Genomic DNA, 144,179 nt, shown 5'->3' on the forward strand with positions numbered 1-144,179 from the left:
CATAACAACTAAACCACAAACAACCATGACCAAAACATAAGCTCACGAATAGTACTCAATGAAAAAACGTGCAAAGGCAAATACGGGATCCACTGCCCGTCCCAAGCACCAACCAGGCCACAATCGATATGTCGATTGATAGGCAGAACGAGGTCCTAGGGCCCATGCGTTGGCAATGAGTTGAAGTAATGTCTGCGGAACGACTGGGCGCTTCCAAGGTCTTGGAAAAGAAGACACACCACCAGAGGCAGGATGTCTTGCTCTACCAAGCCAAGCACATTCCCATCCGGATCCAGAAGGATGGTCTGGGAATTCGGAATCAGGCATGGACAATCCATCAACACCTCCATCACTCGAGGGAACCACAGTTGTGACTACCATAGAGGGTGACCATCACCAGTGTATAGCCCTGCCTGAGCAACTTCAACAGTGTGCGAGAAATCATGTGAACAGAGAGAAGGCAAAGTGTTGTATGCCCGGCAGTGGCGTACACACAAACCATGGGGCCCTGGTGCGAAAATGATCCGTGGACCCCCTATTGCCCCCCCGACACACACACACAAACACAGACACATACATACAAACAGACAGGCACAAATATATACATACAGACAGACACACATACATACAAACGCACACACACACACACACACACAAAATGTTTAAGTCACCCTCCTGTTTCCTACCTAGGTGCAGGTGAGTGACTGGGGTCCAGTGGTGGCTCCCTCTGCTTCCTCCCGCACGGCTCTCAGTGTTAGCTGGGAGGAGTGACGTGCGGGCACTTCCTCCCAGCTTGTGATGTCATCACACCCGATGGACCCCTTGGACGGCGGCCCTGGTGGTTTGCCGCGGGGGCCAGGGCCAAAGAAGATGATGGCGGCGGATACCTGGTCACAGGGGTCCGCAGGGCGGCCGGGCCCCCTGGAGTGGCGGGCCCAGTCGCAGCTGCGACCCCTGCGACCGCGGTATGTACGCCGCTGATGCCTGGTCATACCTGAAGGAGGGTGTCTGTTACGAACGCCGCTGGGTCCAGCCCCCAACCATAGAATCTGATCGACTGGGCATGCAGTCTGGACCCAAACCGAGCCACATCCTGAACGGACCCAAAGATGGCTCCGCCGTACCATGTCACTACGTGAGCGAGTCACCAAACCAATTCATCCCTGGATTCCTCGTCCAACAGCAATCTTTCCATGCAAGAGTGCACGGACCAGAGCTAAGAGCCCTACAGATGTTTTAGGGCACGACAGTGTAGAGGTCCAGCCCAAATCGCTTAAAATGAAGTTACGAGTAGGCCGAAAACCCTCGCTAATTGTCCATTTGATAGCTCCAAAGCTCGGAGATTCCACTTGATCCCCTACGATATGGTCCTCATTTCAGATTCCGGGAGATACCGAAACTGATGGATGAAATCCCCTGAGAAGTCCAAAATTCCACGGACTGCGCAGAAGACATTATGGACTTCAATTAAATTGGTCGTCCATGTCAAGCATATGTGAAGTTGTGTCTGCGACTGGAACCTGAGCAGGATGTTGTCCAGATAATAATCATCCAAACACCCCTCGTGTGGAGGAACAACATCACCGGCTTCATGACCTTGGTGAAACACCAAAGAGCGGAAGAGAGACCGAACGTTAGACATGTTGACATCCATCGCCTTCCTCGCCAGGTAAAAACTGAGGTCACTGCACTCCATAGCGGTGGGAACCGTGACATACTCATCACGTAATCCGGCTTGACCAACCATTCTGAAGAATGGAGAAGGTCACCCAGACAATGAGTGTCCCACATTCGAAATGTCGATACTGCAGAAAAGGCATTGAGAGGGCAAAGATATACCACCGGACGGACCACTCCGCCCTTCTTCAGGACAAGAAAAGATTGCCCGTGAAACCCAGACGGGCGTACGACAGTTCTCAGATCGCTCCTATTGTGATCAGCTCTCAAGTCTCCGAGGAGATCAACATGTCCAGCTCCACCAACAGGCACAGTTCCCGTGGTAAAACCGAACCCACTAGCTATCCCACCTGTACCTGAGAATGAGGGCAAAAAATGGGTAGTCACCATAAGGGCATCCGCTCGACGTTGCACCTTGAGGGAAACGGGTGTTCCAGAGTCTACCTCTAAACGGGAAAAAAGACAGGCGCCCTGACATCACAGAATCCTCGGTGCGGGAAGAGCCCCTGAAGCCACGGCCAGGTGGACTGCTCTTGCTTCTCCCGGCCCTGACAAAAAAACCTTTGGGGAAACAAGAAAAACACCCGCTACATATTCGCCTGGGCCCTATCGATGACAGTGAATGTCCTGCCACAAATGCCCAGGTCCTTTAGAAACCTGTCCCCAAACAGCATGCTGTAAGCAGCAAAACCAGGGATCAGATATAGCTAAACTAGCTAATATAGGGTCTATTTCAAGCAATATCACCTTACGGCGTGCGGCAGACATGGTCAGAATTGCAGTGCTGAAAAGGCAAATAGCCCGTTGGACACACCCAATGGCCACATCAATCTCCAACTCAGACTCGCCCGCCTTAGCGGAATCTAGGACCTCATAACCTAGGAAAATGGGTCCAGCGTATTCCAGGTTTGCCCTGACAGTTCTTCAAGAGAAAATCTAGCCCCTTCTAGGGCTTCCAGCCTTATGATGAAATCGAGCTATGTGATGATCCACGTCAGGGATTAAACAGACAGACCCAGGGATCGAAGGTCTAGGGCACCCCGGGCGTAATACCGAGCCCCTCCTTTGAAAGGGGAGTGTGCATACGATGTGTCAACTACTGTGCAATATGCCCAGGTTTCTCCCATTCAGCCGACCAGGTTTGTGTAGAGCAACTGGATCAATCTACACTACCGACAGACGGCCGAGAGAAACCAACCTGGGGAGACTAGTCAGCCCCAGAAGGAGCCGACTTGGTGGAGACGTAAGAGGCAAAATCAAGGGTATCCGAATCACCCTCCACACTCCGGTCGGTATCCGACCTCTCCTCACGTGATCTAGCCCGTATCCCTAATCTGGCCGTTTTTGCCCGGCCTGGGGCTTTTTTGCGCGGTTGGAATGCTCCATCTTTGTCCGCCTTCAGCGTGTCCATCATGGCAGGCAGAACCTGCATCAAAGAATGGGAGGTGTGATGATTCGCCTTCACCGGAGCCTTATGGGCCGCAGGTGTGGCAGGGGTAGATGAAGGCCCAGCACCTAGGAGAGTGGAGGCAGCCACAGAGGGCAGCAAAAAGGGGGGGGAGAGGAAGGCCAGAGCAAGCGTCTGGGAGGGCGATGGCGACACCGCTCTCATGGCAGAAGCAAAGGCTTCTCGGACAGAGTGAGTCATGGTGGAACCCAGCATGGCCTGGAACCCTTCAGAGGCCAAAGCGCACTCATCAACATGGCCCTCAGACCCATCATCCTCAGTCTGCCTGCTACTAGGAATATAGGGATCAAAGGGGTCAGGTCTAAGGACCTTACAGTCCATAATGAATGCGGCAGCGAGGCTCATCTTCTGGTCCGCCCGCACCTCCCATGCCTCACCCTTCTGTCAGTCCCTACATTGGCTTCCTATAAAATATAGGGGTCAATTTAAAATTCTGGTTCTTGCTTTCAAATCGCTACATAATGCTGCTCCCACCTATCTATCCTCCCTTATACACAAGTATGTCCCGTCTACGCCCTTACGATCTGCTGAAGACTTACGTCTATCTTCTGTCTGTACTCCCACCTCTGATGCTCGCCTTCAAGATTTCTCAAGGGCTGCACCGTTCCTGTGGAACTCGCTTCCCTCCTCTGTTAGATGCTCACCCAGTCTCCACTCCTTCAAAAAATCGTTAAAAACCCACCTCTTCATAAAAGCGTATCAATTAAACTGTTAATAGCTCCTGACTGATTCTTCTTCTGCAACTGTCACTAGTCTAATACTATCCTTACCTATTGTATAATTTTACCCCACTCCCCCTAGCATGTAAGCTCATTAAGCAGGGCCCTCAACCCCTCTGTTCCTGTGTGTCCAACTTGTCTGGTTAAAACTACATGTCTGTTCGTCCACCCATTGTAAAGCGCTGCGGAATTTGATGGCGCTATATAAATAGCATAATAATAGTAATAATAATAAGGAGGACTAACACAAATCTGATTCCACCCGCCGGCTGAGGAGACCTAATGCGCATGCGCGGCAATGCATTAGAGCTCTCCATAGAAAAGCATTAAAAATGCTTTTAAATGCTTTCCTATGGGGAATTGAGCAAAGCTGGAGGTCCTCACACAGCGTGAGGACGTCCAGCGATGCTCTATCACGGAAAACCTGTGCTATGAAGCAGGAAGTGCCCTCTAGTGGCTGTCTAGTAGACATCCAATAGAGGAGGAGTTAACCCTGAAATGTAATTATTGCAGTTTATGAAAACTGCAATATTTACAGTTGCAGGGTTAAGGGTAGTGGGAGTTGGCACCCAGTCCACTCCAATGGGTAGAAGTGGTCTGGGTGCCTGGAGTGTCCCTTTAAAGGGAAAGTCTAGGGTACAGAAGGTATTTTTAATGCGTTTAAATGCTTTAAAACATCCTGAAATCCTAACTGTCTAAAGTGTTTTTTGTATTTTTCTAAAAACACCTTAGACACAATTGGGTAATCCTTCAATCCTGGACTGTTAGGGGGTACTTGAGGACTGGGTTGGGAACCACTGCATTAAAACATTAAAATAATCCTAACGGTCTAAAATCCCCATTTATCTTGGCTAATGATTTACTTTCGGTAACTAAGTTAATCTCCCCCCTGTCTCTGATTGATATCCACACGCGGTTTAAACAGTACCTTTTACAGTTGGGAATTTTTGGGAAATTTTACTGACAGTATTTGATGGATGTTTTCATTAATCAATATTTGCATTGGTTACTTTTAGTAACACTAAACAATTCATACATTTGTGATCACTCTGTTTGCGTTGTGATTGTGTTAGTTTGTGTTAATGCTACTTCACTTTCCACAAACTTCAATGAAGTCCATTCAGTTGGGTGATCTTATCGCTCAAAGTGTACAAGAACAAAGACGGGATATGGCCCTTGATTAATCTCTGAGCCTGATGTGTTCACACGTCAAATGCCCTTTGGCATCCCTTATTATTTGGGAAACCAATTTAGGACTGGCTGGGAAGCACCTTTAATGTGGTTTAGCTGGAAGTGTGTCTCTACACATGTCTTCTCACCCTGGGACAAGGTCGCATTGGTCCTTATCAAAGCTTGCCGTTTAAACAGCTGTTAGAATGCAGTATCTCAATCAGGGCTCAAAATTTCCACCTGCCAATTAGCAGTCGGAAAGTGAAAGTGAGTGTGTGTGTGTGTGTGATTGTGTGTGACTTGTATGTACCAAATCTGTAAACATAGTTTCTATATTTTTCTTCTTTTCACATGCAAGAAATATTTTACTTTTATCTTCTGATTAGTACATGTACTGGTAGTACTAGCTAGCAATGCAAGTATCATTTTATCAGATACACATTTAGGTGTAGGGGGCAGCAAAACATATAATGGAAGAGACACAGACAGGATAATCCTCGCGATTGGTATTGATTGTCAACTCATATATTGGTGGCCTACCTTTCCCAAAATGTTTAGCAAACAAAAAGGGCCGGCCTCACAATTTGTGGTCTCCAGGTCCCCTCATCACTTCTAGACACACAAACAGCAGCACATACGTAAAAAACACAAACATCTAATTAGAGACACAGTTACAGAATTATCTCATAACATATGCACACTACCGCACATACATAGACACACACTCGTACACATACATAGACACACACACATTGACACACACTAGTACATATACATAGACACACACTACCACACTCATAGACACACACCCTACCACACATACATAGCTCACATATGCACAGTAGCACACACATGGACACATACTTGTACACATACATAGACACACACTACTACACATACATAGCTCACATATGCACACTACCAAACATGAATAGACACATATTTGGGCACATAAACAGACATACACTAATACACACACATAGACACACACTAACGCACATATATAAACACACACTAGTACACATACATAGACACATGCTAGCACACATAGCTAGCTCATATACGCACACTACCACACATAGTTAGACGCACGCTAGCAGCACACATACATAAACACACACCGGTACACAGACACACACACATAGCTCACATATGCATACTATACACAAAAATAGACACACACTAGTACACATACATAGACACAAACTACCACATACACATAGACACACAGTACTACACATAAATAAACACACACTACCACACACATAGAGACTCACTACCGTACACACATAGACACTCACTACCACACACACTTAGACACACACTACTACACGTACAGATACACCAGCACTCTTAAAGAACCTCACTTGCAGACATCCATAGATACTTCCTAACACATATTCATAAACTCACACTCACACACTATACTAGAAACCAAAAACTAAACATACCTGGATACATTCAGACATATATAAACACACACTAAAACATGGGTAGTGTTTGCACTCAATTACTAGGTGGTGCCGGTATTTAGAGGTATTCCCCCTTCTCTAACCTCAAAAAATGTAAAATTCCCAAAAATAAAATTCAGCAATTCAGCTATCTGGTACTCTATCCCGCCGTCTGAGGTCTATTTCGCCCGACGAACACGTTCAGCTATCCGGAACTTTATCTAGCTGATTAACAAAGAAATTCCTACTTCCACAGAACTTACCGGGACAGCTAACAACTTGCAGCACATGATTGAAAATTTGAACTGCAACACTATAAGCGGTGAGATCCAACCATAGACACACTATACACGTATATAGTGACTTTGCTAAAGACTCTTTTTCATTATTTCTTCAAATTTTCATTGTTTTCATATTTTTACTTTTTTTTCTCATAATTTTTTCACATTTTTCCACGTATTTTTTTCTTTCTATTTTCTGCCCTTTTTTTTCAGTTTTTTGTATATACATTTATTCTTGCAAAGATTGGATCCATCAGGACTGTGCACAAATGAATTGCTATGCATAGCTTTAGATGTGGGGATAGGAGTGTCATATTTATGAATTTGATTAAGGACTAACCTTTATGCATTTTTCAGTATTATTACAGTGATCAGGGCCGGCGCTACCATTAAGGCGGACTAGGCAGCCGCCTAGGGCGCCCCTTGGGAAGGGGCGCCGCCAGGAGCGCCGGCCCCCCTAATGCTGCAGCCGCCCGAGCGCTCTGTAGAGAGCCTCAGGCGGCTGCAGCTTCGCCCGGGCTGGTGCGTCCATGAGGGCGCACCGCCCGGGGACAGCATGAGGAGAGGGGCTGACAGGAGGGAAGCGCTCAGCGCTCCCTCCTGTCACTCCCTCACTGTAGCGTGGCCGAGCGCTGTATGATCCGCCGGTACAGGGAGCATCTGTCTCCTGTACCCGGACGGACTAACAGGAAGTGAACACTGAGTGTTCACTTCCTTTTAGTCCGGCCGTGTACAGGAAACAAAAGCTCCCTGTACCCGCGGATCATACAGGGCTCGGCCACGCTACAACATAGGTAGGGGAGGGTGGGGGGAATAAAGGGAGGGGGGGGGAGAAATAAATGGAGAGGGAGGGGGGGGAGAAATAAATGGAGAGGGAGGGGGGAATAAGTGGAGAGGGGGGAGGGGGGGCAGGAGAAATAAATGGAGAGGGGGGGGATAAATGGAGAGGGGGGAGGAGAAATAAATGGAGAGAGAGGGGGGAGGAGAAATAAATGGAGAGGGAGGGGGGAGAAATAAATGGAGAGGGGGGGAGAAATAAATAGAGAGGGAGGGGGGGAATAAATGGAGAGGGGGAAGAAATAAATGGACATGGAGGGGGGGAGAAATAAATGGACAGGGAGGGGGGGAATAAATGGACAGGGAGAATAAATGGACGGGGGGAATAAATGGACAGGGAGGGGGGATAAATGGACAGGGAGGGGGGATAAGTGGACAGGGAGGGGGGGATAAATGGACAGGGAGGGTGGGGGAATAAATGGACAGGCAGGGTGGGGGGAATAAATTGAAAGGGGGGGAATAAATTGACATGATGGGGGGAAGTGGAATTGACGGGGTTAGGAGGGGAAATGAGAGTGGGGAGGGGAAAAGAGAGTGACAAGGGAGGGGGAGAAGAGAGTGACAAGGGAGGGGGGAGAAGAGAGGGACAAGGGGGGGAGAAGAGAGGGACAAGTGGGGAGAAGAGAGGGACAAGGGGGGAGAGAAGAGAGGGACAAGGGGGGAGAGAAGAGAGTGACGAGGGGGGGGGGAGAAGAGAGTGACGAGGGAGGGAGAGGGGGAGAAGAGAGTGACAAGGGAGGGGGGGAGAGATTGACATCCATCACACACACACAATGCACCCCTTGCACACAGAAAAACACACAATGCATTACACACACAGACACACACACACACAAGCAATTCAACCCTTACATACAATGCATCCCTTACACACACAGAAACACACAATGCATTCCTTACACACACTCAATGCACCCCTTACACACACTCAATGCACCCCTTACAGACGCACACACTGCATCCCGTACATACACAGAAACACACATTGCAGCCCTTACACATACAAACACAGATTCACACAATGCATTCCTTACACACATATCAGGACATCCCCTACTCCTGTGAACAAACTATTTGGTGGAACATGAAGGTGGACCCTGGGGCCCAGACCATGAGCTGTGTAAAGGGCCTTTAAAAAAATGGAGCTGCTTTCCGTTCTCCCAGAACACAAACAGCCTCCAGAGAGCCTGTTCTACACCAGACGAGTGGAGCCAGACTGCAGCTAGAGCCCATCACCATCCTCATCTGATTGTAAGTAGGCAATCTAGTATATTATTCGTGGCACTAATCTCTAATTTACCTCACATTAAAGGGACACTTTAGTCCCCAGAACCACTGCAGCTTCATGTAGTGGCTCTGGTGTCTATAGCCTGTCCCTGCAGGCCTTTTAATGTAAACACGGCGGCACTGCAGCACTTGCGTTAGTTAACATGGGGCATTGTGATGTCATATGGGGGGGGGGGGGCGGCAAACTTAACTTTTGCCTAGGGCGGCAAAAATCCTTGCACCGGCCCTGACAGTGATTTCACACTAATGAATTCCAGGAATTGATGTCTAGACAATATCTCTTAAATTAAGTGTTTGATTATTCAGTACAGTGGATGAATTTTCAAATAATGAATGAGATCATCAGAGCTTTTTTTGTGTGTACATATATGAATTTTGATTATAAGTATATATTCTATAAAATTATTTTTTGCATACTAAATCACACTTGATTTATCGATTTACTTTTGATACAACAATTTTGAGTGCGGTATTTTATTTATTTTTTATAAACACACACTAACAGATATCCATAGACACTTATGCATAAGTTATAATTTTATTCTCTTTCCTTACTTTACACAGAGAAGTACTGAGAGTGTCTGCGATTTCCCTGGTGTGTGTTTGGCCCCCTCTTGCAGACAGGCTGCTAGTGCTGGAATATGACCTATTGGCACCTGTTATTAACAGTAACTCCGCTGCCGCACACCCAACACTGCTTCCTCTGGCTGCATGGGAACCAGTGGCCAACAATCCACCCAGGTCCTAGAGATCTCATGGTGAGAGCTGTTTGATTGTGGCTCTCATACCTGCAGAGATCATATTACAAGGCCCAGGTGTGATACCTGCTCACCTCACCCAAAGGGTGGCCCTGACAGTAATCCACAGATGGCCTACACTAAATTGTAGACATGTTCTGCAAGAAGCCCTTCAGGAATGATATGTACATCCGAGCTGACTATGGAGTGAAGGCCAAGGCTCCATGGCACTTTCCTAATGAAGAGGTCCAATGCCCAGACAGTTGGTGGACTGGCATACATTATTATTACGTATAAATAGCCAACATATCCAGTATCTGTACAATAGGTGGAATGACAAACAAGTAGCTGCAACCAGACAAGTTGGACGTACAGGAACAGAAGCTGGTGAGGGCCCTGCTCTATCTATCTATCTATCTATCTATCCTATCTGCCCGCCTGTCTATTCTCAAAAGTCTTTCCTTCCTGGTGTGCAGGTAATTATTGAGGCTGAACTGGTAAATCCAATTCTCCACCCCATTGATTGCTCCTCTCATCCCTCTCACTAGGATTCCCCTAAACCCATTATCTTGATACCACAATGTCTGATTACCTCCTGCCTTCCTTGTGCTGCCTCATTGCAGGCCAGGCATTGTGTCCATATGTTCTCCTGCCAAGACCCCCACTCAGCAGCTTTAATTTGGGAACCTGGCCCGGGCTCTCTCTCAGTGAGGTGTGTCTAATCTCAAAGGGGGTGAAGTCACAATCTGTTTGAGGATTCCACACATTTGACATACATCACTGGATGCTTCATCATCATATGTATGGAAAGGCTGTATAAATAAATCGATTATAACCCATCTATTTAACTATCACTCTCTGTCTATCTATCGCCCGATTTAATAAGCTTCCTAAATCATTCAATACTGTTAGAAAACTTTCTAAATTATTTTATCTATAAAAATGCCATAGATTTGAATGGGGGAATTCTATGGATAAGATATTTGGAAAGATTTCTAACAGTATTGAATAATATGAAAAGCTTATTAAATCAAGATCTATCTATCTATCTATCTATCTATCTATCCATCTAATACAAGCATGTCAAACCCAAAGGCTAGCAAGGGCCAAATAAACAAGGTTTAAGTTTATGTGGGCCGCAAAAAAACTAAAATGTAAATTTTCAGTCCCCCCCTCGTCTACTAAATCCCTGTCCCCCGTCTACTAAACCCCTGCCCCCGTTCTCACTCACCCTCACTGAGACACACTCACTGACAGACATACACACACACTGAAATACACACAGAATCACTCCAACATACACATGCACTGACAGACACACACTAACTAACAAACAGGCTCCCTCACAGACACACACACTCACAGACACACACAATCACTCAGACACACAGGCTCCCTCACAGAAACTCACACTCACAAACACACACAATCACTCAGACACACAGGCTCCCTCACAGACACACACACTCACAGACACACACAATCACACAGACACACAGGCTCCCTCACAGACACACACACTCACAGACACACACAATCACTCAGACACACAGGCTCCCTCACAGACACACACAATCACTCAGACACACAGGCTTCCTCACAGACACACACACTCACAGACACACACAATCACTCAGACGCACAGGCTCCCTCACAGACACACACACTCACAGACACACACAATCACTCAGACACACAGGCTTCCTCACAGACACACACACTCACAGACACACACAATCAATCAGACACACAGGCTCCCTCACAGACACACACACTCACAGACACACACAATCACTCAGACACACAGGCTCCCTCACAGACACACACACATACAGACACACACAATCACTCAGACACACAGGCTCCCTCACAGACACACACACTCACAGACACACACAATCACTCAGACACACAGGCTCCCTCACAGACACACACACATACAGACACACACAATCACTCAGACACACAGGCTTCCTCACAGACACACACACTCACAGACACACACAATCACTCAGACGCACAGGCTCCCTCACAGACACACACACTCACAGACACACACAATCACTCAGACACACAGGCTTCCTCACAGACACACACACTCACAGACACACACAATCAATCAGACACACAGGCTCCCTCACAGACACACACACTCACAGACACACACAATCACTCAGACACACAGGCTCCCTCACAGACACACACACATACAGACACACACAATCACTCAGACACACAGGCTCCCTCACAGACACACACATTTCTACAATACATAAATATCAATAATTATGGTTTGAAGTTTACACAGACATATGATACGGAAAGTATGAACTTTTTGGACATAACATTTTTTGTAAACCAGGGTAAGATTCAATCAAAATGCTATTTCAAGGAAACGGAAGGAAATAGCTTTATACACAAAAAGAGCTGTCATCATGATAATTGGCTTAACTCAATACCAAAAAGCCAATTAACTCGAATCAGGAGAAATTGTGCGAAATATAGCTATTATTACGAACAAGCAGGTCATTTATCAAATAAACTGATTTCCAAGAAATATGATAAAATTATTGTAAAACAGGAGACATCTAGAATTGGAAAACTTAATAGAAAGGAATTCTTAAACCAAAAAAAGACGGACAAGTTACAAAAGGTAGTTTATAAATATTCATTTATTACCCAATTCAATGCACAACACCATGAGATCAAAATAATTTTATATAAGCATTGGGATATTCTGTTGAAAGATCCGATCTTGGGGAAGGTAGTCCCGAAAAGGGCACCAGTAATTTTCAGGAAGGCAAAAAATGTAAAAAATATATTGGCACCTAGTTATGCCTTAAAAAATGCACATAGAGATAATAAAATTGAAAACAAAAAAGTTTTTTTATTCATGCAATAAATGTAAAGCCTGTAGAACTCAGAGACTTTTAAATGTAAAAAAAAATGTAAAAGCACCATAACAGGGAAAGAGTTTAATATAAAGTCCAACATAAATTGTGAAACCAGAAATATAATTAATGTTCTACAATGCCCCTGCGGGAAACAGTATGTAGGGCGAACCTGCGGGAAACTAAAGGAACGTATTTTAGAACATCAGAATAATAGCCGAAAAAAATCCAATAAACATATAGTTCCAATTCATTGTAATGCTTGTAACAAATTTAATTGGCAAAACTTCTATTTTTTAGGGATAGAAAAAAATAGACAATTATTGGAGGGGTGGCAACCTCATTAAGAAATTAGCCCAACGGGAAACATACTGGATTAATACATTAAAAACCCTGCAACCAAGGGGACTTAATTTAGATATCGATTTATGGTGTTTTTTGGATTAGAATCAGCCCATTGTAGTCATACATCATTTGCATGTTTTATCTTATTTTATTTCATTTTTATCTTTTATGGTGTTGGGAATTCTCCAAATAGAATTTCTATTTTTTCCAATCCTTTTCTCTTATCTCTATAAAATGTAAAGAGTTTCTCCTTGCAATCATATATGTATATGGGGGGGGGTAAAGAAAAAGAAAAAGAAAGAAACATCAAATTAACACACAAAGGGAAGTTTTGTGAATTATAGTTAAAGGTAAAATAAGTTTAGCTTTATTGATAAAGATGAAAACAAAAAAAATATAATTGAAAAAATTTTTTTTTTGTCCATAGATGTTTAAAAATAAATCTTGACATTATATCAAATTATAATTGCATAATAACTACAATATAAAAAAAGTAATAATTACATATTTGAAATTTAATATATAGAATATACTCCTTTAAGTAATAAGGTAATTATCTCCCACAGTTCATGTGTGGTTGCTTGTAGAGACTCTATTTTTTGTATTTATAAAATTGTATAAATGTATAGAGATATATAACCAATAGAAAGGGAAAATGTGCTTAAATATATATTTTTAATATGTTCTTATTCCCCCCCCCCCCCCCCCCCCATGCTTAAACTATGCACAACATATCCATCTCAAATGGTTTCGTTATGATGGACCGAATGTGGAGTATAAGAAACATAGATTTATTGAAAGAAACCCTATGGAACTCAAGTGGAACGCACGTCGGACGTCCGTAATGGGACGTGATGATGTCACATACCCGGAACCAGGAAGTGATCGTAATTCAATCGGAAACAGCTGAATCTCATCGGAGGAACTCATGAATGGACGTTACCTATTGATTGTGGGGTATATTTAAGAGGGAGGGAGAGGGAATGTATTTTATGCATTTTTGTACCTGTCACACTGTTGCAAGGTCCCTGAGGAAGTCCCTGAAGTGGGAAGAAACGCGTTGGACACATTGTGGACAGTTTTAATTTTGATTTTATGCTGACTGATCCTTACCTATGTGTAAGTAATAAATGCTTTTTGTACTTTGCACAAATCTTTCTATTTTTTCATTCTGGGTGCATTTTGTCTTATTTTTCCATATAAATGAGATTGAAAGACCATATATTGGAATCAGAAAAACACCTGAGAACTACAAAGAATTTTGATACGCCCTGTTTTTACAGTGAAAGCGTGAGTGATCCATTTGGCACATATCACTATTACAAATATATCAAACGGAGTTGCACTATGTTATTTTTTATTTCTCTATAGTTGGATTGACCCAAATTTGTTTTCATGTGTATATGGACGATTTGAGGAGATCTTCGGGTTAAAATCCACAACTTAGAGGAAAGTCTTATATTTATTTTTATTTGCTGGAAACACTTGGTGTTATATGTTACACTGGTGAAATTATAAATCACAGAGTCATATAGTGAAAGAGATTGTATTTTGCTTTACACACACATACACACAGGCTCACTGATAGACACACACAGACAACCATACACACACACACAGACAGCCATGCACACACACAGAGAGCCATATACACACAGACAGCTATATATACACACAGCCATACACACACACAGCCATATAAACAGACAGTCATATACACACACACATACAGCCACACACACACAGACAGCCATACACACACACACACACACACAGACAGCCATACACACAAACACGCATTTCCCCCAACACTTTAAAAAAATATATTTTAATTTAAATCCAACTAGCCTCCCTAGCTTTGGGAGAGCTGAGTGGATTTCTTACCTGGGGTCCAGTGGGGCTACTGGGCAGATGTACATTCAGGCAGGCAGGGGGGGCGGACAGGTAGCGAGGGAGCGTTGATTTTGAGCTCTCCCTGCTCAGCTCTCTTGCGCACCGCAGAGTGATGCTGGGAGCCGGAGTGACGTCACATTCTGGCTCCCGGCATCACTGCGGGAAGCTGAGCCGGGAGAGCTTACACTCAGCGCTCCCTCGCCACGGGCCACAAACATATTAGTTGTGGGCCGCGAGTTTGACATCTATGATCTAATCTATCTAATCTATCTATTTACTCTATCTATCTATCACTATCTATCTATCACTATCTGTCTATCTATCTATCTTTCTCTCTCTATCTATCTAATCTAGCTATATCTATCTGTCTATAGCTATCTATCAATCTATCATCTAGCTATCTATTTATCGCTATCTATCTATCAATCACTGTCTATCTATCTATCTATCTATCTATAGACACTATCTGTCTATAGCCATCTATCTATCTATGTATTTATCTATCTCTCTATCTATCTCTCTTTCTATCTATCTATCTTAGGGTGCACACGTGTCCTGGATCGCCTGGGACAGTCCCGCATTTTGTAGGTCTGTCCCAGGTCCGGTGTGAAGAGGGGATCCGGGGCGTGCAAGATAGTGTCCCTGAATGGCATTTTTGAAATGTGGTCACCCTAATCTATCTATCTCTCTCTCTCTCTCTATCTCTCTCTATCTCTCTCTCTCTCTATCTCTCTCTATCTCTATCTATCTCTATCTATCTCTATCTATCTCTCTCTATCTCTATCTATCTCTCTCTCTCTCTCTCTCTCTCTCTCTCTCTCTCTGCACGTAAGTGAAAGAAACATTTATTGTTGTGTTTTGATCACGTATTGTTAGGGACTAAGTGGCTGAGCCCCTAAGGGGTTTTCCGTTACAAATACTTTGAGCTTTCTCTTATTTTTAAGTCGACAGAGTTAAGTATGTAAATGTACGTACTTACCATGTCAATTGTTCACATATCCATTTTCTCACCTTTTTATTCACTTATTGGGAGACACTTGTTGACATTTTAATTAGATTTGGGTTTGTATTGTAGAGTTTTACTTATACGCTAATGAAAGTTTATTATATTTGTTTTTTTGGGGGGCAGTTCCATTCTTTGTAAATAATTCATGGGACGAATTTAAAAGTGTGCTCAACTTGTTAAATAAAATGTTTGCTTATCATATATGCCCTTGTATGTTATATTATCAGTGATGTTAGATAGATGGACGGACAGTACACTTTTGTATGTTGAAAACATTTGATTAAACCGAACTATTTTTTTCTAAAAATGAAAGTTAGTTTGGAACCTCTGACACTTGTTTAGTTGATGATTTGGCTCATCACAGTACAACTTAAATCACTTATCACAGTTATTCCCTTTCATTTGTTTTGCAAAGCTACAAATGAACTTTAAGATCTGAGCTTGTATCACATTCTTTATATCGACTTTGATCACGTCTTGGGTAATACACAACACTGAACACCTGACAGGCCCACTTCTACCTTATTAATAGATTTAATTAGACTTATTTGCTCATTAGCATTGCTAACACAAGACCGGATGCATTCAAACGGAATTAGACCGGAGCATTTCCTCGCCCTGGATTTTTAAATGTAATCTGCAGTTTCTATGGAACTTTCAACCCACTTTATGGAGTTTGTTGTAAAGAAGTAAAATGGGTTGGAAGAAGGTTTATTGGGAATTAGGGTACTTTGAATATTTAAGCAGTTAGTGGACCAAGAAGAGACAAGATTTAATATATTTAAAGGACAAAGCAATGAGAAGAAAAGGCAGTATAAATAAACTGGATTAAGGGAATGAAGCCTGTCTAAATCCCTTTAAAGATGGCCCAGAGAAAAGAACAATAGATTTTAAAGTGGTCTTAAAACTCTTTTAATCCATTTCTTTACCTTTGAAATGTAAAAATGTTGCCTTGGGGGATCCCATCCCCAAATAAATAAATGAATGCATATATGCGATATCCTGTAAATAAAAAAATAAAAAAAGCTATAACACAAAACGTATGGCGTAATACATATTTAATAAAATCTACACGTATATCTGTCTAGCTACCTGCCCCATGTTTATTTATTTTTTAGTTTTTTTGTCAATCTTTCTTTATTCATAGTCAGTAGAAAAATATACAATACTTTGAGCATAGTATAGCAGGTGTACAACCAGCCACAATAACATAATATGGTATATTTAGTATGTATATGAGAATATACATTTAGTTTATTTTTACTGTCTGTCTATTCGTTCTTCGGTGAGTGCATCTAAAATTAGTAATTCGTTTATCAATTCTCCAATGCGGTTTGCAGGATAAACCTCTTTATAATTAAAAAAAAAAGTGTGGGACCCAACGTGATTAATAAAAACGGCACAATTAAAAATATATATTTCAGTTTTCTTGTTTTTTTTTGGGGGGGGGGGAGCATAGTTGCCTTACCCTTTAGCCTATTCATATGCCAGTTTAGAGGTTTTTCTTTTTTTTCCCTTATAAATACCAAATATGATGATTTTCAATTTATGTCTTTTATAAAGTAGTACAAGATTGCACCTATTAAATATACTTAATACATTTAAGTAAAATGTGTGCTAATTTTATACGTTAGACTAGAATTAGATTGTACTATTAAATGATTGTTTTTCTGCGTGTTGTGCTAGACATTCACGCTTTTTGTGCAAAGAAAAAATAGTTTATTAAAATATTTTCAATTCCATTTTTTATGATCCTAAGTTTAACGAATTGACCCCTAATGTACATAATTTGTTTCTACAAAGTCTATGTAAAAACAAAAGATTTATAAACCGTGTGGGGGTCCACTCATTAGATACCAAATCCAAATCAATAGAAAATTACATTCCAAGATTTGAGCTGTGACTATACACAGTTGGAGAATTACCCAAATCAGCTATTTTTGTCCCAAATTGAGCAATTTAGCTTTTAATTGAGTACATTTCAGTGCTTAGCAAACCAACCCTAATGTTTTTATCTGTTAAAATTAAATAAATAGGATAAAGACATTTACAGTTTCTAATCAAGAATTGAGTAAATCTAATGAGGATCAAAGATACATATTTAATGGATAAACTCACAGCCCAAATCAGGAACTCAGAAAAAACATTTCAAAAAATCTGGCAATTCTGGGAAGATTACATGAATGACTGAGACCCGCACAAGCACACAGGGATAGGGAGCGGAGAGCAGATAGAGACGGGGCCCGCAGCGCGCACCCCCCCCCCCCTTTTCCCCCCTCCCCTCTTAGCAGACCATTACTAATAAAACTTTTTTTCCCTCTCTCGTGCCTTTCCGCCTCCCCCTCACCTTGCCCCACTACCCCCGCCCTTACCCACACCAACACTAAAGTAAACAAGGCAACAGTGCCCACACGACCTACCGCGCAGAGTGCGACCTCCTCCCCGCCAAATGGGATAGAATACACTCCTTCACCACAAAGGAGGCATACACCAAGCCAACCAGCTACCGAAACCCAATACGGATGGGGTACTAAATAGCATAAATATCATACGCACTCCTATACGAACTCACCTGGTCGAGACAAGGTACAACCACATAGTTGCCCAACCCTCACGCACTAACAGAAATGTGATGTTATCTTAGGCATTAGGATCTATGTTAATCCTGTTAATGTTGATTTTATGATATAATAGAAAACTGACATTGTTCAGCCAGACAAATGTAAAAATGTAAACAACAATTCTGTTTACCTATGGAAATGTGCACAATATACCCACACTCCAACTTGACCAACGTACAAGCCACTGTAAACTGAAACGCTGTTACATATGTCAAAATGAAAATAAAGATATTTAAAAAAAAAAAGAATTGAGTAAATTTATTGATTTCATAAACACTGCAAATATTTTTTCCAGATAAGACAAAAATATTGATAGGCGCTGCTGAGATTCGAACTCAGGATCTCCTGTTTACTAGACAGGCGCTTTAACCAACTAAGCCACAGCACCAGATGTTTTATGAGTGTTCTAGGTTCAGGACATCAGAGACTTCTACAGTTCTAGAATCTTAGTAATTATAAAGCGCCAACCAATTCTTCAGCAATGTACACTGGGAGGACTAACAGAAAAACAGACAAGTTGGACACACAGGAACAGAGGGGTCAAAGGCTCTGCTCAATGAGCTTACATGCTAGGGAGTGGGGTATAGTGATCCAAAAGGTAAGGGTAGGGTAGAAAACTAGGTTGCTAGAAAAATATTCACTTAGTGGGTGTTTTTTTATTTTTAATGACAGTTGTAGGAGAGGAATCAGGGTGCAGGGAATAAAAGCTGTTAACAAGTTTAATTGATACGTTGTCCAGAAGAAGTGAGTTTTCAATGAATTTTTGAAGGAGTTGAGACTGGGTGAAAGTCTAATGGAGAAGGTAAGGAAACGGTGCAGCCCTACAGAAGTCTTGAAGGTGAGCATCAAAGGAGGTAGTACAAGTGAGTGTACATTGCTGAGTGTACATTGCTGAAGAATTTGTTGGTGCTTTATAATTACTAAAATTCCAGAACTGTAGAAGTCTCTGATGTCCTGAACGTAGAACACTCACAAAACATCTGGTGCTGTGGCTTAGTTGGTTAAAGCGCCTGTCTAGTAAACAGGAGATCCTGAGTTCGAATCTCAGCAGCGCCTATCTATATTTTCGTCTTATCTGGAAAATTGACGTAGGTCTTCGGTTGAGCATAGGGGCCTAGACAGGACATACTTGTGTATTAGGGAGGAAAGGTAGGTTGGAGCAGCATTATGAAAGATTTATAAGCAAGTACCAGAATTTTAAATTGAGCCCTGTATCTTACAGGAAGTCAATGTAGGGACTGACAGAGGATGGAGGCATGGGAAATGTGGGCAGACAGGAAGACAAATTTATTTTAGACTGTAATAGGGCAAGTTGGGAACATGTATGCAGGGCCGGTGCAAGGATTTCTGCCACCCTAGGCAAAGATCCATTTTGCCGACCCCTCATGTCACTCACTCACTGACAGACACACACTGACAGACAGACATACACTCACTGACAGACACACACACACACACTTACTGACAGACATACACTCACTCACTGACAGACACACAAACACTTACTGATAGACATACACTCACTCACTGACAGACACACAAACACACAGTCACTGACAGACATGCACTCACTCACTGACAGACACACACACACTTACTGACATACATACGCTCACTCATTGACAGACAGACACACACACACAGGCACTAACTGACATACATACACTCACTCACTGTTAGACACACACACACAGACACTCACTGACAGACATACACTCACTGACAGACACACACACACACAGACACTTACTGACAGACAAACACTCACTCACTGACAGACACACAAACACACATAGGCGTGCGCACGGGGTGTGCCGGGTGTGCCTGGGCACACCCTAATCAAGCCTCAAAATTGAGGCTCCATCACCTCCGTGCTGCACTGCCGTTTACGGTCTTTAACACAATTTTTCCCTCCCATCCGATCCTTCACTATGCGAGCGGTATCGCTGCATAGTGTAGGATCGATCTCCTCCTCCTCCTCCTCCAGACCTCCCCTATAGCTTACGTGGCGCGTTCCGTGACGTCACGCGGAGGCGGAGGCACATCAACGCTAGGGCGAGGTGAGGCCCGGCCAGATCACAGCACAGCGGTATCTTCTCCAAGAACGGCAGGTACAGATTATTTCCCCTCCCTTCCCGAATCCTGCAGCATGGCTTATTTTGGCATTTACAGAAATATTACTCACTCACTAATATTTACAAATTCAGCAGGCAAAGTATGAGCTACGAGGTTAGCTTGGTCCCTCCAGGACTTATCCATAGTAAGGGTAAGAAAGAAGCTCTTGAGAGATTTCTTGAAAATGAACTTTACTGTATATCATTGAGTCATGCTTATAAATCGTTCAGGAATGTTTTTTTATCTACTCTGAATGGGACAGAGATTAATTGACAGCAAATATGTGTCTCCCGTCTTTACCAGGTATGTTTATTTTGGGTATGTCCATACATCATTCATGTAGGTCTACAAGTTAGAAGATACTGGGCCCATTCCCCTTCTTAGTTTGCCTTCAACACATGCACTTTTACCTAGGTCTTTTAGTATCAATGAACATGCAATGACAGGGTTAGGTCTATATGAGGTCATTATGGTTTCCTTAGTGGAATTCATTAACACTGAACTCAAATCAAGTGCTATTTTGTATCTGAATTCCAAATTACTGATTCTCTGTACATGCTATATACATGTATTGGTGTTGCTGTGCATCATTCAATGGACACAATGGGCAAGAATTCCCTCTGAACAGACTGACTGCTCTCTGACATAAAAGAGGCTCAATTTAGGCTTTTTTCTAATCCCATAAATCCCTGTATACCAAGAGAAATATAGGTTTTCCCCAGCCACAGTTCCACTCATCACATAGGATAATTGGGACTTCTCAATCAACTAATACACTGGCTCAGACAGTTTGTATACAGCCTCACAGTAAGGTTCTATTATAGGCTATATTATTCTATAATAAATTATATTATCCTGCAGCATGGCTTATTATGGCATTTATAATAATAATAATATAATAATAATAATATAAGACTTTCATTTATTTCTCACTACAATAAACATTTGAAACTGTAAATGCCATAATAAGCCTATCATCCGGTCATTACATAGATATAATGTTAGAAATACACAGAAAGCTCAAAATCATTGTCAAAAAGTTGTTGTTTTTTTAAAAAAAAAGTGTAAATTAATAAAAATTCTAATAATGCCTTGGTACAAAATAGTAGCCTAATATATTTTATGAATGTATTTATTTGGGGGGAAGGGTCATAATTGTGAACTGGCAGCATCCAACATTAGATGAGGGGATTATTTGGGTGCCTACCCTGACTGAAAGAGACACTAAGCACCATAACCACTGTTGTGTGCTACAGTGGTTATGGTGCTATAAGTCCCTGGATGCAGTTTGCATGACATTGTCTTGAGATAAATAGGATGTTACTAAAAGTTATAATACATCGAAAATGTGCAGCAAAGACAAAAGAAAACTACAAAGATTTTGATTGCTGACTGAGATATTAAGGAAAGGATTTAATTCCACCTAAATATTGCAATGAATATATTATTAGCATATCTTTAAAGAAACACTATAGAGTCAGGAACACAAACAGGTATTCCTGACACTATGGGGTTAAACTAACTATTTAGGTTACCAGCCCTCTCTGACTGCACGTGTATGTGTGGATATATAATATACATATACACGCGGCGTGTGTGTTTGTGCTTTAGGGTGCACACCCTAATGCAATAGGCTTCGCACGCCTATGCAAACACACACACACTCACTGACACACACACACAGAAACTTACTGACATAGATAGATACACTCACTGACAGACACACTCACATACTGACAAACACACACACATGCAGACACTCACTGATAGACACACACACACACTGACAGTCAAATACTTACACACAGGCAGACACTAACTGACATACATAGACTCAATCACTGACAGACATTCACTGACAGACAGACAGACACACACACACACTCACTGACAGTCAAACATTCACCTCCCTGGGGTCCAGTGTAGGGCAGCTTCTCACTCCTCCCGCCCGCTGTTTAGAACGCTGGGTCCAGAATGACGTTATATTCCGGCTCCCGGCATCACAGACGGCGCGTGAGGTAGGATTGAGAGGCTGCCTCCCTCGTTGCCTGGCTACTCCGTTTCCCTCTCCTCAGGACAGGTCACTGGCATTTTTTGGCAGAGCAGGCACCTGCCATCAAGGCAAGCAGGTGCCTGCTCTGCCTTACCTAATACAGCTTCGGGGGTGCCCTGAGGTGGCCAGATGGCCACCTCTTGACCCCCTTTGACAGGGCTCCTCTCGGCGCCCTTACCTTTCAGCGCCTTGAGGATCGGCCCGGTGCAGGGGGCGGCACAAGAGCCGCTCCCCCAGCGCTGCGTCCCCAGACAGAGGGAGGCATCCCACCAGGAAACATACTGGTGGGCGCCCTCAGCAGGCCGGTGCTCTAGGCGAATGCCTAGTTCGCCTAATGGTGGCGCCAGCCCTGCATGTAAGACCACTGAGAAGTGGATTGCAGTAGTCAAGGTGAGAGAAGGCATTGGCATGGATCAGCACCATCTCTGAGGGATTCAAAAACATATTGTAACAGTCCCGAATTTGGCGGGACAGTCCTGATTTTCACGTCCTGTTCTGCCTTAGTTCCCTGGTGTCTCGTTTTTGAGGACACCAGGAAACCATCCCCAACAATCATAGTATGAGCACATGATTAGAGGAACTTGTGTTATATTTGGGGTGCACGATTAAACAATGTCAGAGAAGTCCAAACAGGGCCCATTCCAAATAACAGACCAAGAGGGACTCTGGCATTCAACTTACCAACAGGCCAAGTCTATATGTCATAATCCTCCACCCCCAAAAAAGGGCAGATAAAGTGACATTAATAAATGTATTAATTGTACACTGCAGGCACAAAAGACATCTAAAAGCATATATTTAATTTTAACAACTGCATAAGTATATATGCTCATATTTCTACTTGTAATGTATTGTGTTTGGATTTACACAGCTGCCTACATGCATTATACTCACAGGTTCATACAGTGTTAAAAATGTTAGAAGGGGGGGGGCGGAGCCTGACTGCTGAGTCGACTGGTCGCATGCTGTCCGAGCTCCAGGCCTGAGACCCTAACACTGATCTAAAAGCTGGCAATAGCAGTTGTGGCATTGCTTGCCTCTTTGTATTTTTTCATGCACGCAGAAAATAAAGAATTAAAAAAAAAAAAATGTTAGAGGTTGTTACGATAAATTGGGGGTTAAGGTTTTAGAGGGAATGAAATTGCTGCCTTTTCTCTTAAAAGCCTGCAGGAACAGGTGATAGACACCAAAACCACTACATTAAGCAGTAGTGGTTCTGGTGACTATAGCGTCTCTTTAAAGTTAGTATTGGACTACATGGTGTGCTTGATTTAAAAAAAAATTTTTTTATAGGAGTTAAAGCTAGGATAAAGGTGAAGGATTTTGTTTCAGGTTTAGGCTTGATTGCTTAATTATTGGACTAAGGAAAGAGTTTGTTTAGGTTTTGGGAGGGTTTTTGTTTAGGGTTACATGTGGAGTTTGAAGGATTATTCGCAGAGTATTCACCATCCTATGACTTCTTAGCCCAGTACGCCTCCTTTGATTGATATTGGAGCTGCAGGACCTGTGATACAGTGTGCATCACTCAGTGCTATCCCTGCTCCTACTGCGAGGCATTTCCTGTGTGAGAGGCTGTTAGTGGACAGATAGGAAGTGATCCCATCCACTTCCTGTCCAGCCTCACACTCAGACACTGGAGGAGCTGGGATAGCACTGAGTTTTACACTCTCTATAACAGTTCCTGCAGCTCTGCTATCAAACATAGGAGTCTGCGTGGACTACAGGAGACACTGACCAAGGCTCTTAGTGCTTTACTAGCCCACCTAAGCTCCATGAGGCACATTGTAAGAGCTGTGAATAGGCCCCTACTCACAACAGGTATCTGTACACAAGTGCTTACTCTGCATAATGGGAAATTCGGCCCTGCTTACTTACCAGGTTACCTGCTGATAGTAATGTTTTGTCAGCTGTTTGGACTCACTGAGATCATTAAATGTTGATACAGAATTGACAAGATTATTTAGGGACTCTATTCTATTAAAAAGGCATCCTCTATTCATAACTGAAATACCAATGGATTAAACTAATTAGTTTGTTAAATAAACGTGATTTGCAAACAAAGAACATTAAAAGAGTAATTACCATACGCCCAAAAATGTATATGCAGTAAAATTTAATGATGTCACTTATGAAAAAGATGTCATTGAAATTACCAGTGATAATCATTTCAAGGTGCTCCAACATTAAAATTCTATAGCATATTTAATAAATCCGCCCCTAGATTTATAGTAAAAAAATTGAGCAAACAATTTAGCTCTCAGATGTACCAGTAGATGAAACGGGCTCCACTAAGATACTTGCATCTCCTTGCATTACTCTAAATTCATCTTTGCTCAAGACTTCAAAGTTGAAATCTCGATATGACACAGGGTTTATTTCCCACCATTGCTTGCAAGTCTCTAACATCTTCTTCATTACAGGAGGCAATGGCTCAAAACCTGCTGTCTCTGCAAGCCAGTGTTTATACTCCCACAGGTCTGGACGATGGAGAAATTTGAGGGGCAATTGCAAACTCAGGTGGTTCTTTAATTCATCAAGGGATTCAGAAAGCATTTGCTCTGGAGAAGGTAGTAGGCATTTTCCTTCTAGCACTGCCAAGAATAGGAGAACCTGGTAGTGACACAGAGGAAATGGTAACACTATCTTGCATGCGCCTATGAAGCACATGGTGGGGTAGAGGGCATGGATAAGATGTTTATAGAGTGGAGGAAGGTGGCCTTGACCTTCATTTGGAACCACTAGTTCATCGTTCATCATGAACCAATTGGTATTTTTCTTACTTAACTCCAACCTATCTTTACATTTCATCAGTTCAATACTTTCCAGCTCTTCTTGAGTTGCCAAAAGCAATCCGGTTCTGTTCATTATGGAATCGAACTCAAAACACTCTTTAACTATACTCTCTCCATTTTCTTCTGTGTTCTTCAGCATTCTTGGCTCTTTCGTTTTCATCAGAAATGGATAATAATATTTATATCCAGTACAGAAAATCAGAGTATCAGCTTCCAGTTGAGATCCATCCTCACAGATTAGATTATGTGGAGTGGCACCGACCACTGTTGGTGCCAGAGTTACACCTGTAGGAGGAGTCCACTTTGGGGGTGGGCCACGATGGCATAGGGTGACTTGTTGTGCATAAGGAGCCAGCTCATGGGCAATATCCACTCCAGAAGGTCCACAACCTAAAAGGGCCACCGAACGAGAGGTGAACATTTCTGGATAGCGGTAAGAATGACTGTGCAGCAGTTTACCTGAAGAAGCAAAGGACAAAAATGATCTCCAGTCCTCTAGAATAGCTTTGCATTCACCTTCCACCAACAACCACCTTTCTCAGCAATTTACAACCCTTCATCTGATTTATTCCACAATTACAAGCCAAACTATAAACTTAATTTTACCACATGACAGGAGGCTTCATATTTGCATATCTTTCTTTACTGAAAACTCCAGCAGCATAGAAACAGTAACAACCAATCAGAGAAAAGATATGGTGCCCATAAAAGGCCCTGTCTATGACATCACTTCCTCTTTCTTTGCTGCTCCAGCCATCAACAGGTCAGAGTATTTTTTACCTGATGCTTCATATTGGTTATTCCTTGTTATTCTGTATTCTGTACCGTTTTATTTTGATCTAACATTCTTAATACCCTGTCTACCTGTACCCGTTTTTCCCCCTCTCTGTCTCTAACTGTCCCTGTATTTTGCCTTATATCTCTACCACACTTTCCAGGCGATCCGCGGGCGGCGCGGCTGCCCGTGCCTCGCTCGCCACGCGGACCTGCCTGCTATTATACAGGGGCTGGTGGGGACGGGTGGAGGGTAGCCGGGGTTATTGTTATTACTGTGTTTGCTTTGTGATTGCTGCGTTCTGCGTCTCGCTAGCGGCCGCGAGTGGGAACCCCTTCCCCACGCGGCCGGCGGCCATCTTGGATCTCGCGGTTATCGCGAGATCCGCGGCGACCGTCTCTCTCCCATCACGGCGACTCGGTATTCACCCGACCGCCGCCACGGTACCGGGGATTGCCCTCAGGGTGACTCCCCGCTCTCTCCCCTAGCCACTTTCGTTCTGGTGCAGGGGAGAGTTACATTTCTGCATCCTACCCCAAAGGGTGAAAAAGTTTTTCATTTTTTCATTTTTTACGTTTTCCTGTATATCTGCCTCAGTGAGGCAAGTGGAGTGCATGCATATAATATACATTTGTAGTTGAAGGCTTATTATTATACAAGCTATCAGTGTCCCTGCTGATATGATACAAGCAATTTCAAGTGACATATGCTTATATTCCCTCCCCTCAGGGGAATTTGGTGGTATCACTTTACCCATCCAGGGTATATTATATGGTTTCCCTATACAGGGTCATACCTCATTACTGCACCCAAGGGTGAAATTTATGTGGGTGTCCTCTGGGTATTTTTTCATGACCAACAAGGTCATTTTACTGGCAATAAAAGCAGGATATATATAAGGACCTTTTCTCACATATTTGTAAATAACATTCATTGTCTACGTTTAAATTTAACCTATTAGTTTAATAAGTGTCCTATTTTACCTATGTACCAGTTTCTAAGGTACACATTTAAGTTTGTGGTAGGCATTACTCTCCATCCTGCACAATTGAGTTTCTTTGGTATGGAGGCTGTACTATATATGATATACATACCTTAACTGCCATACTGCCTCGCTGGTCACTCAGTGGTTAAAGGCTTGCACTGGGAGTTTTCCTCCATGAGTTCAACTCCCCTGTGCAGCAAGAGTTCAGCAAGAGTTCAGTCTGCTGTGGAATTACACACTGGCTATAGCAATGGTAGTCAACCTTTTGAGGCAACGTTATTTCCCCTCAGGGGATCAAAGACTGCAATACCCTTCAATTGGAATATTATACTGATTACCCGGCACAGGGTTATATTACATTACTGTACCCAAGGGTGCAAAAAATTTATGTGGGTGTCCTCTGGGTATTTTTTCATGGCACACCACCTGGGGTGACCCCCCAGATATGCATGCAAGGGCGCTGACGGCCCATTTCAATTGATGTGGGTGTCCTCTGATTGCCACGGCACACCACCCGGGGTGAACCCCGATGATATGCACAAGGGCCTGTATTTTTCAAGAGATAAACACATACAGACCTGATTTCACTGACTACGTGCATATACAGCCCTCTCACTGCCTGTCAGTTTACTTTAAAGCAACAGTACCATGCAGGATACAGTTTGACGGCAGGACCACTAAGGAAACTGAGTGTACTGCGTAGTACCCTTCACAGGGCTACGTATATGTATATTTACGGTGCCTAGGGTACATATTGAACGTGGGTGTCCTCTGGGTTGTTTTTTACATGACACACCACCTGGGGTGACCCCCAGATATGCATGCAATACTTGCGAGGTGCCAATAATTATGATGTGGGTGTCCTCTGGGTACTTTTTCATGGCACGCCACCTGGGATGACCCCCCAGATATGCATGCAAGGTCACTGACAGACCATTACCTTTGATGTAAGTGTCCTCTGGGTTACCATGGCACACCACCTGGGATGAATCCACCCGAACAGATGTGGGTCCTGCGGTTACAGACCTTATGGAGACAGGCCCCACGCGCCTCTATAATCAGCCTGTATAATTTAATAACGTACATACAGCTCTGGCGTACATTTGTGGTGGACCCGGCTAACCTGACTTAACACCACTACCAGTCAGTCGCGCCTGCACCGCGGCTCTCAGTAGCCAGATTACACTAATAGAGGTGACCCCTCTACACTTGGCACAGGTATTCATACACTCAAACAAACTAAACAGGCAAGTCAAACCATTTTACCCGGGTGATCCCCAGTTCTAACAGGAGTCTAGCACCCCTACGTGCTGATCCTCAAACACTACTCCCACTGACTACCACTGTCTCCAAACAGGACGGGAATGAGTCATGGTGGACACTCTCAACCTTCCCAAGATTTCTAAGCAATGACAAACGCCGCTGTAGCGGCCTCAGTGGAGAAGGTTCTGTTATGGGCTCTGCCCCACATCGCTTGATGGACACTTCCTCGAAGTACGTTAGGGAAACCTGACTCTGTGACAGCGGCCGAGGCAGAGATAGCAATAGCGGCACTAAACCAGAGTGACCGAAGACGGACCGTTCCTGGAGGAACGCTATTGGCCGCGCAACCCTCTGGGGATGGAAGTATGCGCACGCCTCAGGGCCAAATACCCCAGACCACTGCTACCAGACAAGTGGTAGTTGCGCCCGAGCTCAATGGATGACGTACTATGCGTCGACAGACACAATTCTGTTCTGGTGCGCATCAACAACACATTATGGGACTTAGGAAAGACAATTCGGCCCAAAAGCACAAGGCCTACTATTTGAAGTAGTGTTCATGGCAGGACTCAAGGAGCACGTAAATCTATTCAAGTCTCCCCTACGGGGAAAGATGTTTTTGGGAGGACTGGTCGGTAGCGGAACCGAGCCGCCAGCCGCTTCTGGGCGACAGGTTCCAGATCGTATACACAGTCCTCGGATATTTTCTTACTCGCTTCTCTACTAGTGAGTCGACCTACATAGATGACTGTTTCCAATTCTCCAGACACTACAAGGCTATCTCACAGAATTTTTTATCACAGCCGTTCAGGTCGCCCTTTCGCCTCCATTACGCATGCTGGCAGAACTGGAACGCCTCGTGGACAGAGAAATCCGCACCCCTTTTCAAGAAGGGCGCAATCCAATATGCACCGGAGGGGAAGGCTTCCTCAGATAATGTTTTCCTGGTCAAGCAGAAGCCAGGAGGCTACATCAATGGAACTCCCACGTGGTATACAAACACTTCAAGATGGAGGAAATTCATCTTCTACAAGACCGCCTAAGCGATAACGACTGGTTTACACATTTGGTAGTACACAAACTAAGATCGCTTATCCATCCGAGTTGGGCCAATTCCTCGGTTTCGACATCGGCTTGGAGAACCACGTTCCGCGTCGGTCTAGGGCAAAGATCGCCTCTATGAGGATAGAGGTCAGACACACTCTAAGGTTGGATACGATTCCTCTCAGGATACTAGCCGGATTGCGGGATTCCTCTCCTCCTCTCCCCCTCCATACAAGCGATATTCCCTGGCCCACTACACTACAGGGCCATGCAACAGCTGTTGGCGAGATACGTACGCACCGGCCACTCTTACGACCACTGGATCTCACGGTCAGCAGAAAGGAGGACGGAATTTCGATGGTGATTACTTCACATACAAACTTGAATTGGCTGAACGATCCTTGACTCTTCCTCCGGATGCGAAGCGGTGGATGTGTCCCAGCCGTTCTCCACAATAGCAAGGGTGCTTCGATACACACGTACCCACAAGATATCGCTCCTGCTCATGACACCCCTCGGACAAATCAACCGCGGTTCCCGGATCGCCTGGAGATGTCTCGCGAAGACCCTCTACTACTCCCTGACTTTCCTCTACTTCTGACGGGCCCGCGAGGGGAAGCTCACTCCCTTGTCAGGGAAGGACAACTGGCACTAGTGGCCTGGACGGTTTCAGGGGCTCCTGGTCAGTCCACGACCTATTGCATCAACTAAGTCCTTCTATGGGACTCGTAGGCTCCCGGCACCAGGAAATGCTATTTCCTGCCTGGTCGGCCTGGTGTGACTGGTGGGTGGAAAGGGATTCCGACCCCTTTACCGCACCTGTCACGCTGATCCTTACTATCTGTCACACCTGGTCTCGTGGGTCGGTCATGTCGATCCCTCAACGCGATCTGACCCACCATATCGGCGGCGCACGTTCCGGTACAGGGCAGGCCAGTAGTTCAATATTCACTGGTTTTGTCGACTACTACGGTGTGCCGAATTATCGAGACCCCTGGCACCCAAGTACTCACACCGCTGACAGGTGGATGTGGTGCTTAGATCCCTTAGGGAATGGCCGGACAATCCTGGTTTGTCACTGAAACAACTTTCAGCCAAACTAGCCCTCTTATTATGCCTCGACTCATTTAGATGTGTGGCGGACGTTAGGGCTTGCGATATGGATGGCTTCTCTCTCACACCAGACGGGGTTGCCTTTACCATGTCGAGACGAACTAAGTCCGATTCGTCTTCAGTGTCAGACACCACACTATGCGTGGTCAGAATGCTAATGGGTATGCCGATATCAATACCCCCCTTCGAACTCATTCGACGGGTCACCTCCTGACGTCGTACGTGAACCCTCATGGACCGGTGACTACCGCAACACTGGCCAGATGGGTCCGCTGGCTATTGTCTTTCGCGGGCGTCGAACCTTGTTTCGGAGCCCACTCGGTCAGGGGAGCGGCGGTCTCACAAGCAAATTTCAGGCCGACGCTCCCCTAGCCGGCATTATACGCTGCGCGGTCAGGGCGCGAGAAAGTACGTTTGGAACGTTCTATTTCGACAACATCTCATGCTTCCTTCACATTGGTCAATTCAAAGCTTTAAAAATGCAAATATGAAGCCTCCTGTCATGTGGTAAAATTGAAGATTATATTAGCTTTAGTGTACTAATAATCTTAATTTTAGTAATGACAGGAGGCGAATATTTCCCACCCTATAGGATCCCTCCCATGTTTCCTTTTGTGGACCAGAATATGCCCTTATGTTCAGGAAGGTAAGTACGTTATGGTTTGTATGTTTGCTAATTAGACCTGTATCTTGAGGATCTTGTATAGGTTGAATATTAGACATGAACCTTGAATTATGTTGTGTTTATAGATTCTTAAATATCATTGCTTTAGTGTGATGTAATTCCAGTAAAATACAAGTTTAGCAGGCTAAGATTGCCACAAGGCATATGTATGTATATGTGTTTGTAGTATCAGTTGGTTAATAACACGTAGCTAAGATACTGTCATCACTGTACTGACCAGGTGCAGGAATGTAAGAACTGGAATTACGCGTCCCTCTCCTTTGTATCAGATGAGCCACGTGGTTAGACCGGATGGATGAGTTTAGACTCTATTCATTAAATAGGTTAAGGGTATGTGTGGGTGTAGTTAATTGTGGGAGGAGCTACAGTGCTATATAAGGAATGTACTCTATGTATTCAGTACTCAGACTTTGCTGTATTTTGGTGACGCTAGTCCCTCTGAGTCCCGATCGGTGATCCAATAAAGAATCTCTTCCTTCCTGAAGAAACCTGTGTCCATCTCTCTGTGCTTGGCTTCCGTCAGTTTCTCCGGTATCATTTGGTGCATTGGCCGGGAAGCTCATCGTTCAACGGTAGCTGAGAGGCAGAGGCGTGAGACGGTCTATCTTTGCCCACGTTCTCTACGGCTGCACCCCTGAACTTCTGCGTGGACCTCCCTTCGTCTCGGCGCCACTGGTCTGTTGTCCAGGAGATCATCGGCCTCTACGTGAGAAGTGCTGGGGTGTCCCCGTCGATGAGTGTGAACTCAGGTTCAGGAACGAGGAGGTAAGATAACTGCTGTTTTAGACGGCAGGACCCGCTAGGGGTATACCGATTGTGCGGTAGGCCCAAAGGGGTTTTTGAATCTGTATCTGCCCCCTCTGTCGGAGGGAAGGAGCGAAGGCGCACCGCTCGATCGAACGCTCTTTAGTCAGACCGTTTGATTTGGTTAGTCAGGCGGGGTCCTGGTGTAAGATAGCCCTAGCCGGACACCGGTGTCTTGTCTAGACTAGCGTTCTAGGGTGTATATTACGTTCGCTAGGTCGGAGGGACCGGGAGACTAAGCGGCGCCTGTGTAAATTCGGTTCGCTAGTTCTCATCCTATCTGGGCTAAGTGGGAAGGCGTGTAAATTTGGAACCCACTAGACTTTTGATAGTACGACTAAGAGGCGCCTGTGTAAATTCGGATCTCTAGCTCGTTGTATAGTGCGACTAAGAGGCGCCTGTGTAAATTCGGTTCTCTAGCTCGCTATGTATATGTGGTGATTGGGCAGTGTGGCTAACCAAAACGGGTGTATATAGTTTTAGGTAGTCCATTCAAGGTACTGGCCAATAGTTTAGTTGGGAATTGTAAATGTGTTAACGATTGTTTTAGTAAAGTGTATATCTTGTTAGATAGCGCGAGCTCAGCCGTCTAGCGAGAGTGTTAATAGTGTGTTGCTGTATTATAGTGCACGGTACCATAACCCTGTATATTTACTGACATTATATAATAAGTACTAATCATTGTCGTCCATTGCATGTTTAACACCATAACCACTAATAATTGTATTGTGACCTTAACTTGTGCTTTGACCTATGCTAACCGTACTGTAACCGCTATTTGTAAAAGACGATGTTACTGGGGTGTGTTATAGACGGGTAATTCGTATATAGAGAATTATAGCGTGGGTGACTGTGTAGTTACGCCAAAGGGCATAATATTGATTATATAGTGACTGGTGTAGCAGCTGTGTGTGTACGGGAATTCCCTGAGTGTTTATTGTTATTGTGTACGTTTCACTTGGTAACCGTACCACGTGGTGCTGTTGCCAGAGGAAACGGGTGTGACTGTTGAATAGTACGCGTGTATAGTAATCGTTGTCGACGACGTTCCACTGTTAAATATGGGTGCGTCGCAGTCAACGATTCCGGATCCCTTAGGATGTATGGTTAAGAATTTTAAAAAGGGATTCAAAGTTTGTGATTTTGGGGTTAAGATGTCCCCTGTACGTTTGGTCACTTTGTGCACTAGGGAGTGGCCTACTTTGGTTGCGGCATGGCCGCCACGTGGCAGTTTGGATCCAACTCTGGTACAGCGCTTACACGTGGCTGTATCAGGTAGGCCTGAACTTTACGGCCAGTTTCCTTATATTGATTGTTGGAGACAGGCCGTAAATGACTCGCCAAAATGGCTCCGGACATGCCACGAGGAACAGTGTCGCCTCATGGTAGCTAGGACTTGTTCGTCCACTAGGGCTGGTGTTAGGCCCATTTTGGACACGCCCCCTGAGTCCGAGATCCCTTTGCCGCCCCCTTACTTTCCGGTAAGAGGAAGTGACGCAAATACAGGAAGTCCTGTAACCCTTCCCTCATTACCCTCATCCACTTCCGCTTCCTCCTCCAGTACAGGATCCACCCCCCCTCGTACTAAATCTCCCCTTCCGGAACCAGAACCCACCCCCATTAGAAACGAATATCCTGATTTGGCGCCACTTCAGACTTCCGGTCAAGCTTCATCTAGCTCGGCCCGAAGTGTTCTATTCACTACCTTTTCCCAAAACCAACCTCCCACATCCCCATACCCTATATCTCCCCGACCGGAACCCATGACTGACGCTTCCCTACGTAGCCCCATCCAAACCCGACAGTTGACTGGTGCCCAACAATTAAAGCACTATCAGATGCCTCTTCGCTTAAATCCCGGGTCAGCTTATATCGATGCCGCAGGTCAAATGGCACACGCTGACCCTGTCTTCGTATATGTCCCTTTCACCACTACCGACCTTTTAAACTGGAAGACCCATAATTCCTCGTATACTGAGAAACCACAAGCCATGACTGATCTGTTCACCTCAATAGTACAGACACATAATCCGACATGGGCTGATTGCCAGCAGTTATTAATGACTTTATTTAACAATGAGGAAAGGACAAGAATAAATCAAGCAGCCATTAAAGCATTAGAGGATAGAGCCCGTGCTTTGAACCAAGCTAATCCAGCAGCATGGGCCGCAACACATTATCCCAACACTGATCCCGATTGGAACGTAAATGGTGCTGATATGGTTCAACTCAGAGCCTATAGAGACGCTATAATTGCTGGCATGAAAGCCGGAGGAAAGAAAGCCATTAACATGTCGAAGACAGTTGAGGTGATCCAGAAAAGCGATGAAGCGCCCAGTGTCTTTTATGACCGATTATTGGAGGCGTACCGCTTGTACACCCCCTTTAATCCGGAAGACGCAGACAATTCCCGAATGGTTAACTCCGCCTTTGTCAGCCAAGCTTACGGAGATATTAAGCGCAAGCTACAAAAGTTAGAAGGGTTTGCAGGTATGTCAATCTCCCAACTAATGGAGGTAGCTAATAAGGTCTATATGAATAGGGAAACAGAAAGCAAGAAAGAGGAGGAGCGCAAGATGCGTAAAAAGGCTGATATGCTAGCGGTAGCGATCGCAGGCGTAGATAAACGGGGCCCAGATAGAGGCAATAATAGATGGAGTAGGGAGCCTTTGAGTAGGGATCAGTGTGCGTATTGCAAGGAAGAAGGGCATTGGAGGAACGAATGTCCGCAAAGAGAGCAGTACGAGAGAGACCAACCCAGGGCAGGCTACGGAAACTTTAGAGGCAGAGCGAGAGGTAGAGGAGGTCCCGGAGGGAGTAATGGTTATAGAGGGAGTAATGGGAACAGAGGAAGTGTTAGGGAAGACAGATATATTCCAGCAGCGCAAAGGTCCCGCGATAGAGAAGGTAGGGACTTCGTAGGATTGGCTGACACGGTCATGGAGGACTATTGATACCGACCGGGCTCCATCCCCCTTGGTCGAGCGGAGCCTATGGTCGATGTATCAATAGGGGGGAAAAGGAGTGCGTTCATGATCGACACTGGTGCTGAACATTCAGTGGTGACTAATCTAGTTGCTCCTCCATCTGGAAGGACTATTACTGTGATAGGAGCAACTGGAAGAAGTGCTGAAAGACCGGTTCTTAAAAGTCGACTCTGTACATTGGGAGGCCACGTAGTAAAACACCAATTTCTTTATATGCCTGAATGTCCAGTCCAATTGCTGGGACGTGATATGCTATCCAAATTACAAGCGCAGATTACGTTCCTACCAGATGGAACAACATCTTTAAAGTTTAATGGACCTTCAGGTATTATGACTTTATCCATACCAAAGGAAGAAGAGTGGCGACTTTATACAGTGTTGACTAGCCAAAACCCTAGGAGTGATGAGACATTGTTTAACATACCAGGAGTTTGGGCAGAGAACAACCCACCAGGACTGGCCCGCAATATTCCACCAATAAAAATTGAACTGAAACATGGGGTTTATCCAGTGAGCCTAAGACAATATCACATTCCGCAGAAGGCTAAGAAGAACATCCAATCCTATCTGGATAAGTTCATACGGTATGGTATCCTAAAATTCTGTACTTCCCCCTGGAACACCCCATTGCTGCCTGTTCAAAAGCCCGGCACAGATGAGTATCGACCTGTGCAGGACTTAAGAGCAGTCAATGATGCGGTTGTTAGTATACATCCAGTTGTACCCAATCCATATAACCTGCTTGCTTTAATTCCGGGCGGGGCTACTTACTTCACAGTCTTAGATCTCAAAGATGCCTTCTTTTGCCTCCGAATTGCCGCAGAAAGTCAATGTATTTTCGCTTTCCAGTGGGAGAACGCTGTAACGGGCTCAAAACGCCAAATGACTTGGACAAGACTGCCCCAAGGGTTTAAAAATTCACCTACCCTATTTGGTTCAGCCCTAAGTCAAGATCTATTGGATTTCGAGTCCATCCCAGGAGAGTGTGTATTGTTACAATATGTAGATGACTTGTTGATAGCAGCAGTTACAAAAGAAATCTGTCAGCAAGCAACGCACGATCTACTACACATTCTCTGGAAGGCAGGATACAAGGTGTCTAGAAAGAAGGCTCAGTTGTGTTTGCCAACTGTCAAGTATCTAGGATTCCATATCTCTGAAGGTCAAAGAATTATGGGGCCAGAGAGAAAAGAAGCTGTCTGCCAAATACCAATACCCAAGAATAGAAGACAAGTGCGAGAATTCTTGGGGGCAGCAGGCTTCTGTAGGATATGGATTCCCAGTTATGCGATACTAGCAAAACCTCTGTACGCAGCTATCAAAGGTACAGAGCACGACCCCTTCTTATGGACCCAAGAACAGCAAACGGCATTTGAAGATGTGAAGAAGGCTTTGATGAGTGCCCCAGCATTAGGTCTACCTGATCACACACGACCATTCTACTTATATGTACACGAGCAAAGAAGAATGGCTGTGGGAGTATTGACACAGTACTTGGGATCATGGCAAAGACCTGTTGCCTACATGTCTAAGCAACTGGATGCAGTGGCCAGCGGACTTCCACCTTGTCTAAGAGCCGTAGCTGCAGCCGCCCTGCTAGTAGCTGAAGCCGATAAACTCACTCTGGGTCAAGAACTTTATGTACGAGTCCCACATGCAGTACAGACGTTGTTGGATTACAAAGGAAATCATTGGTTTAGTAATAGCCGTATGACCAAGTATCAAGCAATGTTGTGTGAAAACCCAAGAGTGCATTTAGAGACTGTAAACACCTTAAATCCAGCTACCCTTTTGCCACAACCTACTGAAAGTCAACATGATTGTTTGGAAGTAATGGATGAAGTATTCTCAAGTAGACCAGATCTTCGTGATTTTCCCATCCAGAACCCCGATGTTCAATATTACACCGACGGCAGTAGTTATGTGAAAGAAGGGATCCGCTATGCAGGATATGCAGTGACAACAATAGACAAGGTGATAGAAGCTCGGCCACTGGCGAAAGGAACATCAGCACAAAAGGCAGAATTAATAGCACTAACACGAGCGTTACAATTGGCTGAAGGTTTAAGAGTAAATATCTATACGGACTCTAAGTATGCGTTTTTAACCACTCATGCCCACGGAGCTTTGTATAAAGAAAGAGGACTACTGAATTCAGAAGGCAAAGAAATCAAGTACGCAGCTGAAATCCTACAACTATTGGAAGCAGTGTGGGAGCCGAAAGAAGTCGGTATCATACATTGTCGAGCGCATCTGAGAGGAGATGGTGATGTAACCAAGGGAAATCGGATGGCAGATAGTGCAGCTAAGCGTGCTGCTGAATCAGGAAGACAGGAGTATGTAGGGCATATAGCTGCTCTTATACCAACTCCACTGTCCCAATGGTCTCCAGTTTATACAGCTCAAGAAGAGGAGTGGTTAAAGACTGAACCGGGAAAGTATCTGGAGAACAAGTGGTATCAGCTAGAAGATGGAAGAATAGTTATACCAGCATCGCTAGCGGTAGAAATTGTCCAAAATTATCACAACGGGACACATTCTGGGAGAGACCGTACTGAAGAATCTCTTAGAAAACATTTCTACATACCAAGATTGTCCAACTTGACTCAGGCCATTGTACGCAGATGTGTAACGTGTGCTAAGAATAATGCAAGACAAGGACCAGTAAAGCCACCAGGAGTTCAGTTTATGGGGGGACTCCCCATGTCCGATCTACAAATAGACTTTACAGTGATGCCTAAATCGGGTGGACATCGTTACCTGCTGGTAATTGTGTGCACCTATTCAGGCTGGGTAGAAGCATGTCCTACTCGTACAGAGAAAGCAGGAGAAGTTGTGAGATTCCTGCTACGAGAAATAATACCCCGATATGGACTACCCTGTTCTATAGGATCGGACAATGGTCCAGCTTTTGTTCATCAGTGCCTACAACAACTGACTCATATGCTTGGTATAAAGTGGAGGCTTCATACTGCATATAGACCCCAGAGTTCTGGTAAGGTAGAGAGAATGAATAGAACTATAAAGAACCAGTTGGCTAAAATGTGTCAGGAAACCCAACTTAAGTGGAACGTTCTCTTACCTATAGCCTTATTGCGAATCCGCAGTACCCCTACCAGAAGGATGGGCCTCTCTCCTTTTGAAATCATGTATGGGCGACCACCTCCCGTACTTGGTAACTTAAGGGGGGACTTGAGTCAGTTGGGAGAAGGAATTACCCGGCAGCAGGTTGTAGAGTTGGGTAAGACTATGGAGGAGGTACAGAAATGGGTACAAGATAGATTACCTGTGAATATTTATCCCCCTGTTCATAGTTATCATCCAGGAGATCAAGTGTGGATTAAAGAGTGGAATAATGTACCGTTAGGGCCCAAGTGGAGAGGTCCTTATGTTGTTCTTTTGTCTACCCCTACAGCAATAAAAGTAGCAGAAGTGACTCCGTGGATACATCACTCCAGGGTTAAACCAGCAGCAGTCGATTCTTGGCAAGTTACAGCAGATCCAGAGAATCCCTGCAAGATCCGGTTAAAACGCACTACTCAGTCGGAGTAACGAGGAATTATTGTGGATTACAAATTTTATTGTTACAGGTGTGAGTGAGAAGGCCATAATAAAGCCTGTCCGCTTACCATCACATAGTGTATAAGCCAGGAAAGTCTCGAAGGGACACCTGTGAAGATGAGCAGAACTCCATTCCCTGCAGCCCCTCACATCCTGGAAGCTGAGGCGCCATCGCACGGACGAAGACTGAGGATGACGGCGAAAGATGTGCTTTTGATAGTGTTTATTTATATGTGTTTTTATATTCAGGAAGGTAGAGGTACCGACATTCCTAGCTGTGAGGTATGCATTAAGACTACGAGAACAGGTAACCATATATCCCAAACCCTAATTTGGCATTCACAATACGAGTGTAAAGGAGATGTATCGAGATGTAGATACTTAAATATAGATTATAGTGTGTGCCATTTAGGAGTAGGAGAACCTAAGTGCTTCAGTCCGGAGTATCAGCCTCGTACAATTTGGTTGACTCTCAGGAATGGAGATCCTCAGGGGACCCTAATTAATAAAACGGTGTTAGAATCCGTACATTCTTCGGGTGTTCTGCTATTTGATGCGTGTAAAGCGATATCGAGTGGTAGAAAGCCGTGGAATGTATGTGGGGATCTTAGATGGGAGAGGACGTATGGGTCTAACGATAAATATATTTGTCCCAGTAGCAAAAATAAATATGTAAGTCCTAGATGCCCAAATAAAGACTATAACTTTTGTCCATATTGGTCTTGTGTGGGGTGGGCAACTTGGGGACAGACAGTAGACAAAGACATGATAGTGACTAAGTTGCCGACTAGCCCTTATTGTAAGTCTATGGAATGCAACCCAGTCCATATACTCATTAATAACCCCGACAAGTTCTTAGATAAGTATGGAAATTTATTTGGGTTTCAAATATACGGGACGGGTTTAGATCCTGGGACATTATTGTTTATAGGAATAGAGACTGATACGGTATCCTCCCAGACTCATCAAGTATACCATTCCTTTTACGAAGAGATGAGTATAGATAATAAGATCCCCCATAATGCTAAAAACCTGTTCATCGATTTAGCTGAAAGTATTGCCGGTAGTCTTAATGTTACCAACTGCTATGTGTGTGGAGGTACTAACATGGGAGACCAATGGCCTTGGGAAGCAAAGGAGGTAATGTCCGGTTCTGAGGCAGTTGACCAATTAATATCTACACAAGCCGATTATCATATGAGTGTTAGAGGTAAATCTGAGTGGAGATTAAAGACCTCCATCATAGGTTATGTTTGCATAGCAAGGAAAGGAATAATGTATAACACTTCTGTAGGAGAGTTAACTTGTCTAGGGCAAAAAGCTTATGATGATGATACAAAGAATACAACTTGGTGGTCGGCTTCAAATGTCTCAGAACCATCTAACCCGTTTGCTAGATATGCCAATTTAAAGGATGTGTGGTTTGATCTATCCATCACATCTACCTGGAGAGCCCCAGCAAATTTGTACTGGATCTGTGGTAAGAAAGCCTATTCGGAGCTGCCACAGGACTGGGAAGGGGCATGTGTGTTGGGTATGCTCAAACCATCCTTCTTCTTGTTACCGATTGAAACAGGTGAGACTTTAGGTGTTAAAGTGTATGATGTGAATCATAGGAAGAAAAGGGGACCCATAGAGATAGGCGCCTGGGAAGATGATGAATGGCCTCCCCAGCGTATCATAGATTATTATGGGCCAGCCACGTGGGCTGAGGATGGTACCTTTGGTTATAGAACCCCTATTTATATGCTCAACCGTATTATAAGGTTACAGGCGGTGGTTGAGATTATCACTAATGAAACATCACAAGCGCTCAATCTTCTAGCGAAGCATAACACCAGGATGAGGACAGCAGTCTACCAAAATAGATTAGCCTTGGATTACCTTTTGGCAGTAGAGGGAGGTGTATGTGGGAAGTTTAACCTGAGCAATTGCGGTCTTCAAATAGATGACGAAGGGCAAGCAATAGCTGAGCTTACTAGCCATATGGTTAAACTAGCGCATGTGCCTACTCAGGTATGGAAAGGGTACAATCCAAGTAGTTGGTTTGGTAGCTGGTATGAGTGGTTTGGAGGGCTTAAGGCAGTGGTAGGTGGAGTCCTACTGATTTTACTGTTGTGTCTACTCCTACCGTGTCTTATACCCTTAGTAGTTAGGTCTGTGCAAAGCCTGATAGGAAGTATAGCAGAGAGGAAGGCTGCTGCACAGATAATGGCGATATATAAGTATAAGGCTCTAGATCAGGGAGAACCAATGCAAGAAGATGAATGTTGAAGATTCACATCATAAGATAAGTCTGGTCTGGTTCATGGTAACCTGAGGTATATGCAAACCAAGGTTAAGTGATGCCTCAAGTAATTGTGAAATATCAGAGGCATCAAAGGGGGGAATGTGATGTAATTCCAGTAAAATACAAGTTTAGCAGGCTAAGATTGCCACAAGGCATATGTATGTATATGTGTTTGTAGTATCAGTTGGTTAATAACACGTAGCTAAGATACTGTCATCACTGTACTGACCAGGTGCAGGAATGTAAGAACTGGAATTACGCGTCCCTCTCCTTTGTATCAGATGAGCCACGTGGTTAGACCGGATGGATGAGTTTAGACTCTATTCATTAAATAGGTTAAGGGTATGTGTGGGTGTAGTTAATTGTGGGAGGAGCTACAGTGCTATATAAGGAATGTACTCTATGTATTCAGTACTCAGACTTTGCTGTATTTTGGTGACGCTAGTCCCTCTGAGTCCCGATCGGTGATCCAATAAAGAATCTCTTCCTTCCTGAAGAAACCTGTGTCCATCTCTCTGTGCTTGGCTTCCGTCAGTTTCTCCGGTATCATTAGTATTAATATATATTGATATGTTTCACACTCTAATGTTCGTTGGTATGTCAGATGCTTAATGCTTATTGTATGCGGACAAGTTATCACGCCAGAAACCTTTCACCTTTTTCTTTTTCTTGCAGCGTGAATGTCCTCTCATCGAGACAAAGATTCACCTTCCATACCTCTGCATCGCGGAACTACTGGAGTTGGATAGTCTAATATGTTGTTGAACTGTTGACGTAATATCATTATGTCTCTTGTTGTTACTTATTGTTTCGCTTCAAAGAAAGAGGAAGTGATGTCATAGACAGGGCCTTTTATGGGCACCATATCTTTTCTCTGATTGGTTGTTACTGTTTCTATGCTGCTGGAGTTTTCAGTAAAGAAAGATATGCAAATATTCGCCTCCTGTCATTACTAAAATTAAGATTATTAGTACACTAAAGCTAATATAATCTTCAATTATCTATATAATCTGTGACTTTATCTAAGAACAGAGTTATGGGCTCCAAATGCAACTATGCTCCCAGTGTAAACCCATAAGGTTGTTAATATCTCACCTTGGAAGGTATCAATCCCTGGGATGTCTGGAATATAAGGATGAGAGTAGTGCCTACAAAAAAATAAATAAATAAATAAATAAATAAATAAATAAATAAAAAAAAAAAACACAAGGAAATTAAGATCTGTAGATATCAAATAGAGCTTGTCAAATATTTTCATTTGAATCCAAGGTTGTTTTTGAACCTTTTGAAGAAATAAAAAAATATATTTAAATATATACTATAAGTTAAGCTGTAATGGTCACAAAATTAGAAGGGATAATAGCGATAAAGACCTCAATTGATTACCTCAATTTTTTTTTTATGAGTTTAGAATGATTTAATATTTTTGGATACATTTTTAAAACTAGTTATTATTTCGAGATTTTGAATTTTTTTTTGTATTTATATATTTTGTATATATATGTATGTATTTGGCTGTAGGGACAAAGAGACCCACAGAGGGGCTAGGGAAGGGGAAAAAGACACACAAAGGGGGTGGGGAGAAACAGACGCACAAAGGGGCTGGGGAGGCAGCCAGCCACAGCAGTTAGCCTACAACAGCAATTAGGGCGAGGAGCAAACTTGGACTGGGTATTAGTGAGCTGTGTTATATTACTATATTGTGAATGGGGGCCAGAGTGTTACAGAGACCCCTCTCCAGGGTCCATTAGACTTCATTGTAGTCTCTAATGGGGCCTTGAGAGGACTCTTTCTAACATAAAGTTTACACATTTGTGCAATAAATATTCTTGAGAACATTTAAAAAAATGACAAATACAGGATGGTGCCAAATGCTCTAGGTATACCCCTGCTGTCTATTATTCTGTAGTATGAACAGATCACACAGTGAGAGCAAAGGAGAGCATTGGCTCACACAGACAGTCACAGATTAGAGAGATTAATAATTCTTACCCCACACACACCATAACTGCATCAAACCTCTCTGTCACAGGGTGAGAGTTTCCCTGCGTGTGAGATGTCACGTCCCATGGCACCTGGCCACGCTCCCCATCCCTCAATACAGGAGAGACACCGGTCACTCTGCTATTAAACTATAACAAAAAAGAGGGCAGTCACATTTTAGACACTGCAAAGCCCTGGACATTTCGCACCCAATCCTAATCCTTCCTATTTAGAAAAACAATATAGGTATTATTAAAAACGCCAGACTTGGGTGACCTATCCTCATTCCTCGATTCTTCATTCTCAGGAACAATTCTGTTTGGCTCAGGATATGGTAACTCATATCATAGAAAGTTATTGTGACTATCTAATCGCAGTTTGTGTTGCTGCAGGGACTACATTGTGGAGGACCATACCATTACACAAAGAGGACTGGCATAGTGTGGGTTCTATAGAAACCTATTTATCATTGGAAAACAAACAGGGGGTTTACTTACTACATTGTCAATTGTAGAGCTTTGACGTGGGATTTGCTAATTGTAGGTAAAGTCAGTTGAACTGGAAAAAACTATTCAAATAAAATTTGCAATTCCCTTGTCATTTCAATACAATTCCTGGTCTAGGGAACAGAGGCCGATATAAATCTAATAGTAAGGAGCTGTATATACCAGGCAGGCCCAAATTGGCCATCGAGCACACCGGGAAAATGCCCGGTGGGCCGCAGTGGCCATGAGCCGAGGCTGGCAGGGGAGATCACAGGATTTCCCCTGCCGGTCTATGCAGGGACGGCACTATCCGAGCTGCGGCCCCACTGTGTACCATGACGGGCCAGTGTGGAGATCTTAGATCATTGCGGCTGCCGGCGGGGGAGAGAGGGAGAGAGACAAGAGAGGAACCCTATCTTGCAGCTCCGCCAGGTTTCTCTTGCGAGATATGGAGCGCTGCCTTTGCAACACTCCGGGTCTCGCAGGCTAGAGTTCACTCACCACTAGCACCACCAGGGATGGCAGCACAGTCCCCCCCCCCTCCCAGGCTAAAGGTAATAAGGGAGGGGGGATATAATCAATGCATCTTTATTTTTTAAATTAATATATAGATAATAATCTGCCTACCCCAACACACAAGCCCTCCAAACATATTCATACACCAGCACCCTCACTCACACACACACACTGCACCCCTGACATTCACAGCGCCCTCACTCACACACACACACACACACACTGCACCCCTGACACTCACAGCACCCTCTCACACACCCACACACACACACACACTGCACCCCTGGCACTCACACACGCACACACTGCACCCCTGCCACTCACAGCAACCTCGCCCTCACACACACACACACACTGCACCCTCACACGCACATAGCACCCTCACTCAAACACAGCACCCTCAAACACACTGCACCCATCACTCACACACAGCACACACACAGCACCCTTACCCACACAGCACCCCTCTTGCATACACACTACACCCCTTACACACACACACACACACACACACCACCCTCACACACACACTGCACCATACTCTTTCCTGGCATTTTCTTCTCCTGGTATCCCATCTATGAGAGCATAGAGAGCATGTTATTACATTTGCTTGCGCTGTGCAGAGCTCTGCACATGGTCTGCCCTGGAAGAGCATGGAACCAACATGCTCACTTTGTGATGGGGCGTTCTTGTCATTGGTGATGACGAAACACACCCTATCTGTCTCTGCCCCCTTTCCAGTGGTCCGCTGCCTGTAATTAAAAAATGCCTGGGCTAAATTTTCTTCCCAGACTGGCCCTGATACCAGTAGTGTTGCCAAGTTCCAAAAACACCTGGGGCATGAGTCCAAAGGAAAACTTGATGCCCTTACACACTAAAAGAGGTGGGAATATGTCATGACATTTCTATGTTTTGCTTGTCTTCTCTACCATGGACATTGTGCTGCTGATTCTCTCCAGGATCTGAAGAAAAGCATAGCTGGAAATAAGCACATGCTGCACAGCCAGGTATATATTCAATCCTGCCATGCTACCTACCTCATAGAGGGGTGTGCAGCAAAGTTATGTTCCCCAGAACCGCCTCACAACATTCAAAGGGAGTGCACCGCTCCCTCCTTCTAAATAGCCTTATGGAGCACTATACTACTGATCTTTCTGTTTATAATAGGAAGTTGACTGATGTAAATATAGAACAGAAAAAAAAAAAAACCCCGATCCTTCAGGCCCCCCTTTTCCTTTACATTTATTTACAGATTTTTCTATCATATTAATTGGACAGTGTGTTACTGATGTTCTCGACTTTTCTCTCATTTGCCCTCAGAACCAGCTAACGTGTTCATTCTGTGAACTGAATAACCTTCGAGAGATCTAAACTCAGGCAAGACAAAGCCACAGAGTCTGGGAGTTTAATCCCTTAAGGACACATGACGGTAATATTCCATCATAGTTCCCTTTTATTTCTGAAACTGTGTCCTTAAGGGGTTAATTTTTCAAATGTTTGCAATCTCATCTTCCAATAAATTTTCATAAGATATACTTCTGGCGTACCTTGTGTTTGGAACCAACAGGCTGGGCTTTCTAAATCCATATTGCCATTTGGCAAATTATTCCTGGTTCTATATGTGGCAGGCTCTGTATGCATAAGTCTTGGATGTGCTATATTTTTTGTATTACTCTGCCAGGAGTACTCTGTGATGGAGGCTCCCATGCCACAGCCTCCTGGAGAGATGTCAAGGCCATTCTCCTGCCCACAGACTATGGACCTATCTAATATCCCCTCAAAGGGGCTGTTGTCACTGTGGTGGCCCAAACGCTAATTTGAGGGGGGAGGGGGGAGGGAGGAAATTTGAGGGGGGAGGGAGGAAATTTGAGTGGTTGGGGGGCGAGGGAGGAAATTTGAGTGGGTGGGGGGGCGAGGGAGGAAATTTGAGTGGGTGGGGGGGCGCGGGAGGAAATTTGAGTGTGTGTGGGGGGCGCGGGAGGAAATTTGAGTGGGTGGGGGGGGAGAGGGAGGAAATTTGAGTGGGTGGGGGGGGGGAGAGGGAGGAAATTTGAGTGGGTGGGGGGGAGAGGGAGGGAGGAAATTTGAGGGAGTGGGGGGGAGAGGGAGGGAGGAAATTTGAGTGGGTGGGGGGGAGAGGGAGGGAGGAAATTTGAGGGAGTGGGGGGGAAGAGGGAGGGAGGAAATTTGGGGGGGAGAGGAAGGGAGGAAATTTGAAGGGGGAGAGGAAGGAAATTTTGGGGGGGAGAGCAAGGGAGGGAATTTGAGGGAGGGGAGAGGAAGGGAGGAAATTTGAGGGGGGAGAGGAAGGAAATTTGAGGGAGGAGGAGAGGAAGGAAATTTGAGGGAGGGGGAGAGGAAGGAAATTTGAGGGGGGAGGAAGGAAATTGGAGGGGGAGAGGAAGGAAATTGGAGCGGGAGGAAGGAAATTGGAGGGGGGAGAAGGAAGGAAATGAGAGGGAGGGGGAGAAGAAGGAAATTGGAGGGGGGGAGAAGGCAACGAGAGGGAGGGGGAGAAGAAGGAAATTGGAGAGGGGGGAGAAGAAGGAAATTGACGGGGGTAGGGGGAGAGATTGACATCCATCACACACACACACAATGCACGTGCACCTCTTGCACACAGAAAAACACACAATGCATTACACACAGACACACATACACAAGCAATGCATCCCTTACACACAGCAACACACAATGCACCCCTTCCACACACTCAGTGCATCCCTTACAGCAGTGTTTCCCAACCCAGTCCTCAAGGCACACCTACCAGTCCAGGATTTAGGGGTGACCCAGTTGTGTCTAAGGTGTTTTTTCTTTTTTTTCTAAAATTACCTTAGACAAAACTGGGTAATCCTTAAATCCTGGACTGGTAGGTGTGCCTTGAGGACTGGGTTGGGAAACACTGCCTTACAGACCAGGGCCGGATTAACATAGGGGCTGATGGAGCTGCAGCTCCAGGCCCAGGCCCATGGAATAGGCCCATTGGTTTAAAAAAAATATATATTTTTTTTTTTACATTTTTTTTTTTTTACACACTACTCTTAGGGTTGCCAGGTATTTCTCATGTATTTCTTAGGGTTGCCAGGTATTTCTCAGAAGTATTTCTCAGGTATTTGAGGCTGCCTAGCCGGTGCCGGTATTGCAGTAATACCGGCAATACAAATGTCTGTCTCAGTATAAACATAGATTATTCTGCAATACCAGCGCCGGCCAGTAGGGGTCGCTGTTTGTGTGGAGAGAGGCAGTGATAAGAAGTTACGGCATCTCTCTCCCTGCCTCTCTCTACTCACTGATCCGCGGGGAGCAGCTCTGCACAGAGACTCCAGACAGCAGCTCCGAGACATGGGGACGCTGAGACATTGGGACACTGGGGAACATGGGGACCCTGAGCATGGACGTCCGCAGGAATTTTTCCGGGGGGGGGAGGGGGGCATAATTGTAATGACATCCATGCTTGGCCCCTTTATGACAGTGTCATGAAAGGGAAGGAGCATAGTAATTTTCACATAAAGCAAGGATGAATAGCGTTTTCACAACTATGGTGTCAGGAATATATGTTTGTATTCCTGACACTATATAGTGTTCCTTTCATCAAATTACAGGAACATTCTGGTCACCATAACAACTTTATCAAAATGAAAATGCTGTGATGCAAGGAGGCCCCTGGGTGCTCTTTCTTTGAAGGGGTGAAACCGCTCTCAAATGGTTTACCCCCGAAGGCTTCCTTCAGCTCCAGATCTCCAGGTCGCTCAGTGGTATTCGACTTCTGAAACAGAGTGTCAGGAAGTGCAGATTGACGTTGGGCATGGGTGCCGCTGATTGGCTAGAGTGGTCAGCTGACACTCTAAGCCAATCGCTAGTTCCCGATTCATAAAAATGTTTTACGTTTTTATGAATGGGGAGCTACTGATTGGCTTAGAGTGCTAGCAGACCCATCTAGCCAATCAGCGGCACCCCTACCCAGCGGCCCTCTGTGTTTCCTGACACTCAGTAAATAAAAGTGAACACATTAACACTGATATTGTTTGTTTTTACCTGGGGACATGAGAAGGTCCAAAGTTTCCCTGCCAGGCCCAGATACCAACGCCTTATGATGTGGTGTCCAGAATGAAGTGCTCCAATCTCATTTTCTTCTCCTTCATTTGACACAGTCTTCTTTGTCTTCTGAGGCTCCTTCTGCTCCTTTACCTTTCTGCTACTTTCTGCTTATTTTGCGCCCTTCTGCTCCTTTCTCTTTCTGATCCCTTTCTGCTCCTTGATGGCTCTTCCTGCTCCTTGATGGCCCTTCCTGCTTCTTGCAGACCCTTCCTGCTTCTTGCAGACCCTTCCTGCTTCTTACTGCCCTTCCTGCTTCTTTCTTCCCCTTCCAGCTTCTTGCAGCCCCTTGCTGATCCTTTCTGTTCCTTCTGATTCTTCTTGCCCCTTCCTGCTCCTTGCAGACCCTTCCTGCTCCTTGCAGACCCTTCCTAATCCTTTCTGCCCCTTCTTTCTCCTTGCTGCCCCTTCCTGCTCCTAGCAGACCCTTACTACTCCTTGCTGACCCCTCCTGCCCCTTGCAGACCCTTTTTACTCCTTGCAGACCCCTTCTGCTCCTTGCTGCCTCTTCCTACTCCATGCTGCCCCTTCCTACTCCTTGCAGACCCTTCCTGCTCCTTGCTGACCCCTCCTGCTCCTTGCTGCCTCTTCCTACTCCATGCTGCCCCTTCCTACTCCTTGCAGACCCTTCCTGCTCCTTGCAGACCCTTCCTGCTCCCTCTTCCTACTCCTTGCTGCCCCTTCCTACTCCTTGCTGCCCCTTCCTGCTCCTTGCTGCCCCTTCCTGCTCCTTGCTGCCCCTTCCTGCTCCTTGCTGCCCCTTCCTGCTCCTTGCTGCCTCTTCCTACTCCTTGCTGCCTCTTCCTACTCCTTGCTGACCCCTCTTGCTCCTTGCAGACCCTTCCTGCTCCTTGCTGCCTCTTCCTACTCCTTGCTGACCCCTCTTGCTCCTTGCAGACCCTTCCTACTCCTTGCAGACCGTCCCTACCCCTTCCTGCTGCCCCTTCCTATTCCTTGCTGACCCCTCCTGTCTCTTGCAGACCATTTCTACTCCTTGCTGACCCCTCCTGCTCCTTGCTGACCCCTCCTGCTCCTTGCTGCTCCTTCTACTTTACCCTCCTGCTCCTTGAAAACCTTTCGACCCTTTCCTGCTTCTTGCTGCCCCTTTCCATTCCTTGCTGACCCCTCCTGCCCCTTGCAGAACCTTTCTGCTCCTTCTACTTTACCTTCCTCTATGCGGTCTCCTCCACCCCCCATCCCTCACTTACCTGCTCTGTAGGCTGCCTCTGTGCTGCTCCTCTGCGGTTTCAGTCATGAGAGAGAGGCAGGGATAAGCTGTAGCTTCCTGCCTTTCTCCATTCACCTACTGGTCAGCGCTGGTATTGCACTGTATTCTCACACTAAAACGAAAAATAGCAGCACAAGCTGAAAAATCCGGGGGGGGCAAGTACCCCCCTTTACCCCCCCTTTCAAACGCCCATGACCCTGAGACACTAGGGACACAGTGGCCCTATGTCTCCCAGTGGCCCCTAGTCTGTGTCCCCATGTCTCTCAGCCACTGTCCCTAGTGTCTCAGTGTCCCCATGTCTCTAAGTGTCCCCTAGTGTCCTAGTGACATCAGGACACTGGGAGACATGAGGACACCTCTAAGGGACACTATAGACATGGGGATACAAACACTAGGGGACACTGGGCAACATGGGGACACTGAGAGGCATGGAGACACAGGGAGACATGGGGACACTGGGCAACTTTGAGACATAGGAGACATGGCAGTGTCCCCATGTCTCCCAGCCAGTGTCCCTAGTATCTCAGTATCGCCAAGTGTCCCTGGTGTCTCTCAGTGTCTGTAGTGTGCCAGTGTCCCTAGTATCTCAGTGTTCCCTAGACTCCCAAAGTCCCCTAGTCTCCCAATGTCTCTGTGTCCCCATGTCTCCTAGTGTCTCAGTGTCCACTAGTATAAAAGAAAAAATCTCAGGCACTCACTGTAATAGATTTAGGCAGGTTTATTTCGACCTGTACCCAGGTCTTTATCAAGTCTCCAATGTCCCCTATGTATCAGTGTCCCCTATGTATCAGTGTCTCAGTGCCCCATGTCTCTCAGTGCCCATAGTGTCTCTGTGCCCATAGTGTCTCAGTGTCCCCTAGTATAAAATAAAAAAATCTCAGGCACTCACTGTGATAGATTTAACCAGGTTTATTGGACACCGCAACATTTTGACCTGTACCCAGGTTTTTATCAAGTCTCCAGTGTCCCCTATATATCACAGTATCTCAGTGCCCCATGTCTCCCCGTGTCCCCTCGTGTCTGTCACCCAGTGTCCCCAAGAGTCTCAGATTTCCCAGGTCTCCCAGTGTTCCCTAGTATCTGTGTCCCCATGTCTCCCAGTGTCCCAATGTCTCTCAATGTCCCCTAGTGACATAGGGACCCTGGGAGACATGAGGACACAAACACTAAGGGACTGGGAGACATAGGGACACAGACATTCCCCCTTTTTGTGTATGTTCGCCCTTTCGGCCGTTCTGGTTATGTGATTTGTGTCAGTAGCCCACCCTTTTACCGCATCCATAGACTTCCTGCTTTACTGGACACTGCTGTTAGGGGGTATGGGTTTACTTGAAAGATGAAAGCATGAGATTAGCAAAGGGTATGTGTTTTCTCATAGTTGCATCCTATGAGTTTCCCTACTGCATCATCTCCATCAGATACATGACGTTTAGGAGGTAGGACTGTTTTAGTGTTTTTGGTCAATAAGATTTTGTAATTAGGCCCATCATAATTATCAGCACCAGGCCCACTGGGCTCTTAATCCGGCCCTGTTACAGACACACACACTGCATCCCATACATACACAAACTCACCTTGCAGCCCTTACACATACAAACACAGATTCACACAATGCATTCCTTACACACATCAGGACACCCCCCCCCCCCACACACACACACACCCCTGTGAACAAACTCATTGGTGGAACATGAAGGTGGACCCTGAGACCCAGACCTTGAGCTGTGTAAATGGCCCTCAAAAAATGGAGCTGCTTCCCGTTCTCCCAGAACATGGATTTTTTGTGACCACAGTTACAAACCGCCTCCAGAGAGCCTGTTCTACACCAGACCAGTGGAGCCAGACGGCAGCTGAAGCCCATCATCATCCTCATCTGGTTGTAAGTAGGCAATCTACTATATTATTCGTGGCACTAATCTCTAATTTACCTCACATTAAAGGGACACTATATTCCCCAGAACCACTGCAGCTTAATGTAGTGGTTCTGGTGTCTATAGCCTGTCCCTGCAGGCCTTTTATTGTAAACACGGCGGCACTGCAGCACTGTGTTAGTTAACATGGCAGATCATATGGGTGGGGCACTGTGATGTCACATGGGGGGCGGCAAACTTTACTTTTGCCTAGGGCGGCAAAAATCCTTGCACCGGCCCTGCAGACACTGCATCCCTGTGGGCGGACTCAGGGGGGGGGGGGGAGGGAGGGAAGGACCCGGGTGCAGGCGCCCTGTAGGCCTTGCGTGCATGTGGGGGGTGGGGGGGGGGGTTGGAGTTTGGGAGGCCTCCATGTCCGTTTTGCTTGGGGCCCCCAAATTCCTTCAAACGGCCCTGATCCTAACCTTAAAATAGAGCACTGTTTGGAGGAGAGGTCGGGGAGGCAAGGTGCCATCAGAGGATACTCGGGGCTTGTGAGCTCTCTCCAATCATTTGGACAGTTAGGGCACTTGGTGACTTCCCAGGGATATATATTGTGTAGGGCACAACATTATAAGGCGTCCTCAACTCACCAACCCCAAAATATGGCAATTAAAGTAAGTATAATGATTTTATTAATAGGACATTGCAGATCTAAAAAAAATGAAATTATATTTGTAGCAGACCACTGCTAACCCGAATTGTTACCTCTGCTATAATATAGCTCTGTTGCCCAGTAACAGAATAATCTGTCTTTAATGCTCAGAATGCAGGCAGTCTCTATTCTTTTACATATAGATCCCACCTAGGCGTCTCTTTGTCTGGGAGATAATGGAGTCAAAACTTGGTAAGTTTATTATCTCCCGGATACAGAGAGCCACATACATAAAATCCCCCGAAAACATATTGAAAATGGTCACAAGCCTTATATCCCCAGATAGCTTTTGCTAGAGCGCCCAACCTGTCCAAACAGATCACTGATACGTAGAGGTTTGGAGAAACACCACCCTGTTAAATTTTTGTCAGGGTAACTGCCATGCTTACCTGGGTTGGGGACTTTTTGCAAAAGAGGGAATCTCTCCCCAGTCCCAGGTTTCCGTCCAGCGGCTCCAAAGCCGGCCGCTGTGGCTCCGCCCCATTATATGACACGGCCCACGAGTGCCGACGTCATGACGCAAATGATGTCCCGCGGTGCGTACGTGCCAATGTCATGGAGCCAATAACGTCAAGGCCCGTTAAAACGTTGAATTTGTGGGGATGTGGCTTCAAAATTAAAGAAAGAGAATATAAAAGGTTGGATCAACTATGGCACTTTGCCCTGTTGGGGTTCTTACAGTCCCAATAGCACTTTATATACTTGTATTGTACTCTTGGTTTTGACTTTGGCTTGTTTGACTACTCTACCTTCTGTTACCCCTTGACTTGGCTTTTGTACCCTCGCTGTTCTTGATTTCTGGCTCCCCTGACCTCGGCTTGTCCCTGTTTACTCTCTGTCCTTGTGACCTCAGCACGGGCATTCTAAGGTCCGGAACACGTTACTATTCTATTTACACTCTGCCACTCTGTGTATAGGATCCCAATATTTCCTGAGAATTTTAGACTGACTGCTAGCGTGGTCTAATGCCGTAAATAGTTCCAGGCAATTATAGATATTTGCTGGTACTTTAATGTGGTCTGTGGACGGTTGTAGAAGCTCATAGGTAGCGATTGACAGATAGCTTTAAGGTTAGAGAGGTGTTAATGTCAGAGTAAGATTACATAGGGTATTTAGAAGATTTTTTAGTATATAAAATGTTTGGGATTATTGAGTATAGAGCTTTAGTTGGGTTACACTTTGAATTGAAGTACATGAGATGTTTATTTTAAGACGAATTAGACATAGGATAATGGTAAAGAGTTTATTTGGAGGTTCAGGCTTTGAATGCTGGAGTTGAAGGGTTACTTGCAAAGTACTCACCCTCTGATATCTTCTATAAACCACTACAATAAAGAAATTAAAAACACAGTGTTGCACTATATATTTATTTTCCACATATAGCCTGAGCATAATGTGTTCACCTACTGTTTAGCGCTCCACTTACATACTGCTGTTTTGATTGTGTCACCCTGTCACTCAGTAGATTGGTTACACAATAAATGTCTTACCCTGATGTGTGGCCGTATGTTGAAGTTGTCTGTGTATTCTTCCAGGTACCGTAAAACGTCACTGTGATGGATGAAAGACGGAAGCGATGGGTCAAAGCTGAAATCGGGGAACTCCATGATCTCTTTGGGAAGGTTGGTCCTGATGTGTGATGTACATTACATTTGTTACATAGCAGGTCACCTTGCTACTCCCTGTGAACCTTTTTTAATAAGATTCTCAGCATGACTTGAAAGCTTCAAGTTACTTATGAATGAAAGGCAGACAATGCATATTGTTATCTCATAAAAAAAAAAAAGCAAGACAAGTAATCCAATCAACAATGAGAAACATGTGTGGACAATTGACTTAATAACTCATTAAAGATGTCACTGTCATTAATATGTTAAGGATCTGCTCTAAACATGCCATTGCTATTAAGTAATCTTACTTGGGTCTTTAACGTTTACGCATTAAACATGTCACTGTCATTGGGTCACCTGATATTGGGCTGATTATTAAACCTACTAAGCAAGCTGTCACTTTATACAGGGTGACAATTAGCCCATTAAGCATGTCACTGTCATTTTGTTCCTTTACACAGGACTGACCCATTAACATAATAGGCATGTCGTTGTCACTCGGTCATACATGGCATGCAAGCTGGTGCCCTATTTCCTTACCTTAAGTTTCTGTACGTGCTGGAGTGTTGGTGGGATTCGTTCTCTGAAACCTCTGTGTATAACCAGGTTCCACCTACCTGACTAGAGATCTCAAACACCACTGGAGGTTGGAAGGTGTGAGGACGTGAAAGGAGATGTCTGGCCGCACAGAGACCAGCTCCCCCGGCTCCGATCACGGCTACACGTATCCTATTGGGAGACATCTTCTCCATGGTGTACCTCTACTAAAGAATGCATGCACAAATTAGAGGAAGGTCCCTGGTGTAACAAATATAAGACCCGAGTAAATAATTGAACTCAAGAATTTATTGCCTCACTCTTTGTCACTTAACTTGTGACTTTCACACACTGGACATTGGTCAGGCAGGTTATTAATTTGCAATGTTCTCACCAAACTCTGCCCTATAGATTACACAGATGCACAGCCAGTGAAGCTGGACAATCCTGGCACATGTTGTCACACATAGCCCAGTGGGGATACAAAATGGCCTACACAAAAGATCTGTGTACACTGAGTGTACAAACTGCTTTACACAACAGATCCATGTATAGATCTGTGTTTTACATAACAGATCCTGGCACAGTGAGTGTGTTGACTGGTAGGATTAGAAATATAGGTCTAGGGCTGCTATATGGAATGGAAAGTTTTACATATGGATAGGGTGCTGGAGAAACTATTATGAGTGACTGACTGGTCTGATATCCACTAAGACAGAGGTTATGGGAACCTCTAGAGCAAGAATGGTCCGCAAAATAATTTATTCCGGCCTATGAAGAGCCGCCAATTCTGTCTGTCAAATTAAAGATCTCCCTCACTGGCCACCTTGCAGTCCATTAGGGGAGTGTCAGGATTACAGGTTGATCCAGCACGCAGTACTGTGTCAAACCTAGGACTAAGGATAACGTATAAACGGACCTTAGAATAGCCTGACCTAACATCTCCAAGATTAGTCCAAATACTAGCCGAGGTCAGGAACACAGAATCAGACACAAAGATAAGGGAAAGCCAAAAGTCAAGGATACCAGATATCAGGGAAGTCAAAACAAAGCCAAAGTCAAATACCATAAAATCAAGATCAGGAACGCACTCTCGGATAACCGTAGGCATGAAACCACGACAGGGCAATGAACAAGAGGAAAACTGGGTTTAAATACCCCTCCTGTGGATCCGATTGGCTGTAACCGGCCTTTGACCCCAAGGGCAATTACCAGGTTTCCATGTACATGATTGTTTCTCAGCACAAACCCGCCTGTGGATTTGATTGCCCATGACCGGCCTTTGCCCCCAAAAGTAATTACCAGGTTTACACAGGGGTCAAGTCCTGGGGAATAAAGTGTGGGAACTCACTCGAGTTCCACCCTCACCCCACCACCAGAAAAAAAAAAACTTGCATGCATATATAAACACGTACACACACTCACAGACACACACACAGACTCACAGACACACACGTACACACACACAAACATACATACACTCAGACACACACACACACTCCCAGACACATACACTCACAGACACACACTCACAGACACACACACACACTCCCAGACACATATACACACACACACAGGGCGTTAATATTCTTTGCACAATGCACATTGCACACTGGGCACTGAATGGCACTTTAATATTATGATTTCCACCGAGGTATAAACCAGAGGAATACTCGGGAGCAGGACGAAGTCCGACGTGTGAGGTGTGTAGTGCTGGACCGCGGTCGGTATCTTCTAAAAAGACCGCGGTGAGTAGAGAAGGCACTCCAACAGGGAACACGTTGCACCACGGTCGGTGCCTTCAAAAAAGACCGCGGTGTACGAAGACCGGCCGGCAGCAGAACACGCCTCAAGTAGATACTCACGGGGATTCCTGCACCCGACCTCTTCCTGCAACAGCTGATCAGGGTGTCGAGCTAACAGCTGTGGCTTATCGACGCGTTTCGTCCCGCCCACGGGACTTTCTCAAGATGCAGAAACAGCCACAGTTCGAACTTTAAATACACCCATCAATTAGCCATTAAGTACAGAATAAGTGAACAGATAAAATTGAATAAGGATGAATGAAGATGACAACGAAAATAATAAGTAAAGCTACCCATAGAGCACACAGAGGAAAAGGGTAAACCCCTAAAACATCCATATACATACATACATTTTTTTAAAAACATAAAAGGCAAAAATGTACCAATAAACACCTATAGTACAGAACCCATGTAACTTAAAGGGACAGGTACTGATCGTGTATATAAATGACAATAAGCTTCAAGAGCGATCTAGAATCACCAGTACTTATAATATGTAATATATCCCATGATAATTACACAAAAATATCTGTACCAAACCAAAGAACCGACATAGAAATATGCAAATATAAATAAACAAACGAACCGGATGGTAGAGACCTTAAAATAAATCTGACTCTTCATAGAAGACACAGAAGAAAGGTATAAGCCCCTAAAAGTTATTTCTACCTTTTCAAAAAGGGGCCAAAAATTACAGCAATAAATGACTATAATACAGAACCCATATTAATTATACATAGGGGCAAACATTCGTTATGTATAGGGGTTTAGAGCGCGATCTATAATCGCAAGTGCTTATGGTATATACCCCATAATATTTGCACAAAAACATCTGATCAGGACCCAAAACCACAGAACCAGCATAAGGGTATATAAATGTGAATGAACAGAGAAAAAAAAAAAAAAAAAAAAAACTAATAATAAAGCCCTTAGAACAAATCTAACTCCTCATTCAGGCCGTTGGGTGTCATGGTATTCAACCTAAAAATCCACATGGATTCGCATTTGATAAGTTCCCTCTTCCTTTTAGCCATATCTTGGAATGGGGGAATATGCGTTAGGCCCAATAACCTAATGCCAGAAGGATTATTATCGTGAAAGGTAGAAAAGTGTCGAGCTACTGAAGATTTGCAGTTGTTACGAATTATAGCTGTTCTGTGTTCACGGAACCTGCATTTCAAGGGTCTTATTGTTTGGCCCACATACTGCCGATCACAGGGACAAATTAACAAGTATACCACAAAGGAGGTGTTACAGCTGATATCCGATTGAACAAAAAAGTATTCAGAGCTGTTAAAGGGGCTAAAACTCGAGGTAGAATGCCAAATATAGCCACATGTCAGGCATTTAGTGTGACCACAACGTTTACTTGTGAAGCCCTTTTTTGTCAGTGTCGTTTTCCTCTCTTTGTGGCATGGCAATTTGGAGGGTGCTAGAATGTTCTTCAAGCTAGGTGCCTTCCTGAATGTGACTCTTGGTGAATCCGAAATGCAAAAAGATAGCCAAGGATCTTTCCTCAAAATGGGCCAATACTTATGAAAGATCTCGATGATGTCATCATATGCTTTACTAAAAGAAGTTGTAAAGATAGGTGTAGTACCCTTGCCCACTTCCTTGGTGCTGATGTTAAACTTAGCTGCCTTACATTTCGGGACTTGAACATTGTCCAAAAGTTGGAGAATCATATAGTGCTCATCTGTGTGTGATTTCTGCTCGTGATATGTATTTACGAGGGATTGCCTAGAGCTGGGAAGATCCATAACATGATTCCCAAGGGTGGAAGTATCACCATAATTGAGCCCTTTTAGATAAGCGTTCAATATCTTGTGCGATGGGTAGGACTTTTCCACGAAACGTTGACATAGAACAAAGGATTCTCTTTCATAATCAGACAGAAACGAACAGTTCCGTTTGATTCTGATGAATTGTCCCAGAGGGATGTTATGTATCCATGTGGGATGATGACAGCTATTGGCGTGTAAATAACCGTTTACATCCACACTCTTTTGGAAAGTTTTGGTGATGATTCTGTTCCCAAGACCTGTAAGAGTTAGGTCTAGAAAATCAATTGTGGACCTGTGTTTCTTATGCGTAAAAGAAAGACCCCATCTGTTGTTGTTAATGTAGGTCATAAAGTTGTCTATATCTTTCCAATCACCCCTCCAGACAATTAGAATGTCATCGATAAATCTTCGATACAGGGCGAGCCGCTCCATCCAGTGTGGTTCCGCAAAGATCATTTCTTGTTCCCAATGCCCCATAAACAAATTTGCGTAGGAAGGAGCGAAACTCGCCCCCATCGCAGTTCCCTTCTTCTGTATAAAAAACTTTCCATTAAATTCAAAATAATTGTGTTTCAACATGTGTTTCAACACAGGTCTGGTGTAGAAGAGGCTCTCTGGAGACGGTTTGTAACGGTGCTCAAAACAATTAACGAACATGAAGCAGCTCCATTTTTAGGGCCCCTTACACAGCTCAAGGTCTGGGCCCACAGGGCCTGACCATGAGTATGCCTACAATGCCCGCCCATAAGTCCACCTACATGGCCCACCCATGAGTTTGCTCACAGTGAGTGGACGGTATGTGTGGAATGTGTTATGTGTTATTGTAGAGGATGTAATGTGTGTGTGTGTTCTTATGGAACGTAGTGTATAGGGATACCAATTTGTGTAAGGGATGTAGTGTGTGTACAGGGGATGCATTGTGTGTTTGTGTGTAAGAAATGCAAGGTATGTTTGTGTATGTCATGTAATGCAGTGTGTGTCTGTAAGGGGTGCATTTTGTTTCTGTGTGTGTAAGAGAAGCAGTGTGTGTGTGTGCGCGCGTAAGGGATGCATTATGTGTTTCGGTGTGTCTGTGTGTGAGTAGGGATGCATTGTGTGTTTCTGTGTATGTGTAAGGATGCATTGTGTATGTATGTAGTGTAAAAGAGAGGGTTTGTGGGCTAGGATAGGGGTCGAGAGGGGAGCAGCTCCTTTTTTTTTTATAGTGCTCTCCCCTCCTATAAATTAGTGATCTCTCCTCCTGTCCCTCAGTGTTCTCCCCTCCTGACCCTTAGTGCTCTCCCTTGGCCCCCTTGTCCATTTGTGACATTCCCTTCCCTCCAGTCCATTAGTGCTCTCCCCACCCATCCTGTCCCTTAGTGATCTCCCCTGTTCATTAGTGATCTCCCCTACCCCTCCATCCTTAGAACAATCCTCTGCCCCTTAGTGGTCTCTCTCCTCCCCCCTGTCCCTTAGTGGTCTTCCCCCTCTTAGGGGTCCTCTCCTGTCCCCCCTTAATGGTCCTCTCTCTCTCCCCCCAACCTTTAGATCCTTAGAGGTCCTCCTCCCCCGCACCCCTTAGTGGTCCTCCCTCTCCACTTTTCTTAGTGGTCCTCCTCCCCCAACCCCTTAGTGGTCCTCCCTCTCCCCCCCCCCCCCATTAGTGGTCCTCTGCAGTCCCCCTTTGGTGGTCCTCTCACTCCCTCCTCTTCCCCCTTTGTGGTCCTTCACTCTCCCCCTTAGTGGTCCTCCCCCTCCCCCTCTTAGTGGTCATCCCTCCCCCCCTTAGTGGTCATCCCTCCCTGTTGTGCCTCCTACCTATGTAGAGTGGCTGGGCGTCGCGGACCGTGGTACAGGAAACATAAGCTCCTGTACTGCGGTTCGCGCTGCCCGACCACGCTACATTGAGTGACTAGCAGGAGGGAGTGCTGTGCACTTCCCTCCTGCCGGTCACTAAAATATGGCGCCTAAGTCGCATATAGGATGCGCCGGCCCTGGACTGGTCCCATATTTTCACTCAGGTAATGCAGGCGTCAGTTAGCCTATCTAGAAGGGAAGCCTTCTATAAGCGTATAACCAGATGGCATAGGACCCCATCCCTATTACATTCTTTCCTACCCACAGTCAGAAATTTGTGCTGGATATGTCAGGGAACAGAGGGGACTATAAAGCATTTATGGTGGCATTGTGATTATTATTAATATTACTGGTATTTATATAGTGCCAGCATATTCTGTAGCGCTTTACAAAATTATCAAAGGGGGAGATTTAACAATAAATGAGACTATTACAAAAACCTACAGGAACAATTGGTTGAAGAGGGTCCTGCTCACATGAGCTTACAGTCTATAGAACGAGCTTACAGTCTATATAAAAACCATTCTGGTGTCAGATAATCGGAATCATGCGCTTGATTTACCCAACTATCCCCACTCTCACAGCATCTCAGATCTTAGGATGGGCAAACTCCTTTCCTAACCCACACAATCAGAAGCTTCTGTGGCTCATTTTAGGTGAAGCAAATGCCCTAATCCCAGCATATTGGAAAAAGGTGCCAGTGCCCACTGTGGAACATTGTGCTAATCGAGTAGATGACATTAGACACATTTAAGACATACAACGGACGCAGACTAAAGTATCTAAAAGTCTGGTCCCCATGGCTGAATTACTGGTCTTCAGCCCAAGGCCCAAATGGCGCTTCCCCTGACGGTAGTTCCTCTCATCCAGGGAATTAGCCACATACCAGTACCTTGTAAGCAGGAAGGTGAACGGACCCCCAGATCTCAGAGTCGGCCATCATAGTTACTGACGACAGTAAGGCCCTACCCCACATTACCTCCAGACTCATCGATCCATAGAGGCTCCAGTCAGTATATCCTACTCCCTATACTTAATACTTACCTACGTTGGGAAACATACTCATTTTATTGCACTGAATCCCTGATGTATTCCAATATGATCTTCTCTAACTATGAGAATATGCCTTGTGTTTAATTTTCTTTTTTCTTTTCTTAAATTATGTTTCGTTATGATTTATTTTTACATTTCTTTAGCTGTGTATCGACTATACAATGTGTATACATGTCTGTATATATTGCTGTCCTATTGATATGTATCTGAGACGCAGTGAAGATTGAAACACAACCCTATACAGTTCGCATACAGAAAATTGAGCTCTTGATATCTGAAACCCGCGTATTGTGTAGGACACTAACGATATGCAAAATCATTATACAGTTGATATGTGCGGTCTCTCAGTTCCTGTGATCCTGCTTTATTGTACTGCACGTGTCACCTTGATGCTTGTGCATCCTGTATATGTCGAATTGTTATAAAACCAAACAAAAAAGCAAATTAATAAAAAAAAAACAAAAAAAAAAAACACTAAAATAAAAATAAAGACCAGAGTAAATAATTGAACTCAAGAATTTATTGCCTCACTCTTTGTCACTTAACTTGTGACTTTCACACACTGGACATTGGTCAGGCAGGTTATTAATTTGCAATGTTCTCACCAAACTGTGCTCTATAGATTTACACAGATACACAGCCAGTGAAGCTGGACAATCCTGGCACATGTTGTCACACATAGCCCAGTGAGGATGAAAAATGGCTTACACCAAAGATCTGTGTACACTGAGTGTACAAACTGCTTCACACAACAGATCCATGCATAGATCCGTGTTTTAAATAACAGATCCTGGCACAGTGAGTGCGTTGACTGGTAGGATAGTAAATATAGGTCTAGGGCTGGTATATGGAATGGAAAGTTTTATGTAGGGATAGGGTGCTGGAGAAACTATTATGAGTGACTGACTGGTCTGATATCCACTGAGACAGAGGTTATGGGAATCTCTAGAGCAGAGGTGGGGAACATCCGTATAAGGCCACAAAGTCATTTGATCTGGCCCATGGAGAGCTGGCCATTCTGTCTACCTTTCTCGGGCTGGTGTGGAAATTAAAGATCTGGCAGTTTGTAAGGGGAGAGGGAGGAAGGTATTTCCCAAAAGGAGGACCCCGGAGGCTGTGATCCTCCCGCGAGCAGGAAGGTCGGAGCGTTTCCTCGCATTACCATGGCAAACCTCCGACACAGCACTGTACTCGTGGGAAGAAAAGAGTGAAGTCAGAGAGGCAGGCTGAAGTGCTCATGACACCACTGGACCACCAGGACTTGCAGTGTTTGGTCCCATCCATCCAGGCCAGAGGTAAGAACAGGTAAAGAGGTAAAGCTTTAGTTTACCTTTTAAAGTAAAAAATATAAATGTTCTCCTTGATCACCCTCCCACACACAATATAGACCCTACACACACACACTGCACTCCCTCAAACACTGCATCCTGTTACACACACACACATTACACCCCCTCATACACACACTGCATCTATCACATACACACAGCACCCCTCGCACATACACTATACCCTTCACTGCAGTCTGTGTGTGTGTATTCAGCAATCTGTGTGTATTCAGAAGTCTGTGTGTGTGTGTGTGTATACAGCAGTCTGTGTGTGTGTATTTAGCAGAGTGTATGTGTATACAGCAGTGTATGTGTATGTGTATTCAGCAGTCTGTGTGTGTGTGTATTCAGCAGTCTGTGTGTGTGTATTCAGCAGTCTCTGTGTGTGTATTCAGCAGTTTGTGAATGTATTCAGCAGTTTGTGAATGTATTCAGCAGTTTGTGTGTATATGTATTGCAATTGTTGGAGGTACTAATAAATATAAGCTTAAGTTTATCGATAATTACATTTTTATTTCTGTGAGTGATTGTGTAGGAAGTGACCAGTGCACTGCTTTACCCGGGAGTCTATAATAATGTCAAGACAGCCATGCAGGGCTTTTGTGTGTGCGTCCTCATAGAGCGCCAATGCAAGGGGGGCGCCGGGTGGCCAACACAGCTCACAGTCACTCACAGCAGGCACTGCAGGCAGCTTAATAATGGCTGTAATTTACGCGATCGTGGGTGGAGGCCGGGCAGCAGTGGCGAGTAGCATCATCATAAATACGCATTTCCAGCCTTCAAATTAAAGGAAAACTCCAGTGCCAGGAAAACAATCCATTTTCCTGGCACTGCAGGTTCCCTCTCCCTCCCACCCCCCAATCCCCGGTTGCTGAAGGGGTGAAAACCCCTTCAGTCACTTACCTGAGGCAGCGACGATGTCCCTCTTCGCTGTCTCCTCCTCCGCGCCGCTCCTCCTTCTTACTCCGTCAGCCGGTGGGCGAGACTGATCCCACCCACCGGCCAAGGAGGCCTAATGCGTATGCGCTGCAATGCCGCGCATGCGCATTAGCGCTCCCCATAGGAAAGCATTGAAAAAGATTTTCAATGCTTTCCTATGGGGAAATGAGCGACGCTGGAGGTCCTCACACAGTGTGAGGATGTCCAGCGACGCTCTAGCACATAAAATCTTTGCTATAAATCAGGAAGTGACCTCTAGTGGCTGTCTAGTAGACAGCCACTAGAGGTGGAGTTAACCCTGCAAGGTAATTATTGCAGTTTATAGAAAGCTGCAATAATTACACTTGCAGGGTTAAGAGTAGTGGGAGTTGGCACCCAGACCACTCCAATGAGCAGAAGTGGTCTGGGTGTCCCTTCAAGGGTGAGTTAATTAAATGTTTGACCAAATATAACAGGCTCAATTTCAAGTTGATAATTTTGTATGACCCGTGAGTAAGGTTATAAATATCCAAATGGCCCTTGCAGGAAAAAGTGAGAAGAATACGAGTTTTAATTCCCATCTAATGCTCTGTGTATTCCTCACATATAGTTCTAAATTTAGGTTCAATTTCCCATATTCTAGTTTAGCCAATCTAATGACTTCTTTGCATGCATCATTGGCTTCCTTATCTCTTCTATAGGATTTGTCTGATGTAATGCTTTAAATTAGCTTTACTTATTTTGAATTTCTTGATTCACTTTTCTACCAAGTCACATTGTTTTCAACTTGTTTCTTTTATATTTATTACTCAATGGTACATAGTGAGAAATTGACTTTTCTAATATTTGTTTTAGGATATTCCATTGATCCTCAGTGTTTATTTATCCTCAGTCTTTATTCTCACTGAAGCATTAATGCCAGTCAATGTGTCATAAAGCTGCCCTTATCTTATTGAAATTGGCCTGTTTTAAATTATATGTTTTAGTGTACCAATAACCCTGTGTGCATTTGCTTTTTTTGAGTTTATTTCAAAAGAAATCATGTTGTGATCACTATTTCTCCCCTACTTCAATGATGGTTGAATCCGTTTTCCTGGCACTGGAGGGTCCCTCTCCCTCCCCGGTTACCCCCCAATCCCCGGTTACTGAAGGGGTGAAAACCCCTTCAGTCACTTACCTGAGGCAGCGGCGATGTCCCTCGCCGCTGTCTCCTCCTCCGCGACGCTCCTCCTCTCCATTGCGTCAGCCGGTGGGCGAGACTGATCCCGCCCACCGGCCGAGGAGACCTAATGCGCATGCAGTGCTTTCCTATGGGGATTTGAGCGACGCTGGAGGTCCTCACACAGCGTGAGGACGTCCAGCGACGCTCTAGCACAGATTTCCTGTGCTATGATGCTGGAAGTGACCTCTAGTGGCTGTCTAGTAGAGTTGGAGTTGGCACCCAGACCACTCCAATGGGCAGAAGTGGTCTGGGTGCCTGGAGTGTCCCTTTAACAGGTACAAAAACCTGGTTCAAAAACCTGCTTTTCCTTGCAAAACTAGTCCTACTATTCCAGTTTATGTCTGGGTAATTAAAATCTCCAATAATTAACGTGTTACCAAGATATGCAGCTTTCCCAATTTGCTCAAACAGTTGTTCTTCCTCATCAAAGTTTGTGAGGCGAACATAGAGTCCGTTTGGGTTACGTTAGAATTTGGTAATCACACAGTAACTCGTGTAGGTGTGATTTATAGGCCCCCAGGACAAATAGAAGAGTTAGATAATCTACTAGTTGATGAAATAGCTAAAATGACAATGAAGGGGGAAGTTATCATCATGGGTGACTTTAATCTTCCTGATGTGAATTGGAAAACCAAAATAGCTGCTTGTGCCAGGAGCACTTATATTCTAAACTCCCGACTGGGATTGTCTCTAAAACAAATCGTTGAGAAGCCAACTCGTAAAGAGGCCATACTAGATTTAGTGTTAGCAAATGGAGATTTGGTATCCAATATTACTGTCGGTGAAAGTTTAGGATCCAGTGATCATCAGTCAGTGTGGTTTAATATAAGAACAGTGATTGAGTCACACCACACAAAAACAAAAGTTTTAGACTTTAAAAAAAACAGACTTTTCTAAAATTAGAATATGTGTAAAGGAGTCATTATCAGATTGGAGCAATTTAAATGGAGTCCAAGAGAAATGGGATTATTTAAAAGTTGCACTACTGAAGGCAACAGAAAATTGCATTAGGCTTGTCAGTAAAAGCAAAAAATTCAAGAAACCACTACATTCAATAAACACACTGCACTACACACACACTCTGCATTCACCACAGTCACACTACATGCACTATACACACTTTGCACTCACTACCAACACTACATTCACTATACACACTTTGCACTCACTACCAACACTACATTCACTATACACACTTTGCACTCACTACAAACACTGCATTCACTATACACACTCTGCATTCACCACAATCACACTGCATTCACCAAAGTCACACTACATGCACTATACACCCTGCCCTCCCTATACTTACCTACGTTGGGAAACATACTCATTTTATTGCACTGAATCCCTGATGTATTCCAATATGATCTCACACCATTTTATTCATAAACTTTATTAGCTCATTTGCATTAACTTCACAGTGTATTCTTCCCTTTCGCCACTTGAAGGCACTAGTGCACAGTTTTTATAAAAACTTCAAGGTGTTACCTGTTAAAAAGTAGAATTTTAAAGAAATAAACCAAAACAGGCACAACTTATAAAACCTCAGCAGACAAATACTGTAGGTCAGTAAAGAGGCAAAATTGTGGTATAGTTTGTAATTTTCTAAACGTAAATAGGTGTTCAGAACTAGTCTCAAAACGAGGAATTTTTATTTAAAAAAAAAAAAAAAAGTAGGCGCTGCTGAGATTCGAACTCAGGATCTCCTGTTTACTAGACAGGCGCTTTAACCAACTAAGCCACAGCACCTCTTGCTTTTCTATATTTCAGTCAACATTGACATGAGAGGGGTTGGATTCCACATACATTGTAATTAGTGAAGCTCTCAGGTGATCATTCCTTGTGACTAGGTGTAGACCAGCTGCCAATGACTGGTAATAGAATATTACTGAGGGAGACTCACCTTACAACTAATATATGGAATATGAATGATACATTATGGATAGCCAGCTGACCAGTCATACTCAGTGCATTTTGGCTGGTGGGATGGGGATCAAGAGGAGTTTGTGACTGGTGGGGGACTCAGGAGATCAATAATAGATTATGACTAGTGGGGGACTCAGGAGATCAACAGTTTGTTAGGACTGGTGAGGGACTCAAGGATAAACAGTTTGTTAGGATTAGTGAGGGACTCAGGGATAAACTGTGCTAGGACTGGTGGGGGACTCGGGGATAAACAGTGTGTTAGGACTGGTGGGGGACTCAGGGATAAACAGTGTGTTAGGACTGGTGGGAGACTCAGGGATAAACAGTGTGTTAGGATTAGTGAGGGACTCAGGGATAAACAGTGTGTTAGGACTGGTGGGGGACTCAGGGATAAACAGTGTGTTAGGACTGGTGGGGGACTCAGGGATAAACAGTGTGTTAGGACTGGTGGGGGACTCAGGGATAAACAGTGTGTTAGGATTAGTGAGGGACTCAGGGATAAACAGTGTGTTAGGACTGGTGGGGGACTCAGGGATAAACAGTGTGTTAGGACTGGTGGGGGACTCAAAGATCAACAGTTTGTTAGGACTGGTGAAGGACTCAGGGATAAACTGTGTTAGGTCTGGTGGGTGACTCGGTGATAAACAGTTTGTTATGGTTGGTGGGGGACTTAAAGATTAATAATTTGTTAGGACTGGTGGGTGACTCAAGGATAAACAGGGGGTTAGGACTGGTGGGGGACTCCGGGATAAACAGTTTATTAGGACTCAGGCTTAAACAGTCTGTTAGGACTCAGGGTAAAACAGTTTGTTAGGACTGGTGGGGGACTGAGGGTTAAACAGTTTGTTAGGACTGGTGTGGGGCTCAGGGTTAAACAGTTTGTTAGGATTTTGGGGGACTCAGGGAATCAATATTTGGTTAGAACTGATGGGAGCCACATAGAATGAATAATTATTATAACTGGTGGTGGACTCGATTGGTCCTAGGTCTAACGGTAAGGCACGCATTACTTGTAGAAACTGTTTGCCGTAAATATATCAAATCACAGTCTACTAATGATGCATATACATTGACTCTACCTTCAGAAGGCACTCCCACTAGTGTAAAATGAGCTGTGATGGCCGAGTGGTTAAGGCGTTGGACTCGAAATCCAATGGGGTCTCCCTGCACAGGTTCGAATCCTGTTCACAGCGACATTCTTTTTAGCTGAATTTTTTTTTGTTTTTTTTGTCTGAGCATATTAGCATAATAAACAGATACTAAGAGCACATTGTGTAAATCTTCACAAACATGCATTATGTAGTTTTAAACATTTCCACATAGCCCATTGCAGACTATAGTGATTGACAGAATCTTACATTATATATCACTTTTCTAATGAACAGCCAGCCATCTGCTATGTTACAATAAATTGTGATAATCTCTCATTTGGCCAATCTCCCCAGTGATTTCATTTTCAGCCATTCTCCACATTCCACTGTCTGCTCAATAAATGGAATGCTTCCAATGAACTAATTTAATTGGGAAACCCCTCATTCTTCTATCTGATTTGGAGCTCTGTCACATACTATGGATAATAAGAATCCAGGATAAAGATGCCCAGGGTTACCTGTGAGTTGGAGAATTCCCCTTTGTTACATTTTGGTACTTAGTGAATATAATCTCTAACTAGTGAATTGTGGGAAATTGAACATAAAATTGCCAAATAAAGGCTGAGCCTGTAGTTGAGTTTGGTATTTGGGTTTTACCATCAGGGCTATTCAGTAAAAAGACAATTGTTAGAAATTCGATTTAAGGCTAAAGTAGTTGATCAAGAGATTCGGGCCTTAAATTTGAAATACGGTCTAAATTCCTTACAATAGTCACTTTCGAGAATAACCTATAAATTTACATTGCATTACAGTATTTTATATCATGAGATTTGCAAAGATTCCTCATATGTCTGTAAAACAAAAAAAGTTACTTGACCCCGACGTGATTTGAACACGCAACCTTCTGATCTGGAGTCAGACGCGCTACCGTTGCGCCACGAGGTCTTTACATACAGGGTTTGTGAGTGGTTGTGAGTACATGTGAGTAAGGTATATAGTGGTCATTCACCGAGCTGGATCAACATGGCTTTAATAGTATCTGGAATAGTATACAATGTATAAACAGTCTTTATTCCATATTCAGTTACTGTCATCATGGTGATGTGTATGAAAGGTTAAGAGGGACAATGTAACTGTTTATTGAATATAATGTATTGAATTTATTTTCTAAGCCAGAGGAGCACACCAGTTCAGTGTAATAGTACCCCAAAATAATTGTAATATCCCATTAAGACAAAAATGATTAAATGCTTTGCCATCATTAACATAATGTTTGTAAATTTAACGTGTCCTATTTAAATTCTTCTCTATGAGATAAAAGGCATAATAACAGCCCCCCTTAACAGCACAACCGGGCCCCCTTGCTTTTAAGCAGCCTTGGAGAAAGGGACAGGCGCAAGTCACTACCTCCCACAGAGAACATGGAGCTGCACGGGAGGGAGTCCCTAACTCCCAACATTCTCAGGCACAACACTGGACCCGAGGGAAGCCACCCTCCAGCAAAAGGTAGGAAACTGGAAGGTGGGTTTACAAATAAAAATTTGGCATGCGTGTCAGTATGTCTGTCTGTGTATGTGTGTGTTTCAGTATGTCTGTCAGTGTATGTGTCTGTGTGTGTCAGTGTATGCGACCGTGTGTGTGTTTCAGAATGTCTGTCAGTGTTTGTGTGTGTGTGTCTCGGTATGTCTGTCAGTGTATGTGTCTATGTGTGTCAGTATGTCTGTCAATGTATATGTCTGTCAGTGTATGTGTATGTGTGTCAATATATGTCTGACAGTATATGTGTCTATGTATCTGTGTGTGTTTGTATCTGTATGTAGTCAGTGTGTGTCAGTAAATCTGCATGTGTGTCAGGTTGTGCATCGGTGTGTCTGTATGTGCATCAATGTGTGTTTGTATCTGCATGTGTGTCAGTGTGTATATCTGTGTATTTGCTCATGTTTCAATATGTCTTTGGTAATGTATATCTTTGTATGTGCATACATCTCAGCATTCAAATGCCAACACTACACGTAAATACACCCCTGCATTCAAAAACCAGCACTACACATAAATCCATGCTTGCAATCAAACGCCAATTGCACATACAAACAGACCCCTATAACAAACATACTCCATACAAAAACATGCTTACATTCAAACACACAAACACTGCTCAGTGCTACATACAACCATGGGAAAATGGTAGAGCTACAGCTGTCAAAGCATTGTTGGAGTTGCACGACAGATAGGGATCTACCTTTTGGTCACCTTTGCCATAGGGGGCCCCCCAAAAAATTCTTGCACCAGGGCCCTTTGTACTTTAGTTCTGCCACTGCGTTGGGGTGGAGGCCATGATTGCATGCCAGGGTCCAATCAATATTAAAGATGGCTCTGTGTGTATCGGGATTTGGTGTGTTTAGGGAATGTGGTGTATGTGTGTATGCAATGTAGTGTATGTATTTGTAGGAAATTAAGTGTGTATACTGAACACAGTGTGTATAGAGTGTCTGTGAATTTGTGTGGTGGTAAAGGGGCTGTGCTCTGTGGGGGGTGAGAGCAGCTTGATTTTCTTTTTATTAATTTGTAGTTTTTTAAACTTTGTTTGAAGTTTCCTCTCTACCTGTGGCCTGGTCCGGTGACCTCTAGAAGCTCCTACCTGATTCCCTGCTGGGTGCAGACTGCAAGGCCAGCATTGTGAAGCATTGGAGTGTTCTCTGACAGGCTGAGCTTGTGAGGGAGACTCGGCACAGCTGCAGACAGAGTCTCCAGGGCTCCCTCTCTACCTACAGTGGCCTATAATGGTCCAATAAGGGAGAGCTGTGATCTTGCAGCCTATATCTATAGCAATACTTAATGTAGGACACAGGCAGTCCCCAGATTTACATATTACACAATAGCTGATCTGGAGATATTTTTCAGTTCAGACATTATAGCCCTAAAGTTGAAATTCACTTAAAATTCCTGACATTAGTGTACATAATAAAAATATATATATATATATATATATATATATATATAAGACCCTGTAAAACTTCATTGAGTTATTTACAGAGGTTTTGTGGAGCTTCAGGAGAAGTATTTGTCTAAAAGGCAAAATAGATAACATGACCCCGACGTGATTTGAACACGCAACCTTCTGATCTGGAGTCAGACGCGCTACCGTTGCGCCACGAGGTCATATGTTACTACACATGATTATAGCCTATACAAACAGGCGAAAATATACTTTTTTTTTTTCATGGTATCAAAATTACTGTAATCAAAGGTACGAGTTAACCATTTGCCAAGTGCATTGTATTGCATTTATCTTCTGAGCCATGGTAACATACCAGTTAAATATAATGCTAGTGCACGGCCCTGGAACGAACGCTGGTATTTCGTACACCCGTTCGTTCGTATGCTCCAGAACCCGCTAGGGACTTCATTATAGCCCGCAGTCCGCTGATTCGTACATTCCCAAGAATCAAAGTGCAGCATGGAAGTAAATCCAGCGGTTCATCAGTTACATACCCAAACATCAGCCTAGACTAGATGAAGGGTACAACAGGAATACCTTTATTCAGGCCAGATAGCTGGCTTTTATGCAATTCAGTGATACAGTATACACTCCCACAACACGCCCTGGAAAACTCCCACAAAATGGTTATAAATTCCAGTGTCAGCAGGACTAGGCAATATAGACAAAATATTAAAATACAGGAAAATACATAATAAACATCTAGGAACCCCCACAAATATGATATCCCCGGATAGCCTGGATTTGAGCGCCCAAGTTGTCCAATAGCGCTCAGATCCCAGAAATACAGCCAAATCACCAGCGGGGTAAAGTTTTGACCGACCACTCATGAGGCGCCTGCCCAAATCAGTTCCATAGTTTCATTTTCGCGTTGGCCATACCTCCAGCTGAAGACTGGTGTTGATTGCTAAACCATTAAACAATGGTGTAACACTAACTGCAAGGAACGTGTCAGTGGATTCCAGGTACCATAACCACTTCAATGAGATAAAGTGGTTTAAATGCTTAGAGTGCTGAACAGACAATATATCTTATAACAGTATACTTATTTATAAGTGCAGCAATTTGTAAACGCTTACCCACTTACTTACAGCACAGGAGAATTCTCTGCTTCCCGTTTGTCATACAAGTACCTCTGTGATGTGTGTCATAATCCACCTTCAGCTTTCTGTGATTGAAGAGCTGTCTTACCCATGTGCAAGTAGAGAGTCACATCAAGAGCACACTTCTTGAAATCGATGTCACAACTCCGGTAAGATAGCCAAACTGCATATATGATAAGCCTCGGGTAAACAGGAGTCTTGTAAAATATAAACAGCACTCTTATTGAAAGGTACTCCTGGTCTGTGTAGAGCTCACTCTCAAAGCAAGAACCTCAAAGATATTTATTTACTTATTTATATACACCATCTATTAATTGCATTATAAATAACGGTCAGATTCAGCCAGGATTGGCCTTTTTAAGTTGCCAGACGTACAAGCAGTGACATCTGTTCAACGCTGGACCCCGCAATGCACAAGAGACAGCATTACAACTCCCAGCTGCTGAGACATCAACAGTGTCAAGGCATCAATGTATTTTTTACAAATAACTGAAATACTTACAAACACGTTAAGACGGGTAGAACATTTACTCAGTTTATTGTATGCTGTAATTATTACTGTAAACAAAGTTAAGATCACTGGCCCACTTTTATTATATTTGAAACACCTCATCACAAACTGAGTTTCAATTTATTTATTTAATTTTTTTGCAGGGTTAGTATACCATTTGTCTAATTTTTTTTCATTTATATATTTATTTATTCTTGTATTTATTTAAATTATGAATGAATGCAGAATACATAGGTTTCCTGAATAGATTGCTCTACATTTAACAGACCATCTATACCTTTGATGCACTCCAGAAATTAAGCACTGTTACCACAACACAGTGTTCAAGAAGAGGCTCAAATTTCACACATTTTTTCAAAAATGTCATAACAGTGAAAATGCTCACTCCAGATGAGGAGAATTTCATATCCCAATTACGGTGCATAATGTCCTGATTTTCGATATCAGCCACCACGGAGTGTCTAATAGTGAAGGAGAAGGTCATTGGTGACACATCCTTCCAGGTTGATAGAGTCTTTAAAGGATGACTAGACAAAGTCCATCATAGCCACATACTAGAACTTGACCATTTGGTCCGAGTGTTATCCAATTTGGTATAAAACATTCTAGAGATAAAAGACACCCAGTACAAGAGAACAAAAGTCGTCTCCAAGATTCCATTTTGGATTGTTCATCCCAACAAGAAGTGACTTAACATGAAGGGATTCCAGAAAAGTTACTTCATCTTCTGCATTTTAACAATCTCTCTCTCTTTTTCTAGTTTTTTCCTCCTACTTTCAGGGATTTCATCCAGACTTATTCCATGATTACTGTTCCTGTAGACACACAAGAAGGAACAAATAAAATATGTATTATTGAATATGTGACATTTATTCTGGAACGCTAGTGCTATGGCCTGTTGGACGCTAGTAACTTCAGACATTTACTCATAAAAGTAGAGGGTTTGCTAAGAAGTAGAAAAGGGCATGACGTCCAAACGTAAAAAAAAAAAGGTTTTGGGACAGCTGTATTTTGTGAATGGTTTGTGACAGATTAATGTGGTGGATTAAGCCTGTCAGAATTTCGTCCGCCGAAAAATATTCTGGAAAACCAATTAGGCGAACCAAACGAACCAATCAGTGTACTACCAAATAATATAATATTATGTATATATTTTGCAGTACACGGATAACGCACATTTTTCGGCCATTTGTGTTACAGATCAAATGAGAAAAAGAGGGGAAAAGCAGAGGAACATTAAAAATAAATAAATAAATAAATAAATAATAATAATAACAAAACAATAAATGGAAATATATATTTATTTATTTAATAAGTATATAATATATATGTGGCAAACCCAGCCACTTCTGACTTATATGTATCGTATGTTGTCCATAGGCTGAATGTATACTGCAAGTCGTTACCTGTGATAATGCTATGTACAGCCGTTCGCCGTACGAATGTGGGCTCCCCAGGTAGACCACACCTTCACCAGTCGTGTGGCACCAAGTAACCGAGTGCATCCCGGTTGCAATCGGTATTTCAAGGCTCTCCTAGGTGGCCGCCGATCGGCTACCGACCATGCGGCGGTCGGCCATCTTGGATCCTTTGTCTCTGCAGCGGTGTTCGGTCGTCGAGAGCCTGGAGCGGAAAACGGCTACTCGATGAGTGAACACCGCTGGACTTTCAGAGCGTTCGGGAGTCCCGCGTTCGGTGCATTCTATGCCCTGTACTTATTCGGTACTTTTAAAACCACTTTAATGTTTTATCGTATTATGTGCGGCGTTCGGTCAATTCAGCTGGGATCGGAGCGGTATTCTCCCAAGGTGTGCGCCCCGACCCCAGCTATCTACCGAACGTTCCATTATTATAAAGTACCGAGTATTGTGTGAATTGTGTATTTTAAGGTCAATTGACGGTTTTGCTGCACGAGGAGATAATCCACTTAAGCGTCCATTTTGGTAGGAGTATCCTTCTCGTGCAGCAATGCCTGTTGGGAAAGTCGCAGGGTATGTTGGGAGAAATCCCCTGGAATTACTGTCTGGAAACCCCTTGCATGGGGAACTGTATAAATATGCTACCTGTGAATAAACCGAGTTAGTTGACTCCCAAACTGTGTTTCGTCCGGTTATTGGGAGGATGGGGAATATTGCCGTGCTTTCTGTCTTGACTGTGGATTTCCTGAGGATACCAACGGATATCGTGGACTAATATACTGCGTTCCGTAACAATATAAATATCTATTATTTATTTATGGTCCTTTTTTTTCCGTCAGACACTTCTCACTTTATCTGAGAATAAAAATAGCATTTAGAGGCTGTCCCCAGCCATCAATTGTCTCCTTTTTTTTCACAGGCAGAACTCTGAATCATGGATCAAAATGAACAAACCACCCGATCGCCACAAGTTTGGATGAATTGCAATTCGTAACAAAATGATTCTTCTAATCCACTAATCAATAAACACCGAATATTCTGACACGGTTAGTAATTACCAGAAGAAGGAGACAGATTAGTGGGGAATGATGAGCAGAGTGTTGGTGATGTAGTTGCGTACTCACTTACCCAGGTATTATGTCAGGTGGTGTTGGCAGAGGTTTATTAAAACCTTCCTTTCCTACCAACCAATAGGTTTCTTCTGCTCCTTTACCCTGTAAACAGACATGAGACGGAGGTTTTCATAAAGAAAGAGGACATATACCACCAACAATATACTGAAAAAATAAAATCAGGCCATTGTGGAACTGCATACAAGGCAGATAAAAAGTCATTCATATGGTGGAATGCCGAGTCAAATTTTTTTTTAATTTTTTTTTTTAAAGAGACACAAAACCTGTAAATGTACACTGTAGATTTACATCTATGGTAATACAGATAATTTGGTGATGTATGGAAGAAATCAGAACTGAAGCCCATGGAACAGTGAAACAGGGGAGTGGGCCTTGACAAGGCCAGGAAGTAGGCAGGTGGAAAGGTTTGGGATGTTCAGGGCGGGGCTAAGTAGGGGAGGAGTCAGGTAGTGTAAATAGGCGGCCATCTTAAGTGAGGAGCCAGTTAATCTGAATTGCACTGACCTGTCACTTGTGGCTGGTCGGCGGAGTTCTTTTTTCTTTTTCTCCCTCTGCAGGTAATGGCGTCCCTAGAGGAGATTCTGGACGGAGTTCGGGCGGCGGTTCGTGATCGAGGGCTGGCGTGGCTGCATGAACAGATCGGGGCTGCTGCCACCCACGCGGAGGGACCGGAGAGGAGGTCGGCGCGGAGGACCAGGCCGCCACAGAGGTTGAGCCCGGGAGAGGCCCCAGCGGCCCGGCGGCGGAGGAGCCCTTCAGCGGTCGGCGGTTCGGAGGCCGGACCGAGCACGGCGACGGCGGAGGGAATGCGGCAGGCGCCTTCGGGCGGACCCGCCGGGCAGGCGACTGTGGGCGCAAAACGGAGGCCACGAAGTCAGAAGGCGCCCCGCGTAATGGCGGCCGGCGGGACAGCGGAAAGAGGGACTGCGGCACCTCCAGTGGACCATGCGGCTGCGGATGGGTTCACCCACGCGGCCAGTGGGCAACGGACTGAGCGTCCCGGTGAGTCAACCTCCAGCGGTATCACTGAGGGGCAAGGTGGGAATACTAGTCGGGTTACTACAGCACCAGCGGTCCGCCAGGCAGTGCGGGGAGACCAGGCCAGCAAGGGATCCGAAGGGGCGGCCGGAGGGAGGGCCAGGACTGAGATCAGTAGACTAGGAATAGAGGACAGCGGAGCGGGTCGGGCGGCTCAGAGGGTCTCTGGAGCTAGGAAAGCGACAGGCGGCCTATCCTTAGGGGCTAGGGCAGAGTCAGACGGGGCGGCCGGTGGGGGGCCAGGCGCAGCGGCTGTGGGAGAGCCTGTGGTGTCAGCACGATACCGGGGAACTAGAGATGGCAGTATAGAGCGGGGGGGCCCATCCGGCTGCCCTCAGGTACGGCCTAGTGAAAAGGAAGCGGCCGCAAAGGGCCGGGGCGGCCAGCGGCGCAGCAGCGGCGCCAGGTGCAGCAGTGACAGGAGCTGGTCGGAAGGACGGGACAGCAGGGACAGGAGCCATTCACGGCTAGGCCGCAGTGAGTCCAGGTTCAGCGTCAGGGAGAGGAGAAGGAGGTCCAGGTCAGAGGAGGGGAGGCGGAGCAGAAGGCACAGTGGATCGAGATCTTCAGAGAGGAGCTTCAGGGAGCAGCGACGGGGAGAGCTCAGCAAGGGAGGTCGGAAAGAGCAGTGGAGAGGATCCAGGGCAGTCGGAGAAGAGCGTAGGGAGGAAGGGCGGGTAGGGAGCTACTCGGGCAGACTACCCAGGATGTCTTCTCCTTACAGGTCGCGGAGTAACTCACCAGCGGTTCCGAGGAGGGACCAGGCGGGCAGGAGTCGGCGTCTACTGGGAGCTCCAGTGTCAGAAATGGCGGATGGAGGGACAGCAACCCCGCGGCCTGCGGCGGCCAGGGGCATCAGCGGTGAGTCTACCTCTACACCACACCCGGGGACATTCATACATTGTTTGAAATCATTTATAGATTCGTGGTCAGAGGATAGGGAGCCACTTAGGTTCGATAGGGTTTGGTCAGCAGGTGAAGGCAGTGGGTCGGGGTTGGTGGGGGTATCCTCAGGAGTGACAGGTGGTACTAGGGAGGAAACGCGTCCCACTGATAAGCCTGACGGATCATCGGTGGGGGACGGGGTACTCGACGTGACGGGGGGGGACATTACGGAGGCAGCACGTCAGAATGTACATGTGTCCTTCGCGGGGCCGTTGGGTTGCCATTTGAAAGGGGAGGTGAAGGAGAAGATTGCGAAAGGGGAATTCGTGGAAATATTTTCCCTTCTTCCCCTGGAGGAATTCTTAGATTTAAAAGAGGAGGACAAAAAAGACGCCAAGAAGGAGGAGGAGGAGAAAAGGCGGAGGTATCGCAAGATACCGAAAACCTTCGGCAACTGGCTGCGAGCCTTTTGCATTTTGGCCAGTGTTATTGGGGAGAAGCGGCCGGAGTGCTGCTCCCAGTTGTTTTGTTACTTGGACGGAATCGGGGACGCATACCGCACCTATGGAGGGTTGGCATGGTGGAGGTATGACGAGCAGTTCCGCCAGCGACTGGCGGCCAACCCTTCCATGCGCTGGGACCAAATGGACCTGCCGCTTTGGATGCGGTTAATGATGGCGCAAAAGAGTGCGCCCTTTCCAGGGACTGCCGGCACCGCTCCCGGGGGGGCGGTGGCGGCAGGTCAAAAGAAAGGTGCCTGCTGGGCCTTCAACGAAGGACAGTGTAAGTGGGGATCCGCTTGTAGATTCCGGCACGAATGCTCAGGGTGCGGCGGGAACCACGGGGTCAACAGGTGCTTCAAGAAAGGTAAGTCGGCCACAGGGGGAGGAGCAGCGGGAGCGGCCGCTCCCACAGCTCCCGCTGGGGGTGTCACCAGTGAAGGTAGGCGCGATGTTGCCTTGGCTAAGGCAATACGCTGATCAGGCTGTGGCAGAATTCCTTCGGGCGGGATTTGCCGAGGGTTTCAAAATTCCCTTCAAAGCCACGGGGCCGGGGGCACCTTGTGAGAACCTCAGGTCGGTCAGGGAACACCCGGGGGTTGTGCGGGAGAAGTTGGCCAAGGAGGTGCAAGCTGGGAGGATGGCAGGGCCATTTCCGGCTCCGCCCTTGGCGAATTTGAGGTTGTCACCATTGGGGGTGGTTCCCAAGAAGGAAGAGGGAAAGTTTCGTCTGATTCATCATTTATCGCACCCGAAAGGGTCTTCGGTGAATGATGACATTGACGCCGACCTATGCTCGGTCTCCTACACGTCATTCGACAAAGCCGTCGAGCTGGTTAGGAGAGCGGGGCGTGGGGCGCTGATGGCCAAGGTGGACGTGGAGGCGGCTTTTCGGCTGCTGCCCATACACCCGGACTGTCACCACCTGTTGGGGTGTCACTTTGAGGGTGCAATCTTCGTGGACTTGTGTCTGCCTATGGGTTGTTCCATCTCTTGTGCTTACTTCGAGAGGTTTAGTACCTTCTTGGAATGGGTGGTGCGCACGGAATCGGCCGGGGGTGCTGTAGTGCACTACCTGGATGATTTTCTGTGTGTCGGCCCACGGGACTCGGAGCGGTGTGCTCAGGTACTGAAGGTTTTTCAGCGGGTGGCGCATACCTTTGGGGTGCCGTTGGCGGGGGACAAGACGGTGGGCCCCACCACGTGCCTTAGCTTCTTGGGTCTCGAAATTGATTCGGAGCTCGGGGAATGCAGGCTGCCTAGGGATAAGCTGCGGCAGCTGCGACAGCTAGTGGACGTGGTCAAGGGGGCAAGGAAGGTGACCTTGCGGGGGCTCCAGTCCCTCGTGGGGAGCCTTAATTTTGCGTGCAGGGTGATCCCCATGGGGAGGATATTTTGCCGGAGGTTGGCGCAGGCAACGAGTGGGGTGCGGCGGCCGTCGCACTACATTCGGGTGTCGGCCGAGATGAAGGACGATTTGGGGGTTTGGGAACAGTTTTTGGGCAACTTTAACGGGACAGTGTTCTTTCGGGAACCGACGGTGTCGTCGGCAGCAATGAAGTTGTTTACGGACGCTTCCGGCAGTGTTGGTTTTGGGGCCTACTTGGCAGGTAAGTGGTGCGCGGAGGCGTGGCCGGAACCGTGGAAGGTGAGTCCTCTGATTAAGAACTTGGCGTTCTTGGAGTTGTTTCCCATCGTTGTAGCGGTGGTACTCTGGGGTACGGAGTTGGCTGACAAAAAGGTGGTATTCTACTCCGATAACATGGCGGTAGTGCAAGCGATCAATAGCTTGACCGCCTCGTCGCCCCCGGTAGTACGCCTGCTTCGACAATTAGTACTTAGTTGTATGTCATTCAACATAGTGTTCAGGGCTAGGCACATCCCGGGGCTCCAGAACGTGGTGGCTGACTCACTGTCTCGTTTTCAGTGGGAACGCTTCCGGGAGGCTGCGCCGGACGCGCTGGCCCAGGGTCAGGAGTGCCCGGGTGTGATGTGGCAACTCGGGACGGCCTGCTTGGAGACTGTGTGAGGAGGTCACTGGCGCCGAGCACGTGGGCGTCCTACGTAAAGGTTTGGAAACTGTGGGACGAGACGGTGGCTCAGGTGAGTAGCGCCCCTACGGAGGGGCAACGCTTGGATGCACTTTTGTGGTTACTCTGTCGACTGTTCGCGGCTCAGGCGTCGCCTGCCATGGTGGATAGGCATCTCTCTGCCTTGGCTTTCCTGTTTAAGTTCAATGGCTGGGTTGATGATACCAAACACTTCCTGGTCCGTCAGGCAGTGAAGGGATTCAAGAGGGGGAAGAAAACGGTAGACTCGCGTAGACCAGTGTCCTTTGAATTGTTGCGGGAGCTGGTGGGCGTTCTTCCGGGTATTTGCAGCTCCTCATTTGAGGTGTCGTTGTTCACGGTGGCATTTGTGTGGGCTTTTTTCGGGGCTTTTCGGATCGGGGAGTTGGTGAGCGCAAACAAGAAGGGCCTTGGGGGTCTTCAGCTCACAGATGTGGAGGTTCGCGAGGACAGGGTGCGAATTCAGTTACGTCGTTCGAAGACGGACATTTTTGGCAAAGGTTGCGCAGTTGTGCTGTTCGGGTTGCCTGGGTCAGGGGTGTGCCCAGTTAAAAAGGGGTCAGAGTACCGGGCATTGCGCCCGGGGGGTGATGGTTGCTTCTTGGTGCACCAGGATGGCTCGGCCCTGTCGCGCTTCCAGTTCGCGAGGGTGTTTAGGATGGGGGTAAGTAAGCTGGGCCTAGAGCCAGGGCAATTTGGGACTCACTCCTTTAGAATTGGGGCGGCAACTGAGGCCGCACGGCTGGGACTGGGGGACGAGAGGATTAAACGCATAGGGAGGTGGGAATCCTTGCGTTTTAGATCATACGTTAGACCAGATAGGCTGGTGTGAGCAGGGCGATGGGATGCTGTGATGGAAGTGGAATCCATCTGTTTGGTATTAACGTGTTTTTCTTTGCAGGATGGAAAGTGTGGATCTGGGGCCACTCGTATGTCTATTGGGCTCAGAAGAGGGCTGCTGTTCGGAGAAGTGGAGCACAGCTGGGTTTTACTCAAGGAGAAGTGTCGATTTCTTGGTTTGGCTTTAGGGGGTTTAGCTGGCAAAGCCTTAGTAGTTTGTTGTTTAGCAGGTTGGCCGGGGGGTCTGCTCCAGACATAGTTTTATTACACGGGGGCGGGAATGATTTGGGTCTGATTCCGCAAAGGGAGTTGGTTAGACGGATGAAGAGAGACGTGGATCGGCTGTTGAACCTGGTCCCTGGCGTGGTGGTGGTGTGGTCGGAAATGGTCCCCCGTTTCACGTGGCGGCACGCCAGGGATCCAGCTGCAGTGGCTCGATGCAGGGGCAAGGTTAACAGGGCAATGGCGAGTTTTGTGCGGCGAGTGGGGGGTATTGTAGTTCGGCATAGGGAACTGGAGGACATGCTTCCGGGCTATTTTAGGAGAGACGGGGTACACTTGTCAGACGTGGGTTGTGACTTGCTCAATCTAGGCTTTCAGGAAGGGATTAGCTTGGCCCTGTTTCAGGGTGGTGGGGGGCGCACATGTCCTTAAGGGATCAAGTCATGTGCTATGGCGGAACAGGGCGTGTTAAAGCCAGGAGTTAGATGGAATTGGGAATGGACAGGCCAAGGCCTAGGCTGGAGTAGGCCAGATGGATTAGATGTTGGTAGGTTCAAGCTCTTCGGTGGCTACGAACCTAGGGGGTAGGGGTGTCTGGGTACACCCCTACAGTTAACAGATGGTTTTGGGGCCTCTCTGGTAGGCCGTGTGTTTCTGGTTATATGTTAAGTGAATGTTAATTATTGTTCAAAAGATAGGGTCATTGTCAGGGGTATTGTACGGGGGGATAGTAATATAATGTTAGATGGACAATGACCCTAAATTGTTAATTTATTTATTTACATATTTAATAATTAATAAAGCTGTGGACGTTATAATCCAACAGATAAATTCGGTGTCAGTGTTTTATTTAAGGTAAACTAAAATGGCACCTGCCGAATAACGACGGTGCATATGTCATGAAGCCCATGGAACAGTGAAACAGGGGAGTGGGCCTTGACAAGGCCAAGAAGTAGGCAGGTGGAAAGGTTTGGGATGTTCAGGGCGGGGCTAAGTAGGGGAGGAGTCAGGTAGTGTAAATAGGCGGCCATCTTAAGTGAGGAGCCAGTTAATCTGAATTGCACTGACCTGTCACTTGTCCCACCCTCCCTCCCTATAGTTGAGTTTTGATCCCGTTTGGTCACAGCGGCGGGAACAGGGCGTGTTAAAGCCAGGAGTTAGATGGAATTGGGAATGGACAGGCCAAGGCCTAGGCTGGAGTAGGCCAGATGGATTAGATGTTGGTAGGTTCAAGCTCTTCGGTGGCTACGAACCTAGGGGGTAGGGGTGTCTGGGTACACCCCTACAGTTAACAGATGGTTTTGGGGCCTCTCTGGTAGGCCGTGTGTTTCTGGTTATATGTTAAGTGAATGTTAATTATTGTTCAAAAGATAGGGTCATTGTCAGGGGTATTGTACGGGGGGATAGTAATATAATGTTAGATGGACAATGACCCTAAATTGTTAATTTATTTATTTACATATTTAATAATTAATAAAGCTGTGGACGTTATAATCCAACAGATAAATTCGGTGTCAGTGTTTTATTTAAGGTAAACTAAAATGGCACCTGCCGAATAACGACGGTGCATATGTCAAGAGAATTCATTCTATCCACATTCTCGGTCATAACATGTCAGTGAAACAACTAACTTAGTTCGTGGGTCAACCAGTACTTACCTGGTACTAAACTATTGGAAGCACATCGGACATCAGATTATGTCACAGACATAATGTAACAATAACTTAAAAATTGTTTAGCTTTGCTATAGTGTATATAGCACCTATCACATCTGTATCTTAATGGACCGTCTCCTTCCATACATAAATTGCACAGAAAATATATTATGGGAGTATTTACATCATAGAACGTTATCTAGTATGGAAACAAGAAATATTGAAAAAATATTTAGCCTTCATGTTAGTGCTTTTATTTCAAGTGGAAGTATACTAAGGTGATTTGTACAAAGTTTTCAGGTTCTTAAAAAATGTTAACTACAACCAGGGTTTACTCACTAAAGTGAGAATTCTTCCAGTGTAACTATTTTTACCTTACATTTGAAATTAATTCTGAATTCTTAAATAAACCTGACTAAATCTAATTTAGGAATTGCTTGCTAGTTAGCGAGGCTCCTATTAATCCACACTACCAAAGCTGAAGGTCCATTGTGTTCCAAAGTTATTGGTTGTCATACTTAAAGCATCTCCTGCAAAGACTCTAGCACCTTTAGAAGATCACAAAGGAGCTACAGGAGAAAGGGAGACAACTGTGACATTGAACAACAGATACAGTATCATGGTTATGCACTCAAGTAAGAATTCAAAGTTAATTTAAAATGTAAGACCTCAGTAGCAAAACAAAGAGCAGAGCTGACATTTTGAGTTTGGCTATTTGGACTTTGAATTTGAAATTCAATTTGAAATGTCATTTTATTAAATAACCATGTAGTCTTCCTTGGACTTGGCTCTGGTTACCTTAAGCTCAGTTTTGCCCCTCACGTCCATCTTGTACCCCTCCTTCAAAGACAGCAAAATGTTGACTGTGCTAACGTTCACATGGACACGATATGCTGTTGGGTCAAAAAGAGTCATATTAAACAAGATCAAATAAAGACTCATTCTGTAAGGTTGAGGTTTAGGCAGCGTTGAAAGTTGTAAGTAGGTATAGGGTAAGTAAGGGGCAGAGTTTAACATAGGTCTAAATAAAAATTACCAACACTAAACTAAAAGAATCAGTCCCATGAAACAGGAACTTTGCTTAGTTGACCTAATTCTTCAGAAAAGTCTGATATGAGAGTGGCTAACAAATATAGACGTGTACCCTCCATGTTTTACTGATTTTCGTAGTGAGAACAAGTTTAATCGGTTTTAGTAAAATAGGAGAATACATTTTCCTGGAGGTGAAATTGATAAAAGATTTTAACTTCTAAGATTCTTGAAGCCTAGAAAGTCAAGGGTCTGGTCACACCAAAAATCAAGAGATTTCCAAAACAGAGATAATTAATCTCCAATTTTAAATCTCAACAAAGACCTATTAAATATGAATATCTTTACAAGTTATAATTCATTTGAACTCATAAAAATCCACTTATCAAATCATCATAATTAAAATCCAGTCATACTACCAAATACATACTTTATGATGTACATTTTATTCTTTCCCCTGTTAAATCTCACATAAAATATAATTCAAATTCACATAGAACTACTTGCAGACAGCTGTAGGAAGATTATCTACATCTGATTTCAAACAAGACAGTAAAAAGAAGGAAAAAAGTTTTTCTCTTTTGAAAATAATACTAGGTTTATAAAATGTTTCATAAGAAGGTCCTCCTTACGAAGTCCAGTTGATTCCATGCGTGATGCGGTGTTGACGGTATCTCCAAAGAGGCAGTATCGTGGCATTGTGAGTCCCACCACACCAGCCACACATGGACCTGTGGAACAGTTTGAATGCATATGGATGTGTTAGAAAACACTTAAGGTGAATGGATAAAACAAAAACATGTTTGGTAAGAACAGATTGGTGAGATGAGAAGAATAATGAGGTAACTTTGGAGCTGATATAATGAAGAGCTATAAAAATAGAATGGCAGGACAAACTGTGATAAGGTACGAGTATGCTACTAGATTCTTTTTTTTCCAAGGTAGGAAAGTACATCAATGGTACTGTGACAAATTTTCACCTGAGTGAAGCCCTATTCGAATTTTCACAGGGACCTCAGGCATATGCCTCATTTTAAAGGACCCCACCGAGCTCAAAATATCCAGGGACATGTTTGCTATCTCAGCCGCATGACGATTCCCATTTTTTTTAGGGAGACCAGAAGCCACCATGTAGGCATCACCTATAGTCTCCACCTGTGGAGAACACAGAGAAAATAGAGAGTTAGCGAAAACAAACAGAGCTATTTATCACCTGTACTTACAGAGAGAGCAGATTGAGTTGTCTATTACCTATTAATATGGGGAGAGGGCATTCTTGGTAATAACTTAAATATACAGATGGCACATATTGCAAAAGAGTAAAAGAGTATGTATATATGGCATATGCTTATATCATATATGTGTGATAGTATAAGTAACTTATCACCAGTGTTTTATCAGGTGTCACAATAATAATGAATAACTGTCAAATGCTGCCAGCCATGTCTAGCTGTTATATATATATATATATACACACACACACACACACGGAGGTCACATTGAGGTAAACGTGATTTAAAAAGAAACGTAAAAAGGCTCTTACCTTGTAGACATCATGGGAACCAATAATGGCATCAAATAATGTGTAGAGGTCATTCAGAAGGTCGACAACCTCGATGGGGTCACTTAGGGAGGAGATGGTGGTGAACCCTACTATGTCACTAAAGTAGATAGTGACCTGGTCAAAATGTTCTGGTTCCACTGGAACACCCGTCTTCAGAGCCTCAGCAACTGACCTGATCAGTGGGTTCCATCAGTTAGTAGCACGTACAGAGGAGTAAGAAGGTAAAGAGGAAGGAACCCGTGAGAGAAAGAATTACCAGGACAAGGAAGAATAAAATACAGAACACTAAGATCATACACAGAAGTCTGAAAAAAGCCATATTCTCTTTTTGGAAATATACTCTTCTACTTAATACAAATTATTCCTTGTTCACTTCCATGTTCCTTCCCTTACAGACCATGTGTACTCTTTATTTATCTCCTCCTTGTTTTTATTTCCACCTCCCTCTCTGTCTCGTTATCCTTCTGAGGTTAAAGCAAATTATAATAAATTGAAAACAAGTTAAATAGAACAAATGTCCAGCTGAGTTCTAGTCACAGCTTGGCTATGTTAAATTGAATTTTGCAATTCAGTTTTCAGTGCACAACCAGTCACTGTTTTTATTAAATCAATATGGTCTCTTGTTCAAGGTCTCTTCTTTTAGTTTTCTGTCATGTCTCTTCTAGAATCTTTTGTTTAGTTTTGTCTCATCATCTGTCTGCCATATTCTCTAAATGTGTCCCAGGTTTGTGTGGTGATTCAGTTTGTCTTTTTTTAATCATTTACTCACGGAGGAAGCATTTGAGTGAGAAGCTTGTCTGTCTTCTGTTTCTCAACCTCCAGTTCCTCTGTTCTCTCACGGATCAGGTCCTCTAAGTTACTGGAATATTGTTCCAACATCCGTAGCATTGAGTCAATTATGTTGGTCTTCCGTCCACGATTTATAGTCTTAAACTTGGCATGAAGAACAGAAAATAAACAAATTAATATAGACAAGACAGACCGAGATGCGCAGACAAATTGAAATTGTACTATTGAGATAAACTACATGGTAATACAAAGTATGGAAACCCTACCAACATTACGTATAACATTGGTTATCTCTACAGAGAGCAAATGGTACAACCTCTGGTGGATTTAGAGCATTCATCAGAAAATCTTCAATAACAACTTTCATGTTTGAACAACTGAATCTGGGTTTGCTTTGGTAAAAACAGCTCATTATATACTATGTTCCATGAGGAAGTCTTGCAATTAACATTTTTTCTCTCCATAAGTTTAAAGGGTAATCCAGACGTGGACCCCTTGCTCACGGTGCCTAGAGAGATATCAGCTATGCCTCACTGATGATGCCTAACAAGGTTGAAACGATCGTCTGGGGTTGCTGTATCTCTCGTGCAGAGAGAACTTGCTGGCATTTCGGATCTGGACTGCCCGTATGGGTGGGACCAGTCTGATATGCTTCAGATATGTTCTCTCTGTAATGGCACAAGATGAGCTAAAACCAGCTTGAGTTCTGAGCGGGGACCCACCGAAGGGCAGGCTATTTCAGCTGCTGTCCGTTCTCAGAATACTCTTGCGACCCGTTTTTTCTCTCCATAAGTTTAAAGGGTAATCCAGACGTGGACCCCTTGCTCACGGTGCCTAGAGAGATATCAGCTATGCCTCACTGATGATGCCTAACAAGGTTGAAACGATCGTCTGGGGTTGCTGTATCTCTCGTGCAGAGAGAACTTGCTGGCATTTCGGATCTGGACTGCCCGTATGGGTGGGACCAGTCTGATATGCTTCAGATATGTTCTCTCTGTAATGGCACAAGATGAGCTAAAACCAGCTTGAGTTCTGAGCGGGGACCCACCGAAGGGCAGGCTATTTCAGCTGCTGTCCGTTCTCAGAATACTCTTGCGACCCGTTTTTTCTCTCCATAAGTTTAAAGGGTAATCCAGACGTGGACCCCTTGCTCACGGTGCCTAGAGAGATATCAGCTATGCCTCACTGATGATGCCTAACAAGGTTGAAACGATCGTCTGGGGTTGCTGTATCTCTCGTGCAGAGAGAACTTGCTGGCATTTCGGATCTGGACTGCCCGTATGGGTGGGACCAGTCTGATATGCTTCAGATATGTTCTCTCTGTAATGGCACAAGATGAGCTAAAACCAGCTTGAGTTCTGAGCGGGGACCCACCGAAGGGCAGGCTATTTCAGCTGCTGTCCGTTCTCAGAATACTCTTGCGACCCGTTTTTTCTCTCCATAAGTTTAAAGGGTAATCCAGACGTGGACCCCTTGCTCACGGTGCCTAGAGAGATATCAGCTATGCCTCACTGATGATGCCTAACAAGGTTGAAACGATCGTCTGGGGTTGCTGTATCTCTCGTGCAGAGAGAACTTGCTGGCATTTCGGATCTGGACTGCCCGTATGGGTGGGACCAGTCTGATATGCTTCAGATATGTTCTCTCTGTAATGGCACAAGATGAGCTAAAACCAGCTTGAGTTCTGAGCGGGGACCCACCGAAGGGCAGGCTATTTCAGCTGCTGTCCGTTCTCAGAATACTCTTGCGACCCGTTTTTTCTCTCCATAAGTTTAAAGGGTAATCCAGACGTGGACCCCTTGCTCACGGTGCCTAGAGAGATATCAGCTATGCCTCACTGATGATGCCTAACAAGGTTGAAACGATCGTCTGGGGTTGCTGTATCTCTCGTGCAGAGAGAACTTGCTGGCATTTCGGATCTGGACTGCCCGTATGGGTGGGACCAGTCTGATATGCTTCAGATATGTTCTCTCTGTAATGGCACAAGATGAGCTAAAACCAGCTTGAGTTCTGAGCGGGGACCCACCGAAGGGCAGGCTATTTCAGCTGCTGTCCGTTCTCAGAATACTCTTGCGACCCGTTTTTTCTCTCCATAAGTTTAAAGGGTAATCCAGACGTGGACCCCTTGCTCACGGTGCCTAGAGAGATATCAGCTATGCCTCACTGATGATGCCTAACAAGGTTGAAACGATCGTCTGGGGTTGCTGTATCTCTCGTGCAGAGAGAACTTGCTGGCATTTCGGATCTGGACTGCCCGTATGGGTGGGACCAGTCTGATATGCTTCAGATATGTTCTCTCTGTAATGGCACAAGATGAGCTAAAACCAGCTTGAGTTCTGAGCGGGGACCCACCGAAGGGCAGGCTATTTCAGCTGCTGTCCGTTCTCAGAATACTCTTGCGACCCGTTTTTTCTCTCCATAAGTTTAAAGGGTAATCCAGACGTGGACCCCTTGCTCACGGTGCCTAGAGAGATATCAGCTATGCCTCACTGATGATGCCTAACAAGGTTGAAACGATCGTCTGGGGTTGCTGTATCTCTCGTGCAGAGAGAACTTGCTGGCATTTCGGATCTGGACTGCCCGTATGGGTGGGACCAGTCTGATATGCTTCAGATATGTTCTCTCTGTAATGGCACAAGATGAGCTAAAACCAGCTTGAGTTCTGAGCGGGGACCCACCGAAGGGCAGGCTATTTCAGCTGCTGTCCGTTCTCAGAATACTCTTGCGACCCGTTTTTTCTCTCCATAAGTTTAAAGGGTAATCCAGACGTGGACCCCTTGCTCACGGTGCCTAGAGAGATATCAGCTATGCCTCACTGATGATGCCTAACAAGGTTGAAACGATCGTCTGGGGTTGCTGTATCTCTCGTGCAGAGAGAACTTGCTGGCATTTCGGATCTGGACTGCCCGTATGGGTGGGACCAGTCTGATATGCTTCAGATATGTTCTCTCTGTAATGGCACAAGATGAGCTAAAACCAGCTTGAGTTCTGAGCGGGGACCCACCGAAGGGCAGGCTATTTCAGCTGCTGTCCGTTCTCAGAATACTCTTGCGACCCGTTTTTTCTCTCCATAAGTTTAAAGGGTAATCCAGACGTGGACCCCTTGCTCACGGTGCCTAGAGAGATATCAGCTATGCCTCACTGATGATGCCTAACAAGGTTGAAACGATCGTCTGGGGTTGCTGTATCTCTCGTGCAGAGAGAACTTGCTGGCATTTCGGATCTGGACTGCCCGTATGGGTGGGACCAGTCTGATATGCTTCAGATATGTTCTCTCTGTAATGGCACAAGATGAGCTAAAACCAGCTTGAGTTCTGAGCGGGGACCCACCGAAGGGCAGGCTATTTCAGCTGCTGTCCGTTCTCAGAATACTCTTGCGACCCGTTTTTTCTCTCCATAAGTTTAAAGGGTAATCCAGACGTGGACCCCTTGCTCACGGTGCCTAGAGAGATATCAGCTATGCCTCACTGATGATGCCTAACAAGGTTGAAACGATCGTCTGGGGTTGCTGTATCTCTCGTGCAGAGAGAACTTGCTGGCATTTCGGATCTGGACTGCCCGTATGGGTGGGACCAGTCTGATATGCTTCAGATATGTTCTCTCTGTAATGGCACAAGATGAGCTAAAACCAGCTTGAGTTCTGAGCGGGGACCCACCGAAGGGCAGGCTATTTCAGCTGCTGTCCGTTCTCAGAATACTCTTGCGACCCGTTTTTTCTCTCCATAAGTTTAAAGGGTAATCCAGACGTGGACCCCTTGCTCACGGTGCCTAGAGAGATATCAGCTATGCCTCACTGATGATGCCTAACAAGGTTGAAACGATCGTCTGGGGTTGCTGTATCTCTCGTGCAGAGAGAACTTGCTGGCATTTCGGATCTGGACTGCCCGTATGGGTGGGACCAGTCTGATATGCTTCAGATATGTTCTCTCTGTAATGGCACAAGATGAGCTAAAACCAGCTTGAGTTCTGAGCGGGGACCCACCGAAGGGCAGGCTATTTCAGCTGCTGTCCGTTCTCAGAATACTCTTGCGACCCGTTTTTTCTCTCCATAAGTTTAAAGGGTAATCCAGACGTGGACCCCTTGCTCACGGTGCCTAGAGAGATATCAGCTATGCCTCACTGATGATGCCTAACAAGGTTGAAACGATCGTCTGGGGTTGCTGTATCTCTCGTGCAGAGAGAACTTGCTGGCATTTCGGATCTGGACTGCCCGTATGGGTGGGACCAGTCTGATATGCTTCAGATATGTTCTCTCTGTAATGGCACAAGATGAGCTAAAACCAGCTTGAGTTCTGAGCGGGGACCCACCGAAGGGCAGGCTATTTCAGCTGCTGTCCGTTCTCAGAATACTCTTGCGACCCGTTTTTTCTCTCCATAAGTTTAAAGGGTAATCCAGACGTGGACCCCTTGCTCACGGTGCCTAGAGAGATATCAGCTATGCCTCACTGATGATGCCTAACAAGGTTGAAACGATCGTCTGGGGTTGCTGTATCTCTCGTGCAGAGAGAACTTGCTGGCATTTCGGATCTGGACTGCCCGTATGGGTGGGACCAGTCTGATATGCTTCAGATATGTTCTCTCTGTAATGGCACAAGATGAGCTAAAACCAGCTTGAGTTCTGAGCGGGGACCCACCGAAGGGCAGGCTATTTCAGCTGCTGTCCGTTCTCAGAATACTCTTGCGACCCGTTTTTTCTCTCCATAAGTTTAAAGGGTAATCCAGACGTGGACCCCTTGCTCACGGTGCCTAGAGAGATATCAGCTATGCCTCACTGATGATGCCTAACAAGGTTGAAACGATCGTCTGGGGTTGCTGTATCTCTCGTGCAGAGAGAACTTGCTGGCATTTCGGATCTGGACTGCCCGTATGGGTGGGACCAGTCTGATATGCTTCAGATATGTTCTCTCTGTAATGGCACAAGATGAGCTAAAACCAGCTTGAGTTCTGAGCGGGGACCCACCGAAGGGCAGGCTATTTCAGCTGCTGTCCGTTCTCAGAATACTCTTGCGACCCGTTTTTTCTCTCCATAAGTTTAAAGGGTAATCCAGACGTGGACCCCTTGCTCACGGTGCCTAGAGAGATATCAGCTATGCCTCACTGATGATGCCTAACAAGGTTGAAACGATCGTCTGGGGTTGCTGTATCTCTCGTGCAGAGAGAACTTGCTGGCATTTCGGATCTGGACTGCCCGTATGGGTGGGACCAGTCTGATATGCTTCAGATATGTTCTCTCTGTAATGGCACAAGATGAGCTAAAACCAGCTTGAGTTCTGAGCGGGGACCCACCGAAGGGCAGGCTATTTCAGCTGCTGTCCGTTCTCAGAATACTCTTGCGACCCGTTTTTTCTCTCCATAAGTTTAAAGGGTAATCCAGACGTGGACCCCTTGCTCACGGTGCCTAGAGAGATATCAGCTATGCCTCACTGATGATGCCTAACAAGGTTGAAACGATCGTCTGGGGTTGCTGTATCTCTCGTGCAGAGAGAACTTGCTGGCATTTCGGATCTGGACTGCCCGTATGGGTGGGACCAGTCTGATATGCTTCAGATATGTTCTCTCTGTAATGGCACAAGATGAGCTAAAACCAGCTTGAGTTCTGAGCGGGGACCCACCGAAGGGCAGGCTATTTCAGCTGCTGTCCGTTCTCAGAATACTCTTGCGACCCGTTTTTTCTCTTGCAATTAACATTAACTGAACTTATGTCAAGGTCACATTATCAACTTTATGGTCAGCAAATCTCATCTTACATAGTCTGCCAAACAAATTACATTTCCTATTTATGGTTTGTTCCCATTTTGAAAAACAACTGAGACTTTACATGGTCTCTGGGGTTGGGAAGATGTTGGGTAAATAGTCCAAGTGCCCACCTGGTCGAAGATCTGATCAATGTTTGGTCTTCTTTCAGGATGTTCACTCCAACACTGCTTCATTAGTTGGATACATTCAGGAGGGGCCTGGTCCAAGGAGACAGAAGGACGGCACAGTGGGGGAGGCCGGCGAACCTTGCGTATTATTTCTGTCAGGAAGAGATATATGTGAATTTGTGAAGAAGTGAAAATTTGGAGAAGGTCAATGGTAAATATGTTCCCCCTGAGCTTTCACTCTTTAGTAAATATGGCGCATAGAGTGAATTAATTGCATGAGATGATTAGGAGAAAATGGAAAAGAAGGAAGAAGAGGAAAGTGATACATTGGAAGAATGGCGGAACTGGTTAATAACAAAGGATGAGTGAAGTTGGGTAAAACCAACAAATACATATCTAGTGTTAAGACAATTAAAGGATGAGAATGTGTTTGTAAAAAGGAGAAAGAAAGTAGAAGACAAGGGATGAAGGATAGCTTACCATCAGCAGACAGCTCTAACATACAGTATGGAGAACCTCGTATAATAACTTCCTGGGTTACAATGGCAAAGCTGTAAACGTCTCCTCTATAGGTACCTCTCTGACTGAATAGAGGGTCTCGGAGGAGTTCCGGTGCTGTCCAAAACAGGTCTGTAATCAGATGGACCCAATCAATATGAGTCAGCTGTTTCTGTGATATCTGAAGACAGCATGTGATGAGGGAGCCTGGCACTGCCACTGTGTGTTACACCAGGGCTCTGTGTACTTCTGGTGTAGTAGTCAGTGACTTAATCAGGTTTAAGGTCTAAGGCCAACTCCCCATATACCCCTCTCACATATTCATATATACAACTACTCATTAATCTAGCAACATTATCAGTCACACATACATAAACACACACATACATAGATAAATGTATATGCAGACATCACTCGTCAGTAGAGGTTTTTTTAATTCTTTATTCTCAACATTGCAACTGATCGCTCTTTACAAAAATGGTAATTTAAATGTTTTTGTTAGGTTTCGGAGAGGATGTTTTGCCATAGATAAAATATTAATCTGCAGCTATCCACAGTTTCAGTAAAATAGAAATATGTAATGTCCCTAGGTAACATACAGCCTGCCTATACACATTGCCCACTGTATTCAAATGATGCACACTTTCCCACACATAATTCAGAGATTACAAAAAGCATTTACACATTGCACAGAACATTCACAATATCCACAGTTTCACAAACTACCATGGCATTCACAGATCAACCACAACATTCACATATTGTAGCCCCATGTAGCCAAAGCGCAGCTAGGCGGAAAAAGGCCTTGACAGGGGTTAGGAGGCGGGCATAGGAGGAAGGAAGGAAGGGATGGATGGAGTTATGGGTAAGTGGGCTTGGCTATTTAAATAGGCAGCCATTTTAGATCTTTCACTTTTAATTACTACCTTGCCGAGTTTGTGTGCACTCCTGTGTCCACAGATTTGGTTTGGTGGGCCTTGTTTTTTCTCTCCTCTGCAGGGTCGATGGATGACATGGAGAAGCTGTTGGAGGGGATCCGGTCGGCGGCTCGAGGACGTGGCGCGGACTGGTTGCGGGCCCAACTTGGACCGGCCCTGGCGGGAGCAGCGGATCCTGATGGCGGCGGAGGTCGTCCTGTGCGGGCCCGGAGGCCACCGCGGAGGCTGAGCCCGGGCGCGGGGTCCGGTGAAGATGGAGCAGGGAGCCGCAGGGCGGCGGGAGCAGGCCGCGACGGACCTGGTAGCCGCATGGTCGAGGCCCCGCCTCCCGGCGCGCTACCGGGACCTCGGAGGAGCACCTGCAGGTGGGCGGCGGCCCGGGAGGCGAACGGCGAGGCTCCCAGTTCGGGGAGGGCTGCGCCTGGAGCGGGGGCCGCGGACGACATCGGGCAGCCCCCTGGAATGAGAGATGGTGCAGGGGGCTCTGGCGGGGGCCCCCTTGGAGTTGATAGCAGCCTGAGTGCTAGGCTTCTGGGAGGGGGGTGAGGGGTAGTCAGGCCCCTACTGGATCGGGTGGGGAAGGGCAAAAGGGGGGGAGAACACGTGGTAGTGCAGGGGCCTCGGATGGGGGACGTGGGCCTGTGGCCAGGACAGGTGGGGGGCCTGGGGGGGGATGGATTGTCCTCGGGTGTGGGCAGGAAGGTTAGGTGCGCAGCGTGGTTGGGCCAGTGAGGGACAGTGGGGCTGTAGGGGGATCAGGGGCTAGTATGGAGGTACCTAGGAGGGGGGGCACGTCTAGTCAGGGGGACTGCCAGGGCGGTGGGTGGGGGTCATCCCGCGCAGGTGAGCCGTTTGCTAGGCGCAGTCCCAGAGGGGGGTCAGGGCCGGGGTCTAGTAGTAGCAGCCCGTCTCCTGTTAGGGCCCGGGGGTCCGGAAGGGTTAAGGGTGGGGCCCAGCGCTCTAGGTCCTCATCTCGTAGCTCATGGGACGATGGGGTCATGTCCCCCAGGCCTGGACGACGGGGGCGGGCCTCTGGCAGGCCCGGGAGGAGCCGCAGTCCCATACGCAGGGCCGCTCGGGCCTTTGGTAAACGGCAGGGAGAGGCTGCGCGGCGGGAGGCTTTGGTAGTCCCCAGGCGCTCCCAGGGTCGGGGAGGGGAGGCAGCGCGAGATCAGTATGCCCTGCCCAGGACTTCTTCTCCTCGTTACAGGTCGCGGAGCCGCTCCGCTCTGCGATGGCCATGCACCGGGTTGGCTCCCCGGTTGGAGGGTCGTTGACTGATGTCGCTCATCCTGGTCATGGAACAGTTGACAACGCAGCCCCGGGCGCTTCCGGAACAAGGGGCTTGGCCGGTGAGTCCTGCGCTTCGCTGCAATCCAGTGCACTTGTTCACACACTTCAAGCACTTCTCCACTCACTGGGAGCGGGGGGTGATACAAGGGGCAGTGTGGGTCAGGTATGGGCACAGGTGGCTGGGGAAGCGGGTGCTAGTGTGGTTCCTTCTGCGGAGCAGAGTTCGAGTGGGGACACTGAGGCGACGGTTCCTGGGGCGGACACGTCGAATGAGCGGGCGGAGTTGGTTGGGGGGTGGTTCCTGATGCAGCCAGGCAACACGCATATGTGTCGTTTGCGGGTCCGCTGGGGATCCACCTTAAGCAGGAGGTGAAGGATAAGATCTGTAAGGGCGAATTCTGCGAGATCTTTTCCCTCCTCCCTTTGGAAGATTTTATCGACCTCAAGGAGGACGATAAAAAAGACGAGAAGAAGGAGGAGGAAGAGAAAAAGAAGCAGTATCGTAAGATACCTAAATCTTTCGGTAACTGGCTGAGGGCGTTTTGCGTGTTGGCTAGTGTTTTGGGCGAGAAGTCGCCGGGCTTGTGCTCCTCCCTGTTCTGTTACTTGGACGGTATTTGGGAGGCGTACCGCACCTATGGCGGACTGGCATGGTGGCGGTACGACGAGCAGTTCAGGCAGCGTTTGGCGGCTAATCCAGGTATGAGGTGGGATCAAATGGACCTGCCTCTCTGGATGAAGCTGATGATGGCGCAGAAGGCGCAGCCCTTTCAGCCCACGGCCGGCGCAAAGGGGCAGTCCGCCTCGTCGGCCGCCTTGCAAAAGGGCTTCTGCTGGCTCTTTAACGAGGGCCAGTGCAAATGGGGAACCACCTGTCGCTTTAAGCATGAGTGTTCGGGCTGCGGAGGCGCCCATGGGCTCAACCGGTGCTTCAAAAAAAGGGAAGTCGGGGCATGCCGGAGTCCCTACTGCGGCTGGGGGGGAGGGGGCCTAACCCCGGTGAGGCTAGACGCGATGGAACCATGGCTAAGCCGCTACGGTAATAGGGCGGATGCCGCGGCACTCCGGGCAGGGTTTGGGCAGGGGTTCTTTATCCCTTTCCGGAACCGGGGGGGGGACTGGGGTTCTGCGCAACCTAAAATCGGTGGCTGAATTCCTGGGTGTGGTGTGGGAAAAACTGGGCAAGGAAGTCATGTTGGGGAGAATGGCGGGACCATTCCCGACTCCTCCGCTGGAGGGGCTGAGGGTTTCCCCACTCGGGGTGGTCCCCAAGAAGGAACAGGGGAAGTTCCGGCTTATTCACCACCTCTCCTACCCGAAAGGGGAGTCGGTGAATGATGGTATTGACAGGGACTTGTGCTCGGTCTCCTACGCATCATTCGACAGGGCGGTCGAGCTGGTCAGGAGGGCTGGGCACGGGGCACTGATGGCTAAGGTGGATATTGAAGCGGCGTTTCGGCTGCTTCCGGTCCACCCGGCGTGTCATCACCTGCTGGGGTGTTTCTTCGACGGGGAGTACTTTGTGGATCTGTGCCTCCCCATGGGTTGTTCTATCTCCTGCGCCTATTTTGGGAAATTTAGTACGTTTCTTGAATGGGTGGTTAGGGTCGAGGCGGGGAGTGGAGCAGTGGTGCACTATCTGGACGATTTTCTCTGTGTGGGGCCGGCGGACTCCCCCGCCTGCCTTCACTTACTGAGAATGATCGAGTGGGTGGCTGGCCATTTCGGGGTCCCGCTGGCGGCAGACAAAACGGAAGGGCCGGCTACGTGCCTTAGTTTTCTGGGGCTGGAAATAGACGCGGTACAAGGGGAGTGTCGGCTGCCGTTGGATAAGCTACAGAGGCTAAAAGGGGAGGTGACAGCGGTGGCACAGGCCCGCAAGGTTACACTGCGGCAGCTGCAGTCGTTGATTGGGATGCAGAATTTTGCGTGCAGGGTGATCCCAATGGGCAGGGTTTTCAGACGTAGTTTATCGCCTGCGACAGTGAGGGTGCGCTCATCGCGTCACTTCATTCGGGTGTCGTCGGCCATGAGGGCCGACCTGGCCATATGGGAAGCTTTCCTGCGGGAGTTCAATGGGATGGTGATTTTTAAGCAGGAGGGCGTGTCGGCTGCGGAGCTGGAGCTGTTCACCGACGCGTCTGGTAGCATAGGCTTCGGGGCCTACTTTGGGGGAAGTTGGTGTGCGGAACGCTGGCCGGGGGAGTGGCGAACGAGCCCCCTCATGCGTAACTTGGCTTTCTTGGAGCTGTTCCCGCTGGTCGTGGTGTTGGCCCTATGGGGGGATCGGCTGCGGGACCGGAAGGTGGTCTTTTTCACGGACAACATGGCCGTGGTGCACGCGGTGAATAATCTGTCGGCGGTGTCGAAACCCGTGGTCAGGTTGCTACGTTGTTTTGTTTTGTTGTGCATGTTGTTAAATGTCGTTTTTCATGCCCGCCATGTGCCTGGGTTCATGAATGATGTGGCTGACGCTCTGTCTCGTTTTCAGTGGTCCCGATTCCGGACGGTGGCGCCGGAAGCGCAGGAGGTGGGGCAGGCATGCCCGGACGAGATTTGGCGGCTCGGTGTGACCTGCTTGGGGGACTCATGAAGGCTTCGCTGGCACCGGCCACATGGGCCACATACAGTAAGGTCTGGGAATCTTGCGAAAGGTCATGGCATGGGTCGGACCGCACGCCTTCGGGGGAATCGCTCACGGATGCGTTCCTCTGGTACACCTGTCAATTTCTGGCAAAGGGGGCGTCCCCGGCGGTGGTTGACAGGTCCATGGCAGCGATGGCTTTCTGGTTTAAGCTACACGGGAAAGAGGATCTTACTAAGGCCTTTGTCATCAGGCAAGCACTGAAGGGGTACCGGCGGGGCCGCAGGCGGCCTGACACTCGGCGCCCCGTATCGGTGCGAGTGTTGGGGGACCTGGTCGGCTTGTTGCCTAATATTTGTTTCGACAGTTTCGAAACATCGTTGTTCCAGGTGGCGTTTCTGTTGGCCTTTTTTGGAGCTTTTGTTACGGACCGTTTCACTTACAAGAGGATAAAACCCAGTTTAAGCGATAATCCCCTTTTCCCAAAAAGGCACAGCTACTGTAAAAGCACCAAAACTCACGAACTGGATATAGGTGAATAAGGTAGCACTCCAGCTGGAACCTCACAAATAGCTGCTAGCAGATGAATAGGAAAAGCAGACATCAGCTTACACTCCTTAGCAATCAATCTCCAACAGCATACAGTGAATCCCCCCAAGAACGAGACAAGGCTCCGTGTTGAGGGTCAAGCAGTGGTCTGAGGTGCTGGGCACCCAGCCTGGTTTTTATTACATGAGTACAGGCCACACCCTGTATGTGGCATAACCAATCACATACATGGTTCAGCCCACACATCCCCTCCCCTCAGATAACATTAAACCCAATTATCCCGGTACACTTTTCCAGCCAAGTTCTGGATGTACCCCAAAAACAGGGGGTACACCTTTAAATCCAGCATCGCTGGATAGCCCTTATTCAGGGGGGAAACATATCCAAAATTCAAGTCATTCGGATGAACAGTTCGGCAGATATGGGTTTCCAAAGATTTGACCGACAGCATGGGTAAAGTATCCGAAAACAGTTCCATGCATTTTGGCCCTGCGGTCGGTCACAAACAAGGGAATGAAAACAGACGAATTGCCTGTGTTATAGAGCCTGGAGAGGGTTTGAATGAATTCCCTTGTTTGTGGGGTTCTTTCTACCGAACGGCGGGTCATTCGGTAGTTTCCATACGAATTTCTGGAAGTATGGAGGTCTCAGCGGTGTTTGCCTAGTCAAGTGTCCGATTTTAGTTCCAGACACTCGACGGCAAAACACCGCTGTTCGGTAGTTTAAGATGGCCGCCGCCACGTGTTTGTTTCCCGAATGGCGGCCACCCAGAGGACAAAGAATACATTACACGGATTGCCAATTATCTGTTTGCAACATTGTTGCAAACTGTAATTGGAGGCACACTTATTCCTGGGTGGTCTGGTTGTTCGGTAGTTTCACTCAATATAATGAATGGAGTGATTCTACCGAACAATCAGTGAATGCTGCATACATATCACCCAGGTTAAACTTAACACATGAATACATATACAATATTACAGGCAGTACACTAGAATATGCTTCACAGTCTTAAAGGGACAGTAGTCCAAAAAGTCCCAATCTGTTCATAGATGATTTTAAAGGGCCAGTAGCAGCCATATACATTATTACATGCCCAAATATAGTTTTTATAGAGCAATATGTCCAGGGGCCGTAGTCGCAGGGCAGGAGGCGGGCAACCAGGCTCCTCCAAAACAATGTGGCGAGATTGGTTTCGTCACAGCTTTTCGGTTAGGGGAGTTGGTGAGTGCCACGAGGGCTGTGGCCGGGGGGGGTTCAGGTGTCGGGGGTCCGAATGCGGGAAGGGAAGGTGGTTGTACACCTGGCGAAATCCAAGACGGACACGATGGGCAAGGGCAGGGACGTGACGCTGCCGGCCCTGCCGGGCTCCACTCTGTGCCCGGTGGCCGCGGTGGAGGGGGTACATGGCACGAAGGCCGGGGGTTGGGGGTTCGCTGCTGGTGAACGCGGACGGGTCTTCCCTCTCCCGGTTCCAATTTACCAAAGTTTTTCGGTTAGGCCTGGGGAAGCTGGGATTGAGGGCGGATAAGTTTGGTACACACTCGTTTCGCATTGGGGCGGCCACGGAGGCGGCACGGTTGGGTCTGGGGGATGACATAGTGAAGCGGATTGGGAGATGGGAGTCGGTAAGGTTCCGTTCGTATGTTCGCTTGGGTTTATTGGACTAGTACAGTGGGGGGGGGGGCCTGCGAGGGCCCCGGGATGGGTTGGATACAACTAGGGTTGTTACGATCTGTTTTCTTCTCTCCCCCAGGCCGTGTCGCATGGATCGTGGGCCATTCATTTGTCTTCTGGCCCGAAAGGAGGGCTGCAGCTCGAGCTCAGGGCCACCAGCTGGGCTTTCATAGGGACCAGTTGGCAGTGCAATGGTTTGGGTACTGGGGTTTTTGTTGGGGGGAGGTCTGCGGGATGGTGTTCCGGTTGGTGGCGGGTGGGCAAAGGCCGGACCTGCTGGTACTCCATGCGGGGGCAACGACTTAGGCCTCACGCCGCAGCGCCGGCTGGTGAAGTGGATGAAGCAGGACCTTAACAGTGTAAGGGACCTGCTTCCTGGGGTGATGTTGGTCTGGTCGGAAATTGTCCCGAGGAGGCGTTGGCGGCACCCTAGGGATGCGGAGGCTATTGACAGGTGTAGGAAGACAGTAAATAGCTTGATGGCAAGCTTCGTGCGGAAGCTAGGGGGTGTGGTGGTACGGCACAGCGAGTTGGAAGGTGGGTTGCCGGGGTACTACCGCTCGGATGGGGTCCATCTTTCGGAAGTTGGTTGGGATCTGTTGACCGTGAGCTGGCAGGATGGCATAACCAAGGCACTTTTTCTTCGGGGTGGCGGGGCTCAGACAGCTTATGGAGTCAAGGTCTGAGCTTGTGGCGGGATAGGGAGCTGAAGGAGAAGAAATAGGCTCCCTAGGATGAACGTCATGGAGACGTAAAACTGTGGTCATTAGTGGTTGGTAGGTTCCGAGTCCTGTCGGTGGCTCAGAATCTGGTGGGGCAGGGGTATCCGGGTATACCCCTGCCATGGTTAATTTATGTTTGGCACTTTAAGTTGGTATGTTGGAATATGTTGGTATGTATGTTTTATATATATATATATATATATATATATATATGTGTTATTTATATGGGGGTCATTGCCTTTTATATCAACAGAAGGATTCGGATGCGAGGGCGGAGTATGGGGGGCAATGACCCATGTTTATTGTTAAATTAATATTGTTATGGTTATTAATATGGAAATGAATAAATTGTTATTATTCTAGATTATTTTAAATAAAGCTGTGGACAATTTTTCCCATCTACCTGAGTGTCAGTGAGTTATTGGGTTAGGTATGTGGGAGGATTGTCCTGGAGTCCGACTGCCCATATGGCGACTATACACCGGTCATGCACATTTTAATAAGAAAAAAAAGGTATCACACAGTTCTGACCTCACTCGCAGATTAAACAGGACATTCACACACTGCTAACTGCAGCCACACAATTTAAACAACACTTACATGATGTCCATAGCTACAAGCACTAGAACAACAGATCCACTTACAAAGAGAAATACATATGCATCTATCCACATGTATACACAGGCATCTGAGTGGAATGTCCAGCCCTATCTGTGAGCTGTGTATACATGTCATGTAACAGTGTGTGTGAGACCCTGTGATTAAAAATAACTTACCCTCAGGTTGTGGGTCTACTGAATCCAGTCTTTGGGCATCATAAAGATCATTAATTCCATGGTCTGTAACTTTAAGGACAAATCTCCCATCAACAACACAATTTCGCGACTTGATACGCCCGTGAGCAATCTCGCGATGATGCAGGAACTTCAAACCCTGCCAGATAGATAGAAAATATCTATTCCAAATGTATTAGGAGGTTATCCCATGCAATGACTTCTCATAGACATATCTGTGATTCATTTTAACTAAGTGCAGTTCACTCCTGGGATCGTGTGATGATCAAGGTGACCATGCAGTTGTAGGTGTTAGTGGGGGGGAGATAAAGTGTGGATATAAACTTAAAGGAACACTATAGTCCCCTAAATTACTTTAGCTAAATAAAGCAGTTTTAGTGTATAGATCATTCCCCTGCAATTTCACTGCTCAATTCACTGTCATTTAGGAGTTAAATCACTTTTTCTGTTTATGCAGCCCTAGCCACACCTCCCCTGGCTATGATTGACAGAGCCTGCATGAAAAAAAACAAAAACTGGTTTCACTTTCAAACAGATGTAATTTACCTTAAATAATTGTATCTCAATCTCTAAATTGAACTTTAATCACATGCAGGAGGCTCTTGCAGGGTCTAGCAAGCTATTAACATAGCAGGGGATAAGAAAATCTTAATTAAACAGAACTTGTAATAAAGAAAGCCTAAATAGGGCTCTCTTTACAGGAAGTGTTTATGGAAGGCTGTGCAAGTCACATGCAGGGATGTGTGACTAGGGTTCATAAACAAAGGGATTTAACTCCTATATGGCAGAGGATTGAGCAGTGGGGCTGCAGGGGCATGTTCTACACACCAAAACTGCTTCATTAGGCTAAAGTTGTTCAGGTGACTATAGTGTCCCTTTAAGCACGCACCAGAAGTTCTTGAGAACAAGAATCCATATTTATAATTAAATATTGTAATGTAAAAGGCTTTGACTTAAAGGTTCCAAATGATACATAAAAGTTCCACAGGGAATATACTGAACCATGAAAGCTGTAGAGAACTGATCAGAAATGTAGCTGCAGCTTAGTACTTACAGAATATAACGTACAATTCTATCCCTTTGTGACAGAGTGACACTAAGAAACCACCTGACTTGCATCCAAAAGAAAAGACCTAGTTGTGAAAGTCACTATCATAATATATATATATATTTCTTAGTGATGTCTGCCTGTCTCACCTTGATGAGATCGAGCAAAAGGGAAGATTTGAACATCCAGTCCAATTTCATGTCCTGGTTCTGAATAAGGTCCTCCAGGCTTCCACGTGAGCAGTGCTCTGATACAACACCGATCACCCCCATATCATGAAACATTGCCAAGTAAAGGTTAACATTCTCATGTCGTAACTCACGGAGCTGGAAGAGCAAGGTTATACATGGTTACCAGGGGTGTTTTTAGGGTCCAAAAGAGAGAGAGAGAGAGAGAGAGAGAGAGAGAGAGAGAGAGAGAGAGAACGAGAACTTTGGCCTGGAACTTATTTCTCCCAGTTGTCTGTAAACTGCGGAGTGGAGCATTGGCCCACCCTGCTCTCCAAATGCTCCACCCCAGGGGCCCATAACTAAACTCTGGCTTGTGTTGCCTACAACACAAACTACACATACTCCCCCTGGGGTTAAATGGCCTCTCTGACTTCACTTTATCACAGTGTGTACAGGGACAGTAGTGTGGAGGATGTAACGTGTGTCAAACGTGGGCTGCAGTGTGTTTTTGCTGGTGATGCAGTGTGTGTAAGGAATGTATTGTTGTGTTCAGGGCCGCCATCAGGGGGTGACAACCATGATGGTTGTCACTGGCCCTGCGGTCCTGGGGGGCCCGGACTGCTCTGGCAGCCCCGGGCCCCACTTTCCCTCTCTGTACACATAGATAGTGAATATCGCGATCTATGTGTGCAGCCGCGGGCCCCCCGGCTCCCTGTTACCACACAGGGGGCCCAGCACACTGCCTCTTCTCTTCTAATAACTCTTGCGATACCCGCAGCCTTCTGAGCGTTGCGATTATGGGATATGGCCATTAGTTTGTGTGGAGGACCAGTGAGATGGAGCTTAATATATACTATATATTATCTCTAATCCCCCTCTGCATAAACTGCAGCCGCTATCCCACAATAGGGCACCCCTCCACACAAACTATCCTATATTTATATACAATAATATTATTTAATTAATTATATTAACATTAAAAAAACAAATATGGGTAAAAAACGCAGTGCAGTCCATGTCTAGAGCTTCTGGTTTATCCCTCAACTTAGAGCAGATCTCATGTAATAGCTCTTGTAATAGCCCAGGGCTTGATAGTTTCACAATGTCACGGGAGACATACACCAGCTCTGCACCCTGCACACAGAGGTTCTCGGAGCTTCCCGTTTATTTCTACAGTGTGGACAACAGTCCAGTGAAGGAGATCAGCACCGGTCCATACAGGCACCATTTAAGGTAATGCTGGCGTCACAGATAGGGAGAGGAAGATCCAAGGCTATGTCACATATTCCTATGAAATGTACGACTCTTGGTAAAGAACAGTAAGATTTACCGAACAGTAGCTACAGGGAATTATATCAGGAATTGTGGAGAATTGACAGAATCCAGTGAAAATAACCAAATTAGATCCCCCCCAATGCATTTGACTTAAAGGGACACTCCGGACCTCTAGAACACTTAATCTTGATTTAGTGCTTTATACTTGAATATTGTGTCCTGTTTTTTTATTTAACAAAAAGTGCAGATTTCAACAGAAATTGTCACTTTTATAAATTAACCTGGTTACAAACACCTGGTTGCAGGCCCGGACCATCTATAGAACGTGCTGGAGCCACAGCTCCAGGCGGCACTCTGACAGGGGCGGCATTTTGCTACCCCTGTCATAATCTAAAACAGGATTTCCCAACCCTTGGCGGTTTTGCAGCAGCACTGCATGGGCTGGGAACCTGTGTGAGGGTCCATCGGGTGGCCCATGCTCTTAGGACATATGGAATGAGGTGCCCAGTCGTGCGCTGTTGCGCTTTAACAGTGCGACCGAGTCCCTTCTATCCTGCACAGAGATCTGGGAGGAAGTGACAGCATATCACTTCCTCCCAGCTCACTCACACAATCGCGCGGGAGGAGGACGCTGCGAGGATGGGGCCGTATAGGGAGAGCATGACCCCAACTCCCACCAGCCACAGCTAGCAAGAGGTAAGAACCTGCTGGGTGGCTTAATTTTTTTAATGTGTGTATGGTTGTATCTGTTTGTAGTGTGGGTATCTGTATGTTTGTATGTGTATCTGTATGTTTGTATGTGTATCTGTATGGAGTGTGGGTATCTGTGTATGTGTAGTGTGTGTAATGTGTGTGTATCTGTGTATGTGTAGTGTGTGTGTGTGTGTGTATCTGTATGTGTATCTGTGTAGTGTGGGTATCTGTGTGTTTGTATGTGTGTCTCTGTGTGTGTGTAGTGTGTATATTGTGTATATTGTATGTGTGTAATGTGTATTTGTGTGTATCTGCATGTGTGGCAGTGTGTGTTTCTGTATGTGTCAGCGTCTGTATGCCTGTGTATCTGCAGGCGTATCAGTGTGTCTGGGCATCTGTATGTGTGTCAGTATCTGCATGTGTGTTAGTTTTTGATTCATATACGGACACACATACAGTTGTACAGACACACTGATACACATGCAGATATACAGACACACAAACACTGCCACACATGCAGATACATAGACAAACAGATACAATCACTGACACACATATAGATACAGACACAAACTACAAACACTGACACACATGCATATACACAGGCACAGTGTATAGGTAAGTGTATTGGCAGCAGGGCACACACAGACACACGCTACACCCCTAGCACACATAGACATATACTACATCCTCCGCACGCACACAGACACATACTACATCCCCAGTACACATACAAACACACACTTCAGTGGAGCTAAACTCAAGAGACAGGCGGTTGCTCTATTTTTAAATATTACAAGGAGGGCTTCTTCCTTGTAATAAACTAAAACAAATCGAAAAATTGGCCAACAAGCATTTTGTTCTTCATTTCATTTCTTGTAACTTCTATTTGTTCATTCGGCTTTCGGACAAATGAGCTGATTGCTGAAAATTCGAATGAAACCGCGTTCGTCTGAAAACGAATGCCCAGGTCTACTAAAGATTTTTTTTTGGGGGGGCAGTGGAATGTACTTTTAATTTTGTTGCTCAAAGGAAACATTCCTGCCACACACCTGCGTGCACTCACCGTGCGGAAGACGTTTCTTGTTGCTGGTCGGATCTCTCCATGCTTTTCACCAGGAAATTTTTTCAGCCACACCCAGTCACCCTGTAAAAATTGCAAAAATTCCATACACTTTACTGACCATAGCTTACACATTATTGCATAATTGTCTTAACCCCTTAAGACCGCAGCCAAATGTACAAGTTGTGATCAAAACAAAACGTAAACAAAACCTGGCATTTGCGCTATATGTCTGTCCAACCATAATTCACCTCTTTCATATTAAATGCACCCCCCCTTATTATATATCATTTTATTCAGGGGAACACGGGCTTTCATGCAATATCAAATATTTAGCTATGAAACATAATTTAATATGAAAATAATGGGAGAAAATAAGAAATGTTGTTATTTTTTTAGTTCTACATGACATTTTTTTTTTTTAATACTTTATTTTGATAGTGCAATGAGGTTAAACAGACATGCCCGCAGTGCCACAACAGCAACTGCTGGCTGTTTAGGGTATACAGTGTCATGACATATTCATAAATTGCACAATTTGATAGGTTAACTGGTCGATTCAAATCGTACTATATTACAGATAGTGATTAGTAGTAAGTAAACAGCTAGTTATCGTTAAAATTTCTTCGTTATAAAGGCTGTAACGTTTGTAAAATCATAATAGGTCAGAATGGTAATGTAAAAGTTTAAGCATATAACAATAGTAATAATAGTGTCTTGGGTATGAGTGTGCTATGGTCGGTTTGGGGGTTGACCTATGTCTGACGATGAGCAGGATACCTGTCCGGCTTTCCTGTAGTCATGTGTGGGCTGTCAGGAGCTTGCAGTGTTCGGTGCCTTACTTTCCGTCGCTGCTAGGGCTTGTTTAGAGATTTGTCACGTAGGTAAGTACTGCTGGCGTGATCCTATTTATAGCCTGACAGTCTATAGGTATAAGTGATATGTCTCACTTTGCTTCCCTTGGTTTCCGCTCTACCTCATCCATATGCTCGTCTAGGGTGTGCTTTTAACTGCTTAGGGGGTGTCGTGTAACCAGGTTTTCTGTGTGGGATACCTGTGCGGCATGGTGCTACATGACATTTTAACTGTCAATGTCATAATACTGTTTGCTTTTACTGCAATATAATACACATATTTGTATTCAGCAAAGTCTCACGTGTAAAACAGTACCCCCTATGTACAGGTTTTATGGTGTTTTGGGAAGTTACAGGGTCAAATATAGCACGTTACATTTGAAATTGAAATTCGCCAGATTGGTTACGTTGCCTTTGAGACTGTATAGTAGCCCAGGAATTAAATTTACACCCATAATGGCATACCATTTGCAATAGTAGACAACCCAAGGTATTGCAAATGTGGTATGTCCAGTCTTTTTTAGTAGCCATTTGGTCACAAACACTGGCCAAAGTTAGCGTTAGTATTTGTTTGTGTGTGAAAAATGCAAAAACCGCCAATTTTGGCCAGTGTTTGTGACTAAGTGGCTACTAAAAAAAGACTGGACATACCCCATTTGCAATACCTTGGGTTGTCTACTATTGCAAATGGTATGCCATCATAGGGGTAATTTTCATTCTTGGGCTACCATAGGGTCACAAAGGCAACGTAAGCAATCTGGCAAATTTTAATGTGAAAAAAATGAAACACATGCCTTATATTTGACGCTGTAACTTTTGAAAACACAATAAAACCTGTACATGAGGGGTACTGTTGTACTCGGGAGACTTCGCTGAACACAAATATTTGTGTTTCAAAACAGTAAAAAGTATTGCAGCAATAATATCGTCCGTGTAAGTGCTGTTTGTGCGTGAAAAATGCAAAAACTTCACTTTTACTGGCGATATCATCGTTGTAATACATTTTACTGTTTTGAAACACTAATATTTGTGTTCAGCAAAGTCTCCCGAGTAAAACAGTACCCCCCATGTACAGGTTTTATGGTGTCTTGGAAAGTTATAGGGTTAAATATAGTGCTAGCAAATTAAATTCCCTATACTTTCGGCATGGGTTGTCAGGCAGGTCCCGCTAATTGTAATTAATTAGGATACCTAATTATGTAAAAATATTACATAAATATATGTGTAGAATTACATATATGTGTATATATATGTATATATATATATATAATTTTTTTTTTATATTTTTATTTATATATAGGTATATATATATGATATATATATATAATTTTTATATTGATATATATATTATTTCGTTCTACGTGTATTTTGATATAAATATATATATATTAATATCACAATACAGTTAAAACGAAATAACACACATCTATATATTCTTTAATTATTTATTTTTAATTATTTTTTTCATTTTTTTTTTTTACGTATTTACATTTTTTTTATATTACATATAAATATATATATAACAACAATAATTATATATATATTTAATCAGTATCAGTCTACGTGTAATTTGAATTTAATATATATATAATTATATATATATTAATAGTAAAATACACCTAGACAGTGTATATGTATATATATACTTAGATCATATATATATAATATATGAGCTAAGTATATAATTTATTTTTTTTACACTTATTTTAACCTTTTTTTTTTTATTTGATTTCAGCAAGCAGGGGGACTAACTGTCATTACAGTTAGTCCCCCTGCTGGCAATGCAGCAGCCAGCTATCCCGGCCATGTGATTGTGAGGTCCTCGCAAGGCTGCTGGAGGGCGGACGTGCTGCGGGGGGCTCCCTGGGAGTCCCCCCAACTGTGATCGCCGGCGTGGGATCACCGGCGACCGGGTAAGTAAAAAAAAAAAAAACCGAAGGGCGTACAATTTTAAGCGAGACGCTTAAAAAAGGACGTAATTGTACGTCCTCCGGTCTTAAAGGGTTAAAGATACACTATAGTCACCAAAACAGCTTCAGCTTAATGAAGCAGTTTTGGTGTATAGATCATGCCACTACAGTCTCATTGCTTAAATCTCTGCCATTTAGGAGTTAAATCGCTTTGTTTTTACAGCCCTAGGCACACCTCCCTGCATGTGACTTACTCGGCCTTCCTAAACACTTCCTGTAAAGAGTCAGCTAATGTTTACACTTCCTTTATTGCAAATTCTGTTTAATGTTGAATTTATAATCTCCTGCCGTGTTAGTTTGCTAGGCCCTGCAGGAGCCTCCTGTACGTTTAACGTTCAATTTACAGAGCAGGAGATAAAAACTTTTAAAGTAAGTTACATGTGATTGAAAATGAAATAATTATTTTTTTCATGCAGGCTGTGTGAGTCACAGCCAGGGGAGGTGTGGCTAGGGCTGAATAAACAGAAACAAAAGTGATTTAACTCCTAAATGGCAGATACCTGAGCAATGAGACTTCAAAAGGATAATCTTTACACCAAAACTGCTTCATTAAGCTAAAGTTGTTTTAGTGACTATAGTGTTCCTTTTTTTTTTCTATTCTTTTTTTTCAGGACTATAACTTCCCAGTGATTACAGGGACCTCTGTCCACCCAGTTGAAGTTTGAAAAGTACAGATATAATGTGTATTTTACTCACCTTGTTTCCTACGCCGATACACCGTCATTGCAGCCAGCTCCGGCTCCTTCTTCGTCAGGAACCATGCGCACATCTTACATCTTTCTGTCCAATCCAATGTTTCTCATAGATCAGCATTGTAGAGAAAATGCGCATGCGCAGTACAAACTGTGCTTCTCCATTCATAATTCGCACTGATTGCATTGAGAAGCATTGATTGGGCTCATTTATAGTGGTGGGAGCACCCTCTGGTGGCTGTCAGGAAGAAATGCACTAGAGGTATGTTTAACCCTGCAATTAAAGTATTGCTGTATCTACTAGATTAGGCATAGGCAACCTTCGGCACTCCAGATGTTTTGGACTACACCTCCCATGATGCTTTGCCAGCATTATGGGTGTAAGAGCATTATGAGGAATGTAGTCCATAACATCTGGAGTGCCGAAGGTTGCCTATCCCTGTAACTAGATAGTGAGGTTTTATACTGTTAGACTATTGTAAAGGGCCACTGAACCCAAAACTATTCATTGAGATAAAGTGGTCTTGGTGCCTATTGTGATCCTTCAAAATGAGGATGGAAACAGATTCTCCTTTTAAAAAAACAACTCCAACCCCTGTTACTAATTTACAAATAAAACAATTCAAACGGAATAGGGATCCAATGGTCTTACCTCATACACCCCTACATTGGTGGTGTGCGGAGAAGCAGCTAGCATGCTTTTTCCGGATATGGAATGTCTAGGTGTCCTCATGTCACTGACACTTCTTCCAAGAAGACTGGACTTGCTGTCATCTGTCACCTTCTGAGAAACAATATATATTGTTTTGAGATGTTTCCTTTTCTTTACTTCACTTTTTCTTGCTCATTCACTCTCTGATACTCACCTTCCTGCTCTGTGTGTGGATGAATGCCAGATCTTGCAAGTTAAGGATAATTTTATTGGGCCCTTTCAACTGTTTTGCTTGCTGAATCCTTCTCCTGTAATGAGGAAGTTCTTGACTTTAGATCTGGACACATACACACGTAACATAATAACCATATACACACATTGCATATGTATTGGAATCTTACCTGATGTAGCAGGCGAGTGAAGCTCCGGTGATCACAAAACTTGAAATTAGAATGAAGATTAGCAGCACAAATGTTGGATCCACCCCTAAAATCAGATTATTACTTATATATTCAGTGTGTAAAAAAAAACAATCATCATCTGCAGAGTATAGAGATACTGAATTGGGGACGATAATCTCGAAACGGATAATAGTTTGTGGGTTAAAGAAATGAGCCATGATCTGGCTCAACCAGTCAACATGAATTAAAAAGTCCTACTTACCACGGCTTAAAATAAGCATACTGTACTATTAAAATAAAGGGATTTGGCTATTTACAGGAGCTGAATTTGTTTGAGTTCAGAATTCTGTTAGCCAGCTCTTGAGACAGTGGGACGAGTAGCATGTGAACGAGAAGTCAGCTGATTTAGAGCATTTTCCAATTTAGGCTCTTTTAGCCTTACATTTAATATTCACTTTGAATGCGCTGGGGATTCCCAAAAACTTTCACTATATTGAATAAGCATGTTAGTGTTACAGACTATAATAAAGAAAGAAACAGGTGATCCCATGACCCCTGAATAACCAGGAAGGGTCCAGAGCCAGCACCCTTCTATTTGCTTCACCCAATGGGGTTTGTCAAGGGATTTACATTTAATTTGAAGCAGAACCTTTAAAGGGACACTGTAGGTATCCAGACCCCTTCAGCTAATTGAAGTGGTCTGGATGCAGTGCCCCTTTTGCACTTGGTGCTGCAATGTAAACCATTGCTGTTCCAGAGAAACATTGCAGCTCTAAGTCTGCCCTCAATGGCAGTCTCCCAAACATTCACTAGAGGGCTTCCTGGATTGAAACAACCTTTTGTCCAGTATCTGAATGAGGACGTCCAGCGTGAGATTTTTCTCCTTAACAAAGCATTAATTGGATGCTTTCCTATGGGGAGGTCCAATGCGTTGGAGAGGATGGAGCGTCGGCTCAGCGTCGAGAGGCGTCTGTGCTGGGATAAGATAAGTAAATGAAGGGTTTTAACCCTTTATTAACCGGGGAGGGGGAGCGCTGGGGAGGGGGAAGGCAGGTGGAGCGATAATGTCAGGAATACTGCTTCCTGGTACTATAGTATCCCTTCAACATCTAAGAGGGATTCTTTCGACCTTCTCACCTATAATGCGGCTGATGAAATGTTAAATGTCTTTAGATTTCTGCAAAAGCATGATGGCTACTCTCAGATAGATCATTTAAAAAAAAAAAAAGAAAAAAAATGTCTTCATCCCAAGACTTCGTCTAAAAAAATAATTAAAAAATAAACACAGGCTAGTTTCGTATGAAGTGAACCTATCAATTTTCACCTTGTTTAATGCATCCTCTAAAACAGGGCGGCCCAACAGGTAGATCCCCAGATGTTGTAGAACTACAACTCCCGTGATGCTTTGTCATTCTAAATGCATTCTAAAGGCATGCAAAGCATCATGGGAGTTGCAGTACTACAACATCTTGGGATCTACCTGGTGGGCAGCCCTGCTCTAAAACAGTGTTTAATAAAGTTTAGCTCCCAAGACTTCACTTGCAAACCTTGCATTACTATCCCAAATCCCTATGCACAATTAAATAACTGGAGGTTTTTTTAGTAACGTTTTTCTTTGGTTTTTATTGCGTGTATGGGGGATGTTGTGTACTATAGTCATTGCTGATGCCCAGGAGTAGTGGGGGTTTGATCTATTTTGGTATGTTTGAATTACACAGCCATGTTACAATGCTGTCGCCCACCCAATGTGTTCCATATAAGGGGTTAATAAGTATGTACAGGTTTAAAAAAAATACCCCTCTCTGTCTCATTTGATATGTTTACCTTAATCCGAAGAAGCAAGGTGAATTGTTAGTGTAGGACTAGAGGTTTGCCTTGACGTGGCTACCGTCGCTACCCGACAGGCAAACCAAGCAACTGCTTAGGGCCCCGAGCTGGCCTGGGGCCCCAAGCAGAGCCGGTGCTTCCTATAAGGCTGCAGCCGCCTTTCTCGTCAGTGGCGTACTAAGGGGGGGGCGGGGGGGCGGGGGGGCGGGGGGGGGCGGCCCGCTCCGGGTGCCACTGTCCAGGGGGGTGCCATGACTTCACGTGTCATGTGTCGCCCCCCTGGCCCCAATCATCATGCTGCGCTCAGCCGCACCTTTGAGAAGGGGGAGGAGTCTTTGGGACGCGGCGTGATGACGCCGTACGCAGCGCCGCCGTCAATCCGCCTTCACGGATCTTCAGCGCAAGGATCCAGTGGTCGGTCTCGGAGGGAAGGCATCATCAAAACGTGAGTAGTAATTTATGTGTTTTTGTAATTTATGTAATGTTATTTAATTAATTAAAGGGGGTGTATTAATTATGGGGGGTGTATTAATTATGGGGGGGTGTATATTAATTATGGGGGGTGTATTAATTATGGGGCGGTGTATATTAATTATGGGGTGGTGTATGTTAATTATGGGGTGGATTAATTATGGGGGGTGGATTAATTATGGGGGTGGATTAATTATGGGGGTGTATATTAATTATTATGGGGGGGTTGTATTAATTATGGGGGGTGTATATTAATTATGGGGGGTGTATTAAGTATGGGGGGTGTATATTAATTATGGGGGTGTATTAATAATGGGGTGGTGTATATTAATTATGGGGGGGTGGATTAATTATGGGGGAGTGTATTAATTATGGGGGGTGTATTAATTATGGGGGGGTGTATTAATTTTGGGGGGTGTATTAATTATGGGGGGTGTATATTAATTATGGGGGTGTATTAAGTATGGGGGGTGTATATTAACTATGGGGGTGTATTAATAATGGGGTGGTGTATATTAATTATGGGGGGGTGGATTAATTATGGGGGAGTGTATTAAGTATGGGGGGTGTATATTAACTATGGGGGTGTATTAATAATGGGGTGGTGTATATTAATTATGGGGGGGTGGATTAATTATGGGGGAGTGTATTAATTATGGGGGGTGTATATTAATTATGGGGGGTGTATTAATAATGGGGTGGGGTGGATTAATTATGGGGGAGTGTATTAATTATGGGGGGGGTGTATATTAATTATGGGGGAGTGTATTAATTATGGGGGGGTGTATATATAATGGGGTGGTGTATATTAATTATGGGGGGTGGATTAATTATGGGTTAGTGTATTAATTATGGGGGAGTGTATTAATTATGGGGGTGTATATTATGGGGGAGTGGATTAAGTATGGGGGGTGTATATTAATTATGGGGGTGTATTAATAATGGGGTGGTGTATATTAATTCTGGGGGGGTGGATTAATTATGGGGGGTGTATATTAATAATGGGGTGGTGTATATTAATTATGGGGCAGTGTATTAATTATGGGGGGGTGTATATTAATTATGGGGGGGTGTATATTAATTATGGGGGGTGGATTAATTATGGGGGGGTGTATATTAATTATGGGGTGGTGTATGTTAATTATGGGGGGTGGATTAATTATGGGGGGGTGTATATTAATTATGGGGTGGTGTATGTTAATTATGGGGGGTGGATTAATTATGGGGGTGGATTAATTATGGGGGGTGTATATTAATTATGGGGTGGTGTATGTTAATTATGGGGGTGGATTAATTATGGGGGGTGGATTATTTATGGGGGTGGATTAATTATGGGGGTGTATATTAATTATTATGGGGGGTTGTATTAATTATCGGGGGGTGTATATTAATTATGGGGGTGTATATTAATTATGGGGGGGTATATATGAATTATGGGGGGTGTGTATTAATTATGGGGGTGTATTAAGTATGGGGGGTGTATATTAATTATGGGGGTGTATTAATAATGGGGTGGTGTATATTAATTATGGGGGGTGGATTAATTATGGGGGAGTGTATTAATTATGGGGGGTGTATTAATTATGGGGGGTGTATTAAGTATGGGGGGTATATATTAACTATGGGGGTGTATTAATAATGGGGTGGTGTATATTAATTATGGGGTGGTGTATATTAATTATGGGGGGGTGGATTAATTATGGGGGGTGTATATTAATTATGGGGGTGTATTAATAATGGGGTGGGGTGGATTCATTATGGGGGAGTGTATTAATTATGGGGGGGTGTATATTAATTATGGGGGAGTGTATTAATTATGGGGGGTGTATATTAATTATGGGGGTGTATTAATAATGGGGTGGTGTATATTAATTATGGGGGGTGGATTAATTATGGGGGGAGTGTATTAATTATGGGGGGTGTATATTAATTATGGGGGTGTATTAATAATGGGGTGGGGTGGATTAATTATGGGGGAGTGTATTAATTATGGGGGGTGTATATTAATTATGGGGGTGTATTAATAATGGGGTGGTGTATATTAATTATGGGGGGTGGATTAATTATGGGGGGAGTGTATTAATTATGGGGGGTGTATATTAATTATGGGGGTGTATTAATAATGGGGTGGGGTGGATTAATTATGGGGGAGTGTATTAATTATGGGGGGGTATATTAATTATGGGGGAGTGTATTAATTATGGGGGGGTGTATATTAATTATGGGGGTGTATTAATAATGGGGTGGTGTATATTAATTATGGGGGGTGGATTAATTATGGGTTAGTGTATTAATTATGGGGGAGTGTATTAATTATGGGGGGGGATTAAGTATGGGGGGTGTATATTAATTATGGGGGTGTATTAATAATGGGGTGGTGTATATTAATTATGGGGGGGTGGATTAATTATGGGGGGTGTATATTAATTATGGGGTGGTGTATGTTAATTATGGGGGGTGGATTAATTATGGGGGTGGATTAATTATGGGGGGGTGTATATTAATTATGGGGTGGTGTATGTTAATTATGGGGGTGGATTAATTATGGGGGGTGGATTAATTATGGGGGTGTATATTAATTATTATGGGGGGGTTGTATTAATTATGGGGGGGTGTATATTAATTATGGGGGTGTATATTAATTATGGGGGGTGTATATTAATTATGGGGGTGTATTAAGTATGGGGGGGCTGTATATTAATTATGGGGGTGTATTAATAATGGGGTGGTGTATATTAATTATGGGGGGGTGGATTAATTATGGGGGAGTGTATTAATTATGGGGGGTGTATATTAACTATGGGGGTGTATTAATAATGGGGTGGTGTATATTAATTATGGGGGGGTGGATTAATTATGGGGGAGTGTATTAATTATGGGGGGTGTATATTAATTATGGGGGTGTATTAATAATGGGGTGGGGTGGATTAATTATGGGGGAGTGTATTAATTATGGGGGGGGTATATTAATTATGGGGGGGTGTATATTAATTATGGGGGTGTATTAATAATGGGGTGGTGTATATTAATTATGGGGGTGGATTAATTATGGGTTAGTGTATTAATTATGGGGGAGTGTATTAATTATGGGGGGGTGTATATTATGGGGGAGTGGATTAATTATGGGGGGTGGATTAAGTATGGGGGGTGTATATTAATTATGGGGGTGTATTAATAATGGGGTGGTGTGGATTAATTATGGGGGGGTGTATATTAATAATGGGGTGGTGTATATTAATTATGGGGGAGTGTATTAATTATGGGGGAGTGTATTAATTATGGGGGGTGTATATTAATTATGGGGGGTGGATTAATTATGGGGGTGTATATTAATTATGGGGTGGTGTATGTTAATTATGGGGGGTGGATTAATTATGGGGGGTGGATTAATTATGGGGTGGATTAATTATGGGGGTGTATATTAATTATTATGGGGGGTTGTATTAATTATGGGGGGGCGTATATTAATTATGGGGGTGCTTATTAATTATGGGGGGTGTATATTAATTATGGGGGGTGTATATTAATTATGGGGGTGTATTAATAATGGGGTGGTGTATATTAATTATGGGGGGAGTGTATTAATTATGGGGGGGTGTATATTAACTATGGGGGTGTATTAATAATGGGGTGGTGTATATTAATTATGGGGGGGTGGATTAATTATGGGGGGAGTGTATTAATTATGGGGGGAGTGCATTAATTATGGGGGTGTATTAATAATGGGGTGGGGTGGATTAATTATGGGGGAGTGTATTAATTATGGGGGGTGTATATTATGGGGGAGTGGATTAATTATGGGGGAGTGGATTAATTATGGGGGGTGGATTAATTATGGGGGGTGTATTCATTATGGGGAGTGGATTAATTATGGGGGAGTGTATTAATTATGGGGGGTGTATATTATGGGGGAGTGGATTAATTATGGGGGAGTGGATTAATTATGGGGGATTGGATTAATTATGGGGGGTGGATTAATTATGGGGGGTGTATTCATTATGGGGAGTGGATTAATTATGGGGGGTGGATTAATTATGGGGGGTGTATTCATTATGGGGAGTGGATTAATTATGGGGGGTGGATTAATTATGGGGGGTGTATTCATTATGGGGAGTGGATTAATTATGGGGGGTGGATTAATTATGGGGGGTGTATTCATTATGGGGAGTGGATTAATTATGGGGGGTTGGATTAATTATGGAGGGTGTATATTATGGGGGTGTATGTTAATTATTGTGATTCCTATAGGCTTTGCGTGCGTAAGGTGGGGAGGGCGTGGAGGGGGGGGGCCTCCATGTCTATTTTGCTTGGGGCCCCCAAATTCCTTCAAACGACAGGTGGCCATTGGAGCAATACTAAACCCTCAGTTATTTAAATATGCATAGGGATTTGGGATAGTGCGCAAGGAACTCTTTTCTTGCTCTCTTGTTGTATGCATTGTGGCTGATGTGTATTATAGTCAGCTGCTGCCCAGGAGTAGTGTGAGTTTTAGCGCAGAATAATTCTTGTTTCCCACTTTCTGTTTTCTTTCCCAACTATCAGGACGTATCAATGCCCATCAAAAATGTGGTAAATCAAGACAACGTGGCTACTAAGAGCTAATTCCGGCAAATAAGGAGAAACAAGCTTTCAGGATACGGCAGATTCTATTGCAGTCAGCATACTGTGGAAAAAGAATGTAGAAATATACAAAATTGCTCCCCCATAACAGGCTAAACAGAAGAATGTCTGTCATCAGACATATTCTATGAACCATCATGCAACACTTGCAAACTATGCCTTTTACTTATAATGTTTAATTCGATTTTTTACAAAACGACAACGACAAAAAAGGACATATGGTAATATGGGGCTTTCAACATTTCCTCTTCCTACACAATGGAATAATTGGAACCACTCAAAAATCACAAATTCTGATTGGCTGCTGATATTTTAGATCATTTTTTTTTTAGTTACTGCAATTTTGATAACCGTGATACAGGACCAAGATGGCCACCTCCACATGGGATTATAATTAAATATAACATTGTTTTGTTAGAGTAAAGAAATAGTAATCGTTTTTTGTAACAAGTCAATTAATGTGAAGAAAATTGTGTGACTGCTGCTTTAAATTCTGTGAGTTTCCTATACAATGTGGAAGTACAAAATATGAATGCATTTATAGTTTAACGGTTCGTAACGTTTGTGATCTGATACTAATGGTTTCTGTAGTCCGATTTATACTTAGAAATGCACAACAAGAAAAAAACAAAAACATTCATTTAAAAATACTAACTGTATTGTATGATAAATTATCCTGTAAAATGCACATCAAATCTTATGTGATAATCATCACTGTAAGTGTTTTAATCCAATCATAGTTTTAGCATTTGTCTGAGTTAGTGTATAAACAATGAGCTTAGTATTATCCTAAATTGACACTGGCCCTCAAGGGCCAATCCCGAAGTCATAACTTACAGTTCGCTACTTTGTCCATATAAACAATAGAAGCACCATTTATGCACGCACGCACGCACGCACGCACGCACACAAAATTAGGTTAGTGTTTGAAGTGGGATTTAGTCAAAATCAGCTTGTCTGTATATCCCCAGAGGAAGGCTTTCATTTCTCCTGCTCTTGGTCAGTATACCTTTTTAATGGGTGTTTGCATTTTGTATTGTGGTATCGGTATTATAGATTGGGTATGCACTTTCTTTCTGTCATAATCAATTGATGTATTTTTTTAAATACATGAATAAACATTTTTTATGTGCAAAGTTTGGTGTGCCTTGGGATCATTACTATTCCTACTATATACAAAGCAACTTAAAATCACAATGCATTTAAATAGAATATATGGTTAAATCAAAACATACCACCAATGCAGATTGAACTTCGATCAAACCAGCAATCAGAATCAGTTCCAGGGCGGTATCCATAAGGGAAATGAATATCCCTTATATGGCTGAGTTCACCTCTTGCTTGATGGACCTTATATACAGGTATAAGTTGCCCACTCTTCCCATCTGTATCTAGGATTATGTAAGGAGTTTCAGAATCACCATCTTCATCATGGGCTATAGGAAACCCGAATCCCTTAAGGCGTACGTTTGGAATATGACGTGCAATGGAATTGGCAGTAATCCGTTGCCCTGATTTATACGACCTATCTACAGCTGTTGCAAGGAGGTAGATGGAGTTGTAGATGGTAGCAAAAAGTGGTGAAACCTAGTTAGAGAAGGAAGAGAAGACAATGACACAAATGGCCTCTTTTTTTGTTGTAATCATTGTGATAATTAGGTATCAGTAGATGGAATCCAATGAAGACATCGTACCTCCATTGGGTCAATATGTTGTGGCACCTCATGGTTATCTCTTGCATTTTTAAACATGTCATAAAAATTTCCTTGCTGTGAGGAAACTGTGATAGTAAGAACTGCATCATATGCTTGTCGCAGTTTGGTGTTATTGGTTAAAATTGGATGTGGCTGGTCATATGGAAGACTATACAGCAGAGTGTCGTAAGGAATGAAGACAAGGGAGCCATCAGTCATACGCAAATCATGGGCTACTTCAAGAAGGTGCCGTTGGTCCTCACCTCCGATGAGGACAGATTTCATGCACATAACGATTACTACATTAGAAACAAAGAAGAGTTTGAAAAAGTGAAAACAATTCTAGACTTGGAATGAATATGTGCAAATAATCTAAATGTATACATGTGTGCAACACCTCACCTCTCACTCTCCGCCTTCTCTTTAGCCTCCGCAGAGCCTCCCCTGCACCTTCTTCACCTGCATCCATGGTAACTATGGGTCCTACCGGAAGTCCCCAGCTACGCAGAGCATCAGCCAGCTCCTTCCCTGCTCCGGCCCATAGTTCTTGGGGACCAATCACTACTGCTACCCCTGCCCAGCGAAAAAAGCTCAAGACAGTATAGAGAACATGGACTGGATGTGGCAGCGGGCTCAGAACCCCTAGACAGGACCATGAGACCATTGGTTTGTTCCAAGCTTTTGCCAATAGGCTTGCAGAAGAACAGTATCCTGGGTTGGCTGGGCCAACAAAGGCAGCAACTGAATGTTCCATGAGAGAAAAGGCCGCAAAAGCACGAGGGGCAGAACATCCTTCAGTTATGAGAATATGGTCAAACCAAAGTCCAGAGATTAGAGATTTATCTCTACTTAAATCAGAGAGTGCCAGCTTGGCAGCTACCTCAGGGAAGGCTTTAGACAAAAAGGGGTCACAAGTCCAAGGTCCCACAAGGCCAATTCGGAAGGTGGCAGTCCAAACTTTGCTTGGTGAGAGGAAGAGAAAAAGGAAGAAAATAGAAACTGATGAGGCCCACCTAGGGTGGTAGGAAAGGAAGAGTAATGAGCTTGGAAGGTGCATTGCCTTGCTAAAATGCCAGATTTTATAGCAGTATTGTTGTCATGGCTGAGGTAGACAGTTTCATATATAGTTAGGATCCAGGAGTGAGAGACAGAAGAAGAAGACAAAATGTTGAACAGTGTTAGCAAATTGAATTAAAACCGTTTACAGACATCAAGACAGAATACTTTTAACAGTCAAAGTCATCCATAATCTACCATACCTATCAAAACCACAGCCTTTTCTACATATTTAACATTATGAAGAGATGTTTTCTGCCAATTGCGTGGATTCAAATGCACTTGGCATTTTCTTGAAAGAGATTATAATCAAGCAAGGCAATATTATTAAAACTAGTGATTTTCAGACAATGTCATATTATTTAGGGGGAGAGCAGGCTTTTACTTGAGGATGCATTTTGTCTATTGCCAGACCTAGAAGTTAAAGGTGAAGTAAAGGACAATTTTATCTGTACAACGGACACTTGGATTACATGATTTTTCCATTGATACAATCCACGGAACTGTGACGAAAAATTTTTTATGAACATTTTAGGTCAAAATAGCTAATTATGGAAAATTGTCCCACTCAGCTATTTTTGCAACTCATTTTTTTGTGCACAAAACATTTGCCGTACTTTCATAAATTCTTTACAAATCCGATTTCAGTGATTATGTCATGTGTAGTAGTATTGTGCGACGTGTGTTCATACATGGTCCTTGATGTCCCGTATTAAACAACCTTAATCATTTAGATTCTGCAGAAGCAAATAGATAATTACAAATAGTAATAGAGGATTTAACCTTAGGCGCTTTGGTGCTCCATTATCTACCGAACAAGTCAATTTAGATCACGGTTTCTAAAATCAGTCTTTAAGTGCTCTTAAAAGTACCACTAAGCATCCTTTGTTTATCCTTTATCACGTGTCCCAGTGTTTCAGACAGATTTACCTAGGCTCACATAAGCCGACTGCAGGAATGGTGGTATTAGAAGACTGGTGTGACATTCTGACCAAGAGGACGCATGACTTATGGACCCAGAGGGCATGCCAAATTGCATTGAAGAGATGGTACGCCGGATTCCTATTAAATAATAACTATGGGGAGGATACTAACTGGCTCTAAAGCAAGTGACTTAATGTAGTATGACCCATGCCAATTTTTAAAGTGGTTAGAATGAAATAAAGTAACATACATGTTAAAATGTTCATGACATAACATAGTGGCTAGGACTTTAGCTAGTTTATTTCGCGGGTACAGGACAAAATGCTGGCCAGAATAACTGCGATTCTGTTAAAATTGGAAAAAAACGAGTGAATAAATAGAGTAAACCAGTGATATAAATTAAAGGCTTAACCCACTGGTGCTGGAAACCTGGCCGCAACTTGGTGATACGAAGAGTATTGACACTTGTAACAAGGAAATAAAAATCAAACTTTAGCTTGAGCCCACCAAATATTCACCAGGAAACGACTGTTAAAATGTCCTAATATTTGAACAGTGGTTGCCTGATTGAGGTTTAGTAGACCTACCCGCTAAAATGCTTTCACTTGAAAGTGCCAATATGTTGCATATTAACATCGAGATCCCAGGCTGTACAAGACAAGTGGCAAATCTTGACTTAACATTGTCCTATGCTCGACTTTCTTTACCACAGTATGGTGAATCTCTTTTCTTACCTGCCCATACCCAGCTATTTATAATCTTGTATCGCAGCACATCTATCACCAGAGAATTTTATGCTGAAATATTCACTCAGTACTCACTGTGATCAATCCGGTGGATGTTTTCTGGAGTGGAAACTTTTCTGTAGGTTTCGGTGAGTTACAGAAGATTCCTAGAGGGACCCTGAAGATCTGTAAATGGCAGCAAGGTGGAAAGCACGACTGAGAAACCTAATCCTGATCTTTAATCTGCTTTTTTTCCCTCTGTCTCTCCTACTTATTGTCCGATTCTCTCTCTACTTCCCGTTCTCCCCCTACTAATCTCTTCTCCTCACCAGTTTTGCAGTGTCCGTTTCGCCTCCATTCTGATGACAATCTACGTTGGCTAGTTTTCTGGTATCTACTTCTCTCCCGTTTTCTAAATGGCTCTATCCTTATGGAATTGGCCTGTGAGACTTTTCTTTTCTGGGATCTCTCGCAGTTACCTTTCTTGACAAATGTAGATTCTCTCTCTTTCTCATTCTTGTCCAAAGTCATATATGTTGATCTCCACATATGTCTAAACTTTTCTTTTTTTTTTTTAGCTATTTGCTCTCATGAAACACCTGTAGCTCCCGATTCTTCTTCCCCATCACCTTTTTCCCCTTCCTTCTTTCAATTATCTCTGCCATTTCAAATCTTACCTATTCACCTCCTGGTCCTGCTAACTCCCCCTCTCCATCCCTCCCCCCATCTCATTAAGCTGATTAGCTCAGACTCTGCTCAGGAGGTGGGTGAAGATTAGGTCACCTCTTGCTGAGACTTTGTATATGGGGGGCTACAATGTGAAATGTAGCTGGGCATCTTACAGAGAGGAGCAGAATGAGAGATGATATATAGAACGCAACAGAATAAGAAATAGTTGCATGTTTCATAGAGAGAAGTAGATAAATAGCTGTGTATATTGAAGACAGAGGCAGTGTGAGTGATCCTCGTGACATTTCTTTCTAACTTGGAAAGAAGAGAGATAGCTTTTTTTAGTTTCTTGTATAGAGATGAGCAACGTGAGAAATTAATATAAATCTTATAAAGAAATAGGCAGAGTGAGAGATAGCTGTGTATATTATACAGAGAGGAGCAGAGCAAGAGAGAGCTGTGTATATTATATAGAGAGGAGGAGCAGAGTGAGAGATAGCTGTGTATATTATATAGAGAGGAGCAGAGCAAGAGAGAGCTGTGTATATTATATAGAGAGGAGGAGCAGAGTGAGAGATAGCTGTGTATATTATACAGAGAGGAGGAGCAGAGTGAGAGATAGCTGTGTATATTATACAGAGAGGAGCAGAGTGAGAGATAGCTGTGTATATTATACAGAGAGGAGCAGAGCGAGAGATAGCTGTGTATATTATATAGAGAGGAGGAGCAGAGTGAGAGATAGCTGTGTATATTATATAGAGAGGAGCAGAGTGAGAGATAGCTGTGTATATTATATAGAGAGGAGCAGAGTGAGAGATAGCTGTGTATATTATATAGAGAGGAGCAGAGCGAGAGATAGCTGTGTATATTATATAGAGAGGAGCAGAGTGAGAGATAGCTATGTATATTATATAGAGAGGAGCAGAGTGAGAGATAGCAGTGTATATTATATAGAGAGGAGCAGAGTGAGAGATAGCTGTGTATATTACAGAGAGGAGGAGAGTGATAGATAGCTGTGTATATTATATAGAGAGTGGCAGAGTGAGAGATAGCTGTGTATATTATATAGAGAGTAGCAGAGTGAGAGATAGCGGTGTATATTATATAGAGAGTAGCAGAGTGAGAGATAGCGGTGTATATTATATAGAGAGGAGCAGAGTGAGAGATAGCTGTGTATATTAGAGAGGAGCAGGGTGAGAGATAGCTGTGTATATTATATAGAGAGGAGCAGGGTGAGAGATAGCTGTGTATATTAGAGAGGAGCAGGGTGAGAGATAGCTGTGTATATTATATAGAGAGGAGGAGCAGAGTGAGAGATAGCTGTGTATATTATATAGAGAGGGGCAGAGTGAGAGATAGCTGTGTATATTATATAGAGAGGAGGAGCAGAGTGAGAGATAGCTGTGTATATTATATAGAGAGGAGGAGCAGAGTGAGAGATAGCTGTGTATATTATATAGAGAGGAGCAGAGTGAGAGATAGCTGTGTATATTATATAGAGAGGAGCAGAGTGAGAGATAGCTGTGTATATTATATAGAGAGGAGCAGAGCGAGAGATAGCTGTGTATATTATATAGAGAGGAGCAGAGTGAGAGATAGCTGTGTATATTAGAGAGGAGCAGGGTGAGAGATAGCTGTGTATATTATATAGAGAGGAGCAGGGTGAGAGATAGCTGTGTATATTAGAGAGGAGCAGGGTGAGAGATAGCTGTGTATATTATATAGAGAGGAGGAGCAGAGTGAGAGATAGCTGTGTATATTATATAGAGTGGCAGAGTGATAGATAGCTGTGTATATTATATAGAGTGGCAGAGTGAGAGATAGCTGTGTATATTATATAGAGAGGAGCAGAGTGAGAGATAGCTGTGTATATTAGAGAGGAGCAGGGTGAGAGATAGCTGTGTATATTATATAGAGAGGAGCAGGGTGAGAGATAGCTGTGTATATTAGAGAGGAGCAGGGTGAGAGATAGCTGTGTATATTATATAGAGAGGAGCAGAGTGAGAGATAGCTGTGTATATTATACAGAGAGGGGCAGAGTGAGAGATAGCTGTGTATATTATATAGAGAGGAGCAGAGTGAGAGATAGCTGTGTATATTATACAGAGAGGAGCAGCGTGAGAGATAGCTGTGTATATTATAGAGAGGAGCAGAGTGAGAGATAGCTGTGTATATTATATAGAGAGGAGCAGAGTGAGAGATAGCTGTGTATATTATAGAGAGGAGCAGAGTGAGAGATAGCTGTGTATATTATATAGAGAGGAGCAGAGTGAGAGATAGCTGTGTATATTATATAGAGAGGAGCAGAGTGAGAGATAGCTGTGTATATTATATAGAGAGGAGCAGAGTGAGAGATAGCTGTGTATATTACAGAGAGGAGCAGAGTGAGAGATAGCTGTGTATATTATATAGAGAGGAGCAGAGTGAGAGATAGCTGTGTATATTACAGAGAGGAGCAGAGTGAGAGATAGCTGTGTATATTATATAGAGAGGAGCAGAGTGAGAGATAGCTGTGTATATTACAGAGAGGAGCAGAGTGAGAGATAGCTGTGTATATTACAGAGAGGAGCAGAGTGAGAGATAGCTGTGTATATTATATAGAGAGGAGCAGAGTGAGAGATAGCTGTGTATATTACAGAGAGGAGCAGAGTGAGAGATAGCTGTGTATATTATATAGAGAGGAGCAGAGTGAGAGATAGCTGTGTATATTATACAGAGAGGAGCAGCGTGAGAGATAGCTGTGTATATTATATAGAGAGGAGCAGCGTGAGAGATAGCTGTGTATATTATATAGAGAGGAGCAGAGTGAGAGATAGCTGTGTATATTATATAGAGAGGAGGAGCAGAGTGAGAGATAGCTGTGTATATTATATAGAGAGGAGGAGCAGAGTGAGAGATAGCTGTGTATATTATATAGAGAGGAGCAGGGTGAGATTGTGTATATTCAAAATGAAAGAGTTGAATATATATTTTACAGAACACTGTATGTGTGTTGTTTGTTATAACCGAAAGCCCACCAAACCTGTAATTAATTATCTCTTAAGTTTAATCGTTAATGACAATATACAAAGAACACAGTCTGATAAGACAAATTTTTATTTTGTAAAAATGTTTTCATACAATTTTGTCTTTTATATAAAAAATTATAAATTATAAAAATAAATAAAAATTTACAAACATGACAATGAAAATGACAAATAACTGAAAGTGCACACACGTGTGCTCAGCTGGTGAGCGCATTGATTTCATTTTACTGGCTACAATCATTTTCCTACTCTTAATCACAATTAATAATTATTATTATTAATAAAACCGTCTGAGTTTCCAGAAAACAACATTTATTTTGATTGTGCTATCTTTGGCATCTAAACAATGTGTACAGTGCAAATCTGGAGCAATACAGCCCATGGACTGTGCAGGCAGAACTACAAGCAACTCCCCATCGTATGAGAAACAGAGGGTTATAATGACCATCGTTCATTGAGCAAAAATGAGCATTGAATGCTGGGATGGTCAACAATGCATCATGGGTGCATGTGCAGACACAATGCATTATGGGTGCATGTGCAGGCTATTTAAAAAAAAAAAAAAAAAAAAAAAAAAAAAGAAGCTCCTTCCGCTCTTGCTCATCTCTTTGCAAGAGGGTTTTCTCAGTACAGTATATGTAAACCACACAAGGGGTCTTCCCTCCCATAATGGATCACACAGGGCTGCAAAAACTACCAATGCGAAGGGGGGGAATCATAAACAGCACACCACACAATGTCAACATACTCCTTTCCTCTCCACAAACGTTTTTCACACAGTCTATACAAGAGAGCAATGATAGAACAAAACATATAAAATTATAAAAATGGTTTCCATTGCCAGACTGCTTGCCCTGCCTACTGCTTCTGTACGTAGCACATCATGGGTATTGTATATAGTGCTTTGAGAGGTGGAGCATATTTAAAGTGACACTGTCACAACAAACATCACATGCGCATTGAGCAGTGAACCTAAATGTATCTACACACTGCATGAATACTCCGCTCCATATATTCGGGGTCATTCAGGGTTCTGCACAATAAAGGTTTTATTTTATTTGGTGTATCCATTAGAACTGCACTATTTGTTTAGGTCATAGCTATTTACATGTTGATGTTGGAGTCCACATAATCTTACTTCCAAACTCCGGGGCGCCCACCCCGGGCTGAAACCCTCTTTATGACTTTAGCTTGGGCAGGGCGTCGCTGAGATGGGAGCACCTAAAAAAAAATTTAAAAAAAATAAAGAATAGACCATTAGATGGGAGACACACAAATGGGGGTCCAGATAAGAGACATTTAAAATTAATTATTTCATCATTACATACCTCTTTCTTTACTGCTCCATGAACTTTAGGAACTGGTTTCTTTGGAGGATTGTCATCAGACCTGTAGAGAAAAGACGGTGGGTGAAGGCAGAATCAGATATAAGACAGGAAGTGTGAGTGATGGGTGAGAATTCTGAAATGACAGACTGAAATGTTTAGTACCTTGGCTGCTGGTTGGTTCTGTTCTGCAAGAACTGACAAAGCTCAGCCATGTCTGTATTGGGATAAGAGGCATCTGTTTAGAGAGAGTGACATAAGATTAATAGAATTATTGGGAAAGTTCACTTTGGGAAATGGTCACACTAAGACCCACTGCTTCACTATAGGCATGCTGACCCGAAAGAAAAATATAAACGCAAGTGGTTTAGTAAAGCACTTTTACTCTAAAACTCCAAGGTCACTCTGAAACAGCAATCAACACTATAGGGTCAGGAACACAAACCTGTTTTTATGATTCTATATATAGTGTTAAAAAGACTATCGAACCTCCCTTGCCCCTCTTAATATAGTAAAGTCTTACCTTAATTCCAGTCTGCTGCTGCTGGCTCTGCTCCTTCTTTCTCCTTGGTTGAGATCATCAAATCCAATAGCATTGGAAGGCTATTGCGCTATATGCACAGTAATAACCCACGCCAATTAGTGTCTCCTTGTCATGATGCATTGAATCACCATGCAGACCGTGGAGACACTGAACGGCAGTGCTGCACACTGTACAGCACAGACCCAGCAAGCACCTCAAGCACCTCTAGTGGCCGTTTGAGTGGCTGCCACTAGAGTTGTTACGATGCAGCAATGTAAACACTGCTTTTTCTCTGAAAAGCCTGCAGAGACAGGCTATAGATAGCAGAACAACTACATTAATGGTTCTGGTGACTATAGTGTCCCTTTCAAGTTTACTGGTCTGTAGTTTTCAGGCCATCTCTATCCTGACCATAGCTCAACCCGGAGTCCACATGCATGCATAAAAAGACAACATTTTCCTACCTGGGTGAGTTTCGGAGGACTTGCTTTCAAGTTCGTCACTGAAGGGATCCCCCGGAGTTCGATCAAGTAACTGATTGTAATTAAAAAAACTGCAATTACTCACTCTCGTTAACCAGTGCAGCTAGACATTAATACATGGGAGCCCAACAAACAGAAGACACTAAGATTAATGATCTAATGATTACCCAACACCTTACACAACTACTGGAATCGGTCCGATACAAATAACATTGGGAATATTTTGATTCGGAGAAAACCACGGCCAGAGACAGGAGCTAAAATGTTACTCTAAGCACCATAACTACTTTATCTTACTGGAGTGGTCCTGATGCAAAGACCCTTTTACTGCAACCATCAATTTAATGGACAGATACAAATTAAAGGAAGACTCCAAACATCATAACCACTACAGTCCATTATAGTGGTTATAGTATCAGGAATATATCCTGCTTCTAGTCTTCTCCTTTACAAGAATTCAATTAAATTTTTGCTCCAACTATCATGACCACTTTGTCGTCCTGGTGTTAGGAGTCTGGATGTGCAGTGTCGCTGTTTGAAACACTACATATCCAGAGTTATTTGCACTTGTGTGCTGGGGCTAGTTGCACCCTGGTATTTTGCCCGGCACTGGATTAATGTGAGTATTAATGTGAGTATAAAAAAAATTTAAAACACTCTGATAACCAAATGGTTAATTGTTATGTTGATTGCCAGGACATGTGCATGCCCCGTGACGCTAACTGATTACAGAAAACAGTGTGGCTCACCATTCGGATGTAGTACTGAAGTAGGGGGTTAGGGGACAGTTGCTCTGTGTTTGCGTTCATGTTTTGAGGTGTCTCCAGGCTGCGGACATTTGATTTCCCATACTTGGATGATGGCTCCTCCTGGAAGGGGTGCTCTGGAGAGATTTGGGTGCTAGTTTCAGAGACTATGAGACAGAATAGGATGGAAAATATATGAATGAAAATAACAGAAAACAAAATTCTCTTGATCGCACCTCCTGTTGCTAAAATAGCACCCCCTGCATATATCTCACATGCTCTTGCTCATTAGTGCTGCCCCCTGCTATCTATTCTTAAATAAATAATCACCATCAATCCCTCTGGAAAATTAACCCTGTAACTGCCATCCCAGCTCCAGGTTCCATTAGGGCTTACACAAACTATGTCCATGTCCAGAGCTCTTTGGGCTCTGGGCGCACAGGTTTATGAATTGTACACTGAATACGCGTGTAATCGCTGTTTGTTAATGTTTTGATGGAGAGTCTTGTTCGGATTTCAGCATAAAAAGCAATTATGCGCCAATCTGCTGAAAGTGGAGAAATTAGCAGAAGCATTCCGATGGTATCTATGGCGACTGCTCCACATTAAGCATTTTACCCTAGAGTTGCTCATTGTACTGACCCTCCGATGTTATCCTGAAACATTCATCTATTCAATAAAAATGTTTTTAGGAGCTGTGATCCTCAGTATCTTTTGTAGAAGAAAGAAGAAAAAAACAAAACACAAATACAATAAAAACCTAACAAACAATGGCATAACATTAAATAAAACAAAAAACAAAAACCCCACCACTGCCTGGTAAATTTATAGTAAAAGTATTTTTTGGTGTATAGTACAAAGCATTTAACTAGGAATAAGCACAATTAAAGTCCCAGTAAAAAGGTGATTTTACAGTCCATATAAAATAAAAAAATGCAAAAACAAAACATTTTAAGATAACACTAGACTGGGTGATTATTTTCCCCAAGTAATTTACTGTTGCAATTGGTGGACATGTTTATATTCTTACAGTGCTTCAATACTTCTAAAGAGGGTTAAAAGGTCTTAAACGTGGACTTGGTCTTAAAAGCATATCATTATAAAGTTTTTGATGTATTTATCCCTACTGCATAGTGAAACACATACATAGAAATATAATTTGTGTGTCTCTTGATGAAGGAGGCACTTACCTGTTCCAATTGTAGCTCGATCAGGAATTGGTTCCAGAGGGTAGAATCCCATGTGGCTACTAAAGCTTTGACTCAGTTCCTCCATTTGCATAGGATAGAAGTCCTCTTCTGGGTCTGTAACCTGGACTCTTGGCTGGTGGGTCCTCTCCTCTCGGTGGCCGTAGTTCATGCTTTGTTGCCAGTTGGAACCTTGGACAGAATGTTTTGAAATAGGTCCCTCAACATTTCGCTGAGTGGCCCAAGTATGACCGGAGTCTTTTTGGGAATTAACAAGCCCAAGCTGGCTGCTGATCTTACTGAACAGAGTAAGGTCCACTGCAGAGTGGAAATCGTTATGCTTAATGTCAGTTTCTAGCCTTGGCTGGCTTGTCAGTTGGCTGTTTACCACAGATTGCGTATTGCAGGTACGGATTGGTCTATTACCAAAACCTTCAAAGTCACCTGTTTCCATAAAATTCAGAGGCTGGTTAAACCTCTTCATGTAGTCAGTGTGAAAAATATTTTGACTAGGTGTCCTTCGCTGCTGATTGTCTATTATGGATTGATTAGTAGTCTCATCCGAATGGCTTTTTATTGTGGCATTTTGGACAAGATTGTCTCTCTTTATCAATGATTTTCCTTTAACACCAAAGAGTTGGCTAGTTTCAGCTTTGATCTGGCTAGTATCTAATATGGATTGGCTCCTGGACAACACTTGCTGATCACTTCCACTGTTGCCCAGCATGTTTTGGCTTCTGAACGGATCACTCCCTAAGAATGTGAAATGTGTGTCGTTCAAGGGACTACTCCCAATCAAGTATTGGCTTCTGTTTTCCACGGTCTGATTGTGCTTAAGTGGGTCTAGGCTATCACATTCAGTCACATGCCTACTACCCATCATCTGTTGGCTTTCACAACTGCTTTCTTCCAAATGTTGGCTTCTGCTATCACCAAGACGACTACCTCCTAATAGCGATCGACTGCTGCCGTTTTTGATATGGCTACCATCCATTGCTTGTGAGCTGCTGGTCTCCTGGACAGTGCCAGTAGTATTATTTTTGAAGAGATTCACTGCTCCCATGCTGTGACCTTCTTGGTCCTTAGCCTCTTCTTGTTTTCCACTTTTGTTTAGTAGGTATGGACGCCACTGTGTCTCTGAATCTTTACACAAAGATGTCTGGAGGGGTACAGCTAGTGATGGGCAGATGTCTGAGCTTTCAGAAAATGTCTGTAATATGGAGCAAAAAATGACACAAAAAGGGTGATATTTTCAGTCTAAGAGAGTGATGAACAGATACCAAGAAGTGAGCTATTGATGCCATCAGGCTGAAGAAAAAAAAAAAAAAAAGCTCTCTCTAATGATAGATCTATTTCTTTCACAGTCATTCCTCTTGTTCTCACCTTGGCAGAAAGCACTCTGAGTGCCTGACTCCAGTGGCTCTTCATAACCTCCTGCAACTGTATTAGCATCTCTGCTCTCTCACTCTCTAGCCGACGAAGCGCTGCAGACAGCTCCCGCGTCCGATCTTCTGAGTGAGACAGCCTGGGAGAGAGAGAGATAAAACGAGATTGGAGCGATGACGTCACTGAATAGAAAAATTAATTCCATATATCAAATAACGCCAACAAGTATCAGGTGTAGAATGCCCAGTCACTCCAATAAACAACTCAGACTTACTTTAGCTCGTACTCCATGATGGCATCCTTGTGGCGTCTTTCCCGCTCTTGCAGATCTGTCTTGAAGTCGGACAGCTGGCTGGATAATTCTCGCTCATGCTGGGAGGTGAGCTCCAGTAATTGTCGCCTTAAAGTATTAATAAGTAAACAAAAAAAACTTTCAAAACATTGCTGTTCAATAAACTAAACAAGTGTCTCTTCAAGCAACAAGACCCAGGCCATTTCATACCTGTGTTGTTCCCTTACTGCACATAGGTGTCGAGCACTCTCCTCATGAACTGCACTCACTTTCTCAGTGATCACTTCTTCTAAGCGTATTTTGTGTTCACTCTCAATCCGCACTCTCTCAGACTCGCTGCGAGCCTGGTGGAACACAAGAGATAATTAAGACAATTGATAACACCAATGGAAAGGAGTTAGAATAAGGTAGCCAGTGCAACTTTGCGGTGAGGGACAGGGAGAAGCCGAGGTTGGGTAAAATCAGGTGGTGAAGGATGCATTTGAGATGTTGGCAAATATTTAGGAGATTGTGGTAAATTGCCAAGAAAATAAAATCAAACGGGTTGCAAATTGTGTCCACATTTTAAACACGAACTGTGGCCATAGCCGAATAGGACAATTTTTCCAAGTCAGATTTTTTAGGTCTAAATTGTTCAGTTTTGTTTTTTAGTTCATTATAATTCAATGTTTAGTTAATTTATTTAAATGTATTTTTGTCTGACTGAGCTTGATGGCTGACAGTACCAATGTATGCCCTTCTTTTCTTATCATGTTTAGTCAGAGCATGGCAATACTACATATCATTTATATTCCCAAAAATTTGACAGGAGTATACAACTGCCCTGAGTCGCAAACCTTTCACACTCAGCCTGGTTTATTGAATCCAGATTTGTCATCATTGTAACTAAATTATGGAAACTTTATAAACCGATCCTCTCTCTGGCAGCATATCGGAGGATAAAAAATAAATTCATAACCTTGCATTATTTAATATAAAAAGATTCTAAGCAATATAGCCTTGTTGTGCATCATTCTGCAATGTACACGTTAATACCTCCTTTTTGTGCTTATCTTGGCTTACCCTTGCTGCATGGAAGCTACCATCTAGACCAGACGGATTGCTTATCCTTCACAAATCCTTTACCTCTTACTGTTAACAAATCCTGATGTCATGAGCAAGTGCCGGATGTCTCAAACATGCATTCTGAGACAATATTTCTGACAATCATCGATCCAATATGTGGTGCCACTAGCCAGACTTAAAGATGGCTGCTCTACAGAGGTGATGGCTTACATATAATCTTATATTCTATAGACTGTAAGCTCGTTTGAGCAGGGTCCTCTTCAACCTATTGTTCCTGTAAGTTTTCTTGTAATTGTCCTATTTATTGTTACATGTCAAAATATGGTAAAGCGCTACGGAATCTGTTGGCGCTATATAAATGGCAATAATAATAATATTCTATAAAAATATTTGAAGACAATGTTCCTTTGAGGTGTGCCCAAAATGATCTACCTGAATCCATCAGAAAAGATAAACTATTACTTGAGTTATTCATTTTTTTAATATACTGAATTTTCAATGTAAATATTTAAAAAATATTAACGTTTCACTCTGACATCACAGCTGCTGCTGGAAAAGCACACAGGAAATTTCATGTCAGCTTTCATTTCCATTGACCTCTGATACAATGTCATTGGTGGTGGTATAAGTGTGAGCAAAGCTGCCTTGCAAGCATTTGACCAGAGTTCGTTTTCCGGCCAACGCAAGAGAACCCTTTTTTTCACCCGTTTTTACGACACAGTAGTCAGCAAACATTTACGCTCCTCTTTAACACCTAGAGAAACAGGGCTTTTGTTGCTGAATCAACAACAGTTTTTAAAAATTTATTTCAGGAAGTATTACTTTACTGAGAGGGTAGTGGATGCACGGAATAGCCTTCCAGTTGAAGTGGTAGAGGTTAACACAGTAAAGGAGTTTAAGCATGCGTGGGATAGGCATAAGACTATCCTAACTATAAGATAATGCCAGGGACTAATGAAAGTATTTATAAATTTGGGCAGACTAGATGGGCCGAATGGTTATTATCTGCCGTCACACTATGTTTCTATGCTGCTCGTTATTCCATTGTAAGTGACATTTCCCATTTCCCTGCATTTCCATATTATCAAAAAAAAACAAAAAAAACCTCAAAAAAATGCTATGTACCAACAACGTCTTTATACCAGAGGTTCATGTGAAATGTACAATTAGCATGAAATTACCGGTGTTCCTTCTGAGGAAGCAGTTGTGATGTTTCATTAAATAGATACAAATATAAAAAACAAACAAAAAAGCATGAATATAGCCAGGATCTATACCTACAAACTATATTATAAAACACATTAACACCATATGCTAAGGGATAATGAAAGAAGTGCAAATTGTTGCGGTTTGCGGTCACCTTCTCCAGGTTTAGCTCCATCTGTAGAGTGTCTATCTCCCGGTGCGATGTCTGCAAGTCACGCTCTAACCGGACAATATCGCCCTGCAGGGAGGAGAGGGCCAGCTGCAATTCCTGGCACTTCTGATACTCCTGCTGAGCCAGAGCCTGTGGGAGAAAAACCAGCTGAGACAAAGAGAGAAGCGAAGAGGGCAAGCATGCTGTGCAACTGGGCTTCCTGGGAGATGGAACAATCACGGGAGAGAAATATTAGAAGAAAAGTGCCAGAACAAGGCAGCACATTTTTCAGCTGGAACAGTAATGTGAGGGAATGCTAATTTAAAAAGAAATGGTAGTCTATGATCTGTCACGGTGTTTGTTAAAGTAAGATATAAAGATCAATGGAGCAGAAACTGGGGAAACTGCCTGTTGCTGCTCCCCCATTAGCACTTCACACCCGGCGTGCTCTAGAAATACCCTCCTAGGTTTCTGTATTGTAGTGACTAAACCCATACTCCACACCCTTTCTGCTGCAAGCTGAGTTCTCACTCACCCTCTCATTTTCCACTTCTCTCCTTTTCTCCTCCTGCAGTTTTTCACATTGTTCCTGCAGCTCCCTCTCCCTAGACTCCCAATCGTTGAGCTGCTTCGCTATCTGAAGTTTTAGGATCTCCATCTCCCTCCTTTCTTCCACCAAAGTCTTTTCTTCAATCTCTCGCTCTGCCTGGAGCTTCGTAACCAGCATTGTCTTCTCATCAACCTGTTTGGGAGAAGGAGCCACAGTGTGTGATGGGTTAAAGGGTCAGTACTAGGTAAAGTGACTTCATGTGTTAAAGGCCTATGTAAAGTGATCAGATGGCACATTTAGTGAGTTACAGAGTCAGTTCTATGTAAAGTGATTAGAGGACAGTGACACGTTCAGTGAATTATAAGGTCAGTTCCATGTAAAGTGATGTAAAGACCTGTTTAATGGGATAGAATAAGGGGAGGCCAGGAGAAGTAGATCCCTAGCTGATGCAGAACTACCTTATGGTTGGTAAAGCAACTGGAGCGTTATAGCTTTGCAGCAGTTAGAGATCTGTCTTTTGAGTTAAAGGGACAGTGACATGTTTAATGGATTAAAGGGACAGTCCCCATGTTGTGGCAGCCTACCCGCTAGTAGCTTGGGTGTTTCCTGTTTGTGATTATAGCCCGTGTGAATAAAGCTCAAAGAATATAGCCTGTATCGCTGTTCCATGCAAATACTTTTATACATGGGACCCCAGCAGGGGATCACCAGGAAAACAATAGACATTGTTCAACATCCGTGCCTGTCCAGACACCTTGGCACCTGTACACATTCTCACAATAAAATAGGGTTCCTGTGCCACAATCCCCAATCGAATGCCATCCCTGAGAAGCTCTTTCTCAGGTGCCAACGCCGTCCAAAAGCACTCTGATTGGAGGTGTCTAGCCCGATTTAGCTGAAAGTAAAGTTTTGACTGGGCTGCTAAATAGGAAATCCCGATCACCTAAAATGATGGCGCTTTCCGTCGGTATATGGAACTCCCTCAAATCCTTGGTATCGTTCCATGCCTCACAACCTTCTCTATCACCCCTCGGTAACTCTAGGACCAAGAGTGCCCTCGACAAAGCTTTACAGGGCTGCGGCAACTCCATGATCAGATCAGGAGTTTCAGAGGGTTTGTGTTCTTGCTCCAGGTCAGTATAGTTCTTTTAGAGGGAAGTGGTGGTTAGGAGACATGTACCAGTGCTGGGTGACTGGGTGGTCTGTCACATGTAGAGTGAACCAACGACAATAACATGTTCAATGATAAAAGGGTCAGTCCCAAATAATGTGACCTAATGACAGTGACATGTTCAATGGGTTAAAGGGACAGTCCCGTATAGCTGAAAGGGACATGCTTTATAGGTAAAGGGTAAAGTCCTATAACTAGTGACATTTAATGATGAGTAGAAACCAGAACCATCCAAATCCCAGTGCAATCAGTAGTAGACACTCTCCCTGTCCTGTTACCTGGCTTTGCAGCACTCTTTGCTCCTCAGCTGCTGTCTGTTCCACTTTGGCCAAAGCTTCTAATGCCTGTGTCAGCTCTTGCCGCACCTCTACCAGGACCTGTGGGTAACAGGTTGTGTGAGAAAAGACAGGACAGAATGGGTGCCGACAAGCCTGACAGACGTGGGTATCCAAGTGAGCTCACCTCCTGGTCTCTCAGTCTGGCTCGCTCAGTCTCCTGTTTCTCCTCTTGCAGCTGCATCACCATCTCCTCTCTCTTCTTCTCCTGCTGTTTCCATCCTCCCACCACCACAGCCAGAGTCTGCAGAAAAGGACACATAATATCACATTTACTGCACAGCCAAGAAAACACAGAACTAGCTCAATGAGACAATAACCAGAAACTCTCAGAACATCATACACACGACAGGCTGCTTGTGTAATTCAGATTCTCCATTGAATACCCCACATTTGAAGGCAATACTTGCCGCCATTTTAAGTATGCAAACTTGGGTTCCCATGATTCCCCTCTTGCAATTACAGTGAGCTGCAGGCTTTCATAAGTTTGCTAGAGAAACGCTTTATTGGCATCAGTGAGGAGTCAGCTTGGCAGTGTGGGCCAGGTGTTACTCATAGGAGTCCATATTGATGACATTATGGATTTAAAACTAACAAACAAGTCAAAGCGTGCAAATTACCCAATGTCATTACGGGCCGCAGTGGCAGACATCACCTTCAAAACATGAAGGAAAAAGCAGAAAAAGCAGAAAATCCAACTGTTTCTCAATTTATGACTCTCTGAAAGCTTAGTTGACAGATCCTCAAAATAAATAAAAAGGAACAGGACAGTTATAATCATTTTATACGGGAAACACTTGAGTGTGCATAACTGCACTTGTTAATGTACTTTGGAGTTTTCTGCCAACGAGTGATTTACCTTTTCTATGAATAGATAGGCTAACTATGACACTCACCTACTAGAACCATACTGCTCTCCAGCCAATCAAAGACCTCATTAAGAAGTCTAAATCACATGACATGACTAGACACGCCTCCTTCCTTGCAGTACATCAGTAGACTCTGAGTGAGTGTGCTAATGTGTGTACATACAAACAGGGCAGATGTACAGGATGTTTTTTTTATACACAAACAGTGGGGTAAGATACTGGTGGAACCATGCCATTGACTGGAGGTGCTCTAAAGTAGGCTTGTCACCTGATCCAGCTGCTGAATCATCGTGTCCTTTCTTCGGTCTGCTGTCACAGACACGGTCAGTCGCTGCTGCAACTCCAACATTTCATTCTGCAGGTTCTGAATGTGACGTTCAAGGTGCTAAAAAAGAGAATGGCAGAAGGTGTAACAGCGCCCCCTAATGTCCCTCCCCCCCTCTTTTTTTTCTGTCGTAGGATTGTCTGTAATTAGCAGAGAGCTGAACGGGTTTAATGAAAGCTCTCACCACGTGATGTAATAATGAGATTACAGCACAGCGGATTAGCGGCTGATCCAGAGTCATGACAGATGACTGCAAGAGCCAGATAAAAGGGGGGTCTGGGAGATGTAGGAGAGAACAGGAGCAAAGTCATAGAAACATGGACAGATATGGATGCTGATCTCGCTAAACCAGGACCCGAAATTGACCAGAAAATTGAGGTTTTAGACTAAAACTGACAAACTGGAATAATTCTTGAGCACAGAAATGTATACAGCTCATATATTTTTGGTCAATTCCCCACAATCCCAGGGTTAGAGGAAAAAGAAAAAAAAAGTATAACAGAAGAGAAAATAAGATATATCAGTTTGTACAGGTTTCAACAGCATAACAAAAAAAAACAAAAAACATCAGCTAAAGCAAGTGAATCCCACAATGCAATGCCATATACGCTGAGCGAGCGAAAACACACAGGGTGCTTTACTAACTCCAATTTCACATTTTAGGCCAAAGAAGCCAAATTGAAAACTTTGCTGGACTGGAGAATTTTTTCCCACTTCTGCCATTTTGGTCTAAAATCTGAAATCCACACTTTGGTTTCGTGTCTGCCAGGATTATTCACCAGTCTTCCGATATGGAAACATTAATTTTCTATCTAACCTGTAGACCTTGTCATAAACACAACATTTTCTAATATTAAAGTAAACGTCAACCAAATGGACAGAACCGCAGAGATGAGAAACAGAAAAAAAAAAGTCAGCTGCATGGTTTTCCCATCTTTCTTACATATCTATGATATATTGAAGAGCAGCCGTGTGGGCGGACAGTACAGTGAGTGTGGTGACAGCCATAGAGCGGAGGAAAGCCGACAAAGGCTTCTATTTACAGGCAGAGAGGTTTATGGGAAATGCTTATCTTTAGCCTTTAGGTTTCAGGAAGCCTTCACTTGGTACTAGAAAGGGCATGCTACTGGTTTATCCTCATCTGTACTTTTTCTGCTTGAGGTTTTCAGCCAATCAGGGTACAGATTGCATTAGAATAGAGCAGCTAAAAGGTTTTTTTTCTTCAGTCTTTTCCTGCACCTCTCATTTCCTGCTTTCTACAAAATTCGGCAGGGAACAGGCAAGCTACGCAAGTTTAAAATATATAATGAATGTTAAAGGACAAAATATTACACAACAACTGTGCCCTAAACGGCCATTAAAATGTCTTTATATACAGGCAAGGAGTAAACAAGTACACAGAAAATAGGAAATAGAGGAAGAGTATTTATAGGGACGAGAGTACCTTACGTCGAGTGGTCTCCCTCTCTAGCGCATCTCTCAGCTGCAGGTCAGGGAGAGAGGGGGCCGCATTGTACAGCGTTGAGTAACGTGGGAAGAGTGCCTCCAGACCAGAAAGCGACAGAGCAGGGGACAGTGGACGCTGGCTAGGAAAGAACATAGATTGTCATTACAAAAAGCAAACTCGTTTAAACCTGCTCTGCATTAAAAAAAAAAACACTCAGGAGATCCCCGATACCATGGATTACTATGTCCCTTCCCATTCTATCACATCATGTATGGCAGGTTCAGGGTTAATACATGTTCCCTTTAATAATTATTATGGGCGGGGGGGGGGGGGGGGGGGGGGGGGGACGGGACACAAAGCATTTAATTATTTATTTTTAATATCAATTTAATTATTTAAAAGAGAAAACTGTTTGGGTATTAAGGATTTAATACGGCGTATTTAGGAAACCAAACAGGACCATATAAATTTACCAGCTGGCTCCAGTTGTGCCTAATTCAGGATAATTCGGATAAGGATAAATGTATCGACAAACCTACAAAATATTAGGACCAAATTGCCCTGAAGAGCTATATTCTATGTCTAATACTTTTACAGTTGAGAGTGGAATATTGTATAATATGCCAGGAGCCATCTTACTTCATACCCTGCAGCCCCAGAGATGGGTATCTCTAACTCAAACCAACATAGCTTTCTAGATCACTACAATGAGAATGGTACCCAGCCCTGTAAGCAGAATGGCTCACTGAGATTGCTGCAAGGGTTGAGGAAACATGGAATTCACTACAGGAAGAACATGCCGGATCAAAGAGCAAAGGATCAGACCAGATTCTAGGCTGCTTATAGGAAATGTATTTAGATACACATGTTGACCACAAGGAGGCATCAGCATGAAAAGGAACTCATTCATTAACTCCTTAATAACCAAATCATTTTAATGCGATCCTCAAGCAGAGAGCTTGAGCTGTTAATGAGTATATTTAAATAGACCCTCCAGGGTGGAGTTTGTGTCCCATTTCTTAATGGATTGTATTGATAATTTACTAAAAATGTCATGACCTAGTCCTATAGTGTTGCAGTGTCCTTCATGTTTTCCTGGATATACATTGTTATTTCATTATGGTGATGGCCAGCACATGAAAACTGTTGCCATACAATAAGTGGACTTCACATGCCGCAGGACTCCTGATGTTCTACCTGCAGTATTTGGATTATGTATACTACCGGTCAGCACTTTTCATGTGCTGTCCGACAATATGGAACAAGGAAAATGTACTGGAACTTGAAATCCTAAAAGCCTGTGTTTTGACAGTTTTAGTTTATTTAGTAAACAGGTGAGTGCCCACCAATGTGGCATCAATCCCACTATAAAAGATATTTCCCAGTTCTCAAAACAGACACTCACGGTAATCACAAACTAGTAAATGGGCAGCTATTGCTGTCTGGCTGTTAAGAAAATACTACTAGAGAGATAATTAATTCTATTTTCTTGTTTTTGGAATGGAGCTCAGTGAGTGTCCGATTCATTGTGGCCGGTTAGCTCAGTTGGTTAGAGCGTGGTGCTAATAACGCCAAGGTCGCGGGTTCGATCCCCGTACGGGCCAGCTAAGTTTTGCTTTGGCCTGCTACTGGTTTAAAAGAGTGTACTATCCAGTTACTTACTAAAGTAAGAATTCTCAGGAAAACAAATAGAACTTCACATTTTAGACAAAACAGCCAAAGTGCAGAAACTTTCTTTAAGTCACCTAAACTTTTACTTTGGTTAATCTGGACTTAAAGCGGCACTGTCATGTCAAACTTGCCTTTCCCCAATCAATTCCTCTTCTCTCCCTCTCTCAGGATCTGTTATTCATTTCTTCCTGTCTGCTCTAGTTTTCTTTAAAACTTAAGAAAAAGTAGGGACTAGTTCTCTTATGGAGGTTTCCTACGCAGTGACCAGCGGAGGAGCAAAGTGTGCTTGGTTTCCGGTGGTCACAGCAATTTTCCCACAATCCTTACCTTTCCTCCCTGTTCCCCCGATTTTTTTAGTGTCGGGTTTTTTCTTTTTCGTCAGGAATTTTTTTTTTGGGCGCTCAGGTTTTTTATTTTAAAGTTCGACGGGTATGATGGCTTTTTATTTGGCCATTTTTGCGGCTGAAAAATGAAGATTTTATAAAAAAAAGAAGACGTCAAATTTAAAATTTAATAAACGTCAAGTTTAATTTTTCTTTACAGGTTAGTTATTTTATTCCCCCCTTACTATTTTTAGTAAGGGGGCTGGGGCCAGGGGGGCAGGACAGTAGGTCCCCCCCTCCCACCATTCTTATATAGGGCCCCCAACCACCGCTCAGGGGTGGGGGCCAGGGGGGACACACAGTAGGTTTCCCCCTTACTGTTTTTTAGAGCCCCCACCCACCGCTCAGGGGTGGGGGCCGGGGGGAGGACAGTAGGTCTCCCCCCCCCACATTCCTATCTAGGGCCCCCACCCACCGCTCAGGGCTGGGGTGGCCAGGGGGAGGACAATAGGTCTTCACCCCCTTATTGTTATTTAGGGCCCCCACTCGCCGTGCAGGCTGCTCACTGTTTAGTAGGCATTTGGGAGATTTTAATCTCCCTTATACTATTATGGGGGTCATATTGACCCCCCTAAAGTGAGGGGGGACATGGGGGGCTTAGGAAGTGGCGGGGAGCACAGCTCCCTGCCGCTTCTATCTTTACATATTACATGGAGGGAGCTGTGCTCCGGTACCTCCCTCCTTGTAATAAACTGAACGAACAAACAAACACTGATATTCAGTGTTAGTTTGTTCGTCTGAAATTCCTAGTCATTCATTCGTCTTTCTGCCGAATGAATGAATAGATGAAATTCCAGTTCGCATGTCCAAGTGTTTAATTGGGCATGTGCAGGAATCTCATTGCTATCTAGTGTGGGCAGATGACGTGTTCCACAGAGACTTCCTCTACCCACACAAAGATGGCGGTGCCCTGAATATAGATCGGGGCAGAAAAACATAAATTTTACTTACCGTAAATTTCTTTTTCCTGAAGATTAGAGGCAGTGCTTATACCACAGGGATATCCAATCTGGAGGGAAAAAACAGGCAGGCAAATCTCCAAACATTTAAACCCTCCCCTAATTACCTCCTTTCCCATAAGTAGCAGCTCCTCCTGATCATACCCAGAAAATACATAAGCCAAATAGCTGCAAAATTACTGAGTTTATTAGAAAAAAGGGGCGGGAATGTAGCACTGCCTCTAATCTTCAGGAAAAAGAAATTTACGGTAAGTAAAATTTATGTTTTTCCCTTCAGATTAGAGGCAGTGCTTATACCACAGGGATATAATAAAGCAGATCCTGAGGGCGGGTTCATTTCACTACAGCTTGAAGCACCTTGCGCCCAAAAGCAGCATCCTCCGAGGCCAGTATGTCCAACTTGTAGTGTCTCGAGAAAGTATGGAGAGAGGACCAAGTAGCAGCCGAACAAATCTGAGAGGGAGATGCAGCTGCTCGGAGAGCCCAAGACGTCGAAACCGCTCTAGTAGAGTGGGCCTTTATAGGGCCTGGATGTTCCATGCCATTCTTGGAATAAGCCAACAGAATACAATCCTTCAGCCATCTAGCCAGAGAACTCTTCGAAACCTTCATGCCTTTCCTAGTGCCTCTGAATAGGACAAAAAGACTATTATCCTTCCTGAAGGATTCCGTAGATTTTAGGTATTGTAACAGACATCTCTTTACGTCTAGGCAGTGAAATTTGCTTTCCAAGGCATTAGATGGATTCTGACAAAAAGTCGGTAAGACTACTTCCTGGTTGACGTTCGAAACCGAAAAAACTTTAGGTATAAAAGAAGGATCGAGCTTTAGAACCACCTTGTCCTGATGGAAAACTAAAAAAGGAAAATTCGCCCGAAGAGCTTGAATCTCACAAATTCTTTTAGCTGATGTAATAGCCACCAAAAAGACAGTTTTTAACGAAATAATCTTCAGGGAAGTTTCCTCCAATGGTTCAAAGGGCGGCTCACAAAGCGCTGAAAGAACCAAGTTAAGATCCCAGGGAGGATAGGTTTCCCTAACATAGGGCACCAAACGAGTTAGAGCTCTGAAGAACCTCGAAATCAGAATATTAGAGGCCAAGCATCTGAGGGAGAAGAAACTGATAGCAGAAACCTGCAATTTCAATGAAGCAGGTTTAAGACCTTTAGCAAATCCCATCTGAAGGAAACTTAGAATCTTCTGGATGGATGCGGAAACAGGGTTGATTTTAAATCTACAACACCACTGACAGAATATCTTCCAAATTCTAGCGTAGATCTTTGAAGTAGATTCCTTGTTAGTTGCCAACAGGATATTTATCACTTCAGTATCCAGACCGTTGCTCTCTAGAATCTGGCGTTCAGAAACCAGGCCGTCAAATGGAATCTTCGAAGGGTCGGCAGAGGCACCATGGCGTCCTCTAGTATTTCTCTTGAAAGTGGGAGCTTCCAAAATGTGGCCCCTGGAAAATTCAGGAGAACCGAGAACCAACTTCTTCTTGGCCACCATGGAAGGATAAGGATAATACGTACACTTTCCAGTCTTACTTTTTGAAGTATTCTGGGAATAAGCACTACTGGCGGAAAGGCATAAGCCAGATTGAACTTCCATGGAACTGACAGGGCATCTATGATATCCGGCCTGTCTGTTGGATTTAGGGATGCAAAACGTCTTGTCTTCCTGTTCATTCTGGAAGCCATCAGATCTATCTCCGGAACACCGAAGCGGTCTGTGATGAACTTGAAAGTTCTGCATGACAGGGACCAATCTGCTTGTTTCAAATGATGCCTGCTCAGGGCATCTGCCACCACATTGAATTTCCCTAAAATGTGAACTGCTGAAATTGACATCAGGTGCACTTCTGACCACAGCATGATCATTGAACAAAGGCTTTCTAACTTTGTTGATCTCGTACCTCCCTGTCTGTTCAAATATGCCACTGTCGTTCGATTGTCTGAGCGGATTTGAATATGTCGATCTTTGATAAGCATCTGAAATGCCAAGAGTGCCATCCACACGGCCTTTAATTCCCTGAAGTTCGAGGAATTTTTCATATCCTTCTCTTGCCAGGACCCCTGCTTCTTGATGTCTCCCAGATGGGCCCCCCAGCCCAGGGCAGAGGCGTCTGTCGTAATTATAGTGAAGGACTTCATCCGGAATGAGAGACCCTCGTGCAGGAATCGAGAAGATGTCCACCACTGCAGACTTCTCAAAGTTAGCTTGTTGAACCTCATAAGCCCATCCAGGCCGAGTTCCTGTCGATTCCAGACTTGCAGAATGTTTCTTTGTAGAGGTCTCATTCTGGATTTTGCCCAACCGACTGCCGGGATTGAGGCTGTAAACAGACCCAGTAAGCCCATGGCTTCTCTGATTGAAAACACAATTTTTCTTCTGAGATTCCGAATTAATCGCTTGATTTTTAGTTTCTTCTCTTCTGGCAGGAATATCTTCATTGCGATAGAATCCAAAATCAGACCCAGGAACTGGATCCTTTGAACTGGCACTAGTTCCGATTTGTTGAAATTTATTAGCCAGCCATGCTTTTCTAGCGATTCTATCGCTGTCCCCAGGTCTAGCTGTAGTTGACCTTGGGACTCTGCAATCAACAGCCAGTCGTCCAAATATGGAATGACAGAGATGCCCATACCTCTTAGAAAAGCTGAAACGACTACTAGCAGCTTTGTGAATACCCTGGGTGCTGATGACAGGCCGAAAGGTAATGCTCTGAATTGGTAATGTTTGATTACTGATCGGCAGCACACAGCGAACCTTAGAAGACTTTTGCTGGATTCTGCTATGGGCACATGAAGATAGGCATCTTTTAAATCCAGGGACGCAAACCAACTTTTTGGATGAATAAGCAGAGTAGCGGACTTTATTGTTTCCATGAGGAACTTCTTTTTGATAATCCACCTGTTTACGGCTTTTAGATCTAAAATGGGTCTGAACGAACCATCTGGCTTTGGAACCAAGAAAAGTCTTGAATAGGTGCCCCGAAAACTTTCCTTGATAGGAACTTCTTCCACCACTCTTTTCAGTAATAGAGTCGATACTTCTCGCATTAGAGAGAGTTCCATCTCTAGAGAATGAACCTCGGAACATAGAAACATTTCCATTGGGGCTTGTGACAATTCTAGAGCGTATCCGTGTTTTATCACTGTGAGAACCCAGCGATCTGATGTTGTTCCTTTCCAGTGCTCTAGGAAGTGACTCAGCCTTCCACCCACAGGCCTGGCGTCATAACTTTTTATTTCTTCTGTCAGAAAATCTTTCCTTCTTCCTATAATCAAAGGTTTTTTTATGCTGACCCCTGAAATAGTTTCTACGAAAGGAACTTCTAAATGAGGGAAGCGACTCCGCTTTACGTCTTCTAAACTGCTTCTTAAATGATTCTGGTAAAGCTTTCCTTCCTTCCTTCATCTGTTTTAACAATTCATCCAGTTTTGAACCAAAAAGTCTTCCTGGTTCAAAGGATAGGTCACACAGTGAATTCTTAGATGCTGTATCTGCTGACCAATTTTTGAGCCAAAGCGCTCTTCTGGCGACTGTTGAAGTACCTATATTCTTGGCCGAAATTTTTAGGCTTTCTGCAGACGCATCTACCAAAAAATCCGATGCCATCCTGATATTCTTTAATAGCTTTACCGGGTCTTCCTTAGTTTCTCCCGTATAAACTTTTTCAAGTTCTTCCAACCAAAGTCTTTGGGCCTTGGCAACAGATGACCCCGAAATCAAAGCTTTAGCTTGGGCTGCAGAAGATAAGAACAACTTTTTTAAGGAGGAGTCAATGCGTTTGTCCATGACATCCTTGAGCCCGCTTGTGTCTCCAATCGGTAAAGTAGTTTTCTTAGAGATTTGAGCAATAGGAACGTCCACTACAGGGACCGTATCCAGCTTACAGTCTTGCTCCGATGCTAAGGAAAAAAAGAGTTTTAAAATGTCTAGACAGAAACGGCTTGTGACTAGGGAATTTCCACTCTTTTAAAATCAATTCCTTAATCTGTGGGAGAAAAGGAAATACTTTGGACTTTTTCCCTGTTTCCTCAATTCCAAAAATGCACTGCACTTCTTTAATCAATTTCCCAATTGCTTCATCTGGGAAGGCAAACTCCTCGTCTGAAGAATCACTACCTGAAATTTCCTCATACTCAGAACCACTAGTTACTGAACTAGTATCAGAAGCTTCCCAAGATCTTAGTCTTTTCTTAGCATGTTTTACAACTTGCGAATCTTGGGCAACCGAGGCCTGGACTGACTGTAATGCAGCCGACTGCATATCCACAAATGTTTGCTGCATACTTTGTTGCAACCAGCTGAGGAAAGTAGACATTTCTGTTCTTTTTGCTTCCTCTGAAGCTTCTTTAGAACACACTGAGCAAAGTTTCTTTTTGTAACCATCTGGCATAGGTTGGCTACACACAGAGCAGATTAAATGCTTGGCTTTAGATGAACATTTCCCCTTTTCAGCAACAAATTTTCCGGATTAGACATACTGAAAAGAGAAAACAAAAAAGGGAAAACAATCAAAATTTTTCTCCTTATCGATTCAGGCTAGGACCCATTTAATTAAAAACTTAATCAGTCTTACCTTAAATGGGCTGAGAGTGTGTTGGAGGGCATGTGAGATAACACTCTTTACAACCGATCTGAGAGCTCCTGGCAAACAGAGGTTGCTGCTGGTAAATGCTCATATAAGTCCTGAAACCAAAGAGAACGCCCAGTTCAAATTTGGCGCCTGAATCAAGGTTCGCATTGCGCATGCGCATAG

At 44.3% G+C, this 144,179-nt stretch overlaps 3 protein-coding genes and 7 non-coding genes across 10 annotated transcripts in view; 3 read left to right on the forward strand and 7 right to left on the reverse strand.

Moving 5' to 3' along the window:
• Nucleotides 1-18,697: 18,697 nt before the first annotated feature.
• TRNAT-AGU (transfer RNA threonine (anticodon AGU)) lies at nucleotides 18,698-18,771 on the reverse strand. The gene has a single exon. It is a non-coding gene; the product is annotated as a tRNA-Thr (tRNA).
• A 594-nt stretch (nucleotides 18,772-19,365) lies between these two features.
• On the forward strand, nucleotides 19,366-19,439 carry TRNAT-AGU (transfer RNA threonine (anticodon AGU)). The gene has a single exon. It is a non-coding gene; the product is annotated as a tRNA-Thr (tRNA).
• A 5,332-nt stretch (nucleotides 19,440-24,771) lies between these two features.
• LOC134603584 (uncharacterized) lies at nucleotides 24,772-54,125 on the reverse strand. The gene is made up of 5 exons (XM_063449696.1): nucleotides 53,873-54,125; nucleotides 53,213-53,351; nucleotides 42,843-42,982; nucleotides 41,946-41,998; nucleotides 24,772-25,802 (listed from the first exon to the last, which is right to left on the reverse strand). The coding sequence occupies exons 1-5, from the start codon at nucleotides 54,082-54,084 to the stop codon at nucleotides 24,802-24,804; spliced, it is 1,545 nt and encodes a 514-aa protein (XP_063305766.1). The 5' UTR covers nucleotides 54,085-54,125; the 3' UTR covers nucleotides 24,772-24,801.
• An 11,368-nt stretch (nucleotides 54,126-65,493) lies between these two features.
• Nucleotides 65,494-65,567, reverse strand: TRNAT-AGU (transfer RNA threonine (anticodon AGU)). The gene has a single exon. It is a non-coding gene; the product is annotated as a tRNA-Thr (tRNA).
• Nucleotides 65,568-66,855: 1,288 nt separating this feature from the next.
• On the forward strand, nucleotides 66,856-66,937 carry TRNAS-CGA (transfer RNA serine (anticodon CGA)). The gene has a single exon. It is a non-coding gene; the product is annotated as a tRNA-Ser (tRNA).
• Nucleotides 66,938-67,708: 771 nt separating this feature from the next.
• On the reverse strand, nucleotides 67,709-67,780 carry TRNAW-CCA (transfer RNA tryptophan (anticodon CCA)). The gene has a single exon. It is a non-coding gene; the product is annotated as a tRNA-Trp (tRNA).
• Nucleotides 67,781-69,922: 2,142 nt separating this feature from the next.
• TRNAW-CCA (transfer RNA tryptophan (anticodon CCA)) lies at nucleotides 69,923-69,994 on the reverse strand. Its single transcript has one exon. It is a non-coding gene; the product is annotated as a tRNA-Trp (tRNA).
• A 1,792-nt stretch (nucleotides 69,995-71,786) lies between these two features.
• On the reverse strand, nucleotides 71,787-120,273 carry GUCY2D (guanylate cyclase 2D, retinal). Its single transcript, XM_063449697.1, has 20 exons — nucleotides 119,973-120,273; nucleotides 119,740-119,829; nucleotides 117,341-118,040; nucleotides 116,939-117,237; nucleotides 116,480-116,831; nucleotides 108,327-108,411; nucleotides 108,140-108,233; nucleotides 107,926-108,057; nucleotides 103,761-103,841; nucleotides 100,706-100,882; nucleotides 99,491-99,647; nucleotides 90,934-91,083; nucleotides 90,457-90,605; nucleotides 84,570-84,733; nucleotides 83,780-83,972; nucleotides 83,217-83,391; nucleotides 82,869-82,967; nucleotides 82,006-82,100; nucleotides 73,994-74,079; nucleotides 71,787-72,262 (listed from the first exon to the last, which is right to left on the reverse strand). The coding sequence occupies exons 3-20, from the start codon at nucleotides 117,993-117,995 to the stop codon at nucleotides 72,163-72,165; spliced, it is 3,243 nt and encodes a 1,080-aa protein (XP_063305767.1). The 5' UTR covers nucleotides 117,996-118,040; nucleotides 119,740-119,829; nucleotides 119,973-120,273; the 3' UTR covers nucleotides 71,787-72,162.
• Nucleotides 120,274-123,903: 3,630 nt separating this feature from the next.
• Nucleotides 123,904-144,179, reverse strand: part of CNTROB (centrobin, centriole duplication and spindle assembly protein) — a 36,740-nt gene continuing 16,464 nt past the window's right edge. Inside the window, exons 5-19 of the mRNA XM_063446392.1 lie at nucleotides 136,396-136,537; nucleotides 134,895-135,011; nucleotides 133,885-134,001; nucleotides 133,701-133,799; nucleotides 132,237-132,443; nucleotides 131,705-131,851; nucleotides 129,490-129,623; nucleotides 129,262-129,387; nucleotides 128,985-129,126; nucleotides 127,605-128,811; nucleotides 126,418-126,581; nucleotides 125,651-125,720; nucleotides 124,829-124,901; nucleotides 124,667-124,727; nucleotides 123,904-124,559 (exon numbers count right to left, since the gene is read on the reverse strand). Coding sequence (XP_063302462.1) covers nucleotides 124,473-124,559; nucleotides 124,667-124,727; nucleotides 124,829-124,901; nucleotides 125,651-125,720; nucleotides 126,418-126,581; nucleotides 127,605-128,811; nucleotides 128,985-129,126; nucleotides 129,262-129,387; nucleotides 129,490-129,623; nucleotides 131,705-131,851; nucleotides 132,237-132,443; nucleotides 133,701-133,799; nucleotides 133,885-134,001; nucleotides 134,895-135,011; nucleotides 136,396-136,537 — 2,893 coding nt within the window. The 3' untranslated portion in view covers nucleotides 123,904-124,472. The remainder of the gene's footprint in view (nucleotides 124,560-124,666; nucleotides 124,728-124,828; nucleotides 124,902-125,650; nucleotides 125,721-126,417; nucleotides 126,582-127,604; nucleotides 128,812-128,984; nucleotides 129,127-129,261; nucleotides 129,388-129,489; nucleotides 129,624-131,704; nucleotides 131,852-132,236; nucleotides 132,444-133,700; nucleotides 133,800-133,884; nucleotides 134,002-134,894; nucleotides 135,012-136,395; nucleotides 136,538-144,179) is intronic.
• Nucleotides 137,929-138,002, forward strand: TRNAI-AAU (transfer RNA isoleucine (anticodon AAU)). Its single transcript has one exon. It is a non-coding gene; the product is annotated as a tRNA-Ile (tRNA).

This window comes from Pelobates fuscus, chromosome 3, assembly GCF_036172605.1.
Source record: "Pelobates fuscus isolate aPelFus1 chromosome 3, aPelFus1.pri, whole genome shotgun sequence".
Classification (NCBI taxonomy): Eukaryota; Metazoa; Chordata; class Amphibia; order Anura; family Pelobatidae; genus Pelobates; species Pelobates fuscus.

Coding starts and splice junctions, on each gene's coding strand:
- LOC134603584 (XM_063449696.1), bottom strand. CDS start 54,084: ATGGAGAAGATGTCTCCCAATAGGATACGTGTAGCCGTGATCGGAGCC. Junction 41,999..42,842: donor GCAGTTATGGTGTGTGTGGG/GTAAGAATTATT, acceptor ATTTTTTTGTAG/GCACTACTCTCATCCTTATA. Junction 25,803..41,945: donor AGGGATTGATACCTTCCAAG/GTGAGATATTAA, acceptor TTGCTTCTTCAG/GTAAACTGCTGCACAGTCAT.
- GUCY2D (XM_063449697.1), bottom strand. CDS start 117,995: ATGCACCTTCCAAGCTCATTACTCTTCCTTTCCTACCACCCTAGGTGG. Junction 100,883..103,760: donor CAAGAAACGTCTTCCGCACG/GTGAGTGCACGC, acceptor TTGCTCTTCCAG/CTCCGTGAGTTACGACATGA. Junction 72,263..73,993: donor CCACCTGACATAATACCTGG/GTAAGTGAGTAC, acceptor GTGTGTCTACAG/GAACAGTAATCATGGAATAA.